Genomic DNA, 142,722 nt, shown 5'->3' with positions numbered 1-142,722 from the left:
GATTCAATCGAAATAATGGAATCAATCAAGCTAAAATTAGTAACTCGGTTTGGTTTAATTTGTAGATTAGTTTGGTTGGATTTCTAAATTTGAGTTTTTTTTATTATTTCCGTTCAATTCCATCTTCTTGTTAAAAAAATCAAAATAATTGAATTGACCGACAAACTAAAAACAATATCATTTTTTTTTATCAAAATTGGCTTGTTCGATTCAATTATTTCGATTTAACCAAAATTTTGCTTACCCCCAATTATTCCTATTTGCTTACACTTTTTTATTTTTAATTTGAGCAACTATTCAATCGGTAAGGTTCGATCTATTAGACAATTCGTTCAATCCAATAACTTAATCGACCAAATACTTACCTTACATGGTAGTAGGGGAGCCTTGCAACAATTATAAGGGGCCTATCATGCATACACAAGCTACATTATATAGCATAGCATGATGGACAAAATACCGCATCAATCACACATGAAACATATTACAACAAAAATGATTTGTTGAGATATCTTTTTTAGGGTATTTTTTAGAAAGTGTCATATAAAATACCATTTTAAGGCACAATCTAAAAAAGTGTCTCAATACAATAACTTTAATGAGGCATAACAATTAATTGTCCTATAAAATACTATTTTAAGGCATAATTTAAAGAAATACCCCAATAAAACAATTTTAATGAGGCACAACAATGAAATACCCTAATATACAAATATAAGTGTCTTAATAGATAAATTTAATAGGGCAAAATTTTTGAAATGCCCATTAAAATAATTCTAACAATACACTCTGATAAAGTGCTCTAATAGACAAATCTTAAGTGTTGCAATAGAATAATTTTAATGAAATTTAGATATACTATAAAATAAACATATGCCCGTCTATATAATAAGGGAGAACTGTTTTTGAATTGTCTCAACACAAATGTGAGAGAGGCATTTTTTGAATGGTTGAGATGAGTTTTCAACAGGATCAATGGCTGAGATCAGTTTTGAGAATGTAATTTTGCCCCCCAAAACCATCGCATCTCCCGCTGACACGCACACAGAGCCACTTGCTGCCCAACCCTCTGTTCCATCTCACACTCCATCTCTGCCCAGCTGCTCTCTCTCTCCCTCTCTCTTTCTCTCTCTCATAGTCACCCACCCACCCACGCCATCGCCTCCCCACCGGCAGCCGCTCAATCGCCGTCGCCCCCCACCGCACAACCTTCGCCGCTTGCTTTCGCCACAGCCATATTCGCCAACAGCTACTCCGCCATCACTGTCGTTCATGCTTCATCTGCCACCACCGATCTTCCACGGCTGTGCTTGCCATCATCGCTGGTGGTGCTTCCAGATCTCACGGCCTGCGAAAGTCGCACCGTCGCGACCATGTTCTGCTGCCGACTGACATTGATCTTCTTCTTCCTTCGCCAGTCGCCATCGCTTGCCTCTGTTCTGTTGATTTTTGGGTCTTCTGCCTTCTCTCCTCCAGGCTTCCTTCTTATATAATTAGATATATACACTTTTTTAAGGTTTAGAATGTCCAAAACTATAAGCATATGCATTGGGGTGCACTGATGAAGGGCTAAGGAAAGAACTTGCTGCTATGAAGGAAACGAGTTTTGAAATTGAAGCTATGCAAAGTTACAGGGGAAGCACCAGTCTAAAATCCAAGATTTTCTCCAATGAGGTAGGTTGCTCCAATTTGGATGAACAAGAGCCAACTTCAAGAGCATTTTATGTGAAACAATGATTTTGATGTTCTGGATCAATTAATAACAGTCACAATAGGTCTACAATCCATTATTACTTCATTTTAGTTTTATTTTCCTGAATAGTCTGAACCTGAGCTAATGGTTTAGTGTATGCAACTATACAAGCATTTATTCTTAACGCTTTCAGAACATTTAAGCACCCAATTTGTTACTCATTTATGCCACAAATTACAACAATAGTCCTACAGTTATACTCTCTCTCTAGGTTTTAGATGTTTCTGTGAGTTTATATAATGTAATACAATATGAGAAATGGGCAAGAGGTTGTGGCTCTAAATCTTAAAATTTGTATTTGGTTACCCCTTATATTTGTTCAGTGATTATTTATGCACCATTTTTAGTCTATTTCTATCTCTAAATGTCCAAGACAAATTACATGTAGAGTTTGCAATAGAAAAGGTTAAAGCCTTACCGTGAACTATAATGGAGAAAAAATAATGGAAAATGAGAGCTTTCCTTAATTTAATTCTATTGTTTAAGCAATTACAATGCTTGCAGAGTTTGGTTTTAAAAGCAAATTTCATTTAGGCAGCCTTGCCTTTACTTTTTAAAGAGGCTTCTACAATTTGAATTGATGAACTTCCTAATGAAATTAAGGGGTAATGCATATATGTGGTTGTTTATGTGCACAAGTGAAGAGCCATGAATGTTTTTTTGCATGTTAGATAGATGTGTAGGATTGATATGTGTTAACATATGCACCAAGTATAGTGGCTAACAGAATGGTATAGTAGCATAGTGAATGAAATAGAGAGTAGAAGCATGGTGAATGAAGTGTTCTTTGTGTATGGATGTGATGCAAACTCAAAACCAAAACATAAGAGTAATCCCGATTACTCAACCAGTATTATTAATCAATTTCAATAATCAAAAGCTACCTTGAATTATAATTGAAAAGACTATTTATGAACAAATAATAGATAAAAATCTATTCTAACTTTGAATCTTTAATCCACTTTAATTAGGATTGTACTAACTAAAGGAACAAAAAGATAATAAAAGAAATCTGAAGAAATGAAGAAACGAACTAAAATAGGAAATAAACTAAATAAATAAATAAAATAAACAATACTAATTCTTGAAATTTACTATTCTGTCCTACATCAAGATGTGCCACCTAATTTTCTGTAAATTGGTATTAGAGTATGCCATCCATCAGATGTCAATAATGTTGTCAAGCTTGGTGGTGGATGGTGGTAAGTCACTAACATATGCGAATGGTTGGTTGGGAGTAGTCGTTAAAATTGTGTTAATTTGATCATTGGAGATTGCCTTATCAGAGTTAGAAAAGCAACGCAATTGTGGACAATGACATATAAGAGGCATGATCATACAAGTTGTATGTGATTTAAAGATGATTTGAAAGTCTACGAAAAAATGTATATTCTTGGTGATACATTGATCTTTTCCAATTTTAGAAAATTGAATATTATTACCAAGTTATGTCTTGAAGCATGTGATGCATGGGATGTTATAAAAGAATCATGCACTGGCTTGCCAAAAGAAGAGGGAAAAAAAAGAGAATTTGCAATTTTGCAAAATGCTCTTCATATTAAAATTTGGAAGGACATTGGAAGAAAGATATACAAGTTTTTGTTTGGGAGATGCTTGAACACATTGTCTCTAATTGTAGATATGAGGTTTTACCAGTTGAGTATTTCAGTATTAGGAAAGATGGTTTGAGAAAAAGGAGTTTATGTTGAAAGAGAGTGATAAGTTTGAAAAGTTGTAGACTAGCATTGATGTCTTTTAAGGAAGATGGAAAGGAAGAACATCCACCTAATGAAGGTTAACAAATTGTTATCCCATATGAAGTAAAAACTGTTGAAATTAAAACAAAATGAAGGATCTTATATTTTGATTTGCAGTAATTATTATAAATCTTATATGTTTTCTTATTATTTAAGTTTTATAGAGCGTTTAATATGAATAAAATGGTTATAATTTCTTCACAAATTTTAACATAATACATATAAATTATAATTATATTTTAATCTTAATATTATTTACACCGTGTCTTCAGGCACGGGTACACGCTAGTATATTAATAAGATGATATGTAGATTAGGTGGTCAAGCATGTGCAAGAAGAAGGAAATGTTTAGGGTTCGAGCTGAAAGAGAGGTAAGTTAGAGTTAAGAGAAAGTCTTGTAGGGGATATAAAAAATAAATTTATAGTAATTTTTGAGACACTTTTATTAATGCCTTAATAATTAAAATGCCCCAATGTATTTTTAAATAACTCTTAATCTAAAATTTGTTGCAGTGGTATAAGACCACAGAGAACCCACCATGCAGCATGATGGATTTGACCCCTAAAAAATTTAATTAAAAAATATCTTTTCACAAACTATTAATAAGACTCCAATCTATACTAAATAAATCTCGTGAATCTTTTCTTCTACTTTGGACTCTATAATATTAGTCATTTGGCTTTAATTTTGTCACCACAATCACTAAATTCTAATTTTTATATAATTCTGTCTTTCTTTTGATATCTCATCAAATTTTGTTAACGAAAACTAATGTAATATAAATTTAAAAATTACTTAATATTTAAATTAACATAAATTCAATATCAAATGATTTTGAAATTTATAATAATATATATTATATTAGTTTTTGTTAACAAAGTTTGATGAAAGCATAGAAACCCATCTAGATGTGGAGTTGATTTGAAATTTGACACATTATGATTGGCTAAATAATAATATAACTAATTTTTATATATTTTATTTATTTATTGTTATTGTGTTATATTAATTTTCTTATAATTTATAAATTTTAAAATAGTAAATGTATTAAATTATATATCAAAAATTTAAAATCAAAATTATAATATAAAATATTATAACTTTCTTATTTTAGAAAATAAATTTAAGTTGAGCCCAACAAATTAGGTAAATTAGGTTTGCATAATTGGTAGGCCAATAGATTTGAGTTGAGTCAACATTATTATTATTTTTAGAGTTTTTTTATGGGATTAAATAGGTTAACAGATAGACTTATAGAATAGGGGCTAAAATACTAAAATATCATTACCGACATTATATTAAAAAAGATAGACTTATAGAATAGGGGCTAAAATACTAAAATATCATTACCGACATTATATTAAAAAAAATATAATATAATATGTGCGAGAACATTTTAATCTTTTAACTCCCATTTTATTCCCATTTTGTAAGCCTGACAATATGTCTGACTCTTAAAAATTTTCCTTATTTTTAAGTCAAGCCGCATGACCAAATTTATTATGGTTAATTCAACCCTATTTATATAATAAATCGAGCATGAGTAAACTAAGAGGACTTACAAGTCACCCAACACGTTCTGACATCTCTAATAAAAAGTATAAGAAACAAAACTCTCATAATCAATAAAAATAATGTTTTGTACTTTAATAGTCATCATCAAAAAACATTTGAATACAAAATTAATTTCTCAAATTTTTGTTCTATAATAAAATAGTCTTTATACTTTAATTTATTTTATAATAACTATTAAACTTTTAATTATGTTATAATTTAATTAATTTTTAAATATTTTTTTGGATTCAACAAGAAATTAAATAAAATAAAAACAAATAAGTAAGATTATTGATAGTCCTCAATTAATATTTTTTAAGATTTTATACAAATATAATATATATATATTAATAAGTCAATTAAATTATAATTATACAAATAACTTTACCATATTCTAGAAAATAAGGGTGCAGGCGGGGAAAATGAGGTAAGAATTGGAATTTCATCCAAATTCTATAAAATTTTATCAAATAATTTTTTTTTCATGAAATTTGAATTCTATCTTAGTTTAAAAAGTAAAAAATTTTCTTAAAATTAAGAGATTGAAATTCCTTGAGGGTGGAGTGAGAATTAGAATTTCATGAAATTGAAATTTCGCTCTACTTTTTATCCCCAATCAAACACATCCTAAGGGAACATTTAATATCGGAGAAGTTTTTAAATTTTTAAGATTCATGATTATTGAAAATATTCTTAGAAATCTTTGATTCTCAAGATTTATGTAATTTTATATTTTGTTAAGTTTGAATATTTTCAAAAATATTAAGTATTTTTTTATAGGAATCTTATATTGATATATTTGATTTAAATATAATATTATTGGGAATTCATGTTCTTTTTTCAAAAATACCCTTATTTGATTTTTTGTTTGAAAATAATAAATTCCTTCTACTATATAAAATATTAAGACCCATAATATTTTTAAGAAATCAAAAAAATATCATTTTTTTACATATTATGTATATATGCATGTATGTATATATATGATAAATATACATAATATATATGTTTATATTTAATATATAATATATATTTTTATAATTATAATATATATATAAAATATGTTTGTATAGGGTATAATATATATTTATATATAATAAATATATATAATATATTTATATGAGATTATAAAAGAGTAATGGGTGTTTTAGTTTTTTTTTATTAAAAATATTAATAATTTCATGAAAAACTTGAATTCCCAATCCCTAAAAATTTTTTCATGGAAAAATTACTTTAAATTTATTTTCAAAAATCTTATTTTTTAAAATTATTTTTATAAAAAAATTATACTAAATATGAGAATATAAATTCTAAAACTCACATTCCTATAAACCTTAAAAAATTTCGGATACCAAACGCCCTTAAGTGTAAAATCAGTAGAAAAATCTAGCAGATAATATTCTTTCTGAAACGTGAATATTCGGTGGGCATCTATGCTCTAGCTACTCCATCTCCATGCCAGCCACCACCAACCAGTCCACCTCCAAGCAAACCAATCCTTTGACCAGAGTTAGCTTCCCCACGCCAAAATAGAAGCTGCCAATTTGATTTCTCAGTCTCACTCAGGCCATTGTCGTATATGAATTAGCGTTGCAAGAAAAGGGTTTGGAGATTACAGTGAAGGCTGAAGAGTTTGTGATTGGAAGTTGAAGGAAAGGGATGGCATTGAAGTGGGTATTTGTTCATCTTCTTGTTGGTTTGGTTTTGAATGTTTCAGAGCTCTGTAATGGTGGAATAACCAGTGGATATGTAAGGCCTGGTTTGGGTACTGATATGCCATTGGACAGTGATGTGTTTAGAATACCTCCTGGTTACAATGCGCCCCAGCAGGTTTGTGGCCTCCCCTCTTCGCTCTGCTTTCTAGGGTTATACCCGCATGCCCTAACTTACCTGTTTGGTTGCCAAGAAAACTCAGGATGTTTTCTTTGCCGTTAGTTTCTATAAAACCATGATTAATTTCATTCTCTTGATGTTGTGTTGAAATCTGCTATGATGAAGAGAATTTTGTATTTAAGGTTCAGATAGCACAAGGGGATAAACCCATATGCCCAAAACCCTCTTTGGTTACCAAGGAAACTGAGGACAAGGATAGAAAATCAATTCTGAACGGCAGCCAAACAGAAGATGTTGTCTTTGGTGTTAGTTTCTGTTTTACTGATTAATTTCATTTTCTTGATTTTGTGTTCAAATGTTCTCTGATAAGAGAATTTGGCACTTAAGATTCACATAACACAAGGGGATAAACCCATATGCCCTAAATGACCCTGTTTGGTTGCCAAGAAAACTGAGGGCAAAGAGAGGAAATCAATTCTGAGTAGCAACCAAACTGAAGATATTTTCTTTGGTGTTAGTTTCTATTTTGCTGATTAATTTTATTTTCTTGATTTTGTGTTCAAACTTCTTCTCTGATAAGAAAATTTAATTTGTAATTTAAGGTTCATATAACACAAGGAGATCATGAGGGGAGGGGTTTGATCGTCTCTTGGATCACTCCAGATGAACCGGGTTCAAACACTGTTGTCTACTGGGCAGATAATAGCAAGCTCAAGAACAGAGCTGAGGGCATTGTTTTTAGATATAAGTTCTTCAATTACACTTCTGGTTACATTCATCACTGTACTATCAAGGATTTGGAGGTGGGTGCTTCTTAATCAGGAGAATAGATGAATACCCAATTTGAATGTCAGGTTCAAACTGAAACTTTTCTTCTAAAAAACTGCAGTTTGATACAAAATATTACTATGAGGTTGGGACTGGGAACTCCACGAGGCAGTTTTGGTTCATAACTCCACCTGGAGTTGGCCCGGATTTTCCTTATACTTTTGGTCTCATAGGTATTTTTTGAACATCGATCAGTTTGTTTTACTAGATTAATTCATTGCTTTTCTTTGAAATCTTGGTGATCATGTGATTGTCGATCTGGCCAATGAATGTAACTAAAGGGCTGATTGAATATGTCCCAAAGTTGTCAGATGAAGATATATTTGATCTTGTAAAGGCACAATTTGTTTGAGGCAAAAGTTGCAAAGAAATATGAGCATGGTTATGAGACTTACTGGGTTCAGCATTTGGCCAGGTGATCTTGGCCAAACCTATGATTCAAACAGGACGCTAACTCACTATGAGTTGAACCCGTCAAGAGGGCAGACTTTACTCTACGTTGGAGACCTCTCTTATGCTGATGATTACCCGTTTCATGACAACAACAGATGGGATACATGGGGGAGATTTATAGAGAGAAATGCTGCTCATCAACCTTGGATCTGGACTGCTGGGAATCACGAAATTGATGTCGTTCCTGATATCGTACTTTTCCTCTACCCCTTCCCTATTTCACCAAAAAAACATTGATCTAGTTACATTATTTCTAAGCATGATGATGATGGTGATTGTGATGGTGATCCTATTGCAGGGTGAACCTAAACCCTTCAAACCATATACAAGTCGTTTTTTCACACCATATGACGCTTCTAAAAGTACATCTCCTCTTTGGTACTCAATTAAGCGAGCATCAGCATACATCATTGTCATGTCCTCTTACTCAGCTTTTGGTAAGAATTTATATCTCTAAGATGTCAAATTATTGGTTTGTCGGTAAGTTGAAGTAAGCAAAGTGAATCTTGGGATTACTGCCCTTGCGCGGTCCCCCGCCGCTCGTGCCCTCGATTTCGACAGAAAATGTAAATTGCAGGTGGAGGCTTTGCCTTACTGCGCAGGGCAATGAATCGAACATATGACCTACTGGTGCTAATCTCAGTTTATCATGGTCCAACCACTTGACCTGTACCTTAAGGGCAAGCAAAGTGAATCTTATACCATATGAGATGTGGCTTTAGGTTACATGTTACCGATTATAATCCCACATAAGTGTGTGAAATAGCATTTCAAACTACTACAACACAAGTTTCATATTACAGGGAAATACACTCCCCAATGGAAGTGGTTCACAAAGGAGCTACCGAAAGTGAACAGGACCGAAACGCCTTGGCTCATTGTTCTTATGCATTCCCCGCTGTATAGTAGTTATGTTCATCATTACATGGAAGGGGAGACCATGCGAGTGATATATGAGCCATGGCTTGTACAGTACAAAGTAGATGTCGTATTTGCCGGTCATGTGCATGCCTATGAACGATCGGTAAGTTTTAAGCTTAGCAACACAAACGTCTTGACCAGAGTAGAAATTTAGTTCTTCCCGCCTCTGTTTTCACCAAGTAATTTCATAGTAGTTAGCCTCTTTTGTGTTTCTTCTGTGTACAATCCATGTTTCTTAGTTTCTCTGTTCATCTTGTGCTCTCATTTAAATTCTTAGTGGGATAAAAGGCTCGATATGTCGTTTTTGATGACCAAAGCCATTTCATTACAGGAGCGCGTATCTAACATTGCATACAACATCGTGAACGGGTTGTGCACTCCCATTGACGACCCTTCTGCCCCGGTCTACATAACCATAGGAGATGGAGGAAATCTAGAGGGACTGGTGAAAGAGTATGTCTTGTCTGATTAGAAACTTACGACCACATACATGCTATCAGCGCGCGCGAGGATACTAAGGATACTAAAACCGGTTACTTGGGTGTTTGTATGTGCAGGATGACACAGCCACAGCCGCGGTACTCAGCCTACCGGGAAGCCAGTTTTGGGCACGGGATTTTTGACATCAAGAACAGGACTCATGCCTACTTCAGTTGGCATCGCAACCAAGATGGATATGCAGTCGAAGCCGACTCTAAATGGTTCCATAACAGGTACTGGAAGTCGCCGGAGGAGTCACCGGTGGCCACATCAAGATAAGGGAACCATCTGTCTCTTCCTTCTTCATCCTCTTGTGTGGAAGAAATGAACCCAAACTCATATGCGTTGTGAGTGATCATATGTATGCAGATATCTTCCTGTAATTGTACAATGGTTCACCACTGGTGATTTTCTTCTCCATGATTGTAATAGAGCTTTTAGTTTGAGATTTGTAAAATATATAGCTTGTTTATGAGAACTAAAGTGAAAGAATACGGCCACCCGCGCCCGTAGAGGTAATCCAGCAGTTTAGGAGTTTTCATGTGTTCTCAAGGTCTGGCATTCGAACGTTAAACTCACCTTGTTTGCGGGATGATCTTGACCGACAAGTGATAGTTACACAATTTGATTCTGTGCACTACAGTAGGGTTAAAATAACGGGCTCGCCTTCTCAACAAGAGCTATAGCTCAAAGCCTCAAACTGAGCATTCCTTATCGAGGAAGAGTCTTCATGGTCATGTCTTGAGGGAGCCCACCTTCTCCTTTTATCTTAATATCTTAATATATATTAAAGTAGAAGAGTAGCACTCTCATTATTAATCAAATAAGTAATATTTAAATTTTCTACTGTTATTATTTACACTTCATTTAAAAGGTATACACAATTTTTTTGGGATAATCACTAATTAGCTGGATGCAGCTTCTATGTTATTACATTAATTATTCACTATCATTATTAGAGATGGCAAAATGGGCTTGGCCCGACGGGTTGGCCCGTTGGGGCCCGGCCCGGCCCGGCACCGGGCTAGGGCCAGCATTTTGCTAGCCCATTTAAGGCCGAGTCGATTTGGCCCGGCCCGCTAATCTCGCCCTCGCCCTCTGTCGCCCTCACCCTCGTGTCTCGCCCTCGCCCTCACCTCGCCCTCTGCCTCGCCCTCACCCTCGTCTCGCCCTCGCCCTCACCCTCACCCTCTGTCTCGCCCTCGCCCGCGCCTCTTGCTCTCAGTCTCGCCCCTCGCCCTCTTTCGCTCACTGCCTGCTGCCCGTTTGGCCCGCGGGCCCGTGTAGGGCCGGGCTAGGGCCAACAATCTGTTGGCTGGTTTTTAAGCGGGCCGATTTGGCCCAGCCCGCTTGGCCTGCGAGCCACTTGGTGGCGGGCTGGGCCTGCCCGGCCCGTTTGCCATCTCTAATCATTATTAATCAGCTGGAATAATTAGACAATTAATATTTTAAATTTATATTATTATTGTAATATCCGAGAAATTTAGGTTAATTAAAAAGAAGCAATTTATTAGAGAAATGGGATTTCAGAGAAAATTGGTATCTGAATAGCCCGAAAAATTGACCAAATGGACTGCCAGGAGTGCCCTGGAGCCGAGATGCCAAAAGAAAATGATGTGGAATTAAAAAACACCTCGAGATATGATTTATAGCATCGAAAGAAATAAGATCGGGAATAGTTTTCGGTACAGCAAAAATGCAGCTGCCATTTAGGCTGCAATACCGAACTGTTGTAGACAACTTCCCAGAAGTCAACAGAAGCTTGAGGGGGCTTTGGTTTTTCATAAGAAACAACCATTCAGTGGTTTCAGGAAGAAACGAAGAAGTTTAGGGCCAAAACGAAGATTCGGGCATAAGTGCAGTTTTTTGAAATTACTAGAGGGAGGCCGAAATGATGATTTTTCAGAATCTTCGGGGGTCAAAATGATGTTTTAGGACTTGAGGGTCTTAAATACAATTATGGAAAGTTCAAGGGTTAAGTGAAATGGGCTAAAGTGATAATAGCCAAAACTTGGAGGGCCAAAGTGCAAAAACGCAAAAAAACTAGCATGGGCAAATTTGACCGGTCAGCCATGGCCGATTTTGGCCACGGGGTTGCATGAGGCTTGGTCGGGGGAGCATCTTTTGTAAAGAGCTTGCCCAACAAAAGCCATCGTGGTGGCCGGATTTTGAAGAAAAAGTGGCCGAAAGTTGGCCGGATATTCGCACGCCTGCAAATCCATTTTGTGGTTGGCTAAAGCTCGCTCAAGGTCGATCTAGGGGAGGTTTAGCCTCTTAAGGTGATGGGCAAGGCGGCCAAAGCCATTTTGAAGCTCGATGATCGCCTATAAATAGAGCTCGAAGTGGCCGAAAGTTTCAAGATATGGAGCTTCAAATCGAGGCCAAAATCGAATGAATTGGGCAATGGGAATAAGGGGCTTTTGAAGCTCATGAGAGGTAGAATAATTCTAGAGATTTTGAGCTATTTTGATTGAGGTTTGGTAAGGTTTCGAGAGGTCGCCGGAGTTTGGGGCGGACGCCTTAGCCGAATGTTCGAGGCCCCGATGGGAGGTCTTTCGGTGATTCTTTGAGGCTTAAACTTGGCCAAGAGGATCGACTAGAAGAGATATTTAAGATGGCATGAAAATCTTAGATCGTCGGCGACCGGAGCGCCGGAGAAGATGACCGGCGCGTGCCAGTCACGAGCTGCATCTCATGCTCACCCAGTCGCCCTAGCACGTGTGGGCGCGTGCGGGCACGTGTGCTTCTGGAAAAATGTGTAAAAAATATAGAAAAATCTATAAAATTATTTTACAGAGGTCCGTGCAAAAAGTTTTGAATTTGGGATTCCCAATGTCAAGATTTTAGCATCAAAGAACCTCGTTTTGCGTGAAAACGCACCATCCGGATAAGTTCAGTATTTTTCCTTTGAATTTTATAGCATATTATGAATTATTGTGAAATTAGATTTGAGAAAATAGTCTCGAGGTAATTATTGGAATTTTCGGAAAGGAAAAATGAAAGAAAATGAAGGAAAAATGAAATAAATGGAATATTGAGGATATTTAGTAATAAAATATCATTTTATGTTTGATGTAATCGAGATGATATGATTAGTGCAACTTTTGATAGTTGGCACGAGAATCAAGGCTAGGCACGCATATCGAGGTGATGCACGCTTTTCGAGAAAATGCAAGTTTATCTCAAAAGGTGAGTTGTTCTATCATAAGTATGATTTGGTGAGTAATTTTATCCTAAACATGGTTTTGTGAGTTATCCTATCCTACATGATATGATTATTTATTATGCATGATATTTATGAAAGATATAATTGCTTATACATGTATACTATTTGCGAAAAATATGATTCATTTTGTCATACTGCATGAAAGGTCGTGATAATTGCATGGCACGATATTATTGTCACGTTGATATTTGTGCATAAGAATGAGATGTCGCCCCCAGAGTGTAGCCGTAATTCCCCAAGGGCGTTGAGGGAATAACGTTGGCTTATCCTACAGAGGTTCGGGATTTGCCTAGGATTCCTAGCCGGGCCTACGGGCCAGGGAAGTTACACTAAGGGCCAATGTTGTTCATGTTATTGCATCATGCATTCGTATATATGTTTTGGACCCTCACTAGAAGTTTTATCTTCTAATGGGTTATGAAACTAGAACATTCAACGTTCCAATTTAGACTTACAGCTCAGGCAAGAAGCAGGTTGATATATGACGGCACGTGATGGTGTGGCCGATGGATTCAGCGAGCTGACTCGGATATGTTTTAACTGATGCTTTATTGATGATTAGTCTTGTTATTATGGAATCTCCATGTATTTATGTATTTCAATATTGAGGATATGATGTTAACTATGGTACGAATTCTTATGTTATAAATAAAAGTAAATTGATTATGTACCATATCAGGTTTCGATTATCGTTTCCGTATTTTTAATGATTTGCTGGAGGTTTTGTTTGGAATTCGGTACTTAAGGTTAAGTTATGTACCAAGAAAAAAAGAAAAAATTAATTTATAATTAATTTGGGCCCTAGCATAGTGACACGTTCGGTAAGAGAAAAAGCGGGGTGTTACAGTTGGTATCAGAGCGAATTGTTGAAGATATAATGTTCGAGCCGTAAGTGACTCTATTATAGTCGATATTAGAGCGAACCTAAGGTAAAGGTCGCGTGTGGCTAGATAAGTAAAGCCACCGTAAGATTTGGGTGTTGACGGTTACTGGATAAGTGTGTTGTAGTGGAAGTGCATGTCTAGGAAAGTTCTGGTTAAAAAAGACTTGGTACTTAAATGTGTCCGTTTGTGACCCACCTCTCTTTCCTGGGAACTTACCTAGTGTACTATTCATAAGCAGACACTATTTCAGTAGACGACTACTATTCCCGGTGAATAGTAGAATGCCTAATAGAAGCTAAGTTCAAGTGGAATGATCTAGTTATTGGAATAAGGATCCGATGAAATGATTCGAGTTAAGGTTGACTCGGTAACCGTGATTATGGATCTAAGAGATTTAGAGACTGATGATTTGATGTCATTAGTCAAAATCATTGCAATGAGAAATGAGATAACTGCGGTTATCAAAGATGATCGAATCAGTGATGATTAGCCCGATGTGGCAAGGCCTAGCTGATGAGTTAGGATCGAAAGATAAGATTTTCGAGGATTAGTTGGTATCCCGGAAATAAGATATGGGATCCCATGGATTGGGACAAATGAGAGGCTGAAAATGACTAAATGATGGCACGTGAATACGTCGATTAATGAGCCGAAAGTAGTGCAACTGATATGACTCGCAAAGACGGGGTAGGAAACCTTAGCAGCGTGACGGTACTACTGGTCGGTGTTTGCAGTGACAAATCTAGATCTAGGGACCAAGGCAGAAGACTTGTAATGATCTTACGATCAACGTACCGGGAAGCTAGTTGGCTGTCTCGCGGTATGGGTCTAGGACCCAGGGTCTAAGTTGCTTAGTGTACTGCCGAGGAGACGATCAGATGCTGAAGACCTGGGGCAAACCAGTAGGGTCTGTACCTTGTGGGGGAGATCTAAGTCCCAATGGTCTAGGATGTGAGGTGTGTCGTTAGTTATGATTAATCGAGGCTGGAAGCCTCGAAAATCGAAATGAGATGGATTGAATATAGACTGTGTGTCCTATTTAAGGATTGCATTGGGGTTCGTAGTCATTTTGGGAGTAAGTGACACGACGAACGGTCCAAGACTTGAGGGATAGAATACCTCGGTGTCTAGTATGATAATGTGATCATGAGATAGTCGTGTTGGGTGGCTCAAAGGGAAAGCTACCTGACATATGAAATGAAAAGGAAAAAAGGCATGCTCGTAAGCCGTGTAGGCGCTACCTACGAAGTGGTGAAATCACCGGCCATGATGAGGACCTAGAAGGAATGCTCTTACAGAATGAGTTAGACTCAGTGGCAGCGACAATGGATGATAGTTCTTGGAGGACTACGACGAGATCGTGCAATTTTCACCCGGAACGTACCCATGTGAGGTTGACGTATGATGTAGGAGTTAGCCTACTATGTGATCGGAGTGATCATGTCAGTTGTGTATTGGCTAACGGAAAGAGTAGTGCCTGCAAAGAACTAATTTAATGGTCGGGTGCCGATAGTCAACTGGATTTGAATAACGAAATGTGAGAGTCAATGGATTCTCGATATGAGATTTCAGGTAATGGAGCATAACCAGTCCAAAGGTTTGACCAATGAGTTCTGAAATGATAGTCTTGACTCAAAGTAGAGTTCGGGCACTAAAAATAAAAGAGGTGTTTGATGGTCGTGTCGACCATAAAGGAATGATAAGGAGGCCTAGTCGACAGAGGTTGTGACTACGTTTCAGTGTGCCAAAAGAACCTGTAAGAATCAGGTAAAGTTGTCGGTAGTCAGACCCGACGAGGAGAGCTTAAAAGCACTGTAATGAACAATGGATAGAAACTCGTGATGGCAAAGGAAACCGAGTTCTTGGAAGATAATTGGAACCAAATATTGTGATCTGATTTGGGATCTTCGAAGATAAATCGATCCGGGATTCTTGAGGAATTGCTTGAAAGAATTGATTGAGGATCTAGGGAATCGTGATGGAACTTTAGAGATTCAGAAAGAAATCCAGTGATGATTGGAGTACCGTGGGTAATGTAAGTACCTACCTGCTCTAGCTGGTAGCATAGCTATGAATTGATGTCTTGAAGATTGTGCGAATCTTTAATGGATCAAGATGATGGCAGATGTGCCAAGATAATAGGTCATAGTAGGAGAAGCTGCAGACCCAAATAAATTGAGGATTCGAGATTTTCAATTGAAACTCTCGTATGGTTAGATGATTACTCTAGGTAGCCTTGATGGGCAAATTAGGTGATGTATCGCTGAGTGATGTCAGCAAGTTATGGAAATAAGGAGCCTGTCGAGATATGGTACGGACACTTGCAGTCAATAAAAAGTCGTAAGAAGAATTGAGAAATGACAAGATACATTCTCGAAAGATTTAGCGAGATTATTTCTTAATGATAAAATAGCCAATGATAGCTTGAGGTTATTGGATGCTTAGCTATGTGTAACTTTATTAAGGATGTGAATTATAAGATGATAATTAAGAACCGATGTTTTTATCTCGATTTAATGAATTATTAAAACAGCTGCAAGAGGCTGAGATGTTTTATGATCAACATGCAATCAAGAATAAGGGAATGAGACGTTAAAGTATCCAAAGCATAATATTCATTCCATATATTCAAACAAGCCGTACAATCACTCCAAAGAAGAAGGGAAATCATAAAACTGATGATGATGCCAATACTCAGTGAGAACAACGGTTGCCAAACACAACAGCCTCGATTAATCATAACTAACATATGGAGGAGAAGGTGCAAGCCGACGACTATGGTAGAAGGTGCAAAGACTATCGTTGGTCGAGGAACACATAAAATGAAAAGGCAATGGCGGCAACAGTGATGAAAGGTGCAGAGGCCACGTACTTATTTGAGAAAGAGCCCTAATGGACATGTCTAAGGAGTCCACTTTCCTCTTGAGCAAGGGTTTGAATATTTTAATTTAGATCAAGAATTAACATTTCAAATTAAACAAAATTTGAATGAATTTTAATTTTAAAATCTATAGAATAATATCAAAATTTGATAATATAGATTATGAAAAATAATAATAAACAATCATTAAGTTAAATAGAACATAAATTTGAGGACAAAAGTAAAAAAGAGAAGTAAATAGCAATCACAACATAATTATTTATTTTCTTATATATATAACTAGTTCATCTCCCGTGTGATGCATGAAAGTTTATATGTATTGAATTTATTTAAAATTGACAACCTCACAATCATAAATTCTATCTACATGTTTCAAGAACTAAACATTTTCCACAAACTAATAACTAATTTAACATATGATAAATATAAATAGCTTATTTAAAATAATAAATAATATGATAACATATAATAAATTAGTAACATAAATAATAAAAATATAAAACATAATAAAATTTTGAAAAAAAATATGACAACATATAATAAATATAAATAGTTTATACAAAATATTAATTTTGTCAAAATAACTTAAACGACTTATTTAAAATAATTTAATATAACCTATAAATTAATTATTTTTTAAAATTAAGTAATAACATAAACATATATAAGATTTGCACTTTTTTGCTTGGTTCTGAAACTAATTAAGAGTTTTGAGTGGTGGTTTTATTGAGAGAGAATGAGAGGTAAATTATGAAAAATAAAATAAAAAATTAAATTTATTTTTTAAAAAAAATTATTTGGTAGTCAGTATTTGGTGGTATTACCTTATATCTCAAGTTTTCTCTCGATTTAAAAAAAATATATTTTTTTATAATTTATTTTAATTAAAATTTTATATTAATATTTAAAAATTAATAATATAGATTAAATCTTGTCTCTTTATATACTAACATGCGTACACATTCTCCATATACTATTCAATTATAAAAAAAATTATCTACAGATTACAAAAACTACACGTTTTTCACAAATTTAAACATAATTAATGACCTATAAAAATTTTATTTTGGGTAATCAACAAAATAAATAAAATATAATAAAATATCAAAATAGAAAGTGAAAATGAGCAAGAAAAAAATTTGACGACTATTTTATTATAATATATATATAGATTGTGAGACTTTAATATGTCATAATAATTAGCAAAAAAAAATGTCATATAATACAAATAATTAATATTATTAAAATCATCCCAGCTGTCAACAACAGCTAGTTATGACTTATGTGGTCGTGGTCTTGTTCTTGATTTTTTTCTTCTTTTAAGGCAATTTTGTTTGTACTTATATTGTTGGTTTCAAAGAGTTCTAACTTATCTTCCAACATTTATATATATATATATGTATATATAAGCACGTGTATTTTTTATTAAAAATTTAAAAAAACAGCACAAGTCTGAGGAAAAATATATTTCCCTTTTCAAGATATTTAACATAAAAAATTATTATTTTCGTAAAATTATTATTAGCACTCTATTACGTTTTATGCCATCAACTACACATAATAATAATAATAATAATAATAAGGCCAAACCTGTACTTTCACTTTTATTTATGACTATTCAAATTTTTCGCTTTTCAATTATACATATGAGCTTACACCTTCGAATTAATTTAACCTTTATAATTTAATATTTTTTTCATATGATAAACTGAAATTTTTACAGTTTTAATTATGGGTCATACTGTTCGTACATGGAGGGTTTTATAGGAAGATTTACATATAGGTATTCTCGCGATAAATTAGAGGATTCATCACAATAAATTCGCGATATTCTCTCATCTATTCTTTCTCTCCCACTTTCCCTCTACCAACCAACAACTGCTCATTTCTCTCCCCCTTTCCCCTCCAACACCGCCTCGCATAGCCTTCTTCTCATTGCCGCATTCACCTCGCCATTACATACTCGCTTGACATCATTCGTCGCCCACTGCATCATCGCCTAACCGCCTAATTAACCTCTCGCAATGCAATCAGCCAGGCGAGGATGTAGTGGGCGAGGGTGTAACACCCCACTTTTTCAAATACATAATGACGTAAAATATAAGTTAACATCACCACAGGCTTTATGGAAACCCTTGCCAACGAAAGTAATAGATCGAACCTGCAAGCTTAACCAAAGCTAAATAAAGGGGTTTCTACTAGATTTCCTTTATAAGTATAAGAAAAGCTCAAGACAGCCAATACTCTAAAAATGACTCAACACATAAACCGTAGGTACTGCTGTAGGACACCCACATGCGCACACTTCTTACAATCTTGAGTACCCTAGCTGCTATTATAATACATCATTGTGGCACAATTACATGGGTATGTAATAACTCAAAAAAAAAAATCCCAAACTTATCCAAGCATCATCTCCTTGCTCACCCTTGAACTAGAACCTGAAACACCTGGCACTTCCAACATACCTGGAACGTTGAACGTTCTAGGGGCATCAACCCAAGTTAGATATTACATCTAGGTGAGTGAATCAAACAATGAAGTACATGAGTATAGATGCAATAAGGTCAATATGAAATCCACCCCTGTGGTAGCAATGCCAAGGTGTTACAATCACCACTGTGGTCATCATAGTCACCCCTTAGCTCACCGCAAGAGCACGAGTTCTTCCATGATGGCCCAACAACTAGCCACAGTCACCAACATGAACATGATACATGACAAAGCAGAAGGAATATGCATAACCAAGGAAAAAATGACTTGTAAGCCATAAAGGCATGATATGCAAGTCAACACCCACACCCAATGAAACCAAAATGATCGGGATGTAGCAAAAGGATGCAAGAAACACTCACCTTGTTGGTTCGGAAGTATTAAGGCATTGTTCACAGGGTTCGGGAATGCTTTTCTACAAAAATAGCATACTTTCATAACTCAAACCTAAAATATTTTTACATAGGGTCCTAGGGATAAATTTAAGGACCAAGACTACAAAATTTGGGGCCAGAGGGACCCTTCACGCGTTGGGGGAAGGACCCCCACGTGCTGCACTCGTAGCAGTCAGGTGGCGTGTGAGATGCACGCGTCGCCCCTCCCATTTTGACCTCTTGTGGTTTTTCAGCCTGTTCTCCCTCGTCCGGACTCCGATTTGACCTCCGTTTGAAGCCACGCACTCCTTATTCAATTCTCTATCAAACCATGGAAAGAAATTAGAATTAACTTACTATTTCGATGCTGTTTGGCTCCTTTTACGGTGGAGGTCCAAATTTTTCGACAAAGCGTTTCTCCACTCTATTTTTGGGCAGAACTTTTCCTCTCAAACTCACTTCCTTTTTGCTCTTGATTAATGGTGAGATTTTCCCTTCTAAGGCCTTAGTATTATAGGCATCTATGGCCAATCCGAGTGTGCCATGTGTCGTTTGCCATGTGTCACTTGGATAAGGTTGTAATCATTGCTTTTGTAGGATCGCGCCACGTGTCCCTAGAGATTTGTGTCATTTCACCTCCTTGCCACATGTGTCCATTGAAACAAGTGCCACCACATGTTAATTAGGTTTTTCAAGATTCCTCATTATTGCCCATGATTATATTTCCTAACTAAGTTAGCTTATTTGGTTTCCTTAACCAATTAGTTACAAGATATTTAAACTTCTTACAAATAACTCTTTAGCCCAAAACTTCTTTGTACTTATATCACTTGAGCCCTAGAACTCCTTAAACTTCTCCAAAATACCTTAAGATGATGCCCCATCACAGTAGTTTCCATGATCTTTCAGAAAATCCTTCATTTGTTCCTCAGCGATTACCTAGGAACTTCACATGTACCAACCGTATCCTTCGATTTCCAAGAAAACGTTATACTTCTTGAACAACAATGCCTAAAAAAACTTTGAGTATTACAGAAGGCAAGGGTGAGGCAAGAAACGGGCGGCGAGGACGAAGGTGAGATAGGCAGGGTCTCGCCAAGCGAAGATGCAGCAAGCGGCAACGGTCAATCAGGTGAGGATGCAGCTCGCAAGCGGCAGCGGTTAGTTAGGCAAAGATCCAGTTGCGAGGGCGAGGCAACGCTGGAAGGGGAATGTGAGAGAGAGAGAGAGGAAAAGAAGGGGTAAAATGGTCTTTGTGAGAAGAAATGAATGGGCAAAATAATCATTTAAATCCTTATAAAAACCCCATTTCTACAAATAGCATTATTCTTTGATTATACTTTTAAATCTGTATTTTCGAGTCAAATTAACCCTCATGCTTTGACATGAACAGAGTGTGATGTATATTTTCTCATCTCAATTTACTTTTTTTTTACATGTTAAAATACAGAGATTAAATTAACTAAAAAAATATAAATTTAGGAGTATAATCGAAATAACGAAAAATTTAAGTTGTCATAAAAAAAGATCAAAATATAGGGGATAAATTGACTCAAAAATTAAGTTTTGTAGTGTAATTGAAACAACGAAAAATTCTAACTACAAAACGAAAAACATAAAAATATAAGAACAAAAATATGAATTGACCTAATAATAATAATAAGGGTAAATTTTACATTTACGACACTCCTAAGGCTTATTAAAAAGATGTTAATGTTTCTAATATTAGCATAAATTTTCCTTGTCATTAAAGTAACATGAGAATTAATCATTCTTTATCATTAACATGGACAATTCAATTGGTTTGTCCCAGACGTTGGGAAATTCGGAATTGGAAATTCTATCTGCAGTTCGTGAAATTGCTCTTCATAGCTCATACCATGCAAAATTCTTCATTAATTTTAAAATTCTCATTTTAGCCCCACAGCCCACTATCCCCTCTAACCACCATCGACTGTCGCCTCATATTTCTCTTCTTCTCCCACACCATATACACACAAACACATACGTATATATATATACACACACGGGCGATAGCCATGGCACCCACCACCATTAGCCCCTCCCACACACACACACTCCCGCACCATATACACACATACACACACAAACACATACATACATATCTATATATATAGCAAGACATAATATATATATGTACACGTTTGTTGACTTGGAGAAATTAAATGCAAATTAAATTTGTGTTTTGAAAATTATGTTAAGTGAGTAAGATTCAAATTGTGTGACAAAGTGTGAGAAAAAAGTGAAACTTAATGGTGGCATGTGATTTGATAAATTGAGAGAAATAGGAGAATTTGAATGAAGAGAAATTAATAAAAGAAAGTAAATATCTCTCTCTCTTCTTCCTCTCCATTCCCGTTCAACCCTTCCATTTCTTCTCTTCTCCTTTCTCGATTATTCTTCTCAAATTTTCTCTTCTTCTTTACTTTTATTTAGTAAATTTTAACCATATTTTTTTATCCAGTTTGTTCTTCTGATGTAACATAGCACCACTATTCTGTCAAGTGAGTGACGTAAATGCAACAAAGAAAAATTAGGCCTTGAGAGTTCGTGTGGTATGCACATATGAGACAAATACATGTAAAAATTCTCCCCCAAAAAAGTCTACCCTTGAATGCATATTTCAAAATAAAGAGGTTGGTTATCGTTTTTTTTTTTTTCCTATTATTGTGTAATTTTTTTTATTTTTTACGTATTGCTTATTGTATTACATGTTAATTTAGGTTTATTTTTACATGGTTTCGGGATAGAGTTATGTACTTTTAATTGTTTGTCTACCCTTGAATGCATATAAGGAAATCTTTCAAAATCTATGATCTTTTTGTTGTATTTTCATGATTGTATCATGGTTATTCTATTTATTTTTTACTTCTTTATTGTGATTTTCATTTATTGTAACTACTAAATTATATAATTTTTACTTTAACAATTTTTTTTTTTTTTTTACGATATCCATTCATCCATGCATCGCATGGGTGATCCACTAGTGTATATATATATATATATAACAAGACATAATATATATATGTACACGTTTGTTGGGTTGGCCATGGCCGACCCATACACACAAATATATATATATACACACACACACATATATATACACACTCACACACATGAAAGCATGGCCACGGCCATGAAACCTAGCCATGGCAGCAGTCAGGGAACCCAACGTTCCCCGACTCAAGGCGATAGTGGCGACCGCCTGGTGGGTCGACTGTCATGGCCGCTGCCATGGAATCGTGTGTGTGTGTGAGTGTGTATATATATATGTGTGTGTGTGGGGTCGACCATGGTAGCCGACTCACTCCCCCCCTCTCTCTGCTATGGCTCGTAGCCATTGTACAGAGAAAGAACGAGAGTGTGTGAAGGAGGAGCAACTAATGGCGATGGGTCTGTAGCCATGGCTGCTGCCCATGTGTATATATATATACGTATGTGTTTGTGTGTGTATGTGTGTATATGGTGCGGAAGAGAAAGAGAGATGTGAGGTGGCGGTTAGGGTGGTTGGAGGAGATAGTGGGCCGTGGGGTTAAAATATGAATTTTAAAATTAGTGAAGAATTTTGCATAGTGTGGGCTGTGAAGAGCAATTTCACAGGCTGCGAATAGAATTTTCTTTTGGGATATTGTGAGATCGTGAGTTTAATTTTATCTCCATGCTAGACTATGCATTAATTATGTCTATTTGAAAGAATAGGCTATGAGATTTAACCCAACTTGTCTATTCCCCCAAGAGTTCTTCTACAGGATCAGGCAGATTGACAAACAGCCTTACAGAATGAAAACTAAAAGATTAAAATGCCCTCGCCCGCATTACATTAAAAAAAGTGCAATACAATGTGAGCGATGATATTTTAGTCTTTTAGTTCCTATTTTGTAAACCTGTATGTCAATCTATTTGACTCTCAAGAATTTTTCCACTCTCAAACCCAAAAAGACATTATTATAATTGCATAAATACACTATCAAAAGGAGATATTAACAAAATAGTATACGGAATAAATTAACACTAATAAAGCGGCAACAAAAACCAAAAAATATTATCAGAGGTACAACGATGTATAGTTTGCTACATATAGAGAAGAGACAAGAATTTTGCATGCACATGCAAAGTATAGACAAAATAATATAAAAAAAGAAGTTGGCTGTCTATTGAGTGCTTTGACCTTCTCCATACACTGTTCCAATGAAAATTCAATATTTCAATGAATTTTTGGTTGATTTCTATTCTTTTTAAGGTTTGGGTGTTCGTTCAGTTTGGTTGGGATCGGACTAATATATACTTAATTTTTAAAAATTGAATATATTACTATTATTAAATAATAATATTATATTATATTAATTATAATCGATTGTGGGTCTTAGATCGAGCCGAGAACCAGATGAAATCTATATATAAGTGGATCGAGGGTCCTACAGATCCAAGACAAGACCGGACGGTCCGGATCCAAATTTAAACTAAAATCTTGATAATTTTTTTTCATATTTCAAAATATCTACTTTTCTTTCTTCTAAACCATCTGAATTTACTTGGAAAGAAAGGCAACTTACCAAAGTAGTTCTCCATGTATAAAATTTTCTTGTGAACTATGAACTTCAGTACTCGATCTCATATATATATATATATATATTTGAGAATTAACTTCGTTCCCAAAACGAGAGAATTATAAGCTCTGCTGCCTGGATTTTCACGCCATATCCAACAATCTTCTTCTAAAGCTGAGATCTTTTCTCTTCGATTTGATTCATACCGTCTGCCATTTCAATCATCAGCCCATCATAGATGGATATATAATATGATTAGATGTGTGTGTGTGTGTTGGGGGGGGGGGGGGGGGTAGAATCAGAGCAGAAGAAGTACTGAAGGCGATAGATCTCTGATCTCCAACAACTTTGGAGGTGAAAAGTTAATTTTCTGGGTACTTTCTCGGTCGCCAAACACACTTTCAGAAGAAAGAACCGGTGCGAAAATTTCAGAAATTACGTACCAAATTGAATCAAAACCATGAAAAATCAAGAGACCAGAGCAAATATTAATTTAGTAACTTTATTTTTATTTATATATATATTTTATTAATATGTCACAGACGAGTCGACTGTGGCTCCACCAGACCATTACAAGCTGCAGACTCACAAGCACTGCCTTGATTATTAATTATTAATTATCAATTCCTGTTCACACTCTCTTTTTGTCTTTTTCTTTTTTTTGTATTTTTTCTGATTTTTTTTTTATGTTTTCTCTCAATTTTTTCTACTATATTGCTGCATCTATATGTGTATGGATCATATTATATATATGCATTTCCATTTATTGGAAATATACAGAAAGGAGGTGAATCTTCCGAAGCTTCAGAGGTTAATTCCACGGGAACTTTTTCTGTTTCTGCTGCTCCTTCGGCGGCGGCGGCGGTGGCGCAGCTGGCTGGGTGGGGGACCATGCCTTGCTGGGGTTGCTGTCGTCAGGATTGACGGAGGGGAGGATCCCGGGATCGTTTATAGTCTGGAAAGGGTTCATGCTGGCCGTGGCCTCCGCCCACAAGGCGGAGTCGTCAAACGCGGGCAGGTTCGGAGTCAGATTTTTCTTCCAGATCCCGCCAGCTCCGGGTACCTAGTAGAAGAAATATGGGATAGAAAGCAATAAAATTTGTATTTGTATCGAATTGAATAGTATCTTAAAGTTGAACTGATTTGATCGGGGTAGAATTAGTACTGAACGCACCTCATTCTCCCCGACCTTCTCGGCGTGGGGCGAGAGCGGGAACATCAGGGGTGTCGGGAACTTGATCGGCGGAGAGTTGTGGGAGGAGGAGCAGGCGGAGCGGCGGCACCTCTTGGGATGCCCATCGGGGTTGACGTATTTGGCCGGGACGAGGGTGGAAGGCGGCGGGAAGCAGCGTGGCGGGGACTTGCCGTCGGGCATGTTGAGCTTGGCGTTGTCGCCGTAGAGCTTGCGGGCAGCGATGTCGTAGGCTACTGCTGCTTCACGGGCGGTGTCGAAGGTTCCCAACCAGAGGCGAGCGCCTCGGTTGGGCTCTCGTATCTCCGCCACCCACTTCCCCCAGGTGCGCTGCCGGACTCCCTTGTAGGGGCAGCGGGAGTTCTCCGGGCCGCCTTTGCCACGCATACAGCCCTTCCGGGAAAAGGCCTGGCCGGGCTTCTTCTCCGGCGAAGGCTCCGGCTTCTTCTCCTCCGACTCAGCTGCTGCGGCTGCGGCGGCTGCGGCAACCATTGCAGGTGAATTCTTGATCATTTTGGCTTCTTTAGCTTGCTCTAGAGAGAGAGAGGGAGGGGATTTGGATGGGGATGAAATCAAGCTTGAAGGGGAGGGGGAGGGGGGCGTAGGGGTGATCAGTATTTATACAGCTGAGAGATAAGAAGAGCAATGGAGTGGGGAAAGCAATGTTGATACGTGTCTGCAAATGGGTTTTGGCTGATACTTGGCAAAACCCACCTGTTTGATCGTGTCACTGGGGTGAATTTCACTTGTTTTTTTTTCTCTACTCACTTGCCCTCTTTCTTTTACCTTTCTCCAATTACACATTTGCCCATGCTCCCTGCCTGACAGGTATTCCAATAAACCCTATTACCAGTCACACGACACGAGAGACAACGTCATTATATATATAGTTTTCTTATCTTAATCCTAGCCTGTAATTCGTAACCCAAGTAGTCATTGGCCGGGTATCATAGTACTCAATTAACTTGACTCTAAACCTCCATTTGAAGACTAATCATAACACTCTATTCTTTTTAACATGCCATAACTAGCTAGTAATGTGCAGTCAGTCAAGCATCCCATATATATTATGAAATCTATAATACAATTGTTTTGGTCTAACTCCAATTAATTAAACCTTATTTGTTAAAATTAATTGATGATCTTAATTAGTAAGTTTATGAGAGAATTTAAAACCCATTTCGAGATTTGCTAGCTAGCAATCTTTGTTATTTTCTTAATCAGTGACAATAATAGGATCAGGGCTTTCCCGTCCTTTTAAACAATCTTTAACAAGAGGTGGCAACAAAAGTAAAAGGAAACAAGTGTAATTGGCCATACGTGAGGGGGCAGTTTATCCAACAACTCAAAACTAGAGGGACGAGGAAGGCAATATGGCGAAAGCTTACTTAGGTGGCAAGAGAGTGACGAAGTACCTCACATGCGAAGGAGGAGAAGGAAGAGAATGAGTACAATCGGCGCACGGCTCACGTGCATTAAGCGAGGGAGTTAATAATAAAGTAATGTCGACAAAGCGACTGCGGATAAGTTTCACACTATGGGATTCCGCCCCAGAATTTAAGCATATGGCTAAAAGCAAAGAAGCTCGATTTTCTTGCGTGAGATGAGGTGGTGATGGCGGCGGCGGTGGTGGTGGTGGTGGTGATGGTGGTCGTCAGCGGTTGGACAGTACGTAGCAATTATTTAATACTAATTAATGGCACCTGAGTCCAACATACCTGACTTGCTATCAAACAAAAGGAAGAATTGCAAGGTCAAGAGAGTCTGTGGGCATGGTTTTTCGTTTCCCTAAAGTGCTATGCATGTTCTTTGAATGTTTCAGTGTGCGACAATGGATACTTGCCACAAACTCGAACTTCAAGGTAGATTAGAGAGATCGATACCAATGTATCATCAAGTGCAAATCCAACTCATCATCTGTATGCAATAAAAAATAAAAACATTTCCGTAGTCGACTTGTACTAGCATTAAGCTTCCTTATTTAAATAATACTACTATTCCAACTCCTACCTACCAACCCCTTTACATTGGACGAGTGACTTGACCAGAAACACCACGAGCCTTGCCCAACATATATAGCCTATATATGTTGAAGTATACTAAGCTACGCTTGCTCCTTTATAGATTGTGCCAACCCATGGAGACTAATACCGAGCCATGCTTGCCCCTCATGATGGACTGTGTGTTGGGCCAAGCCTATGACTCGATACTATCTTGTAATCATACATCTAAGTGATCTAAAAAATAAAAAAGAACATGTTTATATTCAAAACATGACTCAAATTCATGTCTTCTTAATCTCCATGCTTATATAATGAAGAATCTACTTCTATACCTAGCTAGCCATACTAAAAATTTAGTTAGCTAGCTAGCTAGAACTCCATTTATACATGAATTAAGTTATCGATCATCAAGAACTCAATGCCTTGACTGATCATGCCAATATACTTTCTGAGCTTTCTTGCCAATTTGGAATGTCCCCTTTTGTCGTCAAGAATGGTAGCTTGATGAAACATGTGTAATGGATAAAAATATCACTTTTAAGAGTTCAGAATTTGACTAATGTCCATTTGCCTCACCCGTCGTCAAGGAGACAAATTTACTTAAAGTAGTCCGAAGTTTCATGTCCAAATGTATACCATATGATGGACACTACTAGCATTTCTCAATTGAGATCAAGCATCCCGAGGATTGAAATATCATTTGTCACCCTTTTTGTTACCCCATTTTCTTAGACTGAGCCGAAATAGAAGTTTTCTTTTATGGTTCCGAAAATGTACTTACTCCAAAGTTGTCACTTAAAATGTTGTTTATTTTAAAAGTTATTTTCAAACCCTTAGGGTATATATGTATGTTCAGTTTTAGAAAATATTTTTAAAATTTTCAATTCTAATTTTCTATTGAATAGTTAAATCCAAAATTGAACCATCAAACATCGTTGGCTTAATTCAGTAGAGGAGATAAATATATCTAACAAAAATCTCATTTTTAAGAGATTATCAGTTCGAATCGCGCGCATTACAATTAACCCATCAACTATGCCAAAGGCCATTATTAATACTTCAACACTAATTTGGAATGCATCTCATTTAATTTTTTTTCTTTTTTTATCTTTTGTTGAAATTGAATTCTTGCATTAATCTTTGTGTGGTAACATAAAACCGAAAATATAACTCATTCCATCTCTCTCGACTTGAAAGAGGAGCAATTGTTAATTAATTAAGTCGTATTGAGAGGCAAAAACCTTCTTTTAGGGTTTGGACTTTTAAGATTTAGCAAATTTTTTAAACCGATGCTATGATCATTGTTTCCCTTTCAAATGAACGTAAATAAGAATCTAACTCGACTCTCAATCTTATGTGTACATATATATATATCATCCTAAATATAAGATATATATATATATATATGGTCTCAGGGGTTAAAAATTTCTAGATTATTCATACCCTTGTAGAGCTGCAAATACAGAAACTCATCATGAATTGCCTCCATGCCCTCACCTTCTTATTTTTCTTCTACTTAAAAGGCCTGAAGATAATGAAAAATTATTTTGTAATCTTGAGAAATTATGTATGTATGTATTTTTAGTGTCCCAAATCAATGTGTTGGCTGCCACATATTCATATTTATAAATAATGGCTTAAATGTATTTGTCACAAACACATGCCAATAACCCATTAGTTTAGGGTACTAAAAGTTCACACTGACCATGTGTTGCTTTGAAAACACAAAATAATTTCTCCAACATGATTTCTCGTGTTTTTTTCTAATTTTTTTAAAGTATTTTACATAGAAAATGGAAAGAAGAGTTCACATTTATAATTTCAAATATTTTCTCCACAAATTTGTTGCCACCTAACCCTTGGAATAGTGTAGATGGTTCATCGCAAATATTCAAGAGTCTGGGTTATTACAAGGTTGTGAAATTGAGTTTATCATGCGATTGTAGATAATTTAATATATTTGAGAGCCCAAGTCTTGAGATTTGAATTGCAACTCAGTTGTATGGCTCAAGTTAAGGACATGTTATTCCTTGAGTTTTAGAGATCATAAAACGGTCTCATCCGAAGGTTGTGCATTAATTGATGACCCCTCAAGTTTCCATTCTAAAATTAAAAAAGAAATTGTTGTTACCTAATGTCCATTTGAGTTTGTTGCTAATGTTATTATGTTTAGCTTCTCTTGCTTGTTTTTATTTGGGCAAATTGCACAAAAGAAAATTAACTTTCATAGTTTATATCAAACTTTAACTTTATCAATACTAACATTTAACTTTAAGTTTAAATCGTCATTAATTTTTTGTTCAAAAAAAGACTTTTAAGTGCCGACATGGCTACCAGCTTAATCATTTTTGCCACATTATCTATATTTAAAAAATACAATTAATTGTTTTTTTTTTTTTTTTTTTTGTTATATGTCCTTAGAACATGACAAGGAATAATAAATATATCTTTTCAAAAAATAAGATGAATTTATTATATTTTATTTTTAAATTTAAAACATTCTTATTAGCTAGTGATATATATGTCAAGATAAATTTATTATCAATTAATAAATTAAATTTAAAAAAATGTGTAACAAATATACTTAATCTAAAAAATAAAGCATTTGTTAGCACTCTCTCATACTATGCCCATAATTAATTTATAAATACAACAAATAGTCTAATATGTACCGGCCCGGTTTAAGGCGTAGGCCCAGGGCCCCAAGAAGGAAGGGCCCAAAATTAATAAGTAATTAATTTTTATTTTTTTTTATGTTTTGAAATACAAAACTATTTATTCATAAGTTTTTTTTTAATTCTATTTATTTTGTTATTTCATTTGAATGAGTAGGCACCACAACACTCCGAGTTCACGGATTATTTTTTAATATTAGATAATATATAGTGAAATGTTATTTAGATAAGTAAGCCCCTAACTTCCTAAGTTTATAGATCATTTTTTAATATTAGGTAATAAATAATGAAATGTAAACTAAGTAGCGTAAAAAAAAAAAAAAAAAAAAAGACAAGAAGTGAAATTATTTTAGAGGGATAATTTGATAAAATAATTTTTTAAACAACGAAAATTTCGTCTAAAAAATCTGTACTGATCTAGGCATTAAAGAAAAAAAAAAGTAAATCATTGAATTTTTAATTTACAAAATCTAAAGGTAAATTTTTCACATTTTTTATTTATTTAATTTTTACGTTTTCGAATCTTTTTCTTTTGTTTATATTGTCAATTAAAAAAAATATTTTCTAAACTTCAATATAAAAATTTAATTAGTGATTTTACATATCAAAAAGCAAACAAAGAGAGAATTAAATAATTTTTAATATTTATTTATATTCTTAAAGGGCCACTAAATTAACTTTTGTCTAAAATTACAAATATTCTTAAGAAGACTCTAAATATGTATATATAGACACAACAACATTAATCACAAGCAACACAATAGGACAACGCTGGTGGGGTTGTCCCATTGTGCCATCGACGAAGTTGATGTAGTTATATATATATATATATATTTATATATTAGAGTATTTGCTATATTTATAAATTAAACATATTTTTTTCTAATAAAATTAAATGTTAACGACGGTCTAAAATTAAAATAAAATTAAAAATGAATGGTAATATTTGGTTTCTACAATCCCAATCATCATCATCTTCTTCTTCTTTCTCTTTTTAATTTTTTACTTTCTTACGTTTCAACCTGAGAGGATACGTCAAAACCGTTGTTTGGAGTGGAAGAAAATAAAAGAAAGAAAGAAAGAAGATCACCACCAGGTAAGTAGTAGCAATAACAAGAAGAAAAGAAAGAGGAGATGAAGAAGATGATGATGACTGATGAGAAAGAAGATGAAGATGAAAACCAGAAACAGAGAGTGAGCCTTCAGTTGAAGAAGAAAAAAACCGAAAATGGTTTTTTCGTGTCTATTCAACAAAAAAGAAAATGAAAAAGTTGAGACAATCTGTACTGTACATCAATAGGTAAAAGGGCACACTGTTGCAGTAACACAACAACATATACTGATGCAAATTATGCTATCAAGAACATATACTAGCAAGCAAATAAGTAAAACCCTCTACTCTAGTGTCAAACTAACATTGTACACAAGGCTGCCGAAAGCTGAAGAATTTTATAGGAGATAATCGCAGGCATTAATGATTCTATGAACTTGGCAGGATTCAGGCAAGAAGAGTTGAAGAGAACCTTCTCTGCTTGTGGTGAATAAGTTTCCAGCCGAGGTCAGTTGATCTGCCATTCTGGTTGAGTCGAGCAGTCCTACAGCTTTGGTCCAGAAAGGTAGTTGACATGATTGGCAACCTAATGTCCGATCTGTCAAAGCTGTCATGGTCTCACAGTTGGTGCCAATGCTTAGCTGGAATCGCGGCACTTCCTTAGAGCCGCCCTTATCTCTCCCAACATCCCATCTACCCGGATGCCTTTCCTGCAAGCGGCAAAGTAACAGAAATCTCAATTGAATTGAGTTTGGTAAACAAGCAAAGGGTAGGAAGTTGTCAGAATTATAGTGGCTAAAGATGGATTGTTAAAGTTGCATCAATAAACCATAAACCTAATTTACCTAAATATCAACCAGCCTACCCTAGGGAAACTAGAACACATGCACCTTGTCCGAAACAATTTTCATTTTCCATCACCCCAGAAGCCCGGCGCTGCAACTAAACAAGCCCATACATTTGTCTTAGGGCCTGTTCAGTTACAGAAAACATTTTCTAGTTTTTCAACCTCAATTTACTATAGAATAGTTGAATCTCCAACTAGGAAATCGAATACTCAATTTTCTAATTGTTCAACCTTATGCTATGAATAAGAAGACATCAAAAAAAGATGTTTTATAAATTTTCTAGAACTGAATACTATTAAAACATAAAATGTTACAACATGTTTAGCTGTAATATTAAAGTTAAAAATTAGAAAATATTTTCTACAACTGAAAGGGCCCTTACATTTCCAAGGGAGAGTCTAATGTGTGTCTGTCCAAAATTAAAACCAAATTGTGAACATCTAGACAAATGTAAGGAATAAGGAGCAACTGAACTGCCTATTCAAACTGGTAAAACTAAAAACTTGAATGGGGGACAGTCAAATTGAACAGGCTCATCTTGACCAAGCCACTGAGAAATCGGAAAGGCCTAGCTTTGCCACAATGCAAGATTTTCAGCATTATCTATTAAACTAGTCCAATTGATATAAAAAAAATTACCACAAGAAAAATATAACCAAAGAAATGCAAAAACATCTGGATATGGAGAGAGGCCAAATTCAAGAGGAAGCACAGTATATATGCAATGTGGGAGAAAAAGAATATAATGGTAGTAGTTAACGTACAGAACACTGACGCCCACAACAGCAAGGGGGAATGGATAGTCCTCAATTTCCCTAACATTCTTATCCTTGTCAGAAAGACCATTTGCACGATCACCCTCAGCACCTAGATCTTGAACTTCGTCACCAGAGCTTGTAGCCTGTTGTGAAGGTATCTCATGTCTTCCAATTCTCAATATTTCTTGAGTCAAAGATGGAAGTTTATCCCTGGCCTGTCATCATGATTATTGTATATATTAGGATTCTGGAGACTGTAGATAGATTCATCCATGATCAACTATAAAGGAAAATAAAGAGTCACAAAAATCATCATTCACCAACAAATAAGGGTAGCAACAATTTTGTGAAAAACGAACTGATACTGACATACCTCAGGGATATCAATCTTATTTAGTACCACTATATATGGCCGTTCTAGATAATCAGGATTGTACATTCTCAATTCCTGCAACATCAAAATTCATAACCTTTACAGATATGAATATTGAAAGCATAAAAGAAAAAGAATTGGCATGTGATTATAGAAAAAGGTAGAGGTTGTTCCTTCAATTAACCAATTAAGCAAGTAAAGAAGAATTTATTTTAATATTTCCTATTAAATTGATTAAATGAAAATACCTTGGCTTGTCACTCATAGCCATTAGATGAAGGGATAAAAGGGCTTCAAAATTCCATCTCATGACAAGTCTCAAGCTTTTAGACATGATGACAAAGCAAGGATTACTTAGGGTACAAAAGAAAAGAACAAAATTTTATTGATTATAGTGAGAATAGACACAGTATGATATGACTATATGAGAGTAATCTGCCAATAATTGTGGCCATAACTGCAAGGCATGCCATAGTAGTTAACTCAGAGGATAAAACTATAACTTTCAAGTTCCAGTGTTCTTCACAAAGAAGAAAACTCCTCTCAAGGAAATAGCAAAACAAGGAAGAACTAGTAAACTTATGTTATCTGTTGATGTGAATGTGGGGGTTATGTGATTATCCATATTTTGAAATAGGGTGATAAAGACACTGCATTTAATGATCATTGGAAGTGAAGGTTAATAGAGGAGGGATGAGTGAGGGAAGACAAACAGAAAGCAGAGAAATGCAGTGAAAACCAAGAAATGAGTGTTAAGGGGGAAAGAGAGGTAATTGACAGAAATTCCAAAGGATTCAGAGTCTGACCTTGAGTGATCAGATCAGAAATTGATTTGTTTACAAGCATGATGAACTCAGTGAATTTGGAAAAAGAAACAAATTCAAATTCAAGGAGAAAGCAGAGAACTGCTCAGAACCTGAAGGACATGAGAATCTGGTTGGAAATTAGCCAAATGGACACAATAGAAGCATCGGTTAGTACCAGCATTTCAAGTTTAAACCAGAACCCGTTACTTCAAGTTGAGTCAAATGAGAGTGTAACATCTAAGCATGAGTTAATTTAGCTGTGATCTTGTGAAAAATAATAAAAAAGATACTGAAACGATTGTGCACTCATTTTAAATCTTGGAAAGAAAATGAAAAGTATTATTGATGGAGTTACAGTGATGAGGATGTTATGGTAGATGTGCGCCATACAATAAAGGATAGAATTAAAAATGAGGTTATGTGTGATAAGGTCAAAGTGGCCCATATTAAGATGAGTTATGTGAGACTGATTAAGATGGTTTAGTTATATGAGAAGAAAACTAATAGATGCCCCTACAAGGAGAGTAAATGGAATGGCATAAGCTTTCAGTAAAAGGTGTAGATGAAAAGTGAAGACCAAGAAAAACTTGGTGGGAAGATCTTAGACATTATATGCATAACAATGGCCATTTATATAGAGATGGTTAGTGATTAACGAGCTAAAATCCATGTAACTGACCCCACCTAGTGGGATTAAGGTTTAATATTTTGTTATCATATTCGAGGAATAAATGAAGTTCAAATACGGATAAAGTTTCCTTTTTGGAGAAAAAAAGAGGAAAACAAATATTGCCAATGTGGAACTGCAGATTATCATCTAGAAAACACATGTCCATACCTTTTCCTGAAAATCTTATTAATTTGTTACAGGTTATTGCACTAACACCCCACAGACCCAAGTGACCCAACTTCATCCAAATATGTACACAGTCCAACAAAGCGTTTCGTTTTAACTTAGAAAAGATAAACAAACAAACAAAAAACCTACTAGGCCTAACACCCAGGGAAAAGAAAAAGGTAGTAAATGAAAGCATAAATAAGTGTTGCGATTGAGAGAATACATACTTCTCTTACAGTCCTATAGTCATTCACAGGATTCTCGGCAGCTGCATCAACAACATGTACCAACATTCTAGTCCTCCTCAAGTGCCGCAAAAAATTGCGACCAAGACCCTTTAGATAAAGTCAAGGCATTAGCCGCTTGAAGGTTTAAAATGATCCCCTGAATAAGATGTACTCTGAGATACCTTGCCAAGATGTGCACCTTCAATGAGACCAGGCAAATCGGCCAATGTGGCTTCAGATGAATACTTCTCAGCCCCTAAACTAGGGTCACCATCAAGGCGTCCAAGGTTTGGCATCAAGGTTGTGAAAGGATAATCAGCAATATCAGGTTTTGCTAGTGTTATTGCAGCCAGTAGGGTTGATTTGCCAGCATTTGGAAGTCCCTGGAAAAACATATAAATGCTCCATTATCCCAAAGACCAAATATAAAAAACAGTCAAAGAATTCAACTTAATGCAATTATTTTGCACTTAGTCAAACTGTAGAACCACCTTGAGTGAAAATCCAAGGGCTTGTTTAGTTGAAGAAAGAAAAATATTTTCTAATTTTTCAACTCTAATTTTACAACATGCCTTAACATTTTACGTTTCAAAAAGCAATAGCATTCATTTTGAGAAAATTTAGAAAACATCTTTTTGATATTTTCAACTTTATACTATGAAGTGGAAAACATTTTGATGTTTTCCACTTCATAGTATAAAGTTGAAAAATTAGAAAATTGAGTTTCTGTTTTCTAATTGAAGATTCAATCATTCAATAGAGAATTGGAGTTAGAGAATTAGAAAAAGGCTACAAGTAACTGGAGAGTCCTTTTGAGCCTCAAGATTTGGTTGGATGTTTCCTCTTAGGGATTGGTTTTTGTATATATTTTGTGCAATCTTTCATGAAGTACTTAAGAAATAAACTAAGATGTTATCCTCATCTAAGACGAATTTTGATCATTTAACTAACATTCAAACTAGTTTATTCAAGAAACTAAGATGACCTTGTGAGCTAGAATCAAAATAGATTCCCTTTTGTTTTGGGTGTGCGTGTGGCTTCCAAATATATCAAATGGGAACACTCACATATGAAGATTGTCAAAAGCTTGATCTTAATCATGCAGAATCATGACACGTTCAGCAAGTCAAATGGCACGAGGCGCAACCATATTTCACTAAAATTTAAAAGAAGGCTGCTTAAAGTAACAATGACCAAACATTGTATCTGATTCTTATGCCGTACATGTACATAATATATATACATGAGCCCATTTCACAGAAAACAGGGAAGAATATAATAAGACCAACTACGAGTACTAGATGCTTGCTTAAGGCCTACACACATTTATATGTGCAATTGAAAATGACTACAAAAAATTACTTACAACAAGACCAACATCCGCAACGATCCTTAGAATCAACTCCAAACTAACCTCCTCTCCTGGCTGACCAATAACTAAAACCTGCAATATTGACAGTATAAGGAATATGGATCTCATGTAAAATAATATTATACCATCATTACCAAAACTTGTCTTAAGCTTCATGGTCAAAACATTTATTTCCTCAAAAAGGCATGTGTTAACTAAATTACTTCTAGTTTTGTTATGTGTTAGAGAAGTTGATCATCATATATTCTGCTGAATAGTCAAAGAATGTTTTCCACAGTAGGGTAATAGAGTAAACGTTCATCTAACTTGACATTTATCTCACTGGGTACAGAGTTCATATTAATAGAAGTTTAACCATTAACAGATGTTGTCTAAATAATGTCTTACCCAGAAAATGCGAACAGATATCATATCTGGATAGTCAGGTATTGTTATGCTGTTGTCCAAAAAATATTTGCTTCTTACCAAGTAGACATACAAAGATTTCATATCTGCATAATTTGTAGGAGTGCAAGAGCATTCTAGAGTTTTCTGGGTGAGATAGTCAACTCCCCCTCATTATCATCCCATCAATCTCCCATTAGCAATTATATGAAAAATATACTGGAATCATTCTATCACTCTTTTGACATATCTATGGTTCTCGCAACTCAAATCAACTGGACAGGATATATCCCACAAGGGAAACATATACAAGATATTCTCAATAACAAAACCATACATATTACTACTTAATGATGATTCCTTTATATTATTATTTTTGAGGGAATAAATGAGACCGCTTGACAATCATCTCTTAAGATTTATAGATTGGTGCAATGGCAAAAGATGCAGGCCACCAAGTTTCATAATGCTGCTGTAAGTGCCACTTTCTGCAAACAGCACAAAAGGTTGGGGATCAGAATCGGTACAACTGTGCCAACAAAAGACATCCAGTGATAGTGATTTCCAAACCTAAGTTATAGTAAATTCTTTAACCAGACCTCAATTTCTTTGATTTTCCCTTCAAATTATGGGCACTCCATTGTTCAATTAATTAAAAAAAAAAACGCATTTCTCCCTGTTAGACATGTTTTGTAGGCCCAACTGATTATGCTCCAAGAACTTCTGTAAAACAAAGAGTAAACATATACAAAAATACTTTCTATCAATGACTCATATTGCAGGAAATATTATATCAAAACAGGACCGAGTATAGGTTGGAGAGACATTCTAGAGCCGCTGGAGATTAAATAATGAGACTGACTGGCTCATCATCATCAACTTCACCTTATCCTAACCAAGTTAGAGTCGGTGACATGGCATTCATAATGTCAATTGACTTCTAAAAGTCACACTGACAATACAAATCCATGCAAAAGAACAATATGAAAATTTTTTACACCAGATACCCTTCTTGACACAACCCTCTAGCAAGGGAATGAAAAGATAAAGTTCTAACACCATCTTTATATGGAAAAATTTCATGAAATGGCAGTGAATGAAGATAGTTGATATGGTTGTGTTCCATCACATAGTTGATATTGGAAAACCAAGCTGTACAAACTACAAGCTCCCAGGACAAGAAATTTACAAAATTGATTACAACGAAATGAATATGTATGCCTTATTATATGGTCAGAATGGCTGATGTTACCTTATCATTTTCATCTCTCATCACATTTGTCGTTAAGGCCAGTACCCTTTTCCTTCCACGTTCTGGCATTTCTAGCAAACTAATCTGCCACAAGCAGAATAGATAAACCAAAATACAAATCAAGGTTTAGCACAGTCAAAACACACCTTACAAATACCACCAAAAATATATTGGTGATCAAGCAATTCCATTAACGGAAATAAAATAACTTTATTGGAGATTTACTCCCATTTTCTTGCCATATGCTACAAAACAAACCATTGACATTTTCATCTGATATTTCACTCACTAATTTAAGAAAAAAAAACATAATTTTATATGTAGGATAGGAAAGAAAATATAATCCAGGATTGCCATATGCTTCAAACCGGGTAATGAATGCCATGAATATCACTTGCTCAGCATTTCACTATTTTTGAGAAGGCAGAAGCCTCACCCCTCCTTGTCCACCCCTTGCAACAAGAATTTCTTCCCCTGGGTGTGCCAGATCAGCCAAAAACTTGCCCCGTTTATGTTTTACAACAGTACCTGCCAGTTAAGACAAGAAAAGTGTGTGTGCACATATAAGTGGTTCCATAGTCAAGCATCTAATGATTCCAGCATGTTCTTTCAACAGAAGCAGTATGCACGTACACCTCCTTGAATAATTGCAATCATTATTCTTAGAACCCAGCCCTCTGCTTGATGCCTTGAAAAATGTATATGTAGTTGGAAAAAACAATGTATACAAACCTACAGGCACTGGAACACGCAATGTTGGAGCTGCAATTCCATCATGTAATTGAGATGTTAAAACTCCCATTGCATCAACATTTCCTCCGCGTTTCGCATTGTATCGGCTCTTCTTGTGGAACTCCAGCAATGAGTCTTTGCCATCGTCTGCATAAATTATAACATCTCCACCACGTCCACCCAATGGTAGGATAAGAGAACCATCAAAATCCCTTTTGTATGAACTTTTCTTCTGAGTTTTCTCCTTGCCACGTTTCCCTTGTGACTTTGAAGTAGCTCTTTGGTTGGGCATGCCAAGAATGGTGCCATGCCCCCCATCTCCAGAACGTACTGTAATAATGACCTGGTCAAAATACTTGTGTGGTTCTCTTATTAGTGTATCTGGGCTAGGGGAAGGAGCTTCTTTGACCTTCGTAATTCTTGCTGTACAGCGTGGAGAAGTGAGAGAAATGCTTCTTTTTCGATTAAAACTGTAAGTAAGACAACCAATTGTCACTGCAATTGCAATACAATAGAGGTAATGGCAAAGTGACGAACAGTGCATAGGTATTCAATGGATTATTATGAGTGCAAAATGAGCATGCACAGAATAACATGTCAGAAGAAACGCTTCTAAAAGGGAATGATTCTCTTTCTCTTGAAACAAGCACAAGGCACAAGCAAAGAACAAATGTTTATCAAGAGCTAGTGTAACATTAAAGGGAAAGACTTCAATAAAAAGTAACCACATTGTAAGGGAACTCAAAAAATACTATTGCTTCCAATTATACTGAGACTTAATTTGAGGCTGGATATGATCATTATTGATATTGGAGATTGCAATAAAAACAATAAATGGCATTCCTTAGTTAAAAAGGAAACCAAATAGCCAATAGTAAAATACTGAAAACCTTGACAACATGGGAACAAATTTTAGTTATTCTACAGCAGTACCCATGCTTATGAAATGAACTAAAATAATTACTCGTGACCCATTTGAACCTCAGAAGTTTGTCTTCAAATGATACATTAAACCACATAAAGCAGTCCAATTTCCGTAAAACGCCACAAAAACACCAATTAACGTATAAATTTAGATAATTGAATAGAAATTCCAAGCGGAAACAACTTGGGGTTATAATCCCGGCTTGCCTCAGTTACTCCTATCCGGTTAAACAAACGAAAACCATTTTTCCTTATTAGCATTTGGCAGTTCAGACCATGCGACGAAAGGATAAGGATTAACTGAAGTACATCTCTTGTTGTTCGTAGGCGAAGCAAAATAACATTATCGTCAAAGAATTGACCCCAAATGTAATTAATTGGTTCAGCAGGACCCTCAGACAGAATAATCGAAGTTACCAAACTTTAGTTTTCATGCCAACTGCAGAGAGTATTGAGCGGGAAGCCGAAAAACAGGTAAGAAAGAAAGGGTCTGTAAAAGACGTAAGATTGAAACAGGGAACCTCCTGAGAAGAAGACGGTCGACTGGCAAAGGGGAGGCCGACGCCAAGGACTCATTACGAAAGCTCCAGTTCTGGTGCGTACAAGCTGCTTGAGGAAATGCCGCACCCAGCATTCTCACTCTCTTTGGAACGCGACTGTTCTACGCAGAGACGGGCCAAGGTGAAGTCTTTGAAAAATAAATAGGGCTCTGACCCATCCTCCAAATCTAGTTTACATTATATGTTTGTTCGAGGTATATAAAAAAAAATTAAATATTGATAAATCATCTTCAAATGCCAAAAAAATAATAATAATAATAATCACAGGGTGCAAGATATTCTTCCACAAACTCTTTAATATTTAAAGTCAAATTTGTTAAAAATAAAATATATAAAAAATTATAAAACATGTACAGTGATATTTGTGTCGCATTTGATTTAGAGACAAGGGATTATCTCCTTTTTTTATAAAGGTGATGGTTGACAAGTGATAAATTCTTTAAATTTCTCAAAATCTAATTATTTACACTTTCAACTAGGGATAGATTTAGTAATGAGCTGACATAGACTGAAATGCAGGACAACGCGCAACAAAATTTACATTATAATTTTTGATTAATACCCCAATCTAAATTTAGTTCAGCCCCCCCCAATTTTAACCAGTCCACCAATATCCACCCTGCTTTCAATGACGAAACCTCAAATATAATAGTTTACATTAATGTTAAAAAAATACTTCGAATAAGATTTTCAAAAGATTTTACCAAATCCCAGGAACCTTCCTTTTGTCAAGAGCTATTGGGAAGGTCTCTTAGACCCTTAGCTCTCTTCTCCATTTTGTCTCTTGTGTTTTATGTTTGATTTTTGAACTTGACTTTTATGCTTTGTGATTGAGTCGAAGCATATTAATGGATTCTTTTGACTCAAGATTTTTTCACTTTTGATCTCTTTTTAGATTTTTCTCTAGGTCTTCTCTTAATTTTATTTATTGGGTCTTAATTCATATATACATCAAAAGATATAATATAAGTGCGAGGATATAAAATAAAAACAAGAATACAATCAATTATCATTTTTATTTATTTTACAACAATATATTAATGACAAAAGCATATTTTTCAAATTTTAAAAACATCGACCAACTTGTGAGGCCAACTCATTGAATCGTTGTTTTGGCACCATTTGGTTTTCATGATCGAAGCCATGAATTTGGCCCATTTAACCTTATAAATGGGTTAAAATTTTCACTAACTTATTATTATTCTTAATTTTTAAATAAAAAATAAAAATAATCTAACATATTTTTAACTCTGAAAGATTATCGATGTCTCTACATGAATACTTTACTTGATATTGACTTGCGATCATTTTTTGTTTTAATTCACAAAATTTTAAACAAATCAAAAGAGTTCGGAAAAAGTTGTCTCCTCCGACTGAGCATTCGATCTATTTCGGACATCGAATCATAATAGTATTATTTCTCAAAGGTCAAGTCAAGGGTATTTTAAACATACATAATATGAAGAACTCAAAGGTGGACAGGTGTCAAATCGGGAGAGCAACTCCACTTCGCGTCAGACTAGAAGGCAGCGTCGACGCGGCGCACATTAAACCCTAATCTTAATTCCTCCTCGTCTTCACGTCTTCTTCTATATATAAATACTCCTCGTCGCCTCCGAGAAGAAGCCCTTCCAGAACGGAGAGAGAAAGAGAGAGAGAGAGAGAGAGAGAGAGCCGTCGCTACTGCGGAGAGGTAAACGCTTTCGGCCATCGCGAGCAGTAACGTCCAATTCTATCTCGGCCGGCCATGGCTCGCTCTTTCTCAAACGCTAGGTTTCTCTCTTCTCTCGTCGGCGTCGAAACAATCTCCGTTGCTCTGAGAAGGTAGCGCACATTGGACAAGTCTCTTTCTTTACATTTTCCGGCAATCACATCCTCTTAGAAAACATTGGAAAATTGCACCGACTGTTCCGGACCGAGCTGCAGACGGTTGTCGGATTCAAAAAGTTAATTTCCTCTGCCTTCTGTGTTTAGGTTTGCTTTCAGATACTGAAAGCAAACCCCTATCTGTATTCTTTAATCACAATCTGCAGCTTTGGTTGGGAATCTTAATCTCAGTGAGAGATGAATTTAAGCACTTGTCTAAGATATATATATGTGTGCTTTTAATGTATGTACAGGCGCGGATACGCAGCGGCATCGCAGGGTGTCGGGTTGGGATCGGCGGCGGGGGCAGCGATGGCGAATAAGGCAGGGGAAGATGTTGCGGCGAAGAGTAGGGGGGCGTGGGTGCCGGATCCGGTGACGGGGTACTACAAGCCGGAGAACCAGGCGAACCAGATCGACGTGGCGGAGTTGCGTGAGATGCTCTTGAAGAGAAACGTGAGACGACACTGAGACGGAGATGAAAAGGCCGGCGGGCCGATCGATCGTCGATGCTTCTTGGGATTGGCTTTCTTCTCGGGGTTTTGTTTTCAGTTGTATTGGGTCTTTGAACCTTGTTGTCGCTGATGCTCTCGGCCATGGCCATTAACGAGCAACCCTATGCTAAGGTCTTCACGGTTCTTTCGCCTTTCAATGAGCTTTAACTTTCTTAATTATCATATCATTTTGTGTGACTCGTGCACTTAATATTAATATTGACCCACAAAATACATTGATGGACAAAAACCTCAAGAAATAAAAATATATATATATATTAATTTTTAAGCTATTTTTATAATTTTAAAAATGTTTTGAGGTAGTTTCAAAACTCTTCACACTAGAGATAAAAGTAATTTTGTCTCTATTGTTTTGATGATCACATTACTTCAATGTGTAATAGAATTTATGTTTAATTAAATAATTATTTTTTATATTTTTTTATATTAAAAATTATATTTACAAAAAGCTCATTTTTTTATGCATTTGTCATGTTTCCATTTCTTGTTGTTTTTTGAGTTCCGTTTCATTTTGTATTCATTTTTTTTTTATTTTCGTACAATCTAGACCAAATATATATTTAAAAGAATTTGTAATATGAATAAACATATTTTTTATGAAAGAATTAATAAACCATCTAAAATATCTATAATATATCTTTTCTATTAAAGACCATAGACATATCATTGAAAGTACATTAACATAAATTCAACATAAGAAGAGACAATAAAAAAGTGTATAAACTATAAAAACGAGTCATAATAGATTGTCCTACACTAAGCACTTAGGTACATATGTTACAATTTTGATTGCCCTGTAATTAATTTGGTCCCAAGTAAAGAATAACAAGTTAAGTCAAAAAATGTGGTCAATACAGTTAAAATCACACCTATAATCTAAGTAAATTCATGAAATTTTTTAAATCCACTTATAAGATACTCATGAAAGACATATAATATTATTATTAAAACCATCATACTTACCGACCATCAATGAACTAATCAAATTAACCAACCAAAATTAGTTTCGATCATTATATATTTAACAGAAACAAAAGCCTCAACAACTATATATAAATTTATAATATTTTTTTCTAAATTTATAGTAGTTCTGCTTTTTGATATAGTAATTTCCTTTAAAAAAAACCTAGAAAATGAGATGATGATAAAAGGGTAAGTTTGTGAATGTCAAGCAATATGGAGTGTTTTCACTATCCTATTTTTTTTTTGGATATGGGCTATACACAAATGTTATATTTCATTTTGATTTTCTTTAAAATTAATGTGTACATAAATGAAAATAAGGCATAAAATTAATAGAGATGTGCAATTTTCACACCCCTAAATATTAGACTCCTAAAAGCATGATGAGTTTGGCAAAAGGAGAAACTTTCATCTTTGATTTAATTTCACCCACCTAACGCCATATAGCCTATGCGTCCTCAATTAAACCTTCAGTCATTAAATTATTCTGCATTGACAAAACCCACCAACCGACCTGTTTCTACAGATTATGAGGCAGTTAAAGCATTTTTTAAGTCAACAACTTGAGGCAATTAGCCCTTACCAAACGGTCATTTAACATGACATAAAATACAACACATAAATACACGAATGAATGCCACAAGAGTGTCAACTCTGTGTCAAAATAGCATTTCCCATATCTATTGTCCACAGCATATATAGAGAAATCAAAGGGATAAACAAAAGCATGCGTGAAGGTCTGCTCAACCTCTAGTATGCAACATAGCCTTATTCTTACACAAGGACTGTAAGACATTCACACATTTTGGCAAGGATTGAAGCCTTAATGGTATTACATGATCATCAATTTATCGAAACTCCATAATACACAACCATTTACAAACAATTTGTTTGATCCATCGATCAAACTAAGATAAATACCGACTAAACATTAGTTAAGGCCAGTTGTTGGCCCCTTGAGGACAACCAGAGACGGGGAAGGTGTACTTCAGGTAAAAGCCAATACCCAGGTGCCTGCGATGAGTCTTCTGTGATGAACATTCATACGAGTGCAAGCCATGCCATGACCAAGTTGCATGCCAAAACCATAATCACAACATGATCGAGTGAAAACTAAGTATTTGATATCACCGCAAAGCCGATAACGCATTGAGAAATAAGACCTCCTCCTAAGGGTCATTCGATTTAGCTCTTCAAGAAATCCTTTAAAGAAAATGGTAGGAATCCATCCTACAAACCACAAACGTTGAGAATGCAGTAAAGATAGGCCATCTATAATAAGTTCCAGCTTTTAATTTCTATCGGGAGCAGATAAAATCTCTCTCCCCAAGAAAAGAAACTGAATATACTAAGGGAAGAATGTTTATCTGGAGAAGTAAAGATCTGAACAATTAAATTTCAATGCCAAAAACAAAAAAATTCAAATTCAATGACAGGCTAAGCAATATCGTGACTTCCCTTTTAATGTTGCTCATGATAGGACATAGGCCGGCACAAATTATTCCAAGAATTATCAGAAAATCATTCTTTCTTTAAGTTGTCCTCCATTCAATTAGAAGGAAAATAAACAAGGAGATAAGAAATCAGAAGGCCTCAGTTGACAAGACAGAACATATGTAACATAATTTGAGGATTGATAAACAGAAAAATTGCCCGTGAGGTAGTCAAGGATGCCGAAGATCCTAATGCAAATAATCCAGCATAAGTAGGCATTCAAGAATTCCACACACCCACATGCATGAAAAAAGTGAAGGAACTAACATCAGTCTACCTTGCCAAGATCTTGATTTAAGCATTGTCTAACCGTTGTCATCTGCTGTATCAGCCTCTCCATAACTGAATAGCTCGGCAGGTTAGCATTCCCTAGGTATTCCAGTGAGTAACACAAAAAAGAATAATAAGGAATCGAAAGATGTTTTGCAAGAACATGAAAAGGAAACACATAAAGATAGAACAGGTTCTAGCTACAATTATACTCTTAAAAGCAAGACAGATATTAGAAGAAATCCAACCAAGAATTGCTCTATTCAAACTATCAGCAACACGTTGTCGGTAGTCCAAACTCAGAAGATGAAACATTGGAGACTTTTCTGGTTCCTCAAAAGCTACCAAAGCCATAACGTCCTGCAATAAGTGCAAACTTCAATCATTTCAATGACTAGACAACCAGGTGAGAAGTGCTTAACATGAAATGCCAGAGGTTACTGTTTAGATACATACTTGGAGCTTCTCAACATATTTTTGCACCTTTCCAAAGGGTGTCAACTTAGTCTGAGCAAATTCCAAAGCTTCTGTGCTGCCAAAGAAATGTAAATTTGGTAAAAATAAAATAATCTGCAAACCTTGCAAGTTTAAGAAAGTCATTGTTACTGTGCTCACCATTTCCTAGAGGAGATAAGCTCAACAAAATGAAGGCTCAAAAGATCAAAATGCAAGTCCTTGTCTTTATCTAGTAAGTCAGGTGCAAGTTGTTCTGTCAGTTCAATTGCCTTCATTGCATTTCCATCTAATGCAAAATGAAAAATTCCTGGACATAAGAAGTAAATGGTGGTAACATTAGCTGAGTTTAATGGTACTCTATAAAAGTAACCGCCTACCACCATTTGATTTCTATAGGAGAATAAGAAATAAAATAAACAGGGCAATAAACTATTATTAACCCATATTTATATCATTGAAGAGAGTTACCCAATTCATTGCCTCTATGTTTAATTTGAGAAGATTTCACTTTGACTAATAAAATAGATCACTTCAACTCCTCCAGGCACAACTTTTTTGGCCAAAAAAAATTGGCTCAAAAAGATACCGGAAAAAAAGCTACTCAAAAAAATTTAAATAAAAAAGCTTGGACAAAGGTTTCGTTAATTGCTTACAAAAACTAAAATTTTCTTAGTCACTTTTATAATCATATGTAACTATATGGGCCTCACAGAAGATAAAATCAGAGAAAGAAAGAAACTGAAAGCCAGAATTCATGTAGCCCAACTCTGCATAGTGGGATAAAGGCTTGGTATATATTAAAAAGACTCAGAGTGATGCAAAAGACCTCTAGTATTCAACATTCTAGAAAGAAAAAGCTAAATGAACTAAGCATTTTCATCCAATTCTTTTGGAACTATGTTATCATGAATAAAATGTTAAACCTTGTCCACGAATTTTCAATTTAAGCAAGTCATGAACATAACATGTAGCTTTCTTATATCATGAAATGTGTGGTCTGGGCATAACTTATGCCGAGATTTCAAGCAATATCTGTCTTGGCATTAGTTGAGTAATTAACTTTGTTAATCGACTAATTAATCCATTTAGTCAACTAACTAACCAGTTAGTTGATTAATTAGTTAGACAACTAATTAAGTCATTAGCTGTGTTAGTTGGCTAATTATCCTGTTTCCTAATTTCTTAGTTTCCTTATATTGTAAAGTCAACTTTTTCCTAGTTTGAGTAGAGAATAAATCACTCTCTCAAAACTAGCTGTAAGTTTCCTAACTAGTGTAGATGTAACTTCCTAATTAAGGGTGCATAATAGGAAACTAGCAAGGATGTATTCTGTATATATTCCGATTAAACTGATGAATAACATAGCTCTTCTTCCTAAATCTTTCTGCAACTTATAATCATAGTCTACCCTCGCAGAGCATCCGGACAGACAAAAATTGAAGCTGGGTTTCTTTCTTGCATTGCACATCCAGAGATTTAACAAAAATATAAAGAGAAATCACCTACGTTTTCTTTTCTCCATGTCCTCAAGATGATTAGCTGGCTGCTTCATCCCAGTACAAGCAATAAAAGACTCCACAGTCTCTTTGTAGCAATTGTGCACAAGATATGAGAGGACAATGTTGTGTATGTCATTGTCATTGAGAACCTGTCAAAGAAAAAAGAGGAATGAAACAATTAGAATTTAAAGATAAAGGACATTGGACATGCTTCAGGCTAAAGACGATTCGACAAGGAATACTATCTTGAGTTGTGCAGAATTAAACCTTAACCCCAGTGCAAGAACCAAGCAACTGGAGGAGAACATAAGATTAAGATGCAACAGGTCTGTATCACCTCGCCAGCTATCTACCAACTAATATCCATTTATCTCAACCAAAATCAGTGCATTAGGACTTGAATTCTATTTTCAAAATGTGATTTTGGTCATGTATCTATTGTTTATGTAAGCAGTTAAAGAGAATCATGAAAACAAGGGAGGCCCACATCAGAATACAGAAGGAAGCAAGAAATCTTGCTGCATTTATTTCCAATTTAACATACCCAAAAAAAACAAGAACGGAAAAAGGCTCAACTTGGAACAAGCTAACTATAATGCACAGTAACAAAAGGGGCCAATTTGTTCTTCCTCATAAGAAGTAGCAGAGTGCATTCTTAGAATCATGTAATGCAGTTAAATTATTGACCAAATGTCAAGCCAACCTCTATAGCCGTATTTCTTGAAGAGATGGAAGAAATATTTCTAGAAGTTATTAAATGAAGATGGAGAAACAAGTTTACGTTAGGCAGCTAGGGTATCATAGTAACTCTAAAGAGAATAGGAATTAGATGTTCTATAGACGTATATGTTATAATGAAATAACATAAGCATTGAAAAATATGAATAATAAAGCAATTAGACCCAATAGTACCCAATGGAAACATGAAAATACATGTGAGAAAAGGTTTTTTCCAGTCAACAAAATTATTTAATGTCATCGTTAAATCAAAAAGGATCCTAGATGAGTGGAGTAAGAGCATTTTAGAGCCTACTCATAAGAATAAAAAAGATATTCAAAGTTGTACAAATTATAGAGAATCAAACTAATGAACTACACTATGAAACTTCAAGAGTTTACAATTGAACAAAGGCTTAGAAATCAAGGTATCTAAAAACAATAGAAACTACATACTTGTTGAGCTGCTTAATAGAGAGAGAGAGAGAGAGAAACAAAAGAATTTACGTATGGTGTTTATAGATTTAGAAAAAACTTATAACAAAGTTCATATAGAAGTCTTTTAGAGAGCCTTTGAGAAAAAAGAAGTCATAATTGCTTATGCATAGGTTATTAAAAGGCATGTATCGTGGAGCAGAAACACGTGTCAAATCATGTGAAAAAGATATGAATTCTAATTATAGTTAGATACCATCAAAGCTCTATACAAAGCCAGTGTCTCTTTGCCCTTGTAATGGACGAACTTACAAAACATATCTAGGCATAAGTGTCTTAGTGTATGCTATTTGTAGATGCAATTGTCTTAGTAGATAGGACAAAATAAGGAATGCATATAAGGTTGAGATAAAAAAGTATGCCTGACATTTTATTAAATTTTCATTAAAGCTAAAGGAAAAAAATTTATGAGATGCCTATAAGACCAGCTTTTATATGGCAAGAATATTATCCTACAGAAACACCAGCATATGCAAAATATGAGTGTGACAAAGATGATGAAGTTACAACAAATGTGTAGCCATATAAGATAAGATAAAATTAGAAATGAGATTATTTATGATAAAGTTGGAGTGACTCCTAATGAAGATATGGTGCATGAGATAAAATTAAGCTGGTTTGATTATAGAAGAGAAGATAAAATTAGAAATGAGATTATTCATAATAAAGTCAGAGTGACACCTAATGAAGACAAGATGCATGAGACACAATTAAGATAATTTGATCATGTAAAAATAAGACCAACAGAGACTCCTACGAGGAAAATATATGGAATGGAATAAGTTTTTAATAAAGGAGATGTAAGAAGACCAAAAAAACACTTCGATGGAGACTTGTATGTATGATATGAGTTAAAGCTTTACAAATGATATGGGCATAGATAGAAACTATTAGCGAGCTATAATTCATTTAACTGACTCCACCTAATGGGATTAAGATTTGATTTGTCGTATCCAAAAGAGACAGAGCATGAACAAAAGGAGGAGATGAGAACTGAAAATCCATCCCATCTATGAAGTGATGCAAACAAGAAAACCGTCAGAAATTTCACATTGTCCACGGATACTAATTGCTATCCTTTTACACAAGCAACAAATGTGACTACAGATATCTCATTAAACACACAAAATTATAACCCTCAATTCCGAAAATCTAACAATGACAAAAATGAGAGCAGTGGGGCAGCGGTACATATTAACCCTCAACACCTAGTAAACAAATTTTATCAGCTTTCAATTTCTGAGAGTTTAAAAACAATAAAATGGTGGAACATTAACCGTCATCCTCCTGAAACCATTTTGTTTACATTGTTCAGTAATTTGAATAGCAATCACTCCAAAATTCTTTTGAATAATCTAATCCAGTCTAAGGTACGTACAGATTAACCAAGTTACCAACATCTCTTTTTTGACCAAATATAATCTAAAAACACCTTATTGGCTATGTCTGGAATTTTCACAAACGCAACAGACGGAGAAACTAGGGTTTCCCACAATTGGCCGCAAGAAATTCAACATCAGCAATAAAAATCCATCCACGACCCAATGAAACATTCAAAAAAGCCTCAATCTAAAATAAAACAATAGGGTTTTCAGGATCGGGATCTCAAAACAATGCAAAACCGAAAAATCAACCAAATCCAAAGAAGGAGAAGACTCACAATGCTTTCGTAGTGTCGGGGATCGACGTCCATCATTCAGGCCCTTGGTATTACGCGAAAAAAGTCAGACTGGCAGTTAAATAACGCCTATTCTATTCTTGTTTGCTCCCACAGCCTTCACCGACATCGGAGACCTCAGCAGGTTCGCGTTTGTGCCTTCCTTGCTAGCTGCCAATTTCGATCCCTCTCTCTCTCTCTCTCCCCTGCTTCGCTTGCTTGGTAGGGTAAGGAAGAGGAAGACGACGACACCGACGAAGGAAGCGAATGTAAAACCCGCTGCCGTCTCCACGTTTACGCCTCTCTAAAAAGCTAATCTTTTCTTCACCACTTGTTTTTACCCTCCATGGAAGGGAAAGGGTTTGGAAAGTGAGCTCGATAATCGAATTATTGGATCTTCAAGGTGTTCTATTTTCCGCCACTATATTTCATATGGTAGTCTTGTTCGATTTTTTTGTATTTTGTAGTCAATTATATCAATGAGAGATAAATTATAGAATGAAGTTTTGACCCTTATATAGGATGAGGATCGAACTCGCAAGCTATCGGATTAACACTGATATATTGTTTATCTGACTACTAGATCTATGTCTTGAAGGCCATTATATTTTATTTTTAGATTCTAAAAAATGTAATAATGGTTTGACACAGAGACGAATACAAATGTGAGCTACCTTAGACTGAAGTCCAGGGCAGCCCACAAAAAATTAAAATTCTAATGTAAAAATCTAGCTTAAATTCATTTCAGCCTAGTCTAGCTCCAACCCACCCCTCCCCAAATTGCTGGATCCGTCCCTGGTTTGACATATCAAAAAAAAAAATATTTTCGTGTGAAATCACTCGATATAGACATATATATGTTGACTAATGCTTATCCTCACACACTTTATATTTACATAAATCAAACTCTTCTTCTATTGACCTCGATTAACTAAATGATGTTAAGACTTTAAAAGTTATCCTAATGGAGATATCTTATATTAAGCTAATTTGCATTTCTTGTGTTTAACATATATATGTATATATAGATATAGATTATAGCATGATACGACTTTAATTCAAGTGTTAACCCTTAACTCTCTCTTTAATTGAAGTATCAAATTAATTATTTTACTTTTTAAAAATTCAAATAATTATTTTTTAGATAATAGAAAATATAATAATAATTTAAGATATTTAAAAAGAGTTACTTTCACATGAAACCGATTGATATATGCATGTATGTGTTGGCTTGTGTTTACCCCTACACCCTTTATATCTATATAAATCAAACTCTTATTTTGGTTGAACTCGATGAACTAGATGGCATTAAGACTTTAGAGGTTATCTTAATTGAGATAATCTTATGTTAAGCTAACTTGTATTTTTTGTGTTTAACACATGTATATAGATTCTAACATGATATAATTTTAGTTCAACTCTTAACTCTCTCATCAATTGAAATATCAAAATAATAATTTTACTTTTTAAAAGGCTATATAATTCTTTTTTAGAATTAAAAAATATAATAATAATTTGAGATATTTAAAACTAGTTACCTTCGTATGGAACCACTTAGTATAGGCATGTATATGTTGGCTCATGTTTATCCCCACACCTTTCACATTTATGTAAATCATTTTTTATTTTTTTTTGGTTGAGCTCGGTGAACTCTAGATGGTATTAAAATTTTAGAAGTTATCTTAATCGAGATAATTTTGTCTCAAAGCTAACATATATATAGATTCTACTCTTATATGACTTTAAATCAATTATTAATTATTAACTCTCCCCAATTGAAGTGTAAAATTAATCATTCTACTTTTTAAGTGGCCAAATAATCTCTTATACTTTCAAACACGCGACAAAATTAACTCTCATACTTTTAGATTTGGACCTAAGGACAAATAAAGTAAATTAATAATAAAGTACTACTAAGGTTATAGGTGTGTGATTAAATGTTTAGATGTTAGTGTTTTTTGGAGGTGTTATGTTCTCTTCTTATATGGTTTGGTGGTATTTTGGTCATATAAATCACGAGATTAATAAGGTGGGGGATAAGTGAAATGTAGTTAAATAGGTTTTATTATATAAAATTGTCTAGTAAATTGGTTAAGTTGAGTTGAGTTTTAATTTATTTAGTAAATGATGGGGAGCACATAAAGGATACAAAATTACCCATTTACCCTTAAAGGATACGAAATTACCCCTTAAAGGACACAGGTCCCCTACAGAGTCTATATCAAAGAAAACTGATGAATTCAAATCATAGGGGATTTGGAATTGACCTAAGAGATTTGCCCCTATTTCGCACAATAGGCCAAATTTCAAATATCTCGATGGTTAACTCTTGGTATATTACTCAACTAAGCCTCAACCTAACCTATTTGAAGGTCTAAGTCTCCAACAGGTAAAGGTATTCAAGTCATCTAGCATTCTATGTGCTCACCTTTTTGGTTAACTAACTTGAGTGTTAAAAATAAATTAAGGGATTCAACCCCATTTCCTTTTGTAAATTTTTGACCCGAGAATAACTTGTGATGATGAGTCCCAAATATCATCAATCCTTGTTCATCTAACTCATCAAAATATTCAAATCAAATGTAAGCCCTCTAATGCACTTAACCGAAATTGAATCAAAGAGCTCTTAAATTTACTAATCACACTATTTTTCGGGTGTGAAATAGAACTCACGCTTAAATAAGTTTAAACTCAATATTACAAGAGACATTGAAAGTTTTACATAACAAAATATCTAATATACTATTGCATTGATTTTATTAATTATTGTGATTGTTAAAATCATGTGTAAGTGTGATTTTCTAAAAAAATCAATATAAGGATATATTACCTATTTTATTGTATAGGATTACCTATTTAGATTAAGTGTCATTAATCATTACATATTTCATTAAAATGACTTTATCACTCTAAAGTCATTTTTGTGTTGATTTTCTCACCTCCACAACATTTAACTTCACTTTATTATTTTAAAGATTAAAAAGAGTATTTAACCTTAAATTTTTATTTAAATTAAATCGAATCAAACACGAATACCAAAATTTTATATTTGGTAAATTCTCACTCTTCCGGCTCTACCTCACAATCTTGGTGACAATGAGTTTGAGAGAAGCAATACACTATTTTTTATATATTTTAATTTTATCCTTTTATAATAATTATATCTCAATAAAAGCCCATATATATTTATATTTGTACAAATATAATTAATAAGCCAATAAATGAGAGAGAGAGAGAGAGAGAGAGAGGCCAATCCAAGGGCTCTATAAAGCTAGCTGTCTTAGGCGAATCGTGAGCGTTTATTGTTCTCTGTTTTTGTCTGCTAACGGCGGAGTCGTCGGACGAGTCTCTCCGGCCCGTTGGCCCTCCGCATCCGGCGGAATCAGTCCCCACAAAACACCCACAAATCAGCAATCGCCGCCATCTATCCGTAATCATGGATTGGTTACGGTTATGGTCGCTCGCGATTCTCACTCTTCTTTCCCCTCTCCCCCTCTCTCTCTCCTCCTTCACCTCCGGCCTGTTCGACGACTGGTGCAAACTCCACGGCAAGGCTTACTCCGACTCCCACGAACGCCTCCACAGGCTCAGAGTCTTCGAGGACAACTACGCCTTCGTCGCCCGCCACAACGCCCTCGCCAATTCCTCCTACACGCTCTCGCTCAACGCCTTCGCCGATCTCACCCTCCACGAGTTCAAGGCCTCCCGCTTGGGCCTCTCCGCCGCCCCATCTCAATTCCACTTCAGGCCGCCGCCGGAGGATTCCGGCCCCGCTCTCCGCGTTCCTTCTTTGGTGGATTGGAGGAAGACTGGCGCCGTCACGCCCGTCAAAGATCAGGGCAGTTGCGGTATGTGGGTCTTTCTCTGTAATCGCTAAGTTTCTTCGCCCTTTTATTGCTGCGCATTGATAGATTACTTCCGACAATAAACATACAAAAATCTGTGTAGAAACTGGGCCATTTTGCCGTTGATTGGTGGTGGTGGCTAGACTCTGATTGCTCGGCTTGTCACTTCAAGCAAACATACTCATTTCATAGTTATTGTAGAGGAGGAAACATATCATGTTTCGCCCTCGTTTTCTGCCGATTCTCTTGATTTGTTGTTCTCTCTATGTTGATAAGTGATTTGATCTTCTTCTTCTCCTGCATTCTCTTATAATTGCTTGGCTTGTCACTTCAAGTAAACATACTCATTTCATAGTTCATGTTTTGCCCTTTTCTTCTGCCGATCGGCTCAGGATCGATAGCCCAATTGACTATTCTCTAGGCTTGATTTGTTGTTCTCTTAAGTAATTGACTTTCTTGTTTGAAAATAGAGAACTCGGTTTTCTAATTTTTGAACTTTTTACTATGAATTAAAGAACATCAGAAAATATAATTTTTTTTTAAAGTAAATGCCATGATTTTTCTAAACATAAAATTTTAAGACATATTTAGCTATAAAACCCGAGTAGAAAACTAAAAAATGTTTTCCGAAACTAAACAGGGGTTTCCTGTCTCTAATTTTTGTTTTTAGGGTTTTTTTGGTCTTTTATTTTTAATTTTTTCTATACCTTGCAACGCCTTGAGTTGTGTAGCAACCATCGAGGTACCTGAAACCACAATAGAGAACTAGCTCGGAGTGTACTTGGGAAAGCTCTTTGATAATTAAGTCAAAAGTCATGAGGCTTAAGGAGAGAGAAAAGATGTGTGAGTACAGAATGCCTAAGACTAAGAGAGAATATACTTTACATGGTTATCGTACCTTTGTATTTATAAATCCAAGCAAGTGATGAGCTTGAGCAAGGACTATCTTTGATATGAGACCAAGCATTTTATAATAGAGTCGACTTGCCTTGCTTCTTTACATCCCCACATAATCGACTTGTGTGCTCGCTAGGAGTTCTTCTAGGGAGGCTATCTTTTCTCTATGGAGTTTGCAATTCTAAGGAATCTACGTGCCTTGGGGCGTTTTTACAATCTTGTAGGGAGTCTATCCGTCCCAAATCTTGAATTTTGTGTCGTGATATGATTTGTTATAGATGCGTCTATGAGCTTATTAATACTTCCTTGGAAAAGGCTCACTAATGGTTACCACTGATGGTGGAATCACATTGGTGTATTTTATTTTTGTGGGATATCAAATGTGATTTGTGTGACGTCACTGACGTGTCTCCCTTGTCTATGTGGTGGCATACCATTGGTGTGTTAATTTTAGCCACATCAAAAATACATAATGACAAGATGTGCAAAACATGCAAGATCTGCCATGATTGGGCAGTACGTGTATGATGTGGAGGTGGTTTGAAAGGAATATATGTGTCGGTGGACCATCAAAAGTTGAATAGGGCCTAATTTTCGCACTCTAATTTTAATGAGCCATAACTTTCAATCCAAGAGGAGTTATATGCACCGTAAGATATCTTTGGGAGGCTTATTCAATGCTCTACAACATGCCTAAACATTAAATCATTTAGGGGTATTTCGGGCCTCAAAATCATCAGTTTTGACCCTTTTTTCTATTTTGTATTATTTTTTGTTGGTATTTATTTTCTGTTTTATTGCTTTGCCCTTACTAGGATTTTTGGCTTCTATTTACACACACTCAAGCCTTTTGGCCGCAGGGGTTGATCATTAATCAAGTTTCAAAAAATTTCGTTTTCTCAAATTTTGTGATTCCATGGTGTTTTCTTTGTTTAGTCTGTCTGACTAACTAAATTTTTTTGTCGATCCCCACGGCGTCACTATATGAATATTTATGCTTCTTGTCTCAACCATTGGATGCCTACTATTGCAAAGGCTTCCCCTTTTCACACTTGTAAGGTTGTTTTTGCAATGGTTTTGCTTTTACTTGTATTGGCACGTTTGCTTGAGAGTGAGTTTTTGAAGTAACATTAATGTTGCTTCTTTGTAATTAGAAAGTTACAGGTTCGAGACGTGAAAAAGTCTCTAATTTACCTAAGGTTGAGAGCTTATCGTAGTGTCTCCTATTGTTTAGGTGCTTGTTGGGCATTTTCAGCCACAGGCGCAATGGAAGGAATCAACAAAATTGTTACCGGATCTCTCGTCAGCCTCTCGGAACAAGAGCTGGTCGACTGCGATCGATCTTACAACAGCGGCTGCAATGGCGGCCTCATGGACTATGCGTATGAATTTGTTGTGAAAAATCATGGGATTGACACCGAGGAAGATTACCCCTTTCAAGGGGGGGACAGGTCATGCAACAAGGAGAAGGTAAACTTCTTACTTCCATTCCAATACTCTACACCCACTTTGAGATTTTGTTTGAGACTATATATATCTCGACTTTGATATGAGTTATAAAGGTCTTTTATTATAATAATGCAGTTAAAGAGACACGTTGTGACCATTGATGGTTACACCGATGTTCCCTCAAATGACGAGGAACGCCTGCTGAAAGCCGTGGTGGCTCAGCCTGTAAGCGCCGGTGTATGCGGCAGCGAAAGAACATTTCAGTTATACTCCAAGGTTATACTGAATCCCACTTATCATTCAGTATGTGATTTTAGTTCCAGTTATGGATTCGGAATGGTTTATGATTTGATCGATCTGGTTGGACAATATCTGTAACAGGGGATTTTTACTGGGCCTTGCTCAACTTCTTTGGATCATGCTGTATTGATTGTAGGGTATGGTTCAGAGAATGGGGTTGATTACTGGATCATAAAGAACTCTTGGGGAAGGCATTGGGGCATGAATGGCTACATGTACATGCTTCGCAACAGTGGCAGCTCAGAAGGAGTCTGCGGGATCAACATGCTGGCTTCCTACCCGATTAAGTCTGGCCCTAACCCCCCACCCCCTCCACCGCCCGGCCCTACGAAGTGCGATATTTTCACGAGCTGCCCGCAGGGGGAAACCTGTTGCTGCACATGGCGACTCCTCGGCATATGCTTCTCCTGGAAGTGCTGCGAGCTGGAGTCAGCCGTGTGCTGCAGGGATCACCGCACCTGTTGCCCGCACGATTACCCCATCTGTGACACTAGAAGGAAGCAGTGCCTCAAGGTTTGTATTTCTATGTTTCCTGTACTAGAATTTTGAGTGGGGCCGGGGTTTTGACAGCCGACTGTAATGTAATTGCAGAGGACCGATAATGTGACGATGGTGAAAGGGGCTAGGAAGAAGGACTCTTTCAGCTGGCTGGATGGATGGGGCTCTCTTCTACAGGTTTTGAATGTTTAGATAGATAGCTGCAAGCCGCGATGCTTGGTTGGATTCTGGCACACACAGAGGGGGCAATTTCTTTTGTTGTTGTAGCTTGGAAATACACTTCATTTTTGTACACGCTGCGGAGTAATTTAGGTTAAGCTTATGCTAAGAACTATAGCTGATCTTCTGCTGTTATTGATTGATTGCATTGCAAGTTTTATGTAGAAACCTGGTCTCTCCTCCACTGATTCATGAACCAGATTTGTTCACTATTGTCTGCAGCAAAGCTTGTTAATGGACACAGCTAGTTTAAACTGGTAAAATTAGGTTTGCACGCTGCAAACTTGACCCTAATGAGCATTGTGAATAGTGAATGATCCAGTCTGCAGCTTGATTAAGGGAAGGAGGACAATCAAGAGGAAGAATGAGTATTCAAGGTGGTAATTTGTTGCTGAAAATGACTAGAATATGACTTTCTGCCCGAGTGAATACAAAAGCCTATTTGATACTTAATGTGACAATCAAATAAAACTTCATTACTGACAGATCTTTCTAATAGATTGTTAAGATGAATTCAAATTAGATGATTGGCATTCAAACTTCAAGTTGCCGCCAATTACACCACCATCTTGGGTTGGGACCGAGGAAAGGCATTGCTCCATCAACCATAACGATATCCAAAACTATCACAAACTCAATGTAAGATTACACCCTCTTAAACAACAATATTTAATGAATTAAACTAGTAAGCAAAGAGGGGTTTCGTGCTAATAATTCTAAATGGCAGAATTGTTCCATACCTGTCAAACTATAGATAAATGCTCTACTATACAGTGAGCCAAAACGTTTATCAGCAAACTAATATACAGATTCAAGCAGCTATCACTGGATGTTACACCAGTATCCTATATCTTGGTGGGAAGGAAATGTTAACCCATATTCACTGGTCTAAACGGTAAAAGCCATCAAATATTTCCAATAGCCCACTTTTGGGTGAAGTCAGAATTTTCACTCCAGTGATTCAAGGTCACGACCAACAGACTGCAGGGTAACATTGAAGCGGAACAAGGCAGGGAAATTTATGCTTGATGTGATTTAAAGAGCCTAGTGTACTATACTTAGGAAACCCTGACCAGAAACTGATATAGGAAATTATTCAGAAGCTATCCCTTAGAAACCCTGATAGAAGATAGTCACTTGTGGGCAAGATGACTTAACAGCCTGACTTCTACTTTCCAGTATTGGTTTGACACATTGTATCTTATACTCAAGTTTCCATTCTTTCAGTTCCAATAAACCAGAGAGAGAGAGAGGAAAGAAAAACATGCACTCTGTTCTCACTTCATTTTCCCAATATGCAAGCATACATCAAACTCAGTAATCCTCATGAATTCTTCACACCAGTTTTGTCTTTAAGACAAATACTCAGAATAGAAAACTTATTGATACCAACTGGGAGAGCACTTAACATTACAGATATCTTTTAACTTATGGCTACGCATTTCGCATACCTAGTATCTGAAAATTAGGGAAATAGACCAAATTTAAGTATCAAAATTTACAGTTCTTAGATCATTCGAGTGTGATAAATACACATGAGCAAGAATTAAATACCTATTACTTTCTCATCGTACTCTAGCTCTTTACGCTCTGTACTATGTCCCCCAATCCTATGAAGACGGAAACACATCTTTAACAGCAGAGGCAGCGGTCAAGTAATTAAGGGTATTCCTTAACGTCTCTCTCTCCCTCTTCAATCTCGTCGTTGTATCCTCCAATTCAAGCAGCGCCTGCTGCTCTCTCGGCGCGCCTTCAAACGTGCTCCCAACAAAGAACGAAAATGGCGTCGGAAACAAGTTCCGGCGCAAGTCCTGGACCTCCTTCTCGGGCTTCCCGTTCAACCGATTCGACAACCGAATCACATCCTTCATATAAGTCTCCACCTCATTCGCCAGAGACTCCAAGTCCTCGGCTCCGTCACCGGACGGGCGGTCTTCCAACCACACCACCTCCGCCACCAAGTACGGCTTCGTCCGGACCAGCCTCGTCACTCGGAACCGCTCCTGTCCCTTGCATATCAAAAAGAACCGGTCGTCGACAAGCCTCTCGTGCTTAACAACCTCGCCGACGCAGCCGACGTCGGCGGTGCCCGTGACGGAGTCCGAATAGATGACACCAAACCGAAGATCAGTCTGCAGAAGAGTGTGCATCATCATGCGGTATCTGAACTCGAAGATCTGTAACGGGAGAATCGCGCCGGGGAAGAGCACGAGAGGGAGGGGAAACAGCGGGAGCTCGACGACGTCGTCGGATTTGGGAGACCCCGTGTGGTGCTTCTCCGAGAAGGACGACGCCGAGCACCGGAGGGAATCAGGCTTCCGCCGGCGCTGGCATCGGCCGGGCGGAGACGGCGTGAGGGACACAGATCTAGGGTTAGGGTTTAGCGAATTAGGGTTTAGGCAAGGCTTGGGAGTGAGAGAGGAAGAAGACGGAGAGTGCAGAAGCTGCGGAAATGCCATTGAAGTGGTAGCTCTCATCCACAGAAAGAAGGATATGGAATATGGAGAAGAGTGTCACATATGCTGGTGAAGAGTGTTCCTTTCCTTCTGTCACTCTCTCTCTCTCTCTCTCTCTCTATATATATATATGTATAGGTGTATCAATAGGCGACTGTAAATCTGGTGGTTTGAGAGAAGGGGGAGAGATATGGTGTGGATAACGGATTTTAAGTGGTTTACGTCTTTACACGTGGACTTGGTTTTATTGGGCGCGGGGCACCCAATTATTCCCCCCTTCTTTTTGATGGTTTCGGCTCTCCCCCGTTTCCCTTTCATTTACCCCTAATTTTTTAAAAATTCTTTCTTAAAAATCTTATATTACGTTCTTTAGTTCTTTACTATTTTCAAGTTATTTTTTATTTTTAATTTTTTAAAATAATAAAAATACGTTTTTTTATTATTTTTAAAAATATATTTTTAAAAATAAAAAAAAATATAAAGAAAACTCAAAACAAAAAAAATTATTTTAAGTGTTTTCATCCAAAACAAACTCTAAACTCAAAATACATCTACTTATTTATTTATTCATATTTTATTATTGTAATGGAACAAAATATTACAAAATTCATTAACTTTAAAATGTATATATTTTTTTAATAATATATTAATATTAAATATTTATAATTTACTTAATAATCAAATTTATTGAATAAAATATTATTAAAAAAATATTTTTAAAATTTCAAAGAGAACGCGTTTTCTAATTTTCTGTTTTAAAAAATAATTTTTTAAAATGACAAAGAGAACGCGTTTTCAATTTTTTAAAAATAGATTATCAAAATAAAAAATTAAAAATAAATTCAAAACTTAAAACTAAAAATTGAAAAGTAAAGAGAATGCAGCCTTAAATTATAAACCATAAAAATCTATATTCAATTCACTTATCAAAACTCAATTCAATCTCTTGCATACATGTATAAAAAATTATTTTGATAAGTTAATTTTTGTATTATTTTGATTACGTATTTAAATTTATATTTTAAAATAAATTTAATCTATATATTTTTATATAAAATAAATAAATTAAAATAATAAAATACACGTCAAACTCTATTTATGTTAAAATATAAGAGTTAAATTTACTTAAAAATATACATAAAATAGTATAATTAAAATAATAAAAAAATTAAATAATCATATAAAAAATAAAAATATAAATTTAACCTAAAAAGAGTTTTCCATGTGGGCACACACAACATGAGAATTATGTATTTGCACATAATAAAGATTGATTGATATTTAAAGAATAAATATAAGGCTAAATGCATATATTGACCTTTCAATAATTAAAAAATATGATATTTAATTTTTAATGTATAAAATATCGAAATTTAGTATTTCAACTATTAAAAATTGTTATTTTAATTTTTTATTGTGACTGAGAGGAAACGGAGCCATTATTTACACTACTTAGGATATTACGTCAATAAGACACATCAAATTATGATTAATACATAAATATGAGATTTAACCTCTCAATAATTAAAATATTTGACATTTAGTTCTTGATAATAAAAAAGAAAACCAAATTTGATAAAAAAAAAAAAAACACACACCTAAATTTTGTAAAAGGCCTTGAAAATTCATTGAAAAAGACCTAAAAATATTTTTAAAAAAACCTACAATTTCATAAAAATACTTACAAATATTAAAAAAATAACTAAGTTTCATAAGATACCTAAAAATATTACAAAAAGGACCAAATTTCATAAAAAGAGCTAATAGAAACTATGATAACAAGAATTCAAATGAAAAATAACAAAAACTTCATTGAAATTATCAAATGAGGTCTTAAACAATAAGTGACAAAATAAACTCCATCATTGTTTTTTTTTTTTTTTTAATATTTTTATGAAAAATTTAGGTCTTTTTATGAAATTTAGATTTTTTTGTTTTATCAAATTTGGTTTTTTTTATCATATCAGAGATAAAATGTCAAAATTTTTAATTGTTATAGACCAAATGTTATATTTATGTAATAAATCTAATATAATATGTATTGTTGACGTAGCATTCACTCACGAAAACTTTGTGTTCATGCATGCGATAATGTTTTGTCACGACAAAAACTTAAAATAATATTTTTTAATAATTAATATATTGAATCTTGATATTTTACACATTATAAATTAAATACCATATTTTTTAATTATTTAGAGGTCACCATGTGTATTAACCTTAAATAAATCAAAATGCATTGAGTTATTGTAACGGCCCACCTCTCGGAGCTCCCGTGCACTAAGAAGATTCGAGAGAAAGTCATTACTAAAATGATACCGAATAATAATACAACCCTTATTAAAATTATAATCTTTCTTTAATATCACTTTTCATAATCGTCATTACATAGCTGATCACCGTGAGCCCCTTTTGGCTTACAAAATACACATATATCTCAAACATAAAACATTAACCTGAACATAAGTATAATGACACACAGGATCTAGTTTCGAGAGAGCTCTGCACTTGCTATCCTGACTAGATGATCTGAACGCAACTCTACCGTACGCACTTGCGATCTCAGGATACTCTTACCTGGAATGATGAAAAACAAAGATGAGTCGCGAGACTCAGCAAGCTCATGAAAGGAAGGCAATTGGTTATGGATATGACTCTTCCCAACATTTCATGCAATTCGTGCCAATGCAACCACACCATGTCATGATCCATACATGCCTTACTTCTAAATGCATAACATAAAATCAACTGCACATAAATGGTTATTGGGGCCCATATAAACAATACATTGGCACCCAAGTCCCGCATACAAACCTGCTGCAGCTTGACATAGGCTACCATTTCATCATTCAATAGGACCTGTCGTTTCCTAACCATGGTTGGCTTTTCCTGACATTCAACATTTGACTTTTTCCTGTCATCATAACATGCCTTTTGTTGACAATCATAACATGTATATAACATGAGACCACCTAACCTTAGGTTCGGGATTCGCACTCCCCAGCTAACCTACCGGGTCGATGCCCCGCAACTCGCCCATATCATAACCTTGCACTCCCCGGCTAATCTACCGGGACTTCCCTCGGGCTTCCCCTAAGCTAATTTCTAAGCCGAGTCGAAGCTCTCTCGGGCTTCCCCCGAGCTAAACTCTAAGCCGAGTCAAAGCTCTCTCGGGCTTTCCCCAAGCTAATTTCTAAGGTCTTTTCTCGGACTTATATTCTCACCATGCAATGCAACAAATAGTAAATGCAATGTCTTATGTAGTATCAACGTGATGACAAGACCCCCATAAACCAAGCATCAAGCCATGCTACGCCCACATAAGAATTCACACATACGATATGCTCTAAATGCACCGGCTCACCTAGAGTACCCAAGTTGGCTCTTAAACCAATCGGGTCATGCAAATGCTCACACATCCCATCACACACAAAGCATGTCCTAGTAGTGAATGCAACCCAAACCCTATGCAACACACACATCATGATATGCACAAATCAATGCGGGAATCTGACAGTACTAGCTCTTTTGGCCCGTCTAATGCTTATCGTAACAGCCGATGACTGGCGCCCATACATCCAGTCATCAACAGTCACGACCCATAGTTGACAGTCAGTGGCTTGTACCCCATACTCTTAAAACACACATAAATACTATTAATTTTATATCTTCTCAACTTAACTTTACACAACATTTCTCCATAACTCTTCATGTACATAACCGTATAACATCGTGATACCATTCTCATTCCTTCTCATTCACATAAAACCATCTCAACATACATAATAAATTATTAATTTAACCCCATTAAACCATAATCAACTTTTCTAAGAACCTAGCCCAACGGGTACGGCATCATTCCCAATGGAAGCGAAGCGATACAAAGCCCCGTGATGGATGTAATGAAAGACACCAAAACATCACTGTTTAACTCTTTCCACTAACAATAACCTCATTAAATAAATAAAAGTCGTAGGGTAGCTATCACGCGGATTATCATTATTAGTGCGTGGAACCGAGTCACAGTGAGGGAGAGAATAAAATACTAGAAACTACAGAAACTTTCACGAGAAATAAAGAACACGAGAAGATGGTTAAGAGCTTGTCTTTACTTAGCTGATTCTTGACCATTTCACACTCTCGCTGTGTAGTAAAACGTTTAACAAAAAATAATAAATCTACGACCTATATTAATCAAATCTAATCGTATAAAACACGTAATTTGACTGTGTAAAACTTATGATCTAAATATAAAACACTTACACTAATTATATCCACGTCTCTGACTATCTTTATCACGAATTAACTCCAAAATTACTTAATTTTATTTCTTGCCCAAGTTAGCCGCACCTCTTTTCCCTTAATTTTCTTTCCTTCCTTCTCTCTTTTCCTCTCTGCTTCACGCATGGATTCTGGACAAAATGGCCTTAAATTGGCAGGACAAATCTCAGTGCCCAAGCTATTCCCACATCCCTAGGCAAACATCCCATTTTACTTAATTAAAACAGATTGGACTCCAATTTGCAGAGGCTGGACGTGGCTCCACAATACCCATACGTTAACATATGATAATATTATATATGTATATATAATTTATTTATTAATTTTAAGAGTAACTTACGCACAGCAACTTACACCAATTTGCAATCTCTTATTTTATTTAATTATTTTATTTTATATATATATATATTAATTTTTATAATATTTAATTTATCTTAAACACTTAATAATCTAAGTTCTCGAAATTTCTTATCACTTCCTCATTTAGAAATACAATAAATTCAATATCCTCATTTAAATTTCTTTAACTCACAAATATTCCATAGTTACCAATCACTTTAAAACGTTGAAATTAATAATTATTATTTATTTCTAAAATTTCGGATGTTACAATTATATCACTCAGAATTGAGTCAGAAGCATGTATTTGATCTTTCAACTCCTTCATATTTAAAATTGGGCAAATAGCACCAAAAAAAAAAAAAAGAACCAAATCTTTTCAAAAATTTGTAATTTTATCCAATTATTTTAATTTTGATAATTATATCTTAATTGATTTACTTGGGTGTCATTTTATTCAAGTGTGTATCAATGATGACATAACATGTCAATTTTTATTTAATAATAATATTTATGAAATTTATATATAAAAAAGAGAGAGTAAAACTTCATGATTGGGTCACTATAATTAGCTAAATCAATTATTCATATTTTTTTTATTTATATGTATATATAAATCTCACAAATATTATTATTAAATAACATCAGACATGTTATGTCAGTATCGATATACATTTTCTAAATTAATTTCAAGTATTAGATAAAATTATATTTAATTAAATTAATTGAGATATAATTATCAAAATTAAAATAATTAGATAAAATTTTTGAGTTTTTTTATTATTTATCCTTTAAAATTAAGTCAATAAACTTTAGGTTTGAGCTCCCAATGGTTGGGCATAGCATTATTTAGCCCGTTTCTAAAATGGGTCATGCGAGTTCCCATTTGACACCTCTAAACAAATTATAAATTTGTATTGTTTTCATCATTTTCACGTGTTATATTATATTCTATGGTTCACAACGTTTAGAATGTTCTGGTAACGCCCAGAACAGGCGCCCCTACCCGGCGGCCCCACAACGTTTAGAATGTTGCTTTCACGTGGAGGGTATCTCTCGGCACCTTCGCTTGTTGCCATCACATAGCCTGATAGCCCAGACCTGACCTTATTCATAAGTTTTCTCATTTATCAGAGTTTAGGCTTTTATTCATGCTTTCTTTCACGTTTAAATGTTGATTTTTTTAGTTCAAAAATATTATTTAAATATTTATTTATAATATTTAGGTAGAGATGTGCACGATTTGGTCAATTTTTAACATTTTCAATATACCAAATCGTTTGTGCGATTTTTCTGTCAAATTAAATTGCACAATCTGATTTGATGAGCAAAAATTACACTGAACCACACCTCAAAATGCAGTGCAGTACAGTGTGATTTTCACGATTTGTCCAAAATATTCAAAATATTAATCCACCTATTTTCATGGTCCGATTTCCACAATTTCATCAATTATTTAGCCCATAAACTAAAATAAATAAAAAATTATATATAAACAATCTTTTGTATAAAACAATTTGTTTAACAGATTGTGTATTAATCTGATTGTGTATATTGTTTATATATACAATATGTTTAACAAATAAACAGATTGTTTCATAAATTTTAAAATAAATTATTTTATATATTTTTTATTATTATATTATACTTGAACTGTTCGATTTAAATCGAATCAAAAAATCTTCAAACTGTAAATCACACGGTTTGAGGATTTCTCAAATCGTGTTGGACTGCCCCCCTCAAAAAATCACGCAATGTGGTGCAATGTGATTCGGTTCGATCGATTTTCGCAATTTATCAATTTTTTTGAACACCCTAATATTTAAGTGATACATTACATATAAAAGTCTATTAAAAAATTAAAGATAGATATTAAAAATTAAAAGTCTAATAATTTTAATTTTAATAAATTTTAGTGGATCTTTAAAGATAGATATTATTTGAAAAAATCATAATTTTAGTGGATTTAGAAAGTTTCGTATTTTTTTATAAATAGATGAGTAATAATTATAAAAAAAAGTACATATCTAATATTAAATTCAATATAATTTTTTAATTTTTAATATTTAACTTAAATATTAAAGTGTTTATGCTATACGAAGACTTTCTAAACTTTATGATCGTTATATTTTTTTTTGATAGAGTTCAAGCAGTTGATAACAATATTTTATTTAAAAAAATTATTATTGTATTTGAGTGACAACATTATGTATTTATATATTATATTAATATAAATATATAACATATCAATACACAAATTTTATAAAAAAAAAAAAAAAACATAACTACGTATTTAAATAATTTACAGGAAAAAAAAAAGTAAGTATTCAAATAACGTCTCTACCTTATCGTTAGCTTTATTTCTGTAGAGGTGATCCGGAGGCCCACTTGATGACGTCATGGTCACAGTCATGAATGATGTAATCTCGTTTAGATTTGTTATTAAAAATTAAACATAATATTATGTTGACATTTCAATTAAAAATAATCCCTTGGTCATTTAAAGATAATATTAGTAATATTATATTCACACAATATTATGTTTAAATTTTGATTGACCTATGTTCGCACTCGCTTACGTTGTCCGTTCCGGTAAATTAGATAAAAAGGCAAGGGTCAATGGTAATTTGGATATTCTCTCTTTTATCGTATTTTGTTTTTTCAGGATATAAGATCTTTCTCGAACAGAGCATCTAGGGTTTCGTCAGCTATAAATAGAGGCGAGCGTTCTCCCGATCTCGCAGGAAATCCTTATTAATCTTCTTGCCCTATTCCAGAGCTCCTCAAGGGAAGAAATGGCTTCAGAGGAGGGACAAGTGATCATCATCCGCTCCGTCGCTCAGTGGGAGGAGCTGCTCCGAATGGCCACCGCCTCCAAGAAATTGGTAGCTATTTCTTTCTTCGCTTCTCTTTTCCCTTTGTTCTTCAAAGCCTAGCCAGCTGTCTGGCTTCTCGTTTAGCGATCGTGTTTAATTCTTGATGAGGCTTGTTTGTTTACTTTATCGTGTTTGTGTATGTTTTGTTCTCAAGAAGTGCTTTCGTTTGATTCTGGTCTCTTATTCCGTTGTCCGGCTTTAGGGTTTTGTTCTTTTGCTCTGCTGTTGCGAGTTTTTATGAGAAACTATTCCAGCAGGCATTGCTTTGATAACCCCAGGGTTTAATTTGGGGCCGTTGCGACTACATGAGTGGCTGGTTTGTGGCCTGTTCTGTTTTGGGACAAAATTTTGAATTCAGCGTTCTCAGGGTTCAATTGGTTGTTCCACATTGTGAATTGTTGGCTTACCGTTAGGGTTTTAACAAATTAGACGATTAGGTGGGTTTGTTGAGACCATTAAGCAGTTCTTCAAAGTCTTTACCTCACCTGTGGATTTCTAAACCTGGCCATCTTCTTTGAACCTTAAGTCACTTGCTCTAAAGTTGGGTGAGTGGGAACTTCACTAAACAATTCAACATATGTATTTGGTTGATGCAAACTGGAAGTCGTACCGACGAGGGAGCAATTACTGGAAATTATCTCATCTCATGTAAAAGGCAGATATTTAGTCGGCCTCTTTAGTTAGTACCGTAACGGTGGGAAACTATTTCTGGCTTTCTTGGACTAGAGAAATGTTGTTTTAACTTTCCTTCTACTATCTTGTAAAGTTGTAATGTCTGACGTGCTTTTCCAAGTAATGCCTGAGTGTCGTTTTGATCCCTTGCCATTCCAAATACTAACATAAGTATTCGGTAGGTGGTGGTGGATTTCACAGCTTCATGGTGTGGTCCGTGCCGCCTCATCGCTCCAGTTCTGGCAGAGATAGCTAAGAAGATGCCTCATGTTATCTTCCTCAAGGTGGATGTGGATGATCAAAAGGTATCCAAAATATTTACGGCCAATTTTGTGTTTAGTTCTTTTGCCGCAACCTGATTTATTTGGAAATCTATCTTTGGATTACAAAAATGACTAGTTTGGAACTCCGGATTGCCAGTACAACGTCTATTATCTAACAAGAAATCAATATTTCCTCTGCAGAGTATTGCTGAAGACTATGGTGTTGAGGCTATGCCAACTTTCATTTTCATGAAAGAGGGGACGATAGTCGACAAGATGGTGGGTGCAAATAAAGATGGTCTGCAGGCAACAATAGATAAGCATGCTGGTCCAGTTCCTGTCACTGCTGCTGCATGAGTTTATGGTTTAAGGAGAGATATGAGCTGAGGATCCTTTATTATCTGTTTTATTTATGAACAATGTTCTAGTTTCTCATAATAAGGTCTCCCGTACCTTATGTTCCTACTGGTGTGCTCTACTTTGTCTCGATGTAGATCTGTAAAATCTTCTGAGAATTCTGGTTGATTCTCGTGCATTGAAATTAAACTACTTGCAGGCTGAGCCTCTTTTGTGCATGAATTTCAATTTTGAATCTAAACATTGTTCCTTGAGACCATTGCTAGAGTTAAGAACCAGGGAGTGGATATTTGGACCATCAAACCATGCCATAGCTGACTATTGGACCCTGAAAATGAAATACATATGGTCAGACAGAAACAGGGTCCAATTATCTAGCGAAACAAGAAACAGGGTCAATTGGCTATGCACTACAGGATGATGGTCTTTCTGCGCATAGGGTCATCTTTTTATCAGCATCTCCAATGCATTTTCAAATCTGATTAATGAATGATCAAGGCCTAATCATGAAAATAATATAATTTTTTTTGTAAATATGTAATTATATGTAATCTTTTTAATTTTGATAATTAAGTTTAAATTAGCTTAATTGGTGTAGCTAGATGTCATGTAATAACAATATTTATAAGATTTTAGTACATGCAAATAAAAAAATAAACAACAACAACATATCCAGCTTTTATCCCACTATGTGGGGTCGGCTACATGAATTCTAGACTTTCATGTATTTCTGTCTTTTATCATATCCTCATTTAGATCCATATATTTCATATCAAATTTTAATGTCTCTCTCAAAGTCTTCTTGAGTCTACCTCTACATTTACCTCTTTTTGTGACTAATTGTTCCATTTCATCAACTCTCTTCACAGGAGCGTCTCTTAGTCTCTTTCTCACATGACCAAACCATCTTAGTCTAATCTTTCTCATCTTCTCCTCGATTGGCACTACTTTTACCTTATTACGAATAATTTCATTTCTAATTTTATCCTTTCTTGTATGTCCGCACATCCATCTTAACATCCTCATCTCCGCTACACTCGTCTTTTGCTCATGCTGGTATCTGACTGCCTAACATTCTGAGCCATACAGCAAGACTGGTTATATAGCTGTCCTATAAAATTTTCCTTTCAATTTTAATGGGATTTTACCATCACATAACACCCCCGATGCATTTCTCCATTTTAGCCAACCTGCCTTAATTCTATGTGCGATATCCTCGTAGATTTCTCCATCTTTTTGAATCACTGATCCCAAATATCGAAAATGGTCTTTTCTTTGTAAGATTTGGTCTTCTAATTTTATTATAACATCATCCACTCTTGCATTTTACTAAATTTGCATTCTATATATTCTATTTTCTTTCTACTTAATTTAAATCCCTTAGATTCTAAATTGTTTCTCCACAACTCAAGCTTAGTGTTCACTCCTTTTTTTGTTTCATCCACCAATACTATGTCGTCTGCAAATAGCATACACCATGACACATCTGTCTGAATATCTTTAGTAAGTTCATCAATTACTAGGGTAAATAAGTATGGACTTAGTGCAGAACCTTGATGTAGTCCTATTGTAGTTGTAAATGGTTCAATATCCCCTTGTCTCTACACCATGATACATGTCCTTAAGGGCTTGTATATAGGTTATTTTGACTCATTTCTTCTCTAAAACCCTCCATAATACTTTTCTAGGAACCCTATCATAGGCCTTTTCTAGATCTATAAACACCATATGTAGGTCCTTCTGATGATCTCGATACCTTTCCATTAGACGCCTCAGTAAATATATAGCTTCCATTGTTGACCTACCAGGCATGAAACCAAACTGATTTTCTGACACCTTTGTTTCCTTTCTGAGCCTCTGCTCTATTACTCTTTCCCAGAGTTTCATGGTATGACTCATTAACTTAATTCCTCTATAATTTCACAGTTTTGAACATCTCCTTTGTTCTTGTATATAGGAACCAAAGTACTCTTCCTCCACTCATCTGGCATCTTTTTTTATTTAAGGATGGCGTTAAATAGTTGCATTAGCTAGGAGATGCCCTCTTCTCCCATGCATTTCCATGCTTCTATTGGTATATTATCTGGTCCCACTGCCTTATGATTTTTCATCTTTTTTAATGCTTGCCTTATTTCATTTGAACTTATGCGTCGATAGAATGTGTAGCTCACATTCCCTTCGGAGTTACTAAGATGTCCCAACCTAACTCTTGTGTCACCACCATCATTGAATAATTTTGTGAAAAACTCCTTCCATCTCTCCTTAATTGCTCCCTCATTTACTAAAACATTTTTATTGTCATCTTTTATGCATTTCACTTGATTTAAATCCCGTGTTTTTCTTTCTCTTGCTTTAGCTAATTTATATATATCCCTTTCTCCATCTTTTGTATTAAGTCGTTTATATAGATTCTCATATGCTTTTGACCTTGTTTCACTAACAGCTCTTTTTGCTGCCTTTTTTGCTTCTTTATAATTTTTTTGATTTTCTTCATTGTTGCATTGATATACCGCCTTATAGCAAGTTTTTTTATTTTTAATTTTCAATTGTACCTCTTCATTCCACCACCAAGACTCCTTAAGGTTAGGGGCTCTACCATTTGTCTCTCCAAGGACTACCTTTGCCGTGCTTCTCAGAGCATTAACCATTTCTTTCCACATTTGGTTTGTCTGTCTTTCTCCATTCCATTCCCTTCCCTTCTATCCCTTAATTTTTCTTTGAAGATTAATTGTTTCTCCCCTTTTAAATTCCACCGCCTGATTCTTGGATTTTGTTTTATGTGATTTTTTCTCTTCCAATTTCTTACTTAGACGTCAAGTACTAGAAGTTTATGTTGAGTAGTCAAACACTCTCCCAGTATCACCTTACAATTCCTACAACATAACCGATCCTCTTGTCTCATGAGGAAGTAATCTATTTGGGTGTTTGAGGTGATATTTTTATATGTGATTAAGTGTTCGTCCCATTTTTTGAACCTAGTATTGGTTATAATGAGCCCATATGTCATAACAAAATCTAGGATAGATTTACCCTCATTATTAATTTTCCCGAATCCATACCCTCCGTGTACCTTTCTATATCCATTTCCGTCTCTACCAACGTGCCCATTTAAGTCACCTCCTATAATCACTTTCTCTCCTCTTGGTATCATTTGTATGAGTCCCTCTAGGTCCTCCCAGAATTTTTCTTTTATCTCATCACCTAACCCCGCTTGTGGTGCATATGTACTAAAGATATTCATAGTCATTCTTCTTAAACTAATTTTCACCATAATAATCCTATCCCTTATTCTCTTTACATCCACTACCTCATCTATTAAGCTTTTATCTATAATAATCCCCACTCCATTTTTCGCTCGATCAGTTCCTGTGTACCATATTTTATATCCAGTTTCTGATAAAGTTTTTGCTTTTTTCCCTACCCATTTCGTCTCTTGAAGGCACATAATATTAATTTTTCTCCTAATCATCACATCCACCACTTCCATAGCTTTGCCTGTTAATATTCCTATGTTCCATGACCCAATCCTTAATCTATGATTTTGTTTTTGGCCTTGACTTTGGATTTGATTTTGTTTTTGGCCTTGACTTTGAATTTGATTTTGTTTTTGATTTTGATTTTGATTTTGGTTTTGATTTTGATTTTGATTTTGGACTAGCTTCTTTACCCACATCCGTCCACGCAAATGCGAGAACCCTTGCTCATTTATCACTACATCCGGGAGCCGATGCAGCGGCCCTAGCTCACTTGTCACTACACGGGGGTAGTGTAGCGCGTCGCTATGAAGGGTTACGCCCACGCCCAAACGATTTTTCATAATTTGTCTAGAGTTCATGTTTTGGATTCGACTAAGTTTTACGTTGGCTGTTGGCTACCTAACACAACCCTCCTCCTCCTTTTCTTTTTACATGTTATGTGTATTTTATAAATATAAATATTTTTATTTGACTATTGACATAAAAGCATGAACACTTTTTTTAATTTGGATCTAATTATTAAAATTAAAAGAATTTAATATAATTATAATTTTTTTAAAAAATATTGAATTATTTTGATGATGGGCCAATAGATAATTACCGTTGTCTTTGTTAATCGGGACACGTCAAAAAGTCAACCTTCAGTCTTTGATGGTATTAGATTGGTCAGATACAACACATTTGCAAGGAAATTAAGACAGACAAAGGAAATGTAATATCAAAGCATACTCCCTAGTGAGCTGAAATAAATTTTGCCCCCCCAAAGATAAGATCACTATTTGAGGAAGAGAAAATTTCGAACACAGCCTTCAATTCGAGATAATTTTTAACATTTGGAAAGTAAATAAACCTAAATCTTGACAATTTAAGTTTTCTTAATGCATCGTGTTTTAATCTTTATAATTTTAAGTTAAGGTAATTTATATCTATTTAGCAATTACAATTCAACCAAATTTTAAATTATTAAGAGAGAATTAACTAATTTTTTATAATATAAACAGAGCTGCATGTTTTCATCACTATCATTATCTCAAAAGTTATATAAAAATCTCTAAAAAAAAGCCAAATGTACAAAATTCATTATAGTTATTATAGAGTCTCAATTCATTGTAGGGTTACAATTCGACTAAATCGAGTTCGACTGTCATTCAGCTCAAGCACAATTCGGGAACCAATTTCTAAGTACAACTTGAGCCTTAAAGTTTAACTTGAGTTCAAACTTAGATTGTAAAAAAATTAATGAGTCGAGATTTATTGAGTTCAATATCGAGTCGTTTATAAATTGAATTTCAAAATTAATCTTAAATTCAATTTATTTATCTTAACCAACCAACTCAAATGAATTTTTGTAAAGCCATGCACCAAAACTGCTCGCGAATGGGTTGGCTCATTTACTATCCTAATTCATTGAATCTATTGTTAATTTAAGCATTGGAATGGTATTATCTTGATTAAATATAGGATAATTTTTTCTTATTTTCTATCCACACATACAATTCTGGTTTGTCCACACAATGTCTAGTTTTTCACAACTACTTTTGTTATTAATAGTTTGTTCTATCTCTTTGTTCATCCCATATATTTGTAAGTCTCTTTGCTATTATTAATTTCTCTCTTTCTTTTTTTTTTTTTTATACGAACTTGGTGGTGTTATATATTAAAATTAAAGAGTAAATTAATCGTATATTTCTCAAATTTTGGCTTTTTAGTTTGAACACCTCACGAGCTTTAAAATTCGCCCAATAATTTTTAAACTTTTCAAAATTAGTCATGACACCTAAGTTAAGTGCTATTATATAATTATTATTAAAATAATTGACAATAGCAACTATAAATAGAAGTAAATATAAGAGTGCTTGAATTTTAATTCCGTACTCGATCCACTTATAGGGACCAACTGATGATTTTCAGTCCGGTCTAGTTCAATAGACCAAAAATTGTAATTAATTTCTAGATTAATTTGTATTATTCCAACCCTATCTGTTTTGTGTTTGCATTAAAGGGCAATAAGTAAAAGATGTATCATATAAATAGTAACGAAAGATGTAAATATTTTTATTTTTGTCACTATATAGTTGCTCTCTAAGAGAGTTATCCTGGGTAAACCCAGTAACATAACAAGTCACTGATAAACCTAAATGGTTTTCCCAGTTATTCTTCTCACAAGTGAGATCTTGGATGCATCCCCACCTACTTCTTCAAAGATCACCAGCAAGTTTTGAGTCGGCTTCAACCAAGACCTTGGAACATGGTACCTGATCACAATCCCAAAAAGGAACAGATTGATAACAAACTCTAAATCTTTAACAATGTTGGATCAAACAAAACCAAGCAGCCAAAGCATTTACCATCTCTGAGTTGGCTCTCCGCAACCAAGTTGACACTTGGGGGGCCTGTATGTGCCACTGTAGCTGCAAAGACCGCAGCTTCCGGCGGCGTAAGCCGTCCAGTATCTGCCTATGCTCTCCCCGTTGATCCATACTTGACCCTTTCCCATGCTGCGCATGTCCAGTGCCAATGGCTCGTCCCCATTCGGAACATCGAAATAAGCCTGCAAGTAGTACAGAGCTGGCTCATGACTTCCACTTGTGGAACTAACTTCAGCTCGAAGGTTAAGGTTTCTTCGCTTCTCTTACCTTGTACCATGTCAAGGGCTTCTGCGGTTGCGCGAAGAGTGCTCCTTTTACCCACTCAACCGATGAAATTCCAGTTGCAGACACCAAATTCATCGCTTCCCCTTTCAAGCCAACCTGTCATAAGATCAGGACTCAGCCTCCGGATCCATACGATCAATGACAAAGCCGAGGCTTGGAGATTATCTAACCTTGTACGTCCATTTCTGCCACGACAAGTCTCTGTTTCCAGTGTCTAGGCCTCGTAGCAGTACGGGGCCGAGGATTCCTGTTTCCCATGTTTCGAAATGAATTCCATTGTTCTTCGACAGCAAACGAGGAAAGTTTGGTCAGTAACCGAAAGCCATTACTGGGTTCATCTTTTTGAGTCAAATTTGGCATGGAGAATGAGATTCAAAGGCAGTGTCTAACCGGCAATCCAACTGCTATGCTGAGCAGTGCAATTCGATTCATCCCGGCATTCAGATTGGCCGGTCCAGTGAACCTGCATCTCATAGCTTCCCTGGTGCCATAGACTGAGCCTGCACTTGTATGGACACAATTTATTGTGATGAACAATGGACTACAAATTTATACTGAAAGTAAACCAGCAAATGCAGCATAAAATGTACTGGATTTTGCTCGATCTGATCGATGATTCGAATCATACCAGAAAGTTGTCCATTTATGAAGACATGCAGAGCATGGCCTCTTGACTGCACTGTCAGAGTGGGTTTTTGTCCTCCGCGCAGTAATGACGGAGATGGACCAATATCAACACTGGAGATGGAAGCAAATTGGATTTCAGTTTCTTGATAAAACGGGGGAAGCATTTGAGCATCCAAAAAACAGTCTTAAACATCAGGCTCACCTTGTTATGTACCAGAGATAATCACTGCTATCTCTGGTGATATTTATCTGCTCCAGCAGCCCAACAGCTGTTGTTGTTGGATTGTCCTCCAAAGAAGAAATATCTTCATCGTAAGTCTCCCAAGAAAGCAACTCCGAATTGGTGGGCAACATTTGATTCCCAGAAGTTTGAGTCCCGACCTTAACAATCAGAGAACAATAACATTGGTGCAGGGTAACTTGATTCTGTTCCAAAATATGGAAACATGGGCTTTTGCACGTGCTAATGGAACAGTTTGAAGCCTACGATTCAAGTTGCTTGATCCGATGAGTTTGAAGGAGGTAGGACAAAAGCACAGAGGTTCACTTACTATTGCAGTGTTGAAGACTACGCTCCTGCAATCGGGTAGGATGCTCATGGACCAAGGGGGGAGATCATAGTGCAAGTTATTGAACATAACTCTGGCTGCAGACTTGCTATCAGAATTCGAGAGGAAAGCGGCGCAATTCCCATTCTCTGTAGAGAAAACATAAGCCTAGAAAGGAATGGCTGATTGAGTTTCTATTGTCAAGAACGGTATGTTGGAAACAGGAAACCAATAATAGAAAAGGCCACTAGTCACCTGCTGGGAGCTTCCTAATATAGTAATGGTTGGATCTGAAGAAACTAAAGCCTGCTCACATTGTTTAATGGCCCTGTGGAGCTCTGTCAGATGCCCATACTTAGGCTCCCTGATTAAACCTGAAAGCAACAAGGACTATATATATATATATAACCCGAGTTTCAAACTTATTCAGAAATTAGCATGTTTAGTTGTGCTGGCATGAGCTGAGTTTGTCACCATATTCGTCGATTGGAGCATCGTAGTCGTAGCTGGTTGTGATGAAGGGTCCTCCAGCCGTGCGCCCAAAGTTTGTTCCTCCATGGTACTGGCAGAAGTAAAATGGAGCACAGAAGCTCAAATTTATCGAAAAGCTGAGACCAAGAGACCTAGCCATGAAAGATAACTAACCATGTAGTAGTTGAAAAATGAGCCACCCTTCTGTATGAATCGAGCCACTGCAAATGCCAAATCTTCAACTGGTCGATGGTTAAGAGGGCCACCAAATTCTGTAAACCTTGTAATTGCAGCCAAGCGAAAAAAGAATATCAATGAGTGAAAACCTTCCATTTTCATGGATTCAACATTTGAAGAACTGTGGTGGATGCCAAAGATCATATTTACCAGCCACTCCATGCCTCGGTCCACAAGGTGGGCTTGTAAGGTTTGTTAGGCGCGAAACCATCGCAGTAAAAGCCATTGCAGGTGTTTATCTGTTGCAATGATAGGGAAGATTAGAGTCTATTTGCAACTAAAGCTGAATTCAGTTTATGAACTGAGAACAGAATGAATATGGCCTTGCAAACTCAACTAGGGGACTAGTTTCATGGTCTTTTTGGTCATGTTCCCAACCCCAATAACTGGGATTTGGTCATGTTCCCGACCCCAATAACTGGGATTAAGGCTTGTGATCGTTGTCGTTGTTGTGATGTTTTGGTCGAGTTCATGCGAATCCAATAGAAGAGGAGGATTAAGTGAATAACTCACCACAGGATCGGGGGCATCTTCTTCCTTGCACATTACCCATGGGACTCCAGTATCCAGTTCAACAGCCATACTTGCAGCCCAGTTTATGTATGCTTCACCAGCAGCTCCAAAAACCTTCCCCTCCGGGCCATACTCATTCTCAATCTACATATAACACCAAATAGCACCAAAGTTGTCGAATAATTTTGTGTTTTCTATTCAAAGAACTACATGGAAGCTAAATTTTCTATCATGCCAAACAGGAAAAGAAAAGGCCAAGCCAGCCCTTTACCTGAGATAGAATGATTGGACCACCCTGGGACTCAAACAGGTTTTCACGCTTCATCATCTCCACAATTTTCTGGGTGAACCCTCTCATTGCCGCCTTCACATTACGAAATCAGATCAGAAACATAAAAAATATCATATTTTTCTGCTAACCAGCCCTAATTATAAAGTCTGCAACCAGAATTTCCTCCAAATCCGACAGAAACCCGAATCAAGAAAAAGAACAGAATTACAGAATACCAAACACAGCCTTTTTGTTTTTCCCTTTGTTTTTCCTAAATTGTTGTGAGCTGGGTGGAATGAAAAACCTTGAAGGGTTCATTATCAGTTCTGAAGCTGATTCCAGGAACATACTTCAACCATACAGGGAACCCTCTGCACCAAAAACGGTGAAACTTTGAACAATATTTCAGAAAATCAAGAAAACAAATTTAAAACAAAAACCCAAAATCAAGCATTCACTGTCTCTGAGGCAGGGAAAGAAAGAGAAGTTACCCGAAATTCCACTCTGCACAAATATAAGGTCCAATGCGGAGATGAACATAGAGCCCTTGCTTCTGTACAGCCTTTATGAACCTTACCAGATCATATCTCCCTTCAAAGTTGTACTAGAGACAGAAACAATAAACCTTAAAGTCAACAATTTCTAGTCATTGAAGCCTTGAAGATGAAGAGGAAGCTGTGTAACAGAGAAAATTGAGATCCAAAGGCACCCACATTGCCAGGAGAAGGCTCGTGGATGTTCCAAAAGACATAGGTGTCTATAACATCTAAACCTCCATCCTTAGCCTTCTGTATAAGATCTTCCCACATCTGCAAGTACCCATTTCACCATTCAATCAAAACCCACAGAAAATCATGGATCCATACATAAACATATATCCATATATATATAATATATATGTATACTTGAGGGGTGCTTCTGGGGTAATGTATGGAGCCAGAGATGAGGATTCTCCTTTTCCCATTGATAAGAATGGCCTTCTTATCATAGCTCACAAGAGTGTGGACCAGTAGAGCATTCACCAGTAACCCAATGCTCAATAGAATGAACAGCTTGGAGACTGAGTTATTAGTCTCCATTCTCTTCTTCTCTTAGAGATTCTCAGTCTCTTGCTTTCTGGGTATTTGGGAATGGATCGAAGCTCGAGTGAAGAGCGAAAACCAGAGATCCGCTAGCTGTTATCAGCTTAATCTCTGTTCATCCAAACAAAGAATCAGCTCGCAGTTGGGTGTCGGTGCAATGCAAGATTGGAGACAAGAGAGGTTTACAGCTTCCGAGTTGTCATGTCAAACGTTATTGTGTATCATCCACCTGTTGAAAAAAATAAAGCTTTTGCCTTTTGTCTTCATGGCTGCCATAAGAGCCTTTTGAAGCTTTTCTGTTTTGTTCTTTTCTGGATGCTAGTAGCTGTACAAGTGGGGCCTTTGGTTATGGTAAAAATAAAAAAATAAAAAATAAAATGCATCTTCTAATAGGGGTGGGCATTCAAACCCAAATTGTTAAAATGCAAAAAATAAAAATAAAAATGACTTTGTTTTGAACATTTTAATAGATTTAGTTATTTTAATTTTTTAATATAAAAAATAAATTAAACTAAAATAATCAAAATTGTCAAACTTTAAAACGGACCCAAACTGACCTACACAAATAGTGATAAGTGATTATTATTATTCATAACAAATATATATAATTGGTCTTCCATAATTCAAATTATTAATCATAATGAAAGTCCAACGCAAGTAGTGATAGGTGATTATTATTTAATTAAAAGTCAATTTTTGAAATTATCAATTAATTTGGGTTAGTTTGATTCAATTTGATTTTAAGATACAAACAATTAAATTTTAATTTTACATTGAGTTTTAGGCACACACCAAAAAAAAAAAATAATTAACAAAATATATGATTATCTTATACAAAATTCTAATGTTTATTTATTTAAGAAATTGATGTTGCTCGGAGCACAATGTGTTGGACTCTGATAAATATAAGAATAGGGTTGTTGTCCCTACGTGAACTTTAAGGATCAAGTTAGCACTCAATATTTAAAAAATTAGTAAGGCAAAGTAATGAGAAAATGTGGTCCACATGGGCAGTCCAGTTGGTCAAGAAAGGGGCACAAAGTGTCTTTCGTGATGAATCTTGGACCAAGATCAAAAATTGAGTCTCGCAAGCGACAGTGTGAGGTACCTCTCTCCAAAATGAGAGGGGGCTCCTTGTGCGCGGTGAGTCCGGGTATAGTCACTGTGTCTGGTTGGGTCACCATGATTAACCTCCTCTCATGTTCTGTTAGGTCAGGTGTGACGAGCGATTTCACCTTTTTTTGGACCAAGTAATGAGAAAATGTATATATAAACATGTATACGTTATTGAGATTGATGTTTATATAATTTGATATGAGATGAATACAGTGTGATATTCGAAAAGTTTTCTTCTGCGATTTATTAGAGTGATTTCTAGGATACCTAATATGTAATTTTCGAATTGTTCAGAAGAAAAGATAAAGATAAAGACATGTGACACTTTTCCCACCTTAACGGGTTTCCACCCTTATTAGCAAATTCTAATACAAAAATTTAAAAATATTTTTAAAATACGATAAATATGTTTTAAAAATATTTTAAAACTATAATAAATTTATTACTAATAATACAAGTGTTTAGTGCTAAAAGCAATATGTATTATATGCACCTTAATGGTTTTTGCACTCATTAGTTGTCGACGTTGGGAATTAATCGATCGTGATTTGTTTGCTCGTATTGATGAAATGAATACAAAAGGGAAGAAAAGAAGGCACACCAAGGGATTTGACGTGATTCAGTCAACGTTTCGATGGCCATTATCTACAAGCATTCCGACGCTCAAGTAAGTAAGAGAGTAAGAAGAAGTTTGCGTATCAATAGGTTAGAGAAAAAACATACCATTCTCTCCCCACAGCTAACTTATATAAGAGGAGGAGATATTTTCCTCTCTGCATGCATCATGCATTTGCAGGTGATGCGATTGAGTTTTCGGTGCCAGTGGAGATACCCAGGTGGCGACATGGTGTCGACGAAATTCTCATTAATGTGGATGAGATCTGCCATTTATGAGGATGAGATCTGAGGCAGGCGCATGGATATCTAGAAGAGGCTGCAATGATATTGTGCAGGCTGGTATAGGACCAGGATGAGACTGACATGGGCCAGGAAATGGGTCGAGAAAGTAGGGCCAGATTAGACCAGGACGACCCAGCTAGAATAATGTCTAGTTCACGATTATTCTCTAGTTTGTCCCGTGGTCTTTTTGCTATGCGAGCTGAATAGTTAGGCCAGCGAGCTGGGAGCATCGCTGGGAGGTCGCTTGGTTAGGCTAGTGAGCTGGAAGTATTATTGGAAACTCGCTTAGTTCCGTGGTCTGAGCTTGGGTCTCAGCGACGTGTAACTTTATTCTGACGAGCTCGAGCATGGCCTATTGAACTTCAGGAGATTGGGTCAACTCGCTAAATCGAGCCCAATTCATAAAAAAACGATTTGAGAAATACCCATAAAACTAAGTAAAAATCAATATAAAAATTTAAATTTAAGTGAGGATATTTTTGTAAAAGCATCATAATAAACAAATGATCTTAACGCCGTTGATCCGCCGTTTGTGTCTCTCACTGCAGACCCCGATCTCCGTTCCGTTTACGTCGGTCCGATACCTAACCCCCCGGTCATTTCTCCCATGTAGATTCTCGTCTCGCCAGCTGTCATGTCACGTGGTCACCTCGGCACTGTAAACTTAACCAAGCAGGCTCTCTTTTGGGCCCTCAGACGGGCCATGCATCGGGCTCTATGGGGCCAATTCATAGTTCGGATTGGGCCCATTTAAATGGGGCCGATTTACTTCATTTGCAATTATAGTTGTAGAACAAGACACTGGAGGATACAAATGAAGAAAATCTTGGAGATAACGTGGCAATACACGATTGGTCGTAGAACAGTAAGGTGATCTCTGCTTGGTGAAGTTGTCTATTCCCCTCAATTCATTCTTCAATCTGGGCGTTACGAGTCAGATGTGCACGTATATACATCCTTAACGCATACACTGAGGAAGGCAAAGGGAAAAAAATTTCGGCCATGGAGGGTCTGACCGTGCCCTACAAGTGGATCCCTCCGTTACTGCCACCACGTTTCAACCGAGAAGCGCCTTCCAAACCCAAGATTTCTTTGAGGAAAACCCAGAAACCAGTGTCCGTAAAACTAGACCACAGAGCCACGGAGGCACAGTTAAACTACCTCTGCAAGAATGGGCAGCTAAGCGAAGCGATAGCCGCTCTGGATTCCTTTGCGCAATGCGGGTCCAAGGTGAGCCCCCAAATATTCAGCCGTTTGATAGAGTCTTGCGTCGGTGCAAATTCAGTTCAATTAGGGCGCAAGCTCCATAGCCAAATTGGTCTTTTAAGCGAGATAGATCCGTTCATTGAGACTAAATTGGTCGGCATGTATGCGAAATGTGGGTCTTTGGACGACGCCCGTAAAGTGTTCGATGAAATGCGCGATAGGAATTTATACGCCTGGTCGGCCATGATTGGTGCGTACTCGAGAGAGCGGAGGTGGAGGGAAGTAGTCGAATTGTTCTATTCGATGATGGAATATGGCGTTATACCTGATGATTTTCTGTTTCCTAAGATTTTGCAGGCTTGTGGGTATTGCGGGGATGTTGAGACGGGGAGGTCGATACATTCGATAGTGATTCGAACTGGAATGGGCCATGAAAACCGTGTTAACAATTCAATTTTGTCTGTGTATGCTAGATGTGGGTGGTTGAGTTCCGCGAGAAGGTTTTTCGAGAAAATGGAAGGGAAGGACAAGGTGTCATGGAATTCGATTATTTCAGGGTATTGTTTAAAGGGCAAGATCAAAGAGGCACATAGACTGTTTTACTTGATGCGCGCAGATGGGATTGAACCTGGTTTGGTAACTTGGAACATACTGATAACAAGTTATACCCAGTTGGGGGACTGTGAGCTCGCTGTAGAAGCAATGAAGGAAATGGAGAGTTCTGGGATCGTTCCTGATGTCATCAGTTGGACTTCAATTATCTCAGGCCTTGCTCAAAATAACAGGATAAGTCAGGCATTGGAATTGTTCAGGGATATGCTTTTGGCAGGTGTTGAACCGAATGAGGTTGCACTCATGACTGCAATCTCAGCAAGTGCATCTCTTAAATCCTTACAGAAGGGGATGGAACTGCACTCTATTGCAGTTAAGGTAGGATTTACTGAAGATGTGCTAGTGGGAAATTCACTCATTGACATGTATTGGAAGTGCGGGAAACTTGAAGCTGCTCAGCGGGCATTTGATATGATCGAAGAGAAAGACGTCTATACTTGGAACTCCATGATCGGAGGATACTGCCAAGCTGGATACTGCGGGATGGCCCATGATTTATTCCTGAACATGCAGAGATCAGGTGTAGCACCCAATGTAGTCACGTGGAATGTGATGATTACGGGTTACATGCAAAATGGAGACGAGGATCAAGCCTTGGATCTGTTTCACCGGATGGAGAAAGACGGAACCATTAAACGAGATACTGCATCATGGAACACTCTTATTGCCGGCTACTTGCAAAATGGGCATAAAAATAAGGCATTAGGGGTATTCCGACAAATGCAATCACTCGGTGTTAGTCCAAATTCAGTTACCATTTTGAGCCTACTACCTGCTTGTGCAAATTTAGTCGCTGCAAATAAAGTGAAAGAGATCCATGGTTGTCTATTGCGCAGAAATTTAGAGTCTGGACTATCAGTTGTGAATGCTCTCATAGATTCTTATGCCAAATCAGGCAATATAGCTCATTCAAGAATCATATTTGATAGAATGTCAACTAAAGATGTAATCACTTGGAACACAATGATTGCCGGTTCTGTTTTGCATGGTTGTGCCCATGCTGCAGTCGATCTATTTGTCAAGATGAAAAAAATGGGGCTTAAACCTAACCGAGGTACCTTTGTGTGTTATATCTCTGCATGTGGTCTTGCTGGAATGGTTGATGAGGGGAAGCAAATTTTCTCTAGCATGACTGAAGACTATCATGTTTTGCCATGTTTGGAACACAGCTTGGCCATGGTACATCTCTTTGGTCGTTCAGGTAGGTTTAAGGAAGCAATTGAATTTATTGAAAATATGTGCATGGAGAATGATGTCTCTGTTTGGTGTGCCTTACTAACTGCCAGTAGGATCCATGGGAACTTTGGATTAGTTGTCTATGCCAGGGAAAGAATACTAGAATTAAAACCAAGGAGTGCCTTGCTTCTGAAGGTTATCTCACAGACATATGCATTATGTGGGATCTCTGAGGATTCTTTACATGTGAGAAAGCCCAGTAAGGTGTATGAGACTAAAGAATCTCTTGGATGGAGCATGATTGAAGTTAAAAATGTGGTACACACCTTTGCTGCAGGTGATCTGTCGAAACCAAATTCAGGAATTCTATATTCTTGGGTTAGAAGCATAGCAGGACAAATTAGGGGGCCTGGTCCTCTTGATGGGCTTTGTATTGAGGAAGAAGAGGAGGAGGAAATTATTGGGGTCCATAGTGAAAAGCTTGCAATTGCTTTTTCCCTTATTGGCTCGCCCCATATATCTCATAGCATACGGATTGTGAAGAATCTTAGAATGTGTAGAGATTGCCACAGAACAGCCAAATTGATTTCTAAGGTGCACAGGTGTGAAATATATTTGAGCGATTCTGCATGCTTGCACCATTTTAAAGACGGGCAGTGCTCATGCCTTGATTATTGGTAAATAAGAAAGACAAGAATCAGCGGAGAATTCTCAGAGATTGGTTAGGAGTGTATGGAGTCCAGTATGAGGGGCTGAAATTTTCTTCAAGTTAAGATGTATTCTGCTACCTACTCCGAAGGTGATAAATCTAGCTGTAATTGTACTTTGCTTTCTCTTTTACATTATTGGATTAGTTTATTTGAAACTTCTATATTAATCTTTGGGCAAAATCTTCCATATTACTGGGATTTATCATGTTTGAAATATCTCATTGATTAGTACTATATCAAGGGTGCATGCACATTCTGTTATGTGGTGCAAGGCATAAAGCTGTTAGAGAGGTCATATGCACTCTCTCAAGGTGACATAATCCAAGCAATGCCCAACATGCAACTTACACTATGTGACCAAGAATATGATACTGCTCACTGTTTACAAGCTCATGCACAACTAGACTTGGGATGAAGGTAAAGTATACCCATGCTAGTTAAACTATGTAGACAACAAGGACTTAGGCAAACCCAAGATCATGTCCTTCAACCAGCACAAATAATGTGCGCTCAGTAGTAGTCCACTTTACTCCAAGCATACACACGATGCACACAAAGTTGGCGCATAATGGATGCACATCTCAGGACCTTGCACTCCTAGGACTATGACAACCCTTGTCACGATCTATAGTCAGATTTTGATATTACCCTTAGTTGGATAGCACAACTATTGCATAGTTAAGAGTCAGCACCATGGCCCCTCATACAATAGTTATTTTGAGTTATAATCTTCAAGTTGGTTGCAGGAAATATTGCCCTTGCTTGAGGAATTACAAAATTTTATAATTCCTCAATTTTAATAATGGAAATTATGCAAATTCATCAAGACCCCCATGGTCACAAAGGCCTACCTCCTCAATGCCTTCCGACTCTACAATAAAGGTGCTGGAGAACTTGGCAAAATATTTAGCAGGCAGGTGGCTACTTTAATGTAAAGGTTGAGAAGAATAAGGAAATGGTCTTAGCACATGCGGAGATATTATTGCAGGATTCAGGTCATAATGAACAATCTTATCAGTGTGCCAGTGCCTATGTTCATGGTTTGGCTAGAACAAGGCTCTCTTTAGGTTTGATTATCAATTGCCACATAGGCCCCTTATTTCCTGAGACATGATCCAATTAGTACATATCTTTAAGTTATTTTTTGAGAATAAGAATTTACTATATTCTTTCACTTTGTGGTATTGTATGATCTTAAGAGTGAATCTTCAAAAATGAAAGTACAGAGAGCACAGAATGAGGCTCAATCCTACATGATGATGAGCAGCAGGTAAATCAAGAGCAAGTTAAACAATCACCTTCCGATATGTCCAATCTTTAATCATGAAATGGAAAATAACCATTATCCTCTCTTTTGCAGTACACTCTCTATGATAATAGACATGTAAAATATATCTTGATGCGCTGTGCTCATAGCACATGATAAAGTTGAAGCTATAAAATTGAAGAAAAATGGTGAAGCTGGATTTTCCAGTTTTCTAGTGACAAAAAGACCCAAGAACTGAGACATTCAACTTTCTCCACAATAAAGAGAAAAAATCAAGGAGCTTGACTAAGTTCCCTTGGATATAACTAAGCTTTGGAACTATGATTGCACGTGCACCAAGAAAAATCCTTTTTATTATTAATATATTATTTATTAGTAATATTTATGAACATGCTAAACAAAAGGATATAAAAGTATTAAAAAATAACACAAATCCAATTTGAAATCCTACTCCATCAATAATAATGACAATATAGACATATTAAAAGAAAATACCACAAATCTAATATGAAGGTTTTATTTAATCCATAATAATAATATCATGAATACTATCCAATATATAAAAAAGAAGAAGAAAAGAGGTAAGAAAACTTTTGAAAGAGTAGAGATTAAAGTTTTGTGGTAGGATGTGGGAGTCGTAATTTTTCAGGGAATTAGGTTGTCTAGAGGCAATGAGTGAAGAATGGTTTCGTTGAAAAAGGAAAAGGAGAGAAGAAAGAAAATGAGAGAAGGAAGTAAGAAAAAGAAGAAATGAGATGGGGGAGAATGAAAGAGAATCTGTCCTACTTCTCTCTCCCATCACTGGATTTTTATCATTTGAATGAAACCGAGCCTCAATTTTGTCCTTTTTTTTTTTTTTTTTTTGCCTTATCCAAAAATTTTTGCCTATGATATTTTACCCTAAACCAATTTTAAGAATTCTATTCAGAACCCTGCCCCTGCCATGCCCTATTGTTTGTCCAATTTATGGACATCTGTGTCTATTGCATGCCCTGGATGAATAAAAAATTGAAAATAACAATAAAATTTAGGACAAGATATTTGGCATGTTTGACATGTATGCTGATCTGCCTGATGCATATCCTTGTCAGACACATAATGAACAGGCTGTGACACCCAAAATGAAGTATTGCGCTTTGAATTCATGCTTAAGAGCTCTTGTTTCTGGATGCAAAAAAGTTCAAAAAGAATAGCAGGCTTTTGGGTAATTAGAAGTACAATAACAACGTGACAAGCCTTAGTCCCACCATGTGGGGTTGGCTACATGAACTGTAACTCACCAATCACCTTTAGGGAACTAGAAGTGGGAAGTAATATTAACCTGTGATGTGTGATTACATTGAAGAGCTGAGCTTTTTGTGTGCTCTCCATCTGTGCAGCACCAGTCTTACTTTTTTCTAATCCCGATTATTCTGTGCAGCACCAGTCTTTTTTCTACTCCAGAATATTGTATTCTGTCAAAACGTACATATGCATGGAATTTTTCTAGAGAGACAAAAAAGATCACTTTGATTGGAGATCTCCTTTGTCGTTGAGCATCCAATTCTTTCTCTTTCAATTCAGTCCCTCCATAGTGGAATCCTGATTTGCTTCTTTTAACTGTACAGTGACATTCCTTGTCCTTCATATATCCTTGAATCCTTCCTATACTTGATCAATCCACTGCAGAAAACAATCATCTGCCTCCCTCCTTCCCCTCCTCTCTTCCCGCTTCCCCCCCTCTCTTGCCTTTCTTCTGTGTCTTCGTTCACTGTTGAAATACGGTAACAAGTAGTATTCATTTTTCCATAAATAGCTTATTCTACAAATCTTGTTTGGCTGTGTTTATAGTGCTTAATTAGTTGACTAACCGCTTGAGGTCTACTAACTGTGATGTTTAACAGAATATGGAGTATTATGGGAAGAGTATCATTTCCGTTGGACCTTGGGGAGGCCCAGATGGCTTTTATTGGGATGATGGAGTGCATTCAGGAATAAGGCAATTGGTGATAGCTCATGGCGCCGGAGTGGATTCCATCCGGATTGAATACATTGATAAAGGGATCTCAGTGTGGTCAGAGAGGCACGGGGGTAGTGGAGGCCATAAAACTGACAAGGTTGTTTATTTTCTTTGTATCTTTTTTATCATATTCTTCTTCGTTTTCCAGTATTCCTCAAGAGGCAACTACAGCACATTCTTACTTAAAGGGAGGAACATTATTACTATTATGTTTGTAACAGCATTTGGTTTATAAGTTGCTTTTCATAGAAATTACTTAATATTGCACTACGCTTCATGTTACTACACTTTTCAGGTCAATCTTCAATACCCAGATGAGTATCTGACTTCAATCCACGGCTACTGTGGTAGTATAAATGAATGGGGGCCAGTTTTTGTCCGTTCACTTACTTTTAGAAGTAACAGGAAAACATATGGTCCATATGGGATTGAACACGGGACATACTTCTCATTCCCAATGATTGGTGGCAAGATTGTTGGATTTCATGGCAGGTGTGGTTGGTATATTGATGCAATTGGAGCTTATCTTGAGCCTCTTGGCCATAATCCATACCCTTCAACAGCTTTGGTTCATTCTAATTATTATGTTGCGAATGAAACTGAGGACGTTGGCTACTCTGTAGTCCGTGGAAGTCTTGGCAACAACTATGATGTAGTTGTTGCCTTCAGACAGAAGAATGAGCGCACTTATCATTCGCCACTGGACCTCTCAAGGCAAAGTTCTAGTTCTCGAGAATTCAGTGATTCAGAATCTGAGGATAATAAGGTAATAATCTTCTCTAACAAGTTGTTTATATGTATACATTATAATTTTTTTTTGCAAAATGGTATACTGATAACATTTAATTCAGATTCTTACTGCTTCAACTGCTCCAAAACCAATGGAGAATGCCCCCTCAGCAAAAAGCATAGGTGTTGTGGCATACGGAGCCTGGGGTGGTAATGGTGGCATGGAGTTTGATGATGGAGTCTATACAGGTGTCAGACAGATTAATTTGTCACGTAATGTGGGAATTGTTTCAATAAGAGTTCTGTATGATCAAGGTGGGGAAGTCATATGGGGAAGCAAAAATGGTGGGACTGGTGGATTCAAATCTGAAAAGGTAAATCAAGCTCCGGTTCTCCTTTAATAAAATTTTCTTATCAATTCTTGGAGGTCCTGAAGTTATATTTTGTATCATTTTTTGCAGATAACCTTTGATTATCCCTATGAAATCTTGACGCACATAACAGGCTTTTATGGACCTGCTATGATAATGGGGCCAACTGTCATTAAGTCTCTCAGTTTTCATACTACGAAGACTAAATATGGACCTTTTGGGGAAGAACGAGGTCAGCAGTTCTCCACCAAACTGAGAGAAGGAAAAATTGTTGGGTTCCATGGGAGGAAAGGCCTGTTTCTTGATGCCATTGGTGTTCATGTGGTAGAAGGCAAGGTAATACCACCAGTACGCCCTCCTTCGAATTCCTCTAATCAAGGTCAAATGGTAGAAGGGGTGGTTGCACCCCTGATACGCTCTCCTTTGAATTCCTCTAATGGAGGTCAAATGGTAGAAGGGAAAGCTGCACCTCTGAAGCACTCTCCATCCAGTTCCTCTACTGACAGTGAAGTTCCTGCTAAGCAGGCTGATAAGCGAAGCTGGTCTAAAAAGCTAGCATTGCCATTACCAAGACCAGGACCCAATGATGAGGTACCACAGAATGATCTAATTTTATATGGGAAAGCTGCACCCCTGCAGCACTCTCCATCCAGTTCCTCTAGTCACAGTGAAGTTCCTGCTAAGCAGGCTGATAAGCCAAGCTGGTCTAAAAAGCTACCGTTACCAAGACCAGGACCCAATGATGAGGTACCACAGAATGATCTAATTTTATATGTGTTTAGTCACTTTCAAGTACATGCACATGATAGCAATATGACATTCTTTACTAGAGTTTGTTAAAAAAAATTTCAGTTAGCATATAAGGTGGTGCAAGAACCAGCCCAGTGTGAGACAGGACCATGGGGTGGCGACGGAGGGAGGCCATGGGACGATGGAGTGTTTTCAGGGATCAAACAAATATACGTGAGTAGAAAAGAAGTCATTTGTTCAATACAAATTGAGTATGATCGAAGTGGACAATCTGTTTGGTCTGTAAAACATGGAGGTGACAGTGGAGGAACTGTAACTGCGGTAATCAATTTACCCTAATCTCAGTCTTTGTCGATTATCCTTCCAACTAAACCAGTCATAGTTTTCCTTATGGTCCTCTTCTTCCATGATTGCTTTTCAGATAAAACTGGACCACCCCGATGAAGTGCTTACTTGCATAAGTGGATATTTTGGTCCTATCAATGGATATAATGGACCAAAGGTCATAAGGTCCCTAACATTTACCACATCGAGGAGGAAACTTGGCCCCTATGGAGAAGAGATTGGAACATATTTCACTTCTATCAGGACTGAGGGAAAGGTGGTTGGCTTCCATGGCAGGAGTGGCTTGTTCTTGGATGCCATTGGAGTCCATATGCAGCACTGGTTAGGCAATGACAAGCAGTCCAAGTCGTCCTCTCTCATGAAGATCAATAAATTCTTCTATTGATCAGTGATTCAGCCTGAAACAACATGACTTGTCACTGTTCTGAACTTAAACATACACCATTGAGTTTGTGTTGTTGACTAGAGTCTCCTGGGCATCTTTCATTCTGCTAATAAATAAACCCTTTTGTCCTCTTTTCTTTCTCTCAGTGCCTTGATCCTTAAAAGAGAGGATTCCCTTTTGTGGACTTATGAATAAGAGAATCTGCACTTCTCATGTACGTTCCATCAGAGAACTTATGGCTGTCTCTCTCCCAACTAAGGTGCTTCTGTTTCTTTAGAATTTTCCACACCATAGTGGAAACCAGAATCAGCTTCTTGGCATGTACTCATCCCCACTGATAATGGTGACCAGCTTGCTGTGTTCCAGCTTTTTGAAGATATTCATGCCACCTGGGTATATTAGAAGTACACCGTACACTGATATTTGAGTATTGGTTCATAGTTTGTGCAATATGTAAAATATCTAATGTACCCTTCAATTTCACAATGTTATGTTAAACAATTGTGCAATATGTATCAATTCAGACCATAAAAGTAAAACTAAGTATCATTTTCCAAAAATAAGTAAACATCATTTATGCACTAATTTTGTGAGTGACAAGGAGGTTGTTTACTTTGCAAACACTCTGTTATAATAACTCTTTCGTTTAGTTATAATTTTTTTTTTACTGTTAACAAGCAGAACTACCTGTATTTGAGGATTGAGGGTGCGCAATTGCTCCCCCTTAACTTCTAAAATTGCCATTGACCCTTTAATGTTATGTTTATAAATTATTATACTTTTTAACACTTGTTCTATTTAAAATAAAAAAAATCAGAGATAATTAAATAATATTAAAAAATTTAATATACAGAGTTAAAACTTTTGCCTCCAAGCTAAAATTCTACCATTGTTATTGTTACTATAGCCTGTAATCTTTTTTCATGAAAAAAAAAAAGCATAGAAAGCACTGCCATTTTCATATAATCTTAGTCCTATTTTGTCTATGACGTTTACTTTTGGAATTAAAATAACCCTTTTGCTAGTATCCTGAGATAAAATTTTCAACAAATAATATTTTATAATAGCTCACTGATCTTTATTACCAGACGTTGTTTGGTGTCAAAAACAGATTTTTTTTTTTTAATTTACTTTTTGGGCCTATAATTGTGGGCCTGGGATCCAAAGTTCTGGGCTGAGATCCAAATAATATTTCATCAGAAGAGCTACTACATGTTGGAACTCAAGGCTATATTTGGAAGAGTATTTTAATGAGGAATAAAAAATATATAAAAATAATTTGTTTGTCCATAAATACAAAATTATATTGGGTACCATTATATATATATTGGAAATCTTGTGGGGACACTCAATTGTAACATTTTTGACAACACTAATGTAATGTATTAATATGTTGTATATTTATATTAATGTAACACAAAATATAATACATCTAATGTAAGAGTATTATTAAAAGTGTTACTGTTGAAACAATTAAATAGATTAATTAAAGAAATCTAGTTTCATCTTTATTGAAAAGGATTTATATATGTGTATGTGGACGCAAGGTTGTTTTCTAGTCGACATAGAATAAGAATATCAATTATTATAATTTAAAAATTTAAAATTATCTTAATTATTATTTTTTGGTTCTTAAACTGTAATACCCTTCTTACATACCCTCTTATCACTAGAACACTTTAGAAGAGTTACATACATTGGGGAAGGCCATGTTTGTTACAAAATAAAGACAATTATAAGACACTTGGAATGTTCAATTAAGAGACAAGTGGAAGAAAATAACAATGGATTCCATCGACAAATATAGAGGGAGAGAGAATGATTGAGGAATTTAGTGAATTTTAAAAGGGTAAAAGGAGAGGGTCTCAAAAAAGATGCAATGAAAAATAGACAGACCTCAAAGTCTACAAAGAGGGTCATAATTATAGGTATTCAAATTTTCGGTCTAGTCATTAGTCTAGACTTTTACTTCAACTAATCTAGACTTTTATTAAAGTGTAAAATGGTATATTCTTGTTTAGATTTTTTTATGAATTTTTTTGCTTAAATGATATATATAAATGTATATATGTGTGCGTATTTTTTTTAAATTTTATATTAGAACAAAAAAAAATAATATTTAAGATCATTTAAAACTAGATCGAATCTAATCGATTTGATTCAATCTCAATCCTAATCAATTCAGGATTCTTAAAAATATCAGTCTCAATCTAATTCAGTTTAGAACTGGATCGATCTTATTAGGACCAAATAAACACCCCTAATCGTAATACAAATCTTTTGATTCTCAACTTTGCATACTTAATTATTTAGGATCTTTAAATTTTTTTAAAAAATAAAACATATATATATATAGAGAGAGAGAGAGAGAGAGAGAGAATACAATACATGGCATCTAATAATTGCAACTATGGCTTGTAGTGTTTATGAGTTAGGCATGTTTGTCTTCAACCACCATGCCAAAATTAATTCTTAATTTTGCATGTGAATATTGTCGCACTCCATGCTGCCTTATTGATCAAAGTATAATTATGCATGGAAAGCATGGCCCTTCTATAATGCTTATGTTCATTTGTTTAGCTAATAAAACTAAAACCTCTTTACTCTTAGCATTATTATTATGTGTTTGGCCAAGTAGTTGAGAAAGCGCAGGCCATATGTGTGTGCGTGTGTGTGTGTCTCTCTCTCTCTCTCTATATATATGGACCACTAATTAAGAATTAGCATGCCAATTGTCAAGAGTCTCAGCTATCTTTGGAGCTAGAATTTTTTATTGAAAAAAATAATATAATTTTTTATATATTGTATATGTGTTTTTTATGTGAGAGGGTGGGGTGACTCGTGATAGAAGTAATAATATTGATTATTAATTTGTAATTAAAAAATATTTCTTTGTACAAATATTTAAGTATATGATATGCATAAGAATGGTTCTTTCTTATTTATCGCAAATCATTAGGGAATGTCCAAAAAATGTGAGATTACTAAGTTATTTCTTAAAAAAGTAACGAAAATTATACTGTCACAGTGTTCTTCTTATTGACAAGAAACAAAAAAAATGACACGTGTCCCTATATTTACCCCAAATCTAATAAAAAAAAGTCAATGGATTTGATCCCTCAGATATTAATCTTAAGAGAATTTGAGAGAGATCCGCTAGATTTGCTGTTATCTAAATTTGGCACGAAAAATTTTTCACCAACCCGATAACTACTGAGTATTCTGCCTTGCCAAGCCCATATAAAAGATAAGGACTCCTATAGATAAAATATCTAAATCTGACTCAATTTTACTTATTACATACTGTTTACTTGTGCCCTTTTATCGACTAAAACGTCAAAGACTAAGTTGGAAGGCTCATCTCATATTTCTTCTTCCAAGTGCTCACATTAAAACAAATCTTGGTGATGGATCCCAACCATCTTTAATTAAGACCCTGTGCAGTACTCGGAGGACAGCAAGGTTTATATATATGTTTTTATATGTATATGAAAGCATTTATTTATTTCGATTAATTTGGCTTTTGCTGTGGTTCAACAGATCCTAGTTGCAAATGGGACACTAGTGAAGCTGTCATGCCCCATGGCCATGACCATGATGACATGGACATAGGGTCCTCATTCCCTATCATGATGTGGCTATTGATAAGAGCATCTCTTAACTACAATTAAGAACGCACAAATAATAATGGAGCAAAATCTGTTGATAGATATTATTCCTCTGGCCTACCCTTAATTTGTCATTAAGGTTCTTTGGGTACTCGCATTATTAATTAATTAACTTTAGTTTGCTTAATTTTTTCACTTAGGTTTTACATTTCCTACTGAATTTACCTAAGAGAGTGTGCTTAATTAGTCTTTCATCCCTTTTGAATTTTTGGTTTTTTATTTTTGTTAGGTAAAGGGTTGAATTCTTAGTTGATGTTGACATGCCTCGATATGAGCACTTATAAGAAGGGCAGAATTGAACAGAACTGAATCCTCTAGTAAAGCTTTTGACATTTAAGTCAATAAAAAATATGATTAATAGATATGTAGTAGCCACTTAAAAGTTAGATGGCTTACCTTTGGAGTACTAGCATTTAAATAGGTAATATGGGTCAAGATATATACTAGGGGTTATTTCTAAGATTCTTAGATTCAGTGGTTGACAGGGAATTCATTAGGTCAATTAATTGAGATAACAACAAATCTCTTAGATATGTCTTAGATTTTTTGGGATTAAAATTTCGGAGTTAAATTCTGCTGACTTGATCTTTTTTTAAGATTGACATCAAGAGTTGAATTTTATTGACTTATCTCTTAGATAAGAAAACACATCTCAACATTTTATTGTTTGGAGGTGAGTACACATGTCAGGTTGTAATTGATCGCTCACTTCTAAGAGTAGCTTGATAATCTCACCCTTCTAGATGTTTTATATGTTTGTTTCCCATTTTTCCATTTCATGATGATGATGGAAAAAGAAAGTTAAAAGTGATGGTTTAAATTATTGTACAATTTTTCTCAAGACTCTTTTGTAAGTTTTCACATTAGGGTTTCAATTTTCGAGAACCATTTTGTTCGATCCTCTATCTAGATATTTGAATCCATGATTCTAATTTATTGTAACAAGAAAATTAAATGAATGATAAGCATGTATCACACAATGGCTGAATTTTCCATGGACTATATATTGAACAACACATTGACTCTTCAACAATTATTGTCCATTTCCCTTTATTTTTGACTGGAAACACCCGCAACAACCAAAACCCTAATAATTTTTCTTTTCATTTACTCCCTACTTGTCCCTACCCTATCCAAATGTGATCAGAACCAAGTAAAGGGACATAATTTTTGTTCAAAAAAAAAAAGAAACAAAAATTATGGAATTAAGCTGTACTGTGACCACCCAATTATATATATATATATAGATAAGAAAACAATAACGTAGCTAGCATGCTGTTTATACTTGATACTTTCTAGAGATACCAAATAATTGATCAGTTTTTGATGATCTTCTAGCTAGCTAGGGCTGTTCACATGATTGAGAAAGGGTTTGTTTAGTAGCTAGGCCAAATGAGGAAAGACTTGTTTCTAGTTTTGGGAACAATCCAAAGCATACAAATGGCTGTGATGCAACAATATTGGCAGTCGATCTATAATTAGTTAGACTTCTATTATAATTATTATTATTATTATCATAATCATCATCATTTATCTTGCATACTTCTCCGTCAACCAATTATTATCACCTTTTATAATTGCGGATAGTGTTTAGTACAAAATGATTCGGTTATGATTTTTAAATTGGTTCAATTATAATTATAATCGTGATTTTATAACTGTAACCATAAGATTATAAGTTTTCATAACTTGTTTGTGATTGACGGATTAACTGTACTCGTGATTTTTATTTGTAATTGTTTTAAAAAATTGCATAATTAAATAAAATTTTGATTAAATTAAAAAATTAGACAACCAACTGCAAAAAATACATAAAATCGACAACCAAAATTGAAAATACACTTAAACAAATGATTAAACAAGTTGGAAGTAGCTTAAAGGAAATGATTTTGCTTTTTTTAAATATTATTAATTATAGTATATTTTAAGGTAACAATTTTTTTATTGAACATTGTTATAAATAAATTATAACTTAAGGATATTATATATATAGATAATTATCAGTTATAATTTTTTATTATAGTTATGGATCGATTATAATTACGGTTATGATTTTTTTATAATAATTATAAATTTTTAATCTGATAATTTTTTTATTTTTAATTGTACTTTTATTATTTATTTTATTTATTTTTTTTTAATAAATTAACGAGCCAACCCGCATATAAACCAGTGGACCTTCACCTACCTCTGATACTAGACATGTGTTTCATCATCTTATTGTTTGTATGTGGTGGAAATCCTACATATGCATCTCGGTTTGCCCCTCTTTTCCTTTCCAAACATTTAGGTGTAAATTATTTTTTTATTTACATATATTATATCTATGAATAAATAATATTTAATATATATATAGGTCAAATCTATATTTTTATATTTTTTGTGTAGTTATTCAATTTTTTTATTATTTCATTTATATTTTTAAACTTATATTTTTGAGTCAACTACAGTTCTATATTTTGATTTTTTTTTTTCGTGTGTCAACTTGAACTTTTTATTGTTTTGATTATATCTCTTGGACCTACATTTTCAAGTTAATTTAATTACTGTACTTTGACGTGAACAGAGTGTGATATGTAATTTATCATCTTATTTTAATTTTTTTAACACAATATATATTAAATTGATTTGAAAATACAGGTCTAAAAGTGTAATCGAAATAATGAAAAATTTAAGTTATCACATAAAAAAAAAATGTCAAAGTACATAAATTAAATTAACTCAAAAATTAAGTTCTGAATTATAATTAATACAACGAAAAATAAAACATAAAAGTAAAGGAATAAAAATGTAAGTTTGGATATATATGTATATATACATTCACATGCACATACATAAACATTCATATGAGTCATATATAGATATATATAAAACTAATTTTTAAAAAAAATATTTTACAATGCAAACAAACACCCGAAAATAAAATAAAAATAATTTTATGAGTAAAACATTATATATAAAAAATTATTTTCCATTCTTAAAATATTTTACGGAGCCTTAACTAATTAATTACTTAATTGGGATTCAAAATTTATTGTAAAGCTGCCAATTCAGAGTTTGTTTGGTATTATTATTATATAAAAATAAAAATTTTAATAGGTCTAATTAAGAGCCTGAAAGGATGATGGGAGCAGTTAATGTAATGTGTCAAATATGAACTCCAAAATTGTCTATATGTCCACATAGATAGAACACTCTTTTCAGCTTCATTATCAGTGTGTTCACATGATGTGTAAGCCATTGGCTCTCATCGCCAATCACCAATCAACTGGTCCATGAATCGGTGCATAAATGAGGCCATGTGTGGCTGTGTACAATCTGTGATGATCCTCTGACAAAGTTAGGCTGCCTTTCACAATCTGTTGGATACCTCATTTATCACCATTTTATTAGGTGCCAAATTGCTTCCTTCCAATTCATTAGGAATATTAGCATATGATATAAAATTGTATCATGGGTATGGAAAAAAATAATCAAAATCACTTAAATTGTTTAAATCGAATCAACCCAAATCGTTAGATTTTTGATCTAGGTAATCAGTGATAATTTAGATTGCTGAAAAAATAGATTGTGGTGGTCAGTTTTGATTTCGTAGTTTAATAAATTGACGTATAAAACTGATCATTCATACCTTTTAATTGAAAAAAAAAAAAAACCCTACAACCACTAATTTTTGATAGTTGTGGCAGTTTAGATGCATTGACATATGATTTTTGTAATTTGGAATGTCATTTGTTTTGTAACTTTTGGTATTTTATGAGATTATTTTGATTTTGTTAAGTTTATATTAATTATCTGACGTTTTGACCATGTTTTTTACCTTCCTCAAACCACCTAAACCGCTAAGTGATGGCTTAGATAGTTCAAAACACGTGGTGATTTTATTATACTTTAAGAAATAGTGAAATTGTGATTAGTGATTTAGTTTAAAAAAACACTTTTTAAATCATTCAACCCGCCATTACACACTCTAAATTGAACTTTAACTTTTCAAAAACATTAAATTATCAATCATAAACTTATCTAGAAAATGAATACTTATAACTACTCATATCTTAGCACAATCGCTTAAAATAGAATCGATGGGTAAAACCATCACTTTGGCACAAATTTTTATCATTTTTTTGGGCACAATAATGAGATGTAAACATAAAGAAATTACTCAACAATGGAGCATTGGTATATCATTCTTAATATAGAATCAACATAAAAGGCATAACGTTTCCAATTATTGGTAACTTTCATTTCTACATATGCCTTGCTTGCTAGATCATTATTTTCTACATTTCGTTTTCGTGTCTACTTAAGAACATGCAATTTTTCAATTGTGGGTTGAAATTCAAACAATTATTCCTAACGTCCTTGTAATCAATTTCTTCACGAAATTTTTGGATAAGATGACGACGTTATAAATTGACTATTAATATATATATTTAATAAGAATCAATATAAAAGGCATAACGTATTCAATTATTGGTGACTTTCATTTCTACATATGCCTTGCTTCCTAGATCATTATTTTTTACATTTGAGTTTTCGTGTCTAGTTAAGAACATATAACTTTTCAATGTGGGTACTCGAAATTCAAACAATTATTCCTATTGTCATTGTAATCAATTTTTTCACGAAATTTCTGAATAAGATGATAGCTTTATAAATTGACTATCCATATATTTAATAAGAAGAGAGCGTACTAAATGATGAAAGCATAAATTAGATTGCAAAAAAGTCGATAAACTGTGAAAAAGAAATGGTGTGACTATCATGAGGTTGATTAGGAAAATTACTCTAATGCTTAAACTAAACGTTGAGTGAGAGGAAAGGGTATGAAGCTAAACGTTGCGAAAAAAGAAAGGGTATTAAGCCAGAGATAACTTATTTATGATTCAAGATAAGTTAAATGCTCACCTAAGAGGAGGAATCCTTTTAATCTATTGCGATGCATAAATAATCTTTGTAATTAATTTATGATTAACTCTCTTTGTTTGGCAGCACCTAGGAGTCATTAACCTAGACAAATTAAGCGGATTATGATTATCCTCGCCGAATGTCCCCCTAAAATTTATGATGAGAAAATGTCTATTTTCATTAGAGTTTGATATTGATCATTAAATTTAAAAAATCCAGTCGCTTGCAAGTTTTTGAAAGCTTTTCCATTCGACCTACGTACAAACAATCCCAATAGATTATTGAGGCCAGACATGACTTGTCGTGCAAGTCGAAATCAAACAAGGCCTAACTCGTGAGTTGACTCTCAAATATCATTTCAAGGGTTAAAATATTTGAAAATGCTATTTGGACACACAAGAATAACACTTAGAGTGACATTTTTATAATGATATAATATTACACATTAATATTGATTGATTAAACACATAATGTAATGTACTAATATAAAAATTTAACACTAAATATCACTTTCTAAATATCTAAATAATTACATATTTTCGTAAAATCTTTACATGCAATAATGTCTGAATGGACATGGATGCATCTACACGCAAAGGTAAACAGATAAAAAAGGTGAGACCTAACTATTGTTGACAATGGAAACCCATTGCAATTCTGAGCTGTCATATATTAAGTATAATAATGTTATAAAAATAAAGAAATCAGTACGGAAATGGCATTTTTTTAATTTTACTTAGTGCGTACAATAATTCATTGCATAAAATGTATGTCATTTTTTTTTTTGTTAAGTATTATTTAGGTGAGTAATTGAGTATTAGTATCATAAAATATTTTTAATGCTTAAGGTGGTGAGATAAGTACAGATTGTGTGTTCAAAATTATTAATATGGTCATTCTGAAGAATTTTTCTGACATATTTTATATATTCTTTATGTTTGAAAAAATGTATCATTATATATTGGTAGTTAAAATATTAAAATATTGCATTTTTAGGCAGTTTACCTTGTAATACTCGGACATATATCTTAATAAAAACGATAGATATATATTTTGTGATTTTTTCAATAAATATTTACTGAACAAAATAAAATATATGTTCAGCTCAGTTTTTGATTAAAGAATGTAACAAAAATGATATGCCATGGCACACTTCTAAATCAATATTTTTTCTTTTAACTTTATAAATATATCAATATTATTATGAACCCACAAACTTTGTAAAAAATAACAAAAAGAATGCAAGCAAAGTTCCTCTTTTCCATGTTCCATGCAACATATATATATATATATATATATAAATTCTTCTCTTTTTCTTATTCCAAAGCCTTGGAATTCGGAACCTAGACCTTAAACTACTGGCCATAGCTAGGCTTCTTTTGACATTTAATTCGTATAGTATATGGAAATGTGACTTATATTTACTGATATATTGTAGTAATTTTTTATCTATTTATATTGATATAATACAAAATATAAAAAATATCGACATGAAATATTGCTAATTAGTGTCAAATTTAATCCCAACTTGTCAACTGGGCATATCATGGAAGAATCAAATCCAAGGAATAATTGGTGGGAGAATGGGAAAAGAGGCTGCTGATTCTCCCCCCATGAGCCAACACAACAGCCCCCATTGTCTGTGAAAGTCCAGTTGTAGGGCCGATTACTTTGACATTAACTAAGGGAAAGGGGAGGAGATTCAGTAAATCTGGTTAATTGGGGTTCTTGAACTCAAAAGATGTGGACAAGCTGACAGAATGATGCAAAAAGACATGAACACAAGGGTTTGGTTTTTGGAGAAGCCAAGTACTTAATTAATTTGTTGGTTTGTAAGAGTAGTGAGCAAGGGGACAGACTGTGGCCAAAGGCTTTGATGTGTGTTGGTGACTTGACGAAGATGAAATCGCTAAATTATTGCTTAAAATGATTAAATTGTCTTGATTTAAGATAAGTCAACAAATTTAATTTTTGGGAGATTTGAAATAGATTAGGAAGATTTATTATTATTTTGATCTAGTCCAGTAAATCTTTTGTCGACTCATAACTATCGAGTTTGAGAATTTTAAAAATAATATATATCTTGTCTAAGTCTATTTAAGAAGTAAGATCTCTACAAATAAAAGTATTTAATTTATTTTGTCAATTATATACGACTAGACAACACACCTTATTGAATTTAGTGTTGAAGAGTAAATCGGAATCCAAACTTCGATAAATTTTAAGGTTTATAAAGGGGTATAAAGAAAGCCATGCTAAGGCATAAAATCACATGTCAAGCCGCATGTAGAATCTTTGGGATACATAAGAAAGGGAAGAAAAAGTGTTAGCCATGCATGAAAGGGAGAAGACAAGAAAAAGAGGTGATTGTTTGTCTTTAATATTAGGGAATTAAAGTTAAATATGTTCTTTTTTATTTCAAATTAAATTGATGGGATATTATTATTGATATTTGTATATACATATGATGATCTTAATATTGGGTTTAAAATTCATTTAATTTCTTATATATCAATGTTTGTGACCATACCATTATATATGAAAGTCTTGTATAAAATATGCTTAAAAATTATAAATACTTTTTTTATGTATAAAAAAGGTTTATAATTTAAAATAAATAAATATTTTTACATATGAGCAATATTAAGTAGTAATAAATACATATTATTTTCAGATAAAATGTATTTATTATATTTATGTTCAACATAAAAAAAATTCTATTGGGTTGATTAAAAACTTCAAAACACGATGTGCTTATCACTAACAACTATATATTATATTAAGGTACAATTAATATATTTTATTTTTATCACTATATAAACACTTTTATTAGTTGGTTATGAATAAAAATATTTAAATTCTGAAAAACAAATACATTAAATGCACCTTTACAAGTGCTTGAAAGCAAGTGTTACCAAAACCCTATTAATTTGTCAGCAACCCTAATGATTTTAAAGGTTACTCTACAAGATTAATCACAAAAGGATACTAATTAAGTAGGACTAAAATTAATATATTAATTGTCCTAGTGACCCCCTTTCACCATGTTTAAGAGCTTCTCATGGGCTGTTGAATCTTTACGAGGCAAAAGTTAAAGGGCAAAAGCGATGATTAATTGGCTGTCAAACTAATTAATCAAAGTTTAAAACCAGAAAAAGTTAGAAACCCATAGATTTTGACACCTTTGTATCGGATTATATGCTGAATCTGATATATTTTAAACGAAAGATCAAAGATGGAATATATCAACAACATAATCCAAGAAAAAGAAACCCACGAATGCCTTCATGGGGATACTGTAACGTAAGAAACTAGATCTTGATAATGACCCAGATGGAATCCTGTCCATTTAATCATGGAGATTAATATTAAACTTAGTTAATTGTTGCAAAAGCAAGCATTTTCAGTCTTGCCCAATTGAGAATGTTGTTGATTATGGGAGTTAATTAAGCTTGCATTTAATTAATTTGCCCCTCCATTTTTAATCCTGTCATATGAGGCGGCTCTAAACCTAATTAAGAAAACCTGCCCCTTAATTATAGTCAAGTCTGTGCTACATTTATACTGATATAATAATATACATAGTAATAACAACTATTATATTAAGGTTGACAAAGAAAGGTTGCACCCAATTTTTAATAAATAAAGTAGAAAAAAATTGACTCATAAAGGGTGTCTTCCTTATATATATTTATAAATTTACTTTTAAGATTTTTTTTCTTACCAATTATGATCTGGCACATGTTCGGTTAGGTGCTCGACTAAATGGTGAAAGGGTCTATAGTTGAAAAGTTTTCATAGAAGCCAAAAATCTTAGTCAAAAATTTTGTTACGCATAGTTATTAACTTGACTTATATAAATAATAAAACGATCTATACGTAAAGATATTTTACCTTAAAGAATCGTTACTATCTCTTTTCATTCTTTCTTGAATATTAATTTGATCATCAAAAGTTATACTTACAGACCTTGCTTCCTTTTCTAGAAGCACAGGTCTAAGGAAGACCCCATTCTTTATTTAAATTTTTGTGGGTGCATGATACACGCAAAGAAGGTTAGAAAATACACGTAAAATCTGAGGTTTTTGTAAGGTTTGATTAATTAATCTATTTTGTTGGGCTTTGGAGTCAGTCAAATTTGTCAGTTTCCAGGTCAATCAATTTGGACTGATGGTGTAATAAGTTGAGACATATTTGATGCATGACATAGACGGCAAAATTCAATTTTGTCATGCCAAAGGCCATTTGGACAGGAGCTAGTGCTAATGCAACAGCAAACAATGTTCATGGTTTGCTGAACACTTTCACTGCTCAATCAATCAATCATCATGGTGAGCTGCAGTTAAACATGTGAAAGACCAAGATGATATTGGGCCAATTTTAATAAGTTAATTCATATATTTTTTAATAAATTATCACGTAAATTTAAGAAACATGGATTAGGTACCATTTAAGACCATAGCCATGGGATGGAAGACAGGAAAAGATTAAGTGGAAATTCTCCTCTATTCATCTCAAATCAAACTATAAGCTTTAAAAAAAATTTATGACCTTAATTAATCTGCTCGTTACTCTCATTTTACTCTCGTTTCTAAATTTTAAATACTAATTTAATTATAAAAAATTATATAACTCACAAAAAAAAAAAAAAAAACATAATTTGTACATTAAAATGGCTTATATGAACAAAAAAATAAAAAGAAAAGAATCCTTTGGAAAAGTCCTAGTCTTTGAGTAGTGTCAACTTGGGTGGGCATATTCCTCATGGAAAACATTGGTTTTGACCCATCAAACCCAACAAATCAAATCTCACATATTAGAATCCATTTAGGATTACATAGCAAAGAAGTTGGGTAAGTTAAAAGAAAACAAATTCTATTCTGGGGGAGATGAACTTGGAACCAGACAGTAGCAGCATGGTATGCAGTAAAAATGGTGGAATTGGGAGGGAAGAGTTCATTAAAAAGAGACGTTGATTGATGTGAGCTATTCTAGTACAGGTACATCCCGTTCACATAAGAACAGGTTCTTAATACCCACAACCACAATGGGAACAGGTGGAGGCCATGGGATGGATCATCATCCATCGTACGACCTGGACCCTGGTTGCTTCTGCCCGTTTGAGCCTTTCTCCACGTCGTCGTCATCCTTAACGATTACATTAAGGTTGCTTTAGATTTAACCCATATTAAGCACACAAAGATTAAGATTACCCTTTGTTATCAAAACTGTTCTGAGAAATGGGATAAGAGCTAGCTGCTCTTAACAATTATGATGCCATGATTAAGCACCAGCCCCTAGCTTTGTTTGACGACATTAAAAGGGTCGAGAGAAAGAGATAGAGAGAGAGAGATGGGTCGACAGAGAGAGAGAAAGAAACAAAGAGGGAGATGGGTCGAGGGAGAGAGAGAGAGAGAGAGGGGGGAGAATCCTGTTGCATTAGGAGGGCGAGAGAGGAGAAGAGAGAGTGGGCTAGCAATTGCAAACATGGTGGCTCAGACTCTGCACCCACGTGAACTCCCGCCCGCACGCGTCCCCACATGGATCCTCCGTATCCCAACATGGGTCCCGCACGCTCGCCTCATCTCTCACACGTGTCTCAACGCCCCTCGCACGTGACACACCCTCTCCCCCGCCCCCCCTCCCAACACCCCCCCCCCCCCCCAACCCATGTCCTATAAATTCAGGACCTGTATCTCATATCCTCGACACACCCACGCAACAATATTCACTCTCTACTCTTATTCTCCCCTCCCCTCCCCTCCCCTTCATCATCATCGTCGTCATCTTCCTCGTTACCCTCACCACTTACAAACACAGAGAGAGAGAGAGAGGAGTTCTTCGGGAACTGCCCAGCAAATCTTTGCATGTTGCGTAGTAAATCTCCAAAGCGATCGAAATCCCGGCTTACGTTAGCCCCATAAGATTTTGTACCCATCTCTCTGGTTTTTTCTTATCCGTTGGTTTCGTTTCCTTGTGTATAAAAGTGGCCCAGAGCCGATCGAAAGAGATTGATTACGGCGAGGAGATATGGCCGCGAAGATGCTGCTGAGTTTCGCGATTTGCCGGTTAATCGTGACCGTCGGGTTGACCCTGAACCCGGTGGAGCTCCTCCGGTTGGGGGTCGACGGCCGGCTGAGCCAGGACCCCTCCGACGTCAAGCGGGCTTCCGGGGATTTTGGGGGGCTGAGCAGGGCCGAGCCGCTGGCGGTCTTCCGCCCGGAGTCTGCGGAGGACGTGACGAGGCTGGTCCGGGCGGCGTACGAGTCGGCGCACGGGTTCACGGTCTCGGCGAGGGGCCACGGGCACTCGATCAACGGGCAGGCTCAGACCGCCAATGGGGTGGTGATAGAGATGAGCAGCGGGAAAAGGGCGCCCCCGCCGTGGGTTTCGGAGAAGTCGAGGTTTGTGGACGCGTGGGGCGGGGAACTGTGGATAGATGTGTTGAAGTCGACGCTGGAGCATGGACTGGCGCCCAAGTCGTGGACCGATTACTTGTACCTCTCCGTCGGCGGCACCCTCTCGAACGCTGGAATCAGCGGCCAGGCTTTCAATCACGGCCCTCAGATCAGCAATGTGTATGAGCTCGACGTCGTCACAGGTTAATTCCACCCCTAACCCTGCCTTAATTGCCTTCAATTCACTCTGCATGCAATGTGCACAAGCTTTCAATCAACTAAATTAATTATCTTCTCAAGAGAGCTTTCTTTCTGGCTTGTCGAACAACATGCACCTGAGAAGCTTTACTTTCCCGGCCTGCCTGCCTGCCGGCCGGCTGCTTTTCTCACATGGGTTCTTCAATTTACTCTTTTTTTTTTTTTCAAGTAATTTATCCTTTTCCTAATACGATTTTCTATGTAAAAACCAGGCAAGGGGGAGCTGTTGACATGTTCAGAGGAGCAAAACCCAGAGCTTTTTCAGGCTGTTCTTGGTGGTCTAGGCCAATTTGGCATCATTACCAGAGCTAGAATTGCTCTTGAGCCAGCTCCCCAGAGGGTAAATATACATACACAAGGGCTAAAGCTCCTTCCTTTCTTCTTGTTTTCCTTCTTACTATGATGGGTTTGTCACGCAGTGAAATTGTTTTATCTAGGCGAGGTGTGTCTTTGCCATGTTGGTGAGTGTGTTTGGGTTGCTTCATCAGGGGGTGGGACACATGAGAGTTGGAAAACTTTCCTAGTATATAAAGTGGTGGATGATAAAAACCTAAAAAGAGAAGGAAAAGTGCCAATGGCAAGGACGAGAGAGAGAGAGAGAGAGAGAGAGAGATTGGGGGGTCCAGTAGAGAATTTTAACCTATTCAAACGGCTGTTCCAAAGCTGGCAATGTTTGTTGGCTTCTTTTTTGCTTTGCCCAGCTAACATGTTCCTCTCTCTCTGCGACTTAGCTTTCTCTCCTTTTCCATTAATGGCTTTTGCTCGTAGTTTACAATAATATATATGTATATAGGTGAGGTGGATCCGGGTGCTGTACTCCAACTTCTCAGCTTTTACCCAGGACCAAGAGTATCTCATCTCGCTACATGGACGGTCAGCCGCCCAAAAGTTCGACTATGTCGAGGGTTTCGTGATCGTTGATGAAGGCCTCATCAACAACTGGAGATCCTCCTTCTTCTCCCCCGCCAACCCTGTCAAGATCTCTTCTCTCGCTTCCAATGGCGGCGGCGTCTTGTACTGCCTCGAAATCACCAAGAACTACGACCCTTCCACTGCCCCCACCCTTGATCAGGTATATCCCCCATCTCCCATCATGCTAGCTTGCTTCCCATTTTCATTCATCTAATTATAAACCTTAAAATTTACTAAAATCTAATTAACTTCCCCAATTGGGTTCCAACAAAGACTACGCCTTTGGCCTCTATTCGGTCGAATCGGTTACTCTTGACATATCAATATAAAATATCATCGCAAATATTAAATTTAAGTATCGAAATAATATTCTGGGTCACATAAAAGCAAGCTTGTTAGGCGGATAAAGGCGTTAATCCAGTATATATTGCAACTGTCATCTACATATATAATACGCTGATTGCAAGCTGTGTTGAATCATTTCGGTTTGTCTCCTTCTTCCTTGTTTGCTTGCCCTAACCACATCTGTGCTTCCTCTCCCCACTTCATTGCTTCTTCAATTGAGAATCCAAACACACACACATATACTGTTCGTAATTTGTATCATATCAACGAAATTCCAGCTTCAAGTGGTCCCTTTGATGAAGCTCTCTTCCTTGCTTCTCTAAAGGTAAAATTTATGAGGCACGAAAAAGTTTTAGGGGTGTTATTTCAACGTTTTTTTTTTCAAAACACCAAAAATGGTTAAAAAATGTTTCAGGCAATTTTTGTAATTTAAAAAATATATTAGTTATTTTGTAATATTAAAAAAATATTATAGTCGTTAGAGATGGAAAATATTGCAATTTTTTCTGTTGCTCTTTTTTACTTTTTTTAAAAGATGTCATTTTTTTTATTTTTATTTTGTATCGTATCTTATTTTTGTTTTTGTTCAATTTAAACTAAAACACAAATTATTAAGATGTTGAGTTTGAGTGGTAACGAATATCCTCACATCTTCATTATTTAAGTCTTGATCGAGTTATTTGTCGAGCTTAAAGATAAATTAATTAATAATTTGGTTACCAAAACTTTTTGAGTGTTGCTATCTACTAGTTTTGCTACCCGCATGGTAATTCGTTGGCAACAAAAAATTAGATAAATTGCACTTAGATCCGTGTGATTTGAGCCATTTTTACCGACGCTGTGACGGTCTAAGTGTCGCTAAATAAAATATTTTATTGGGTCTAGTTGGAACATTCTACCGGCATCGCTGTCTCCCTTCGTAGCTTTTCGTTCTGCAAGCACTCCTAGATTATACTATATATGATTAACACTAATTAAACAATAAATTAACCTTAATCCATCATTAATGTATTTAATGTATGTTAATAATGTTAGGTAGAAGAAAGAACAGAACAGGCGTTAGAAAACAGAGGAGATCCAGTGTGATCTATCAACCCATCTGATTACGAGATCGAACCCTCACTTTACAATAATTAAGCCATTAAACTAAGTCAATCTACGCCGCCCACCCGCCAAATTATTCCGCCCTAATAATTAATTAAGGTTTAATAAACCAAAGCTATACTGACAAAAGAGCCTGTTCGTTGCAGCTTTTTGGGGCTTTTATCCCATTTTTAATCATCATTCATTCTGTGGGCTTAATTATTGGGTTAAGGAAGAGCTTAATTCTTTCTGTCTGTGCTTCATGCAGGAGGTGGACGCCCTCATGGGGAAGCTTAATTTCATTCCCGCGACAGTTTTCACGACGGATCTGCCGTACGTGGACTTCTTGGACCGGGTTCACAAGGCGGAGTTGAAGCTCCGGTCCAAGGGGTTGTGGGAGGTGCCCCACCCGTGGCTCAACTTGTTCGTGCCTAAGTCGAGAATTGCTGATTTTGATCGTGGAGTTTTTAAGGGTATTTTGGGAAATAAGACGAGCGGGCCCATTCTTATCTACCCGATGAACAAGCACAAGTAAGGACTTAGACTAGATTCTTTATTTTTTATTTTTTTTAGTGTGCATGTATGTGTTTTTGAAACGAACTAGATCTAGTGGTTTTGCTAGCTTAGATGATGTGCAAATCTACTCTTATTTGGTTTATTTAATTTTGCAATTAGTGTGGCTTGATAGATCGAACGATAATGATGGTCTAACATAAGAAAATTTTTGTGTCAGAAGATCTTCTTAGTGAAACCCATCGACGTATACTATGTCCTATTTATTATAGACAAAACTTGTTCTAAAAATATAACCCATTAAATATAACATCTACTCCTCATCACTCTTACAAACTACCTGATTCCTTGAAAACCCTTTTAATTTGAACTATTATTTTTTCATCTTTTATTTTTACATAGTAGAATAAAGATTTGATATATTGTTATTGTAATTGTATATATATAGGTGGGATCAGAGGAGTTCAACAGTAACACCGGACGAGGATGAGGTGTTCTACCTAGTGGCATTGCTAAGATCAGCCTTGGACAATGGAGGGGAGACACATGCATTGAAGTACTTGAGTGATCAGAACCGTAAGATCCTAAGGTTCTGCAACGATGCCAAGATTAACATCAAGCAGTATTTGCCTCATTACACCACGCAGGAGGAATGGATGGACCACTTTGGTGATAAATGGGCCTTGTTCACCCAGAGAAAGATCGAATTCGATCCGCGACGCATCTTAGCCACTGGCCAACGCATCTTCAAGCCCTCTTTCTCCCCAAACACGGCCTCTTGGTAGGCGTTAGGGCCTTAGCTTAGCTCTTCATTAATTAGTACTAGAAGTGATGAAGAAAATCACATACTAACCTTGGGATTGTTGTTTGTACATAAAGGGTAAAAAGGGAATTAGGTTAAGTATTTTGGGGGCGATTGGGGGACTGTTGGGGTTTTTATACGTTGTGATGGTGTGGAGGACGGCGGATGATTCTGACCGTCCGATTAATGTCAATTTGCCACCTAATAAAGAATTACAGTTCCATCGCCCATTATGGATTGACAAATTTATTTATTTTGTCTTATTGTGCCTTTTTCAAATAACGTTGTAACTAGAAGAGTTGAATTGTTGTTCAAAATATCGCTTAGGCTTTTGTAAATGTCACTAGATGTCTCTTCTATCCCAACATATATCATGCACTTGTCTTGATGAGTTGGTGACCACCCCATATGCTTAATTGTATTGTCCCATAATTAAAATGTTCACAAAACTACGGATTAGTTTGATGTTTAATATGATGATGATGATGGGATATAAAGCAACCCCACCCCCAATTAAAAAAAACAAGTTCTTGTCCTATCTTTCCCCTTTGTCCTTTTATGGTAGGTGAGAATAGGAGCACTCTTATAGTTCTTTGGGTGTTGATATTTAAGAAGTGAGATATAATATTAAGAGGTTGAGGTAATAATCAAATGTATAATTTAATTTAAAAAGATGTAATTTTAAATAAGATTGTAATTGATCGAATCAATTGGAGACAAGATAAATTGAGCTAAGACTTGAGTTGACGAAACAAATAGCTTTAGCTCGATAGTAGGCTCGGGCTGCCCAAAACTTACTCAAGCTCAAACTCGGGTTCAACAAGCTTCTGGCAAGCCTCAGTCTTGGCTTGGGCTTGAACTAGAATTTATTAAAATTATTTTTTAAAAACATGATAATCTAATATGCAAATAATCAACAAATAAAACATAATCAAAATTATAAATGATTATGGTATTTGGCTAAATTTAATTTTTTATTTTGATTTATTATATATACATATATTATGTTATATTAAATGATTAAATTAATATATAATAGTTTTAAATATATTTAATTTAATTATATTATTGTAATAATTTAAAATTTGATAACTTTATGTTAAATAATATATTTATAAAAAAAATTGATTCACGATATATTTTTAAACTTCTAATCGAGAATGTTTACGAACCTTTAATTGAGTCTATTAGTATTTTTGAGTTTCTAATCGAACATATTTGCTAGTTTTAATGACTCAAGATTTAATAAGATTAAGATCGGCTAGTTTATAAATCAAATTTTAAAATTAGTCTCAAAATTGGTTCATTTATGTTAATGAACAAACTTGAACGAATTTTTGTAAACATTGAATCGCTCTTAAATAATTCGACTCATTTACAATCCTAATTTTGAGGTAAACAACATTGATCGATCTTGAGGTACCTTAAAATTACCTTCAAAATTCATTAATTCTTTTTTCACTTTAACAAAATAGAAGAATAAGCCTAAAAGAAAGAATAAGTAAATTTCACTCAAATTGTTTGTATTTTTGTTATTTTAACAAACGTTTTTTTTTTTCTATAAATAAATAATTCATTGAACAAGAAAAGTGCACAAGTGTCTACAATAACAAGCAAGGGCATACCCCGCTCAAAAACAAAGAATAAGACAACCTTACACGACCTAGAGAAGACCAAAGAACAACCTCAATAGAATCCATCAATATTTAGATGTGGTTCAAGTAAATTTATCTAACATGTACTGTAATATTTTGTATTGAGCGATAAGAAAGATCAGAACAACTTACTTTGATGGGCATATGCGAACTCCCTAAGGGTCACCAATCCTTAAACTTCACAAATTCAAACACATTTAACTCGAGAATTCTTTATCCACATTCAACCTAAAAGGTATTCAGGTGGTGTTGTTTTATTTCTTATTTATCCTCGATATATATTACTATTCTCTAGGCTCTTGGGGTATTACATTCTCCCCACTTCTCGTCATGCAACCTTACAATTGGTCTCAAATCATTTCCCCTTTGGGGGATGCCATCTTAGAAATCTGTCAGAAGTCGCTCCTTGTTTAGGCTATCGCTCTCGGGCGTCACTCCCTGCCCTTATCGAACTGCCTTCTCCAAGAGTCAGCTCTGATACCACTTGTAACATTCCGCATTGAACGATATGGACCCGAATAATTTACCTTAATAGGCTTTTGCAAACTTCCTAGGGGTCATCCATCCTTAAGTTTTTTCAGCTCAAGCATGTTTAATTCGGGAATTCTTTATCCACATTCAGTTTAAAGGGTATTCAATTGTTATTGTTTCATTTTTTACTTATTCTCGATATATAGCTCTTAAGATATTACAATGTATTGGAATGACAAATCATATTATAACTAAACTAAAAAAAAAAAGGTTTCTATCGGTGATTTACGAGGTGACTAACTTTTTTTGATAAGTTTGAGATTATTAGTTTAAATCTTATGAAACGATTTAGTTTGAACATTTTATAGTTTTCTTATATAAAAAATACAAAATTATATGTAAATTCAGCTCTTGTAAATTTAGTAAAATTATATATAAATTTGGGCTTGATGGACAAGAGGTTGGCATGAGAAACTTGGCACGGCCTTTGACCTATAGGCCCAACAGCCAGCAGACTCACATGGAAGTCCAATCCCTTGCTTGGCCCACACAAAGCCCAAAGGACAAATGTACATCCACATGGACCACTCTAACTCCCCAATCCATAATGGACCAGACTCACTAGTCACATCATTTAATTTAGAATTGGCTAAATAATGGGTTTCACTCATAGCCCAAAAGACAAATATATGCTCGTTATTAGAAATCAAAAATTAAAAATACGAAATAAAAATAGAGAAATAATATTTTTTTAAAAATAATAAAAAATATATATATATATTTATAAATATAATTTTTATATTATAAATATATAATATAAAAATCTCCCTAAGGAAATTTTTTTTTTCTTTAATCTCTAGATGAAATTGCATTTTTTATATTTTTTTAATATTATGAAATGATTCTAATTTTTTTTTAAAATTGCATAAATCACCAATAAATATTTATATGGTGCTTTTCAACTTTTCAATACATAAAACGTTTTGAAAATGATGAAACGATACTTTCAAAACGTTTTCATGTTATTTTATAAAGATAATGAGTAATGATAACTAAATTTATTTCATATTTATAATATTTTATTAAAAAACATATTACTCGCACTCAAAACAATTGGCATGGCATGGTTTGTTATATATTTGTATTAATTAGACACTTAACATAATAATAGAAAGATAATAAATATATTATTCTCATGACACGATCATGATAAATTAGAATTCGTAATAATAAGTCATGAATTCAATTTTTTATCTTGCGTAGTGAGATAAATTTTTACTTATAATTTATTTCATCTATTAAAATTGAGGATATGAGTGATCAAAGATCACGAAAAAGCGATGATTCGAAGGATAAATATGTTTATATTTTAATTAATATTATTAAAGCATATAAAAATTAGAGTAATGCTATTCGGCCACCCTCAAAGACACCCTTAGTGCCACCCACTAGCAATTTACAATTTTGCTCTTGGAGAAAATGACTATTATATCCTGAATTTAAATACCAAAAATTGAGCCTTTTCTCTCGAACCCTTGCTTCCGTTCGACTCATTTCTCTCTCTCTCTCTCTCTCTCTCTCTCTCTCTTTTTCTCTCGTACCCGAGCGTTTGTTCGTCCCTGTTCTTGCCGTCTCTCTGTTTTACAGAGCTTTGGTGGCGTCTCCGGCCACCCTACTTGGTCTCATTCGGTCTCTGTTGCTCTTGCCTGTGCGACGGCATATAAGCCATAACGAGCCGAAGGAACTCCGGTCTTCTCTCTCATTTTCTATCTATTGCTCTCGATTCTGTCTCCATTGGCCCCGATCTACAAGGAGGTAAGTCATTTAGTTTTATGAGCTATGATTTTCAACACACAATGATGATATATACGTATATATGCAATATTTTGGTTTGGCCGAAAGCTTTAAACTTAGATTTCTGTAGATTCGGCCGTTGGATGTTGGGGGTTTTTGGCTATGTGGGTCCATGGGGATAAGGGTGTCGGGTGGTTGCCTCTGATCACCAGAAACCATCGGCCACGGTGGCCGATGGCGACTGACAGTGGGTTGTAAACCCCCGTTAAATGTGGCTCACTTTTGTGTATGTTTTTTTTTTTTTAATTATTGAGAATTTTGCACCAGTCAAGAAACGAAATGTTCAAGTAAGGTCGTAAAGCGTGGTGGTTAGTAGAGATCTAACAGTAGGCTCTAATTGTAGAAATCTCCAAGCGGCGCCAGCGATGGTCGCCGACAACAGCCGGTTGTGGGGTTGACCAGGTTGATAACAGCCTTTAATTGTGATTGTAAAACTGAATATATATATATATATATTTAAAAGACCCTAATTAATTTAATTATAAAAGAAAAAAAACCATTTTTACTTAGTTTAGAAAGTATTCTCACTAGAGGAACAACAACCAAATGCTTTTTGGTTTCTACCAGTTGAAACCCTACCCATAGTTTGTGGTTTCTAGACAAAAAGCAAAAATCACAAATTGTAAATGGTAACTTAACATAGCATAATGTAACTTATCATTTAACATAATGTAGCATAAATGGTAACTTAATATATTCAGTTATAACAGCCCAGTTGTGGCAGCCCTTTGTCTTTTTTCTGTTTCTCTAGTGTCTTTTTATATATTCATGTAGGATAATATACTTCTATTTTCAGAATTTATTGCAGATCATCAACTCTATTTTAGAAGACGAAGAAAAGTCAAAATGAGTAACATAGGTATGTATGAATTATTTATGAAAAATGGTATTGCTTTCTCAGACATATGATTATTTTTATTAAATTTATGGATAATTCAAATTATATAGGTAATATTGTATTATCTTATGATTGTACCTTGTTATGATATAGGAAATGATAGTGTGATTCCAGAATCATCTGAAGATAATGAGGAAATTTTCCAAGATAATGTGTGTCCTCCGTTAAATGACGAACTGGTAGGAGAACACAGTGATCTTATACCTAAGGTTGGAATGAAATTTAATGACGAGAATGAAATTTAATTATGAATTTTATAAAAGATATGCTTATGATGTGGGGTTTCCAGTTAAAAAAAGGAATTCAAAAAAGAGTGAGGATGGGGTGGTAAGATATGTGGCCTATGCATGTAGTCGAGAAGGTAGAAGAATTAGTCAAGCTAGCACATCTCTAAAACCTCAACTAACTATTCGAATAGGGTGTAAAGCTAAGATCACAGCCGTTTTAGTTGTTTTTGGAATATGGCGAATAAGCACGGTCCATCTTGAGCATAACCATGAAACAAGTCCAAGCAAATCTAGTTTGTATCGATGCAATAGGCAATTGAGTGAACATGTGAAACGACAACTTGAAGTTAATGATATAGCTGGAATTTCACTACAAAAAACTTATAACTCAGCTGTTGTTGAGGCTGGTGGGTATGAGAACTTGGAGTTTGTGGAAGAGGATTGTAGAAATTATATTGATAAGGTGAGAAAGTTAAGACTTGGTGAAGGAGATGCTACTGCTATTCAGGCGTACTTTTCAAAAATGCAAGCCCTTTGTCCAGGTTTTTACTTTAGTGTCGATTTGGATGAAGAGTGTCGATTGAAAAATGTTTTTTGGGCTGATTCTAGGTGTAGAGAAGCATATAAAGAATTTGACGATGTTGTTACATTTGACACAACATACCTTACTAACAGGTATGACATGCCATTTGCTCCATTCGTTGGAGTAAATCACCATGGACAGTCGACACTTTTTGGATGTGGGCTAGTTTCCAATGAGGACACTTGGACTTTTGTGTGGTTATTTAGAACATGGCTTCAGTGCATGGATGATCGGGCTCCCATAGGAATAATTACTGATCAAGATAGGGCAATGCAAAATGCAATTCAGATAGTATTCCCTAATACAAAGCACAGGTGGTGTTTGTGGCATATATTAAAGAAGTTGTCGGAAAAATTTGGGAACCATAGATATAAGGCCTCCATTCTTTCAGCCGTACACGACGTGGTGTATGAATCACAGGGTTCGGAAGAATTCGAACAGGGATGGATTTTAATGATTGAAAAGTATGCATTGCATGAGAATAATTGGTTGTCTGGACTCTATAGAGAAAGATCCTGTTGGGTCCCATGTTTCTTGAAGACTAGTTTTTGGGCTGGGATGTCAACAACACAACGAAGTGAGAGCATGAATGCATTTTTCGATGGTTATGTGCACTCAAAAACCTCGCTTAAACAATTTGTTGAACAATATAAGCGGGCAATGAAGTCTAAAGTTGAAAAGGAATTTCAGGCTGACGTTAAGTCGTTTTCTCAGATGGTCCCATGTGCCTCGAGGTATCCTATGGAGAAACAATTTCAGGAAGTGTACACAATCTCAAAATTCAAGGAGTTTCAGGACGAGTTCACAGGGAAGATGTATTGTGAGGTTTTATCTATCGAAGAGGGATTGTTCGGTATGAGGTACGAGGTTCGCGAAGATGTAATATTTGATGAAAGAGTAAAGGAAAAAAAAATTTAAGTTGTTTTTGAGAAAGAGCAATGCAATTTTGTTTGCAGCTGCCACATGTTTGAGTGTAGGGGAATAATTTGCAGACATGTTATCACAGTATTGATCAGAAATGGTGTTAGAACAATTCCAGAGAGGTATATCTTAAGGCGATGGAGAAGAGATGTAAGTAGAGCCTACATGAAAGTCAAGATTAATTACAACGGGTGGATCAGTACTCCTAGCCAATTAAGATATGATGAACTGTGCAATAAATTTTTCAAGATTGCAAACGTGGTTTCAGATGATGAAGAACGTACCCGAGCAACTATGGAATGGATGGAATCTCAAATGAATGCATTAAGAATATGTAATGTGAATCCAAGCTATGGTAGTAATAAATATGCTAAGAACATTGTGCAAGAACTAGTTCCTGATTGTAAAGAGGCAGCAACAGTTTCAAGTGGGCAAATCTTGGATCCAAGATGCTCGCAAACAAAAGGAGCCCCTAGGAAACTTTGCAAAAAGGGCCCATTGGAAACGAGTTCAAAGAAAGCAAAAGTATGTTTTAATCTATTTTTTACTTACCTGAAAGCAAGATGTAATGCTGGAATTCCCAACTGTAATTGCTATTACTTTTGTTTGATGTTTAGGTGGGATCCTCGAAATCAAAACAAGCCAAGACCCCGGCAGAAAACACTGTTGAAGTCACTCAAGTATTCAATGAAGGTTTATCACAAGAAGCACAACATCCTTATCTTTTGTTGCAGGCTGCTGACTATCAAACATGGAATTCTGTTCATGGACTGCATATGGTGCCTACTTTTGGCACTACTCAGCCTTTCATGCCGATGTATGCGCCCCATCTACAACCCGATGACAATCCACCAGATGTTTGAGGCATTCATTCCAAGTTGTACTCACTTCACTGATTCAATCTAGAGACTCTTAATTCCATGTTCTAGTTTTATTTTTTCTTCTTATTTTTTGTTTCAGTCTTGCATATAAGTAAGTAAATTTAGCAGGTTGTAGTGATTCCAGTAGGCAAAAGTCAGAGGTAAGTATTTTCTGTTTCATTATTTCATTCAATTTGGGTTATCCCTATATTCTGGAAATGTAGCTTTTAATAAGGGATATCCATATATCTCAGAATTGTGCTCATGATGTTACTCTTTATCTTGCAGGTAATTGATATGATAGGTAAGGCCCGAGGCAGTGATGTAATTGGGTGTATCTAAACTTTATAGGCCTTGGCCTGTGAATAAAGTCCAACACTATTTATTGGTGGCCCATATAGAAGACGGGTCATCAGCCCTTAACTCTCTCTTTAGAGGAGAAATGGGCCTTCGCCCATTTGCTCAAGAGAGGGGGGAGCCCAAGCCTAAGTGGTAAGTATTTTTTGTTTTGGTTTTTGGCTGCTTGGGTTCCTATGTGGCTTGGTGTCCCCATTCTCGGTGTTGCCTAAGTGGTGCATGGACTGGCCCATATCTGAGCCTTGAATGCAATCTTCGTGACTGCCATTGTTGTCGATTAACAGGGAGTTTACTGATTTAGTTCTTAGTGTCTTTGTGCTCGGTATTTCTGATTTCGATTATATTGTGCACTGACCCTCTTTGTGTTCTAAGTGTCTTTCTGATTTCTAATTGCTGCTTTGTAGTATAGCTCACAGGTAGCTTACAACACTTCTTTCTTTCGACTTTCTGTTCCAGCATAAATCTTATAGTTTGAATTGAGTAATGGTTGGCTAGACATGCTATTTTCTTTCCCTTATGGATTTTCTTTTCATTTCATTATTCTGTGTCCTTTTTTCTCCTTTATATGGTTACCCTGGCTAAATAATTTCTAATGAAATGATAAATCTCACAGTTCTAATCTACTTTCTCTTTCCAAGCTCTGAATTGTTGGCGTAATAGTCACTTGTTTTCAATTTTATTACAATTGACATGTGATGGGGTGAAGATGAGAGAGGTAAAGGCTTTTGATTTTAATATGAGTCTTCTTTAAACACTAAATGGAGCTACCTATTGTAGCCTACAAGATGGCTTGGTTATCATTTTTCCTTTTTACTAAATTGATATCATTTATTCTTGACTTGAATACTCTCTGTTATGATAAACTTATGTAATGAAATGTGAAAATTTAGGTTTGTGAAATTTTTGAGTTAAACCATTCTACTCTTTTAGAATCAATAGGTGTGGGTCTTTTGAAAATAGTTACTTGTTATGCTTATAGTAGATGCTCGTTCAATTGCTCAATTTTGGACTTTTGGTATATCTCTATATGAATATTATGCACTGATTATTATCACTTGATATTCTATGATACAGTCATATGAAATGACCTGTAGAGGCGTGAAATTTTTTCCAAAAAGTTGGCTTCCAGAAACCACAACCCACAAAGGAAACAATCTTTTGAAGATCATTATGATGGCTGTGTAGATGGCAGCAGCAGCAGCAACAGAGCCATGAAGAAGCAAAAGTTGCACCAATATTCACAGCCTTCCGTCATGCCCTCCGATTAGAAGTCAATATATTTTTCTTTTGAATATCCGAACACCCTTGTTAGGTTTTGACAAAAGTAGCCTTAATATTTTCTTGTTCAGATAGTCTTAATATTTTCTTGGTTCATTCACAGTGAGCGTTACTAATTCCTGATTTGTATGAAGAATATGGTATAATATAACTAATGTGATTGAATTAGTTTTTGAGCCTGTATAAGAAATGAGCCAATTCGTCATTTATAGTAAACGTTGCTAGTTCCTGATTTGTATGAAGAATATGGCATAATATAACTAATGTTTTACTAAAGCCAAGCAAAGTTTTACTAAAGCCAAGTACCCTAAAAGACTAACAAAAGATTTCTGATTGTTAAGTTAATTGTTAATTACAGATTTCTGATTGCGGCTTACGTGATTGCGTGGGTGGGATCAATTTGATTTATACCCAATCAACTTGGGTTGCCAAAGTCACATTCTCGTCTAATTTGTTGAGATGTTGGCTGATTTTTTAAGAGATGATCTTGATTGGAAAACCCTTTTTTCATCTTATGAAAAGATTAATTTTATATCTCTAACCGTTTATCTTGAACATTTTTATTCAATTAACTTGAGGCTACCTATATATGCTTGATGTGAAAGAGGCTGATGATATAGCACTATTTGTTCAAATAGAAAGCTAATCAATTTGCACATAACAAGCAAAGTTTTACTAAAGCCAAGCAAAGTTTTACTCATCAATTTGCACATAACAAGTAAAGTTCTACTACCATAAATTATCCTTTATACTAAAGCCAAATACCTAAATCTACTATTATCGTTTTTCATCAACCATACAATCAACAAAAAATAACTCAATCCTAACACTATTAGAACTCTAACAAACTTCATTTCTTTCGTCCTATACTCTTGAAACTTTATTTTCAATTGAAAGTTCTCTTCTATTGTACATCTATGGTCTTTTTGAAGCTTCGATATCTTTTCTTCAAGAGCCCTCACTTGTTCTTCAAATAATCTCTCCTTTGCAGCTATTTCTGTCCTATTGCGTTGTAACGTATCCAACAAAATTCCGCATAATCTTTTCTCATGACTGGTTCGTTCATCATCGATCCATTGAAACCATTTGCAATCATCATCCTGTTCACCAAATCATCCGATAATCAATCTTAAAAAAATCATTAACAGTTATTTCATTTATAAGATACAAATTACCTTCCAAAATCGACATCGCAAGAATCTCCTGCCAGGATTATATTTAGTCCATGAAGTATAGGACCGAACAGGCACACCATGCTCACACATGATTCCTTCATGCGAGGTTGACGAGTTGATTGAAGCTTCACCCATTTCTAAATTGGATGTCATCTTAACTAAAATATTTAAATTTGAAAAAGATTATTTTCTTAAATGATTATACAATCCTCCCATTTATATGCAAAAAAAGTATGTAAAAAACATAGTTAAACAATACAAATTTATACACTATCAAGTATGCCAAAAAATTACTAATACATTCAAAACTAACTAAAACATAGCATTAATTATTTAGCAAAAACATACATTCAAAACTAACTAAAACATCAATCACATGCATAATCAACTTAATTATCATTCACAAAACAAATTAATCCAAAAGGCACATGCATTGTCAATTTTTTATTTTACTATTATTGTACCATACTGCATCAAACAAATCCAACCGTGAATATAACAAAGATTTCAAAACCAACCCCACTTAGAAATTGCATCATTATTCATTCAGCAGAACAAGAAACATAACAATAACCAATAGCATGTTCCAATGTTTTTGGAGCAAATGGTATATCAAGAAAAAAGGTGAACTACTGATTAGTGGTTAATTTTGTAAAAATTTTGTTATAATTATACCCTTCTTTTGATCTTAAAAATGACTTAAATTAGATATTAATATATATTTTATGGTTATATGCAACTTTAAATTGAAAGATGAATGAAATGAAGTTCTAAAGTAAATAATAATAATATATAAAATTATATATAATACATATACATCATTATATGCATGCATGTAATATATATATATAATATAATATAATATATATATATATGTGCCATGTGTAATACATATATATAATATATAATTTATTAATAACATTAAATTATTTTTAGGCATGAAGAATTCAAGTCCATGAAGAAATCAAACCCATGAAGAAATCAAACCAATGAAAAATCAAACCCATGAAGAATTAAAGCCCATGAAGAATTAAAGCCCAATTTGAGCAACCCATGGAATATATTATTTGGAGAAAACCCAAGGATTATTTTTTAATCCTAATGAAGATTAAAAAATCAATTTATAGAAATCTATTTTTATTTTTTATGTGAGAGCTTTATTAGGTGTGTTTTTTAGCCAAAATTCATTTAACTATTAGGTGTATATTATAGCTAAAATCCATTTAATATTAGGTGTGTATTATAGCTAAAATCCATTTAACTTTAAGTGTGTGAGTGCCCATTAGATATAATTATGTCTAATTGAATAATTCAAATTGTGTGGTTTGTATTGCATCTTGTGGCCTATAAATAGCTTACTTGATTGCATTTGTAAGTGTGATTATTATTCTTGAATCAAAGTTTAGTTGTTTCCTTATAATTCTCTCTTTGAGAATTGTTCTTGTTCTTTCCCATTTTCTTTAGTATTCTTTCTTGTGATCTTACTTTCTTCCTTTCTTCTTTTAAATTCTTATGTCATTTATTATTACTTTATTATTCACCGCCTAAATGGCCGGTTAATTTGTGCCTTTAAATTTCTGCAATTTTAATTATTGTCATTTAATTATTCACCGCCTAAATGGACGGTTAGTTTATGCCTTTAAATTTCTGCAATTTTAATTCTTGTCATTTAATTATCCACCGCCTAAATGGCCGGTTAGTTTATGCCTTTAAATTTCTTGTCATTTAAATTCTGTTATTTAAATTACGTCATTTAAATTCATGTCAATTAACTTTTAAATGGAAATGAGTAGCTAAATCTAATCTTGGGTTAAGGCAAGGACAGTGTCCAACGCCAATGATTTCCAAAGAAAGCTGCGCTTTAAATAAGTAACATTAATTTAAATTTCAGTATGAGTGTATCTTAATTATTGAGAAATCACTAGGTTTGGATTGGAGCGTAAGCTAACTTAGAGCTTTCATGCCATGTATGAGAGTTACTAGAACTGGAAACGCTATCATACCCAAACCCGGATGATTAATTTAGTTGTTTTGTGTATTAATTGCAATTGAATTTATGGTGGTTGCTTAAATTAGAATCCCGCATATCATGTATGGGGATTGCTTAACCTAGAACTATCATCATCTCTAATTGCATTTAATAACAAACCCTTATATCTGAAATTAAATTAATGTTGCTAATCTTTTATGCTAAAATTTGGGAACCAACGGGTTGGCACTAAAATTGTCTTAACTCAAGTACTATCTAATTTTATATTCTCACTTGAAGTATTTATTTCAATTACTGCCTTAATTTATTTCCTAGTATCTGTTGTTTAAAAAACCATAAAAAACCTTGTTGCCAATTTGTCCAAATGTGTGAGTGCTTGTGTGACATTCTTTTTATTTTGCCATAAATAAATCTCTCAGTGGACGACCTGGACTCATTCAGAAAATATAAATTTAAGTTTAGACTACAACTGCACTCGTACACTGACGAGTATAAACCTCTCACCTAAATAAAGAAAAAAAATATAAAATTTTTATTGTGTTTTGTTTTGTGTTTTAATTGCAGGGTGGGAGTGCAGCCAAATTTTGGCGCCGTTGCCGGGGAGATTGAGGCAAAAATAAAAAGAAAAAATATATAAGAAGAGGCATCTCCTGATAAATTCGTCTAAATAAAATTTTTTGCATACAAGTTTATGCATTGAAGACCACCAGGTATGCCTATCTTCTATCCTTTTATTGTCGATTGAGGACAATGCGCAATTTAAGTTGAGGGGTAAGGTGTACTTGATTTATTGGTGTTTGAAATTGATCCATTGTATCCATTGTGCAAATAATTTTGTTAGACTCGATAATATTGTCTTGTGTGGTATGTATGATTTTATTGGGCTCCTAAAATAAAACATTTATTAAAAACAAAAAAAAAATGAAAAAAAAAACTAATAATAATAAGAATAAGAATAAAAAAAATTAAAAAAATAAACAATAAAAAATAAAAAAAATAATAAAAAAAAATTTGAATTGAGAGAGACAGAATTGACGCTGGTGGTAGCCATCTTTTCTTGGGCAGTGCAATCACACTGCCCTATAAAGGATAAGGCACACTGCCAAATGTTGAAAAATGAGGCACCAAGCGTTGAAAAAAAAAAGAGATGCCAAGTCTGATGGTGCAATTATGGCATTCCTCGACTCGAGTGTAGAATAGTGATGACTATTGCTCTATAAGAGACTCCATATCTGTATGAGGCAAGTCACCCCTCTTGAGCTCAATCTTCTCTCCTTTGTGTTATTCTCTGATCAGGTACTCTCATCCCTTTTGTAAAGTTTATAGTTCTTTACTTTCTTCTTAGTATAATTTTAAAAAAAAAAAAATGGATCTTTATCTCTCAAAAATTCACAAGTACTATCCATCTCTCCCGCAGAATGATTTAAAAAAAATTTATGCTGCTAGGTGTGAAAGACTTTGGCTATTGATGCGTAATAACATCCCTGAAGATATTCGTTGGCTAATCGAAGCAAAAGTTCGATTAGCTGGTGAAACTTCACCTAGTTTTAAGCATTTTTCAAGCTTAGGGAAGAGTAGTTTTGCGAAGAAAAGAAAAGCGAAAAGAGTGAATGGTTGTTACAAATGTGCTCGATGGACCTGTAACACACGATGCAAATCTGTGGGGTTTACGTCCATAAATCGAGAAGATAAAATTAGTTTCATAAATGATGGACTGAGTAAGGAGTCTTTGGATGATATCCGATTGACTCTTGAGACGCATCCATGTGAAATAGTGCAAAGAGAACTTCTTGCTTTATGGACCCAGTTCAGAAGTGACCACCAACGCTATAGTCTTGAGAATCTGACTAAAAACGACCCTGTTTGCCAATCTATAAGAAAATTGGATGGGAAGTTTATCCCCGCTTCATAGAAAGTGTTTAAGTCGTTTCTGGACGTAAAACCAGAGGAAGATGTGAGCCACAATCACAACTACTTATACATACGCATGATTTTTGTTTGTATTTATTTCCTGTTGAATTGTTGTATAGCTACTTTTGATCGCCAAACTTCTTTTCAGGATATACAAAAGGAACAAACATGGAAGGCCAGTTAGTTCGTCGAATCAATACCATATGTGTACTTTGTGGCTCTCAACTTGGGAGCGATATTTGTTATGCACTTGCAGCGAGCGAACTTGGTAAAAAATTAGGAGAGAAAAAAATTAATTTGGTATATGGAGGGGGAAGTCGTGGATTGAATGGTTATGTTTCACAAGCTGTACATCTTGGAAATTCATCTGTGGTAGGTGTAATGCCAATCCCTTTAGCTGAACCACATATTTCTGGGATTACACGCGGTCAACTTATAGAAACGACTTCTATGTCTGAGCGCATGGCTTGTAAGATTTATCAGTCAGATGCCTTCATTGCTTTACCAGGAGGTTTTGGAACACTTGAAGAAATCTTTTGTATAATCTCTTGGGCCAAGAGTAATCTCCATACCAAACCCATTGGACTTTTAAATATTAACCATTTTTTCGATGGGTTACTCTCTTTTCTTGATCAGGCTGTGGACCAACAGTTCATTTCTCGTTCAGCAAGAAAGATTCTCATTTCTGCATCCACCATTGATAAGCTGCTAGAGAAATTACACGCTTATGTTCCACAGTACAATCCTCATGAGCCTCGGATAGACTGGTCTAAAGCAATTAGTAACAAGCGCCAAAGGGGTCCGATTAATTTAGATTTATCACTGTGAAAAATGCTCTTTATTAAGATGGCTGAGTAAAGAGTACTTTTTGTACTCTTGAGACGCATCTAGTTATTGTACAACTTGCATGATTTTTCTTGGTTGTGTTCTTAAAAAAAAAAAAAAACTGTGGAATGTTGTTGGGTAAAATCTTTGATAAGATGGCTGAGTAAGGAGTACTTTTTGTACTCTTGAGATGCATTTTTTTATCTTATGACTTGCATGAAATTTTTTTTGGTGTGAAAATATAAATATATATCTATATGGTATGTTCATTTGTTGTTTAAGTTTTAGCAGTTCACAGCAAATCTATGGATTTGTGGAGTTACAGGTATTCCTAACAACCCTAATTTATTACTGCAATTCAAGTTGGGGGTGTAAGGTTTAGTTATGAATTATCTGATTCATATTTAACTGTGAGTTTGCTATTGATAGTTTGTAGTCTTGTGTGAATTGATTATCTTTATCTGCTCTTATTTAAAAAAAAAAATTATGTGTTTTAAATAATGCTATTCCTAAAGCTTTGAAGTTATGCACTGATGGCTGGTTAAGTTTGCAATATGAAACATGAATGCATTGATTTCTTATTTGAAAACGTATATGCATTAGAATAAGTAATTTGCATTAATCGGGGATTCAAAATTTAAAAATTAGTTATTGGTCATAAAGTCAAAGGTAACAGTAATTAGCTGATTAGTACACTGTATGATCTCTCAACAGAAGTGGAGACTATTACCCAAGTGAGTGTTTGAGCCTAATAACCGTTAATTCTGAGTGAAATAACACTTACTCTAAATATGCTTTATTGTTTATCTTATCTTTTCAATGGCTTCAAAACATCAATTTGCTTTGAATGTCTAGTATGATAACGGATAAGTTTGACTGGTTTCAAACTCTGAATTAGATGACTGAGTATCATCGTTTTGTAAAAGCATGATAGAGGGGTCAATTTCTTTCATTTTAGGCCTATTAACTTTTTTTTTCTTTCTTTACATTAACCTCATTTGCTATCCCATTTGAGCCATTTGTAGTATAATTTCTTTCGTTACCCTCGTTTAACCCATAACCATATGAATTTTATCCAACTTGGTGTGATTTTGGGAATTAGTCTGTTTATCTATTTTCATATTTAAAGAGAAAAAAAAAAAAGGGAGGGCAAATTCTCTTAGCTATTCAATATAACTGTTTCAAAATAAATGGTAAAAAAAAAAATAAAAAAAATTCCCGACACACCCTTTGCACACTCTACCTTTTCTTTGACAACCCGTATTAACCTTATATCCCCATTACAACCCAGTCTGGTCCCTTTTGATGCTATAAATCATGTGATCTCAGAATTCGAGTTCGGAGTAGGGAATCATGTTTAAATTCAGAAGTTACTCATCTAGAGCATTATTCCAATCACGAAGCTATGTCAATTTCCTTGTTCTTGCATGAAAGTACGTTTCTTGTATTTGGGATGACACCGAGTTTTGAACTTGTTCTGCATTTACTCTTATAACGGTGCATCCCCTTGTGTGTACACTTGAGGAATCTTTTTTATTGGAGAGAAAATCCATAGTAAGATTTGAAGTCAAAACTTCGAGGGAGTAAGTCTGTGTGTTGGTTATCCTAATTTCCATTCCTGAGATTGTATGACCTTTAACCAAAAATTTAATTTAGAATGCTAAATTATTTATTTAATTTTATGCATTTCGATTTCGAATTTGAAATTTTTACATTCATACAGTTATTAAAGCTTGGTATGTATATAGTCTGATTGCTAAGGGACTAGCAATGTTTAAGTTGGGGGGTATGATTAGTGGTTAATTTTGTAAAAATTTTGTTATAATTATACCCTTCTTTTGATCTTAAAAATGGCTTAAATTAGATATTAATATATATTTTATGGTTATATGCAACTTTAAATTGAAAGATGAATGAAATGAAGTTCTAAAGTAAATAATAATAATATATAAAATTATATATAATACATATACATCATTATATGCATGCATGTAATATATATATAATATAATATAATATATATATATATGTGCCATGTGTAATACATATATATATAATATAATTTATTAATAACATTAAATTATTTTTAGGTATGAAGAATTCAAGCCCATGAAGAATTCAAGTCCATGAAGAAATCAAGTCCATGAAGAAATCAAGCCCATGAAGAATTCAAGCCCATGAAGAATTAAAGCCCAATTTGAGCAACCCATGGAAGATATTATTTGGAGAAAGCCCAAGGATTATTTTTTAATCCTAATGAAGATTAAAAAATCAATTTATAGAAATCTATTTTTATTTTTTATGTGAGAGCTTTATTAGGTGTGTTTTTTTAGCCAAAATTCATTTAACTATTAGGTGGATATTATAGCTAAAATCCATTTAAATTTATGAGTGCTTTATTAGGTATGTATTTTAGCTAAAATCCATTTAATATTAGGTGTGTATTATAGCTAAAATTCATTTAACTTTAAGTGTGTGAGTGCCCATTAGATATAATTATGTCTAATTGAATAATTGAAATTGTGTAGTTTGTATTGCATCTTGTGGCCTATAAATAGCTTACTTGATTGCATTTGTAAGTGTGATTATTATTCTTGAATCAAAGTTTAGTTGTTTCCTTATAATTCTCTCTTTGAGAATTGTTCTTGTTCTTTCCCATTTTCTTTAGTATTCTCTCTTGTGATCTTACTTCTTTCCTTTCTTCTTTTAAATTCTTATGTCATTTATTATTACTTTATTATTCACCGCCTAAATGGCCGGTTAATTTGTGCCTTTAAATTTCTGCAATTTTAATTATTGTCATTTAATTATTCACCGCCTAAATGGACGGTTAGTTTATGCCTTTAAATTTCTGCAATTTTAATTCTTGTCATTTAATTATCCACCGCCTAAATGGCCGGTTAGTTTATGCCTTTAAATATCTTGTCATTTAAATTCTGTTATTTAAATTACGTCATTTAAATTCATGTCAATTAACTTTTAAATGGAAATGAGTAGCTAAATCTAATCTTGGGTTAAGGCAAGGACAGTGTCCAACGCCAATGATTTCCAAAGAAAGCTGCGCTTTAAATTGACTGCACTCTCACCCTGCAATTAAAACACAATAAAAACAAATCATAATAAAATTTTTATATTTTTTTTATTTCAGTGAGAGGTTTATACTCGCCAGTGTACGAGTGCAGTTGTAGTACAAATTTAAATTTATATTTTCTGGATGAATCCAGGTCGTCCACTGAGAGATTTATTTATGGCAAAAGAAAAAGAATGTCACACACACGCACACGCATTTGGACAAATTGACAACAAGATTTTTTATGGTTTTGTTTTTAGACAACAGATACTAGAAAATAAAGTAAGGCAAAAATTGAAATAAACATTAAACGTAAAAATATGAATTTGGATAGTGCTTGAGTTAAGACAATTTCAGTACCAACCCGTTGATTCCCAAATTTTAGCATAAAAGATTAGCAACATTAATTTAATTTCAGATATGAGGGTTTGTTATTAAATGCAATTAGAGATGATGATAGTTCTAGGTTAAGCAATCCCCATACATGATATGCAGGATTCTAATTTAAGCAACCACCATAAATTCAATTGCAATTAATACACAAAACAACTAAATTAATCATCCGGATTTGGGTATGATAGCGTTTCCAGTTCTAGTAACTCTCATACATGGCATGAAAGCTCTAAGTTAGGCTTACGCTCCAATCCAAACCTAGTGATTTTTTAATAATTAATACACACTCATACTGAAATTTAAATTAATGTTACTTATTTAAAGCGCAGCTTTCTTTGGGAATCATTGGCGTTGGACACTGTCCTTGCCTTAACCCAAGATTAAATTTAGCTACTCATTTTTATTTGAAAGTTAATTGACATAAATTTAAATGATGTAATTTAAATAACAGAATTTAAATGACAAGAAATTTAAAGGCATAAACTAACCGGCCATTTAGGCGGTGGATAATTAAATGACAAGAATTAAAATTGCAGAAATTTAAAGGCATAAACTAATCGGCCATTTAGGCGGTGAATAATTAAATGACAAGAATTAAAATTGCAGAAATTTAAAGGCACAAATTAACCGGCCATTTAGGCGGTGAATAATAAAGTAATAATAAATGACATAAGAATTTAAAAGAAGAAAGAAAAAAGTAAGATTATAAGAGAAAGTACTAAAGAAAATGAGAAAGAACAACAACAATTCTCAAAGAGAGAATTATAAGGAAACAACTAAACTTTTATTCAAGAATAATAATCACACTTACAAATGCAATCAAGTGAGCTATTTATAGGCCACAAGATGCAATACAAACCACACAATTTCAATTATTCAATTAGACATAATTATATCTAATGGGCACTCACACACTTAAAGTTAAATGGATTTTAGCTATAATACACACCTAATATTAAATGGATTTTAGCTAAAATACATACCTAATAAAGCACTCATAAAGTTAAATGGATTTTAGCTATAATATCCACCTAATAGTTAAATGGATTTTAGCTAAAAAACACACCTAATAAAGCTCTCACATAAAAAATAAAAATAGATTTCTATAAATTGGTTTTTAATCTTCATTAGGATTAAAAATAATCCTTGGGCCTTCTCCAAATAATATTTTCCATGGGTTGCTCAAATTGGACCTTAATTCTTCATGGGCTTGAATTCTTCATGAACTTTAATTTTTCATAGGTTTGATTTCTTCATGGACTTGATTTCTCCATGGCTTTGATTTCTTCATGGACTTGAATTCTTCATGGACTTTAAGTCTTCATGGGCTTGAATTCTTCATGCCTAAAAAAAATAAAAATAATTTAATGTTATTAATAAATTATATATTATATATATGTATTACACATGACACATATATATATTAGATTATATTATATATATATTACATGCATGCATATAATGATATATATGTATTATATATAATTTTATATATTATTATTATTTACTTTAGAACTTCATTTCATTCATCTTTCAATTTAAATTTACATATAACCATAAAATATATATTAATATCTAATTTAAACCATATTTAAGATCGAAAGAAGGGTATAATTATAACAAAATTTTTACAAAATTAACCACTAATCATAAATAAATAACATTAATTTAAATTTCAGTATGAGTATATCTTAATTATTGAGAAATCACTAGGTTTGGATTGGAGCGTAAGCTAACTTAGAGCTTTCATGCCATGTATGAGAGTTACTAGAACTGGAAACGCTATCATACCCAAACCCGGATGATTAATTTAGTTGTTTTGTGTATTAATTGCAATTGGATTTATGGTGGTTGCTTAAATTAGAATCCCGCATATCATGTATGGGGATTGCTTAACCTAGAACTATCATCATCTCTAATTGCATTTAATAACAAACCCTCATATCTGAAATTAAATTAATGTTGTTAATCTTTTATGCTAAAATTTGGGAATCAACGGGTTGGCACTGAAATTGTCTTAACTCAAGTACTATCCAATTTTATATTCTCACTTAAAGTATTTATTTCAATTACTGCCTTAATTTATTTCCTAGTATCTGTTGTTTAAAAAACCATAAAAAACCTTGTTGCTAATTTGTCCAAATGTGTGAGTGCTTGTGTGACATTCTTTTTATTTTGCCATAAATAAATCTCTCAGTGGACGACCTGGACTCATTCAGAAAATATAAATTTAAGTTTGGACTACAACTGCACTCGTACACTGACGAGTATAAACCTCTCACCTAAATAAAGAAAAAAATATAAAATTTTTATTGTGTTTTGTTTTGTATTTTAATTGCAGGGTGGGAGTGCAGCCAACTACTACTATTACACATTGAATTATAAAGCAATGATATCCTGCAAAAAAAATTTCCCCACTAACAATAATTCATTAAGGAATGGATTGGACAAATCACAAAACATATGAGACTCTGGCTATGCTGTGCCCCATTGGCAAGGAGGAAAATAAATCCATCAAGTAGCATAAAATTGGGCTAAAGATTTGAGTGTGTTCTTAATGAGTAGATTTTTCCAAACTTATATCTAATGGACTTCTCTAAAAATTGATAACTACTTGCATGGACTTCTCTAAATTGATAAAGTCTTGTGCTTGGACACAACAATTTGGATAGCTTATAGAATAAGTTCATCATGGTTAGTTGGATATGGACTTAACAAGCATTTTCATATAAAAACAACTACTAGATACTTTGTTTAAAAACTAAAACTCTTATTCCATGCATAAAAGGTTGTGTTCTGTACTAGCTTTCAATTTATAACAATTTTATATTAATAAGTTTAACATTTGAAATTTAATTTTAATCTCATGTCTATGGGCATGAGAATTAGATGGGTCCAACGCTCAAAATACCTTCACCCAACATCTGTAATCGAGTACTACTGCTTGAATGATCACAATATGTTTCATAAACATAACAATTAAGAATATAAATACATTCAGTACAAAAGTACTAACCACAAAGATTTGGTCAATCTAAAGCATAATGGTATTTACAGATTGGAATATCTACATTTCTTTAATCATATACTGCAGGACTTATTCACATTTTGTCAAGAATGAAAAGCTGGTAATATGTACAGGCTACAAATGAACTCACTGCAAGAAGTTCTTATACAGCAATAAACACAGAACCTTAATCTGAACCCTTTTATGTCAACAAGGTGTGCAAGGCACCTTTATGATGCTATATGCTGTAGAGACTCAACAACTTTATTATAATTCAGTAGTAGTTCAAACAGGCAACTAGTTTTGAAAGACATTTTGCATAATCTCCTCATTCATGGTATATTTCCTTTATATGCATGCCTTATGGGAAGAAATGAGGATAATTTTGGTTTAGACTCAAATTCATGACCTATCAACAGATACGGGTCTAATATATTTAACATTAAACAGAAAAAACCTAAACCAACAAAGAAATAGAAAAGCTAATTAGAAAAACTAAATATATTTAACATTAAACAGAAAAAAATTAAACAAAAAAGATAAAAATTGGCTCGACGCACTGCCAGTCTCCACCAGCCACAGTGGCCGGTGGTTTCTGGCGATCAGAGGCAATAACCTGACACTCTTATCCCCAACGACCCACATACTCAAGAACCAACAATATCCAATGGTTGAATCTCCATAGATCTAAGTTTAAACTTTCAGGTCAAATCCAAATCACGCGTATATACATATATATCATGGATGTGTGCTGAAAATGATCCCTGATGAAACTAAAAGACTGACCTCCTTGTAGATCGAGGCCACTTTCACGGTGAAAATAAGCTCGGATCGAAGATCAGATGGTTGGAATACCCAAAATCAGTGATTTACAGAGCTCTTGAGAGAGATGTCGAACCTGCTGCAATGGAGGAGACTCGGTCGCACGGCCAATAGAGAGAGAGAGCTGGAATGACCCCAACGAACTCCACGTTCACGACTGGAAGGGGAAAGGAGAGGGGAGAAGGGAAAGGCAGTGGGTTTGCAGCACGGGAGAGAGAGAGGGGGGGCACTGGGTTTGCAGCCGGAAGGGGAAGGTGGAGGCAGTGGGTTTGCAGCGCGGGAGAGAGAGAGGGGGCAGTGGTTTTGCAGCGCGGGGAGAGAGATAGAGGGGTTAGAGAGAGGAGTAATGCTATTGAAATTTGAATTTCATAACCAGTTGGGCTGCTATATTGTTAACGATATATCGCGATATATTGCAATATATCGCGATATATCGTGGGGGTGACACTGAGGGTGTCTTTGAGGCTGGCCGAATATCATTACTCAAAAAATTAATACACCAAACAACAACCGTTGACCGTCTGATCTTGACTTTGCAGCATCTGGCGAACATCGAAATCTGGGAACGACAACCGTTGATTTAGCCGTAATCCAATCGAATCGCAGGGCTAACCAGAGACTAGACGACAGTCACGACACCGACGTTGCTCTCAAAATATCCAATTCTCTCCTCTCTCTCTCTCTCTCTCTCTCTCTTATCTCTCTCCATCGTGTTGAAGAAGCAAGCCATGACCAGCACCTCCACTGCTTCTCGCAAGGTTCGCTTCGAAATTGAATTTGATTGTGAATCAAGTTCGTTGATCAAATCATCGTTGCGAATTCGCTTCGCGTTTCTCATTCCCGTGATTCTTTCCTTTTTTTCCCCGTTCTTTTGTGTGGTATTCAATTTGCGCAGGCTTTGAGCAAGATCGCCTGCAATCGGCTCCAGAAGGAGCTCGCCGAGTGGCAGCTTAATCCACCCACGGGCTTCAAGCACAAAGTGACCGACAATCTCCAAAGGTCAGAGTTTATTTTTTAATTGTTTTGATTTTTTATTTGATTTCTGGGTTTTTGTTTTTGAGCTGATTTCGTGAAATTTGATTTGTTCTTCAAAATGAAGATGGATAATTGAAGTCAATGGAGCGCCTGGGACTTTGTACGCGAACGAGACGTACCAGCTTCAGGTTGATTTTCCTGAGCATTACCCTATGGAAGCCCCACAGGTGAATTATGAATATGGATGGATTTAAGTAGAACTCAGCCCATTTATTTTTTATAGTTCTTCCCCTTTGATTCGTTGCCCATAGAGAAAACAAAAGGACATATAGAAAGAAGTTTGTTTGTTTGTTTTTACTTGCAAGTGCCATTATTATTATATTTTGTGCAAGAGATTGGAAGGTAAGAATTAGTGGCATGCACTGTGGAGTGAAGCTTTTACTTTTAGGTTTCTGAATCTAAGTGATTTAAAACTCGAATTCTCCGTTTAAATTGCAGTCATGGCCACGGTGCAGATTAATTGTGTTAGTTTCATGATTGTGGTGCAAAAGATTATAGTTGTAAATTACGGGTCGTTTTATTTTATTTGAACAGGTCATTTTTCTTCCTCCAGCTCCGCTTCATCCTCACATTTATAGCAACGGGCATATTTGTTTAGGTTTGTCTTAGTATCTTTAAACTCATTTTCAGTTCTTGAAAAATTGAGTTGCCTGTATATTTCTTTGTGCATTGATGTTGCAGCATATTTTATGTGTTGGTTAATTCATGGGCCAAAGTGTTGATGAAGTACAATTGCTGACTTTCCTCTGTATCTGTTGAATAAGTGTTGTACTTGCCAGACATAAGTATCCAGAATTACTATACCAAGCATTCCACCTGCGTGGAAGCATGACTATAGGAATTTGTTTGGTTTGTTTGGTAGCTTGCTGCCATACCGTGGGCCATCTCCAAATGGTTAACATGTCAGCAGCAAATTCACCAAGCATGGTTTGGAAGTCTTTAGAAACCATGTGTGCAGCTTATATTTGCACTAAGGATGGGGGATCATGGTTGCTCATTACATTACAAATGGCTAGGTGAGATGGCTTGAAGAGGAATCAGATCCTCCACTATTTTATCCCTTGGTTCTGTAGAGTTGGGTAAACATCTCAAGGTTCTGCACATACATGGACATGGGCTGTGCCACCTGGGTGTGACATTTCATCAAGATCTAATATAAATATGATGTCATTGTCTTGTTCCTGAATGGGCCTCTTCAATCTTTTTAGGTTTATGCTCTACTCTACTCCGGGTAAAGATCTGCCCGATTTCTATTTACACATATAGGAAAAATACTCCCTTTACCACTCCTTTTTCTATAACTTTTTTTTATTTATTTGTTTCCTGCCATCTTCCAAATAATTGTTGGGCTCATCCATTTTACTTGATTGATTACTGGTCAACTGAACGCACTGCATATCTTAACAAGAATAGGGGCAATTTTGAAAACTTGACCCTTTACACGTTTAAATGACTGAATAGTGGCTATCCGTTAAACTTATATGGTGATTATGAAGTTTCACAATTGCTCTAACAAGTTCAAGTGTATTGATTGATGCTGATAGTTATAAACAGAAAAAAGTCTTGATGGTGATATCTATAATGAAAATTGATTGACACTGATGTGTTCACATGAAGCCATTGAACCTTGTCTGACATTTACTTTTAAGTTGAAAGAAGAAAATTTGAGGAAGCAAGGGAGACCTCTCCTACTTGCAACACAGAATCTTGCCTTTGTGGCTAAAAAATATAAAAGCAGGTGAAGATGCTTTTATCTCTAGGTTATGTGTTGTAGGCATTTAAATTTTCAATGAGTTTTTGGTTTTTGTTGCGAAAATTTTGGAAACAAAAACATAAAACACCATTTGTTTTCAAAGAAACCTACACATGTTGAAGATTTTGAGAATTTTGGGGAATGCTACAAAGACAATTCTGTGTTGAGTTGAGTTAACTTTTCAACCCAAAATCGGTTGCGAAGCGCTTCCCATCCCAATAGTTTGTGACCAAGCAATGAGTGTTGGCCCACTACAACGATGTCCGACCACTACTCTGTAATGGCTTGCAGCTCACTCACTCTCTCCTTCTCTGCCTCTCACTTTGTCCAGCTATCTCTCTCTCTCCATCACTCTTGCATCCTCTCTCTTTGCCTCTCACTTTCTCCAGCATTCTCTCCCTTTCCAACACACGCTTGCTCTTTTCCTCTCAATTTCTCCATCACTTTCAGTCTTTCCCTCTCCAGTAGCCACTTTCTCCGTCTCTGCTTCTCACTCTCTCCAGCACACCCTCTCTCCGAAATACTTTTCTTACAAATAATTATATATTATATAAAAATTGATATACATGCAAACTAAAACCATATTGCATGGATAAAATTTATATCACCATATAAAGAAAAAAGTTAAAACACAATTAGACTCATCAAATGGTATTTTTTGTTTTTATTTGCAAAATTTTAAAAATGACAGTAAAATCAAATAAATGATTCAATTTTCATTTTCATCTGAAAATGGAACTAATACAACAATATGAATTTACACATAAAATTTGACAACAAAATCAAATAGGACCTTATTTTCTTATTTTCCTAGTTTTCATTTGTACTCTCTCTCTCTCTCTCTCTCTCTCTCTCGCATGGTGAACTGAATTTGGCTCATTATCTTTGTTGCTGTCTTCATAGACTTCAATATCATAAAATGTGAGCCTAGGGGCCTGTTCATCTGTGGAAAACATTTTTTGTTTTTCAACTGTAATGTTCTATTAAATGATTGAATCTTCCATTAGAAAATGGAAAACTTAATTCTCTAATTTTTCAACTTCATAATATGAATTGGAAAATGTCTTTTTTGATGTTTTCTAAATTATCTGAAAAATGAATGCTATGGCTTTTTGAAACAAATGTTAAGTCATATTTAGTTGCAAAATTGAAATTGAAAACTAGAAAATGTTTTCTAAAACTGATGGGGCCTAGAATTTTCTCCACTATGGCCTTGAATAACTATCGGGCAAACCTACAAATTATGGAATTAATGTTTCATTATTTAATTTAACACCTATACTGTTTCCTAGATCTAATTTATGTTTCTTTTATTCATTTCTAAGTTTGCACTAGTTGATCAATCTAAGACATAACATTTTGTTTGCATGTCAATGTTTTGTTACTGGATCACACTACTCCATCGTCATTGACAGTTTGTCAAGACTGTACTCAAATTTCCCCACTTTGAAATAACAGCAACAATAAATGGTTGCTTGGTTTATTAAAAGACTATTCAGGACCCATTTTTTGCAGTCATCCTTAAACTGGGAGACATATTTGAATTGGGATTCAGTGTAGTCAAAGGCGAATGCCTTGGTCGCCTAGGCGTTCGGGCTCAAGGCTCCATGAAAGTACCTTGTCTACATCTAAGCAATGTGATTTACATCTGGCAATGCCTAGGCGAGTGCCTCAGATGAGGCGACAAGCATTGAAGACACTTGCCTAGGCGTAAAAAGAAGGTAAAGAGGAATTGGCCCTAAAAATCAAAAGAGCCATACAAAGGGGCACTTAGAAGCCTAAAAAAATGAGGAAAATAGAAGCAAAATGGGAAAGAAAGAAGATCAATGTTGAGTTGCTGCTGCTGTTCAAGCTATTACATTTGTTGCCTTCCCTCTTTCTTTCTTATTTTCTCTTCTTTTGTAACTCAAAAGGACACCTTGACATAGATCATAAGGAGGTGACTTGGAGAAGAGTCATTGGAGGTCAACCAGAGCTCTCATGCATTAAAGTCACTTGCTGATGGACCCACAGTGCATGATGACATATGGTTAACCTTCCAAGTTGCTACTCTTCACCAGTATATGAGTCAGTGTTAGGTGATCTCTCTAATGGCCATCCTATTCTCTCTGTCTCCCTTCGGTTTGGTTTGTGGCTTAGTGACGTGGCTAGCATCCAATCTCTATGTTTCTTCTATTTGGAATTCTAGTTTATTTCTTTCTTTGAGTTTATTATTGAGCTATTAATGGTTATTATATTATGCAGTTAGTTTAGTTTTGGTTTCATTCTTTATTTGCTTTATAATATATTACTTTTTTTTTTGGAAATATTGTTACTACTGCTATAAGAAATGGCTTCTGAGTGGAAGTGGAAAAAAGAGATACAACCTGACAATATAATTTTATGCAAAATCCCAGAGATGTTTGTTTGGATATTTTCTGTTTTTTGCAAGATCCTGTGGTCATTATATCAACTCTTAGAAAGGATAATGATTTATTTTAATGCTTTCAATATGGACAACTAATCAGAATATAGCGTCCAACAATGCAATGTCTTCAACAGGAGTACCTGATTACCTATTTAGTTTGTTGGTTTGTGTTCCAGCAAAGAAATCATCAATTGTATTTCTATCTCAATCTATGAAACTGAGACTCTGTTCTACTCAAAATCATCTGTATTCTGTAACATAGGTTCTAATCCTTGCCCATCCAAGCAAACTATATGTACTCTTCCATGGTATCCTCATTCTCCAGAAAAATATAAAGTAGATATCGGAATTCCTTCTTCATGAGAATGTGCTATACATACAACTGCTATCCACTCCTTAGAAATAAAGTATTCCATCTCTTGTTCTTTCCATCCATGCTCTTAACCTCAACTTAATGAAAGTGGCATAAAGTCATCACTGAAACCCCACCAAACTTTTAATTAATATTGTCAATTTAGTTTCCCCAACAACTAAAAAAAAAGAGTGAGAAAAGGAAAACGGGAAGAAATGCATCTTCTAAGGGACAGAATTGTTCTATCAACCGGTCAATTCTAATAGAGTTCCTTAATTGCATACCTATCATCTAGCATGCGCTTAGAATTTTTATTGGATATCCAACTACAACTCATGCTTAGTGATAATAAGCACCTTGAGCTTTGAAAATAATGATAATTTTATGGGCACATAGCATTCTTTGCCACTGAAAGTTGAATGGTGGAATGAAATTGGTGTCTTGGAAGACACAACTAAATAAATAAAAGAAGATTAATATCTTTCAAGACTTTTATGTTTCATCTTAATTGCATTTAGCCTAACTTCTATTCAGGAATGTCATCTTGATTATTGTAATGATCAGGACCTTGCTGTAAAGTAAGTCTAAAGGAGATTATGAGAATTCTATGAGCTTTGCATTTCTTCCTACCTTATCCGTCTTTTTCTTCTATGGTAAGTATGGAATTGATTCCTTGATCCCCATCTGGAGCGGAAGGGAGACATGTAACATCGTTCTGGATGCTAACAACATTCTGCAGTTAAATTCATTGCATGTGTATCATGATGTACTTTTCAGTTTTAAGCCTGATCCATTTCTTTAAGTTATTGAACTGTTGAATTTTTAGTATATGTTGATGTTACTTCTCAAATATATTCCTTTATATACTTGGATAGGGATCTTTTATTGTTGTTTTTAGTAAATTGAAGTGATAGCACAAGATAAGTGACTAGTAGAACATGGTGTGAAAAATTATTGGAAGAAAAAAGAACAAACTGGCCATAATTTAGTCTCTCTCAAATTCCAAGCTATAGTTTTATTTAGTAAATCGAAATGAGAACACAAGATAAATGAAGAGTAGACCATGATGTGGAAAATAGAAGGACGCCCTCAGGGTAGGATGCTCTCCACTTTGTGAGGGTTGGGAGAGTCATTCTGTATGCAGCTTATCTTTGCTTTGCAAAGAGGATGTTTCCCGAATTCAAATATGTGACCTTCTAGTTATAGAGGAACAACCTTACCATTGCTATAAAGGTTTGCCCTTGTGATGTGGAAAATGATTAGGAAAAAATAAATCGGCCTTTTGTGTCTATAATTCCAAGCTGTGAGCCTTTAACCTCTGCAACATGGTTCTACCATCTAGGGAAATATAATAATGCTAGTGGTAGTAGAAGTACTGGAGTAGTAGTACTGTGTTATGGAAGGAGTTCTGAGCTGTGGACCTAATTTCTGCATCATAAAGTTTAAGCTATATAGCCCTGAGGTATGATGTGCAAACCTTAGGTTCGACCGCACATTGCTGCTGTGGCTGTCTCATTTCGAGTATCCTTCATGCAACCTCTTATAAAATGAACTTTTATTTTTTAAATTTTGCATAACATGGTGACCTTTTTTTTTCCTGCATGTTTCATTCAATAGTTCATACTTGTTTTTTTAATTAATTAATGCATTAGTTAGGCAGAGTACAAGCTTCAATCCCACTAGGCCAGGTCTGGACCATGGATTCTAGTTAGACAGAATACAATTCCCAAATAAACATATTGCAATATTTCCTTAGCGGAATGGAAGAGAAGCTACTTGGTTGTCTTTATATATTGTTTCTTCAGGGAAGTATTTGTGGTCTACAGGCCTTTCCTGGTCTTACTATGTGATGGCTGCTATTCGACAGATATTCTGTATGATTCATGGTCCCCAGCAATGACTGTTAGTTCCATCTGCATCAGCATTCTCTCCATGTTGTCAAGCTCCACTGCCAAGGTTTGAATCTTCACCACTACAGTATAGTCAGTTTACTGCTTTCATCTGTGTTGGGGTGTGGGTATGCACACTTCTTTGCGAGTGCCCATGTGTGTTTGCCAGGTGCATAACCTTGTCTAGAAACCGTTGTAGGATTGTCTTCAAATCTCAATAGCTTACAACTTGTGTCCTCCTGCAGCAACGTCCTGCAGACAATGATCGCTATGTGAAGAACTGTAGGAATGGCCGATCTCCCAAGGAGACAAGATGGTGGTTCCATGACGACAAAGTGTAGTAATACAAACTAATGGTGACAGCCCCGTATGGTTGTTGGGGGATTGAGAAAGGATTTATTTTCCTTTTTCAAAGGAGTAGGAGAAAAGATTTTCATTTTCATAATGGCCTGGCAACAGTTGGGAACAGAACAAACATACGTAAAAGCAGCAGCAGCAGCAGCTGCTGCTACTGCTGCTGTAAGGTAGCAGTGCTGGGTGTAACATGTAAATTTAAAACACCACCTTTTGGGGGAATGTATGAAAACCAAAAGAGGCTGGTTTTATCTATTTCAGAATTGTTGAAAGATGGAAGCTCTATTGCCTTTTCTTCTGTTCTGTTTGATGGTAGGTAGGTACTCTGTATGTTGAAACTTCTCCTCTTAGCTGTATCATGGAAAATGATATTTCAGCTGGGCCGTGTACCGACTGAGTCGGCTGTCTGGTGAAATAACTCAATTATTTCACCCATACTTGTTTTCAACCCTTGTCGGGTAACTAAGTCAGTGCGCTGGCCGAAATATTGGCTTTCCGGTATCATATATCTTTGGCCGTCATTGTACGAGTTTCAAATACCTCATTTTGAGTGAGTGTGGATCATCACCATTTAACGGTGAATAGAGTTGAGATTCTACGCTTTTATTCATAAAAATTGGCATCCTATTTGGAAAGGAAATTAGATGAGTTATACCTGTGCATGTTGATGGGTTTTTGGTTTTAGTTTAAAAGAATTTTCACTGAATTTAGAGAAGCTTGACCCTGTATGGATGATGTCTTTGTTGATCTTGAAATAATGTGTTTCTTTGCACATTTTATTATTATTATTATTATTTGACCTTGCCCAAATAAATTTACTAATCATCCTCATGCAATTTTAACTCGTAAAGTTTTAGAAGGGTGAACTTTTTTAAATGTAATGATAAGATTATTTTATTGAGATGAAGGTATAAAAATATTCTTGTATTTCATAAAAAAAAAAAAATGCCACATGGCATCTTTAATTGTTAAAATATTTTATTAGATACATCTATTTAAAAAAAAAGTAAAACTATTAAATACTCATTAGACAATGATTAAAGATAGTTTGAAAGTGTGAAATGCACGCGCACTGACATGACATAGGCAATACAATGTGGCATTCATGAAGTCTAATGAAGTGACTAACAACTCAACAACTTGTTGCTCCTTGTTGACGCACGTGTTGTTGCTGTCGTCGTCATTTTAACATATCAAATAGGTTAATAATGTTGTTAGTTTGGTCGAAACCTTCAACGGTGGCGATAGGGTTGGCCCTGCCCATTTCAAGCCACTTAGGGGTCATGCTCATTTTAATTTTTAAATTTTAAATTATTTAAAAATAATAAAATTATTTAAAAATAATAAAATTAATTAAAAATAATAAATTAAAAAATTGAGAGGGGTCATACCCATTTCAAGTCATTGTAAAATTTTAATTAATCTCAATCTCCCACATTTCTTCTATCAATAATTAATCTCATGCGAATTACTATAAATTTTTAATTAATCTCAATCTCCCACATTCTTTTGTAAATAATCAATTTCATTCACATGCGCCTGGCAGATGACATCTATCCCCTCACAACTATTTCATGTATTTTTAATTTATTTTAATCTTCCCCTTGTATGATTGTATTACAACTATTTTCATGCGCCTCGCAATGACCGTGACTTTATCGTCTTTCTCAATTCCACTCATTCTCAATTTCTTATCCATCCATTGTAACTGGCATTTGTCATCAATCTACACATGCGTAGGTTCTCAATCCAATTGATTTCACAACTATGCATACTCTTCAGCGATTCCATTTTCGTCTTTATCATCTCGTTACGTGACTTATCAAATATATCTTTTGATTTTTTTATTAACCCTTAAATTATCAATTAATTTTGTGTATATATTTCAATATTTGTGATCATTCTGTTATTAGTGAATCTACATTAATGGATTAACGATGATGTTTATTGAAAAACATATGTTGGAACAAATTAATTGTAATAGTTTAATTATTGATTTTTTTTATCTAAAAATACTAAAAAGATAAATTTAAAGTGAAATATTGTGAATTTTATATAATAAATAATTTTATTCGCATTAATTTTATTTTTAAATATAATCGTAGAGGCCTATAAAATTTTTTTTTAGGGTCCCTAAAATCTCAAGTAGCCTTGGGTGGTGACACTTCAATTGATGCTGGCCTTGCTAGGCTCGTAACATTTTGTCAAAGCCACCAACAAGGTTGTTGGCTCGTCTGAGCTGAGGGCGAAGGTCACTAGTTTTCAGGGGTTGAAGATTGCTGCTTCATCCATTGAGTCTACCCGTAAAAAAAGCGGGTTTGACGATGACAGCTATGTGGAGAGGATTTCAATCTCAAACAAGTTGGAGCTAGCATCACTGGCTACGTCGTTGTTCGTCACAATCACTTGAGACATCAGACTCACCAAAATCTCAAAGGCTTGACGATCTTGGGACTGAATTTTTATTGACGACAGCTAGAAAACCTCTAGTAATTCTCGAGAAGGGTTTTCTAGAGAAACAATTGGATTTATTTCCATTTTTTATGATTGGTCTAAGATTGGGAAGAAAAATCCATTTTGGTGCGAGATGCCGAAAGGAAACAAGCTTTGTGACGACAAAATCTTTCGCAAAAAGGTGTTTTATAAGTCCTTACTAAACACATTTACTAGCGTGTGTTGTTACACAATTTGTTAAGTAAACGAAAAAGTATTTCAATAATTTTACTTGTTTTGAAATAGATGTGTCTAATGTAATCTTTTAAAAATTCGAGATGCCACGCAGTGTTTTTGGATATTTTTATGTTTTCTATCTTTTATTTATTTACAATGTTAAAAGAGTTAATGTCCTAGAAATATATATATTTTTTAAATTTTTGTAATGTAAAGGAAACATTTGATTTGTCATAATATTTTAACAAAGAATTATTCTACTTTGCCCAAATTAATTAACGTACGGGATGACTAAAAATATCAAATGTCAAAAATATCATCACTTTGAAAACACCGCACGTGCATTTAAATAAAATTCGAATGAATATCTATGATGAAATCCGCCCGAAGTGAACTGAGCGGATTTCAACAGTTGAAGTCCGCCCAGCGAATTTCATCTATGATGCGCACACATAATGTGGGCGGACTTCATCTGTGATGAATTTCACCCACTGTACGGTTGGCGGACTTCAACATTGTTGAAATTCGTCTGATAATTTTTTAATAAATTCGTGCGTCAACCTTTTAAAGACATTGTAACACGACTCTTTATTAAAATAAGAGACCTCAAGAGAATTTAAACAAATTACCCATCATTAAAAACTCCTTCCAAATTAACCCACCCACAAAGCTGTCCTTGCTGCCTTCTATTAACAAAGTCATATGCCAGAAATTATATTTTTTTTAATCTCTCACTGTCATAATTCTTTCATAAAAAGATTTGTCAAGGTTTAACACTTTAATTATGACCTACACAAAGTCAACTCCATAGTTAGATGACCTGTGGATCATCAATGCATCCAGAATAGTACCAATTGTTAATGACTCTACATTAAAAAAGAAATTATTGATTAGGGTTAGTTGGAATTATATACAACCCCAACTACAGTTTTATTTTAAGAGCTATAGTATTACTTTATTGCCCAACTAGAGAGGCCTCAATTGTTGATGTTAGAATATAATAATAAATTTATTAATTATTTAAATTTTATAAGAAAAAAAATAATTAAAGAGTGCGGGACAATATTTGCACAAAAATTATAATACTTAAATGAGATATTGAAAACTTGAATGTTGTATTAAAATCAATATCAAAGATTTATCTTTCTTTAGAATGAGAATTTATATATTTAAAGAAAAATACGAGACTCTCTGAAATCTATTAAAATTATGATTCTTATAAATAATATTTATCTTAGTATTTCAAT

The 142,722-nt window shown here is 35.0% G+C and overlaps 13 protein-coding genes across 19 annotated transcripts; 8 read left to right on the top strand and 5 right to left on the bottom strand.

The window, feature by feature from the left end:
* Positions 1-6,477: 6,477 nt before the first annotated feature.
* Positions 6,478-10,040, top strand: LOC127807109 (purple acid phosphatase-like). 2 transcript variants are annotated; one of them, XM_052344744.1, is made up of 8 exons: positions 6,478-6,896; positions 7,502-7,702; positions 7,789-7,900; positions 8,143-8,372; positions 8,479-8,617; positions 8,984-9,204; positions 9,433-9,554; positions 9,659-10,040. In XM_052344744.1, exons 1-8 carry the CDS (start codon positions 6,726-6,728, stop codon positions 9,858-9,860), a joined length of 1,398 nt encoding a protein of 465 aa, XP_052200704.1. In that variant the 5' UTR covers positions 6,478-6,725; the 3' UTR covers positions 9,861-10,040. The 2 variants fall into 2 exon arrangements, 1 of the variants encoding a protein (XP_052200704.1); XR_008024601.1 differs by lacking the exon at positions 8,984-9,204 and having other exon boundaries at positions 9,659-9,807.
* Positions 10,041-24,495: 14,455 nt separating this feature from the next.
* On the bottom strand, positions 24,496-25,774 carry LOC127808392 (dehydration-responsive element-binding protein 2D-like). The gene is made up of 2 exons (XM_052346918.1): positions 25,182-25,774; positions 24,496-25,070 (listed from the first exon to the last, which is right to left on the bottom strand). Exons 1-2 carry the CDS (start codon positions 25,710-25,712, stop codon positions 24,819-24,821), a joined length of 783 nt encoding a protein of 260 aa, XP_052202878.1. The 5' UTR covers positions 25,713-25,774; the 3' UTR covers positions 24,496-24,818.
* Positions 25,775-31,083: 5,309 nt separating this feature from the next.
* LOC127808486 (probable GTP-binding protein OBGC2) lies at positions 31,084-40,164 on the bottom strand. Its single transcript, XM_052347050.1, has 10 exons — positions 39,964-40,164; positions 38,519-38,988; positions 38,223-38,314; positions 37,787-37,870; positions 36,145-36,222; positions 34,961-35,161; positions 34,779-34,886; positions 32,908-32,982; positions 32,541-32,749; positions 31,084-31,638 (listed from the first exon to the last, which is right to left on the bottom strand). Exons 1-10 carry the CDS (start codon positions 40,074-40,076, stop codon positions 31,566-31,568), a joined length of 1,503 nt encoding a protein of 500 aa, XP_052203010.1. The 5' UTR covers positions 40,077-40,164; the 3' UTR covers positions 31,084-31,565.
* A 1,456-nt stretch (positions 40,165-41,620) lies between these two features.
* LOC127808487 (late embryogenis abundant protein 2-like) lies at positions 41,621-42,539 on the top strand. Its single transcript, XM_052347051.1, has 2 exons — positions 41,621-41,826; positions 42,123-42,539. Exons 1-2 carry the CDS (start codon positions 41,750-41,752, stop codon positions 42,337-42,339), a joined length of 294 nt encoding a protein of 97 aa, XP_052203011.1. The 5' UTR covers positions 41,621-41,749; the 3' UTR covers positions 42,340-42,539.
* Positions 42,540-44,141: 1,602 nt separating this feature from the next.
* On the bottom strand, positions 44,142-50,325 carry LOC127807111 (uncharacterized). 2 transcript variants are annotated; one of them, XM_052344746.1, is made up of 7 exons: positions 49,938-50,325; positions 47,073-47,214; positions 45,726-45,873; positions 45,567-45,642; positions 45,359-45,470; positions 45,108-45,209; positions 44,142-44,576 (listed from the first exon to the last, which is right to left on the bottom strand). In XM_052344746.1, the coding sequence occupies exons 1-6, from the start codon at positions 49,971-49,973 to the stop codon at positions 45,109-45,111; spliced, it is 615 nt and encodes a 204-aa protein (XP_052200706.1). In that variant the 5' UTR covers positions 49,974-50,325; the 3' UTR covers positions 44,142-44,576; position 45,108. The 2 variants fall into 2 exon arrangements, with proteins under 2 accessions (XP_052200706.1, XP_052200705.1); XM_052344745.1 differs by having other exon boundaries at positions 45,118-45,209; positions 49,938-50,323.
* A 2,894-nt stretch (positions 50,326-53,219) lies between these two features.
* On the top strand, positions 53,220-57,351 carry LOC127808409 (low-temperature-induced cysteine proteinase). The gene is made up of 5 exons (XM_052346936.1): positions 53,220-53,782; positions 55,911-56,146; positions 56,261-56,401; positions 56,507-56,938; positions 57,017-57,351. The coding sequence occupies exons 1-5, from the start codon at positions 53,371-53,373 to the stop codon at positions 57,113-57,115; spliced, it is 1,320 nt and encodes a 439-aa protein (XP_052202896.1). The 5' UTR covers positions 53,220-53,370; the 3' UTR covers positions 57,116-57,351.
* Positions 57,352-58,539: 1,188 nt separating this feature from the next.
* Positions 58,540-59,719, bottom strand: LOC127808410 (uncharacterized). Its single transcript, XM_052346937.1, has one exon. The coding sequence runs from the start codon at positions 59,617-59,619 to the stop codon at positions 58,753-58,755; it is 867 nt and encodes a 288-aa protein (XP_052202897.1). The 5' UTR covers positions 59,620-59,719; the 3' UTR covers positions 58,540-58,752.
* A 7,216-nt stretch (positions 59,720-66,935) lies between these two features.
* LOC127808953 (thioredoxin H1-like) lies at positions 66,936-68,604 on the top strand. The gene is made up of 3 exons (XM_052347704.1): positions 66,936-67,103; positions 67,949-68,071; positions 68,231-68,604. The coding sequence occupies exons 1-3, from the start codon at positions 67,014-67,016 to the stop codon at positions 68,384-68,386; spliced, it is 369 nt and encodes a 122-aa protein (XP_052203664.1). The 5' UTR covers positions 66,936-67,013; the 3' UTR covers positions 68,387-68,604.
* A 5,265-nt stretch (positions 68,605-73,869) lies between these two features.
* LOC127807470 (beta-galactosidase 3-like) lies at positions 73,870-78,528 on the bottom strand. The gene is made up of 18 exons (XM_052345341.1): positions 78,089-78,528; positions 77,897-77,992; positions 77,675-77,787; positions 77,488-77,554; positions 77,184-77,276; positions 76,913-77,056; positions 76,550-76,638; positions 76,337-76,442; positions 76,166-76,253; positions 75,947-76,065; positions 75,695-75,859; positions 75,346-75,524; positions 75,145-75,254; positions 74,907-75,016; positions 74,687-74,797; positions 74,499-74,612; positions 74,211-74,413; positions 73,870-74,117 (listed from the first exon to the last, which is right to left on the bottom strand). The coding sequence occupies exons 1-18, from the start codon at positions 78,260-78,262 to the stop codon at positions 73,997-73,999; spliced, it is 2,202 nt and encodes a 733-aa protein (XP_052201301.1). The 5' UTR covers positions 78,263-78,528; the 3' UTR covers positions 73,870-73,996.
* A 2,636-nt stretch (positions 78,529-81,164) lies between these two features.
* On the top strand, positions 81,165-90,048 carry LOC127807469 (jacalin-related lectin 3). 4 transcript variants are annotated; one of them, XM_052345339.1, is made up of 7 exons: positions 83,926-84,074; positions 87,136-87,348; positions 87,547-88,017; positions 88,103-88,354; positions 88,442-89,098; positions 89,204-89,422; positions 89,523-90,048. In XM_052345339.1, exons 2-7 carry the CDS (start codon positions 87,139-87,141, stop codon positions 89,829-89,831), a joined length of 2,118 nt encoding a protein of 705 aa, XP_052201299.1. In that variant the 5' UTR covers positions 83,926-84,074; positions 87,136-87,138; the 3' UTR covers positions 89,832-90,048. The 4 variants fall into 4 exon arrangements, 3 of the variants coding, with proteins under 3 accessions (XP_052201299.1, XP_052201300.1, XP_052201297.1); XM_052345340.1 differs by lacking the exon at positions 83,926-84,074 and adding an exon at positions 86,870-87,015 and having other exon boundaries at positions 88,442-88,942; XM_052345337.1 differs by lacking the exon at positions 83,926-84,074 and adding an exon at positions 86,870-87,015.
* A 14,057-nt stretch (positions 90,049-104,105) lies between these two features.
* On the top strand, positions 104,106-108,946 carry LOC127808422 (cytokinin dehydrogenase 5). Of its 2 annotated transcripts, XM_052346954.1 has the most exons (5): positions 104,106-105,008; positions 105,276-105,403; positions 105,857-106,135; positions 107,672-107,934; positions 108,365-108,946. In XM_052346954.1, exons 1-5 carry the CDS (start codon positions 104,438-104,440, stop codon positions 108,699-108,701), a joined length of 1,578 nt encoding a protein of 525 aa, XP_052202914.1. In that variant the 5' UTR covers positions 104,106-104,437; the 3' UTR covers positions 108,702-108,946. The 2 variants fall into 2 exon arrangements, with proteins under 2 accessions (XP_052202914.1, XP_052202915.1); XM_052346955.1 differs by lacking the exon at positions 105,857-106,135.
* Positions 108,947-113,544: 4,598 nt separating this feature from the next.
* Positions 113,545-116,190, top strand: LOC127807685 (protein FAR1-RELATED SEQUENCE 5-like). The gene is made up of 6 exons (XM_052345723.1): positions 113,545-113,557; positions 113,690-113,788; positions 113,886-115,266; positions 115,363-115,477; positions 115,577-115,852; positions 115,945-116,190. The coding sequence occupies exons 1-6, from the start codon at positions 113,545-113,547 to the stop codon at positions 116,188-116,190; spliced, it is 2,130 nt and encodes a 709-aa protein (XP_052201683.1).
* A 15,419-nt stretch (positions 116,191-131,609) lies between these two features.
* On the top strand, positions 131,610-139,103 carry LOC127807876 (probable ubiquitin-conjugating enzyme E2 18). Its single transcript, XM_052346065.1, has 6 exons — positions 131,610-131,773; positions 131,911-132,014; positions 132,115-132,217; positions 132,585-132,648; positions 138,430-138,518; positions 138,697-139,103. Exons 1-6 carry the CDS (start codon positions 131,744-131,746, stop codon positions 138,790-138,792), a joined length of 486 nt encoding a protein of 161 aa, XP_052202025.1. The 5' UTR covers positions 131,610-131,743; the 3' UTR covers positions 138,793-139,103.
* Positions 139,104-142,722: the final 3,619 nt, after the last annotated feature.

Source organism: Diospyros lotus, chromosome 8 (assembly GCF_014633365.1).
Source record: "Diospyros lotus cultivar Yz01 chromosome 8, ASM1463336v1, whole genome shotgun sequence".
NCBI classification, from domain to species: domain Eukaryota; kingdom Viridiplantae; phylum Streptophyta; class Magnoliopsida; order Ericales; family Ebenaceae; genus Diospyros; species Diospyros lotus.
The sequence above is the reverse complement of the archived record's forward strand: the minus strand, read 5'-3'. Positions and strand labels throughout refer to the sequence as shown.

Excerpts from the sequence above, each read along its gene's own strand:
- LOC127807111 (XM_052344745.1), bottom strand. The coding sequence starts at position 49,973 with ATGATGGACGTCGATCCCCGACACTACGAAAGCATT. Across the intron at positions 45,874-47,072 it reads GGACATGGAGAAAAGAAAAC|GAATTTTTCATTTTGCATTA; the intron begins GTAGGTGATTTC and ends TCTTATGTCCAG. Across the intron at positions 45,210-45,358 it reads TTTGAATAGAGCAATTCTTG|GGAATGCTAACCTGCCGAGC; the intron begins GTTGGATTTCTT and ends TGGAATACCTAG.
- LOC127808487 (XM_052347051.1), top strand. The coding sequence starts at position 41,750 with ATGGCTCGCTCTTTCTCAAACGCTAGGTTTCTCTCTTCTCTCGTCGGC. Across the intron at positions 41,827-42,122 it reads ATCTCCGTTGCTCTGAGAAG|GCGCGGATACGCAGCGGCAT; the intron begins GTAGCGCACATT and ends ATGTATGTACAG.
- LOC127807685 (XM_052345723.1), top strand. Across the intron at positions 113,789-113,885 it reads CGAACTGGTAGGAGAACACA|TTAAAAAAAGGAATTCAAAA; the intron begins GTGATCTTATAC and ends TGGGGTTTCCAG. Across the intron at positions 115,853-115,944 it reads CGAGTTCAAAGAAAGCAAAA|GTGGGATCCTCGAAATCAAA; the intron begins GTATGTTTTAAT and ends TTTGATGTTTAG.
- LOC127808486 (XM_052347050.1), bottom strand. The coding sequence starts at position 40,076 with ATGCTGGGTGCGGCATTTCCTCAAGCAGCTTGTACGCACCAGAACTGG. Across the intron at positions 38,315-38,518 it reads GCGTGTTCCAGTGCCTGTAG|GTACTGTTGTAAAACATAAA; the intron begins GTTTGTATACAT and ends CTTAACTGGCAG. Across the intron at positions 31,639-32,540 it reads GTTGTGGGCGTCAGTGTTCT|GAAAGGCATCCGGGTAGATG; the intron begins GTACGTTAACTA and ends TGCCGCTTGCAG.
- LOC127808422 (XM_052346954.1), top strand. The coding sequence starts at position 104,438 with ATGGCCGCGAAGATGCTGCTGAGTTTCGCGATTTGCCGGTTAATCGTG. Across the intron at positions 105,404-105,856 it reads TTGAGCCAGCTCCCCAGAGG|GTGAGGTGGATCCGGGTGCT; the intron begins GTAAATATACAT and ends ATATGTATATAG. Across the intron at positions 106,136-107,671 it reads CTGCCCCCACCCTTGATCAG|GAGGTGGACGCCCTCATGGG; the intron begins GTATATCCCCCA and ends TGCTTCATGCAG.
- LOC127807109 (XM_052344744.1), top strand. The coding sequence starts at position 6,726 with ATGGCATTGAAGTGGGTATTTGTTCATCTTCTTGTTGGTTTGGTTTTG. Across the intron at positions 6,897-7,501 it reads GTTACAATGCGCCCCAGCAG|GTTCATATAACACAAGGAGA; the intron begins GTTTGTGGCCTC and ends TTGTAATTTAAG. Across the intron at positions 9,555-9,658 it reads CTAGAGGGACTGGTGAAAGA|GATGACACAGCCACAGCCGC; the intron begins GTATGTCTTGTC and ends TTGTATGTGCAG.
- LOC127808410 (XM_052346937.1), bottom strand. The coding sequence starts at position 59,619 with ATGAGAGCTACCACTTCAATGGCATTTCCGCAGCTTCTGCACTCTCCG.
- LOC127808953 (XM_052347704.1), top strand. The coding sequence starts at position 67,014 with ATGGCTTCAGAGGAGGGACAAGTGATCATCATCCGCTCCGTCGCTCAG. Across the intron at positions 67,104-67,948 it reads CCACCGCCTCCAAGAAATTG|GTGGTGGTGGATTTCACAGC; the intron begins GTAGCTATTTCT and ends AGTATTCGGTAG. Across the intron at positions 68,072-68,230 it reads TGGATGTGGATGATCAAAAG|AGTATTGCTGAAGACTATGG; the intron begins GTATCCAAAATA and ends TTTCCTCTGCAG.
- LOC127807470 (XM_052345341.1), bottom strand. The coding sequence starts at position 78,262 with ATGGAGACTAATAACTCAGTCTCCAAGCTGTTCATTCTATTGAGCATT. Across the intron at positions 77,788-77,896 it reads ACGAGCCTTCTCCTGGCAAT|TACAACTTTGAAGGGAGATA; the intron begins GTGGGTGCCTTT and ends TTCTGTCTCTAG. Across the intron at positions 74,414-74,498 it reads AGCCCTTGACATGGTACAAG|GCTTATTTCGATGTTCCGAA; the intron begins GTAAGAGAAGCG and ends TACTACTTGCAG.
- LOC127807469 (XM_052345339.1), top strand. The coding sequence starts at position 87,139 with ATGGAGTATTATGGGAAGAGTATCATTTCCGTTGGACCTTGGGGAGGC. Across the intron at positions 88,355-88,441 it reads GTGGATTCAAATCTGAAAAG|ATAACCTTTGATTATCCCTA; the intron begins GTAAATCAAGCT and ends CATTTTTTGCAG. Across the intron at positions 89,423-89,522 it reads GTGGAGGAACTGTAACTGCG|ATAAAACTGGACCACCCCGA; the intron begins GTAATCAATTTA and ends ATTGCTTTTCAG.
- LOC127808409 (XM_052346936.1), top strand. The coding sequence starts at position 53,371 with ATGGATTGGTTACGGTTATGGTCGCTCGCGATTCTCACTCTTCTTTCC. Across the intron at positions 56,147-56,260 it reads GGTCATGCAACAAGGAGAAG|TTAAAGAGACACGTTGTGAC; the intron begins GTAAACTTCTTA and ends ATAATAATGCAG. Across the intron at positions 56,402-56,506 it reads CATTTCAGTTATACTCCAAG|GGGATTTTTACTGGGCCTTG; the intron begins GTTATACTGAAT and ends TATCTGTAACAG.
- LOC127808392 (XM_052346918.1), bottom strand. The coding sequence starts at position 25,712 with ATGATCAAGAATTCACCTGCAATGGTTGCCGCAGCCGCCGCAGCCGCA. Across the intron at positions 25,071-25,181 it reads AGAAGGTCGGGGAGAATGAG|GTACCCGGAGCTGGCGGGAT; the intron begins GTGCGTTCAGTA and ends TTCTTCTACTAG.
- LOC127807876 (XM_052346065.1), top strand. The coding sequence starts at position 131,744 with ATGACCAGCACCTCCACTGCTTCTCGCAAG. Across the intron at positions 131,774-131,910 it reads CCTCCACTGCTTCTCGCAAG|GCTTTGAGCAAGATCGCCTG; the intron begins GTTCGCTTCGAA and ends CAATTTGCGCAG. Across the intron at positions 132,649-138,429 it reads CAACGGGCATATTTGTTTAG|ATATTCTGTATGATTCATGG; the intron begins GTTTGTCTTAGT and ends GCTATTCGACAG.